The sequence below is a fragment of the Melanotaenia boesemani genome, chromosome 7 (assembly GCF_017639745.1).
Source record: "Melanotaenia boesemani isolate fMelBoe1 chromosome 7, fMelBoe1.pri, whole genome shotgun sequence".
NCBI lineage: Eukaryota > Metazoa > Chordata > Actinopteri > Atheriniformes > Melanotaeniidae > Melanotaenia > Melanotaenia boesemani.
The window spans coordinates 32,487,096-32,630,561 of record NC_055688.1 but is presented as its reverse complement, the minus strand read 5'-3'; the positions used below and the strand labels follow the sequence as shown (position 1 = coordinate 32,630,561).

Here is a 143,466-nt window from a genome sequence, read left to right as displayed (position 1 = left end):
AAGTGTCTGCACATGCAGCAGATTTTGTGTGGGAGCACAGTGTGTGAAATAACGTGAGGGGAAACTAAGATGTAGTGCCAGCTCTCATCGTCAAAGATACCAGTGTTCTTGAATACTTTCCCTCATCTGGTTAGCTATATCACTTTACCTCTCCAACTTTATTTTCCGTTTGTGGCTTCACAAGCTGTGCCGGCCACTTCGGAACAGAAAATGCAGGCCTTGCGGGTGGAGATAATACACAACCTGTTGGTGATCATTTGAGGCAAACGACCACAAGCTCAGTCTAAAAGGAACTGCTCGGTACAGAAAAAAGACTCTTTAATCTACGCCTCTTTACCTCAAAGGACCCCATTTTACATTTGCATTACTTTGATGATTATGGTGGCCACACACTGCAGCGTGAATTTATACGCTGCTGTTATTGAAAACTTAAGAGGAAAGTTAAGATTTTTTTCACAAGCAAAAATTCTACTTTGGCTCTGTGAAGCCAACGTGGACATCTCTAAGAATGTGTGTTAACATCTGGAATTAAAATCCATCTTGAGTGACCACTTGTGATCCAGTTTCATTTAGCCAGTTTATATGCAGATAAGGAGCAGCTCAGTGTGAGTGCATCGCTGTTGACTAAACTACACAAACCAAAGCCTTTAAACCAGCCTCTAAAGAAAAGCTCACAGTAACCAGTCGCTGTACAGCCTACAGGACCAGACCCATTAAATCAAATACAGGCTAAAAGATTTAGTTGTATAGTGCACTAGACTATGTGCTTATCTTGTGACCAGAAGGTTTTAAGTCAAAGTGGATTCACACTACATGACTGATCTGTGCCAGAGGGTCCCCAGCTATGAGATCTTCTACATAAATTTACCCCCTGACTTGTCTGACTTATGTTTATCAAACACTTTAAACTCTCTTAGCATTAACATTACAACATTAGCTCCTGGTGATTCAGTCTGTTCTGCGCATCTGGTTGCAGAGAACATGCAGTTTCTCACAAGTCTGTGATGGTATTGTAAGCTGGAAACATCAAAGAGACACAGCTTTTCTCAATGTTTAACCAAATTTTCCTCAGTTTCCTGAGAAGACTGCAGTTCAAATCAGAGACATCAAATGAAAGGCTGAAGCAAATGTATTGGTGTGTGTTATTTACAACAAAGCTTGTTGAACAAATAATTAGAATAAAGTTGACTGGAAAGGCCCAGAGTGCTGGTGGTGGGCTTTGAGAAAGCAAACTTCTGATGACGCACCATCTTGGGGAACCGGAGAAGGTGCAGCTGAGGAGGAGATTAGATGTTCAGAGATTGGATGTTTGCATGGTCTAGAAGAATGACAGCCAAAGTGAGATTTAATAAGAACAGATATGAGACCGACTGGCTGCGAGAAAGATCATTGGACCAGAGGGGTTGATGTCACAATCAGTGTGGAGGTTTTGACAGAGTGAGAAAAAAGTAATAGCAAATCAAGAAAGAAAGAAAAGAAGAAAGAAAATGAAATGGATCAGATCTTGTTTATTGAAGTTTTGCCAAAGTCTAATTTTCTTCACTACTTTCTGGGTTTCCTGTTGCTATGTCCTTTGACCCTGTCTCTTGCTAGATATTTGGTTAAAATCTCGGAACATCTCTGCAAGCCTGACGAATTACATCTAAATGAACCATCAATTTTTCATGAATGATACATCCTGTGAGTTCAGACTCTTAGGCTATGTTCAAACTTGTTTGCGTATATGACCCATATCGGATTTTTTTTTTTAAAGCAGATACAGTCGACTTTAATATCAAATAAAAATCCTGTGACCTCAGATTGGAATATCACATTTTTTCCACTTTTATGTCATCAAAGGGATACAGAGGTCACAATTCTCTGCTAGAGGTGGCGGTATGTGGCAAGATCAGATTTGCATCCGAACAATGGACAAAACGATATTATGTCATACTTTTTTCCACATAATTGCAAGACAACTTCAAAATTGATGCACACGCTGACATGCATGGGATCCATATTTACCTTCATAACACAGCTTGTTAAGTGTGACGTCACAACTTCTGCACATGCTGGTCACTGTTCGCCACCTTAAATTAGAACGTAAACAATGACACAAAAAAGCTGCATCTCAGCAGAAAAATCAGAACTGAGCATTAAACCTTAATACTCAAGTTCAGTTATTTGCAGACATTTGACTTTTCGCGTGGTTGTTCCCATTACCATTTAAATGCACATAGCACACAGTTTATGAAGGTAAATATGGATGCAACAGTTGTTAGCATAGGTTTATCGTTTTGAAATTGTTGTGCAATCAGAGCTGAAAATATTGATGAAACATCTTCCATCTTTTGTTTACATGAGATCTTACCTATCTTATCTTCATCCCGTCCCGTCTATGCTGAATTGTGATGTTTGTCTCACTTCTGTAACGTAAAAGTTGGATAATACACAACACAATTGTTCAGACTCAGGCTGTTTTGATAAAGATTAGATATGTATCCAATTTAGCACCTCTTGTAAAAGTTATCTGGGTCGATTTGAAAAATCGGATTTGTGCTGTTCAGATTGTAACAAAAAAGATCAGATATGGGTTACATAAGAGCAAAAAAATCGTTTTTGAGTCACCTTTGCCTGCAGTGTGAAAGCAGCTTTAAGGGCCCATTTATGCTCAACGCAGAAGACAGATACACAGACGCCTGGACACTTTTGTTCTTCTCCTGTGTCATTTGCACATGTAATTTGATCCGTTTTCAATGTATGACAACATTTGAAAGAGACATACTTATTTACGAATGCAAAGGAGCATAAATTGACTTTTAGGGTAAAAAGTAGGTGGTCTTTTGATGTGGCCCAGAACAGATTTGTGTGAAGCCTGTTGTGTGACTTTGACTGCAGGTGTCACCAGCTCTGAATCAGATCTGAACCTCTATATGTTGCGGTCACGCCATTATCAACATGTGAGCCAATCACCTATGTTACATGTTATAGCACCAGGTCTGAGCAGCGCTGATTAATATCTCCAGTAACTGAATCTTTTTCATTTTATAAACTGTTTAAAAGAAGAAAAAAACCTAAACACTGGGGAAATGGGCTTCCTTGGAAGTTCTCTTCTCAATTAGTGCTCATGCTTATGAATAAAAACGAATATATAAAATTGCTCCCAAGTCACCACAAACTGCTGGCAGCTGTTGCTTTCCCTGGTGATTTCTTTAATCTATAAAAAAGACATGAGAGCCATCGTGCTACAAGATTAGATAAGAAAAACAACAACATGTAGTAATAATAATATATAACTCTAGTTTGTAATATTTGATTTGACTGGGATCTAAAAGATGGATTTTCCAAAGAAATGAAAAAAAGAAATGCTGCAGTTCATGCTGCCACACTATATTTTGTGATGTAGGCTACACACAAATACATTCACAGTCAGAGATGTATTCAGGAAAAAAAAAAATTCTGTCACACACAGTAGCTCAGTGGGGGGAAGGTTTTAATAAATCCACAGTAACGTAGATGTATGGGGGCGTCTCGGGATCGAGCCAAGAAACCAGATGAACGTATACCTGCCCCGGGGCACAGAAAGAGACAGTGAGGGGGAATGACAGGGGGGGGTGGAGGAGGAGGAGGAGGGGTTAGTGAAGCCACAGGCACATTATGTCTCTCATTGCCCTGACTTATTCTTTCTTCTGCCGTCAGTCTCTTCATTCGCCCACTCTGTCTCTGCTCACATCATCATCAGCATGAAAGCCATGCCCACAAACACTGACTGTGTTTGTCAGAGAAAATGCCAAATCACTTTAATAACATTTCATGCCATCTCCACTTTCACCAAGGACTTGGCGTTTGTTCTTCGATCGCTTAAATGCAGACTGTTAGTTCAGACAAACGCAATGGAAATGCAGAGTGCAGCCAATCAGATTTAATCATGTATGAAGAAATGTAATTTTTGAGGACACCAGGGCAGAGCGAGTTGATACGGGTATTAGTTACTAAGCAAAAAGGCGTGTCCATATTCCCCGAATATGAATTTATGAAGCCTGCTTGTGATTTCAATCTGACTAATGTATCAGAACAAACCCATCTGTGCAGCACTGACCCCTGAGGTGAGGGTTTTAGAAGGGAAAAGGGGGGGTTTCTGTAAGCGTAGGCGGCTAGTTTATGCTCCCAACATGTACCAAGGTGGTCAGTGAGATGGGAAATGAATTCTTTGGCCAACAATCATAAACCCCTGAAGGGGGGGAAAAAGGTGGAAGAGAAAGAAAAATCACTCCAGACCATGTTCCATGGGAAAAATTTTATTCATCAATATGCTGTAGTTTCCAAACTGGTGGAACGTTATTTCCATTGTAGCTGGTGCCAACAGGTTACGCTGAGAAGCGGCAAATAAGTGAATGGCAACAAAATAGAATAAAATAACAAAACTTGACAGTTGTGATTCAAACAAAGGAAAATAAATTTCAACAGGTTGTTTTTCGCTTTCACATGCACATTAAAAAATAATACTGTGGCTTTTTAAGGAAGAGCAGAAATCAACCGATAGTGAGGCTCATACTATGGGCGACCAACATCCGTGTGCTAAATTAGGAAGGCTGGCATGACAAAAGAGAGGGGAGGAGGGAGAGAAAGAGGAAGAGAGAGCATCTTTAAAACAAAAGACCGCCTGGGAGATAATGAGTAGTATAAACCAAATGATTTATTGGCCAGCATGCTATCGTTATACTTTCATACATGGCCTCTTTTCTTTTCCTTTTTCTTGCCTGCTTCTCCTTCTCTTTCTCTACTTCTCTCCCCGTCTGGCCCTATGGACTTATTAAAACTGAAATAAGATTCATCTTTTTTGGACCAAAATTGGTTTTGTCACATCTTATAATGGAGCAGAGGGTGTAGGTAACTCAAGGGGGAGCAGAATAACTCAGACTTCATATGCAGACTTAAGTGCTGTCCAACAGGGAAGGGACCTTATCGCCATGGTTTCAGTGACCTATCCGTTTTCAAAGCCACTTCAATCCTGAACAATTTCTGAGCAACTACAATTCCTGTTGAATTGCAAATTAAACTAAAAAAAAGCAATCAAACAAACAACAACAAAAAAGAAAAAACTCTGAAGCCTAGGGTTTTACTTATTTTTCTTTTAAAACGCATGTGGTAACAAAGACTTTTTGACAATACTGGATGCTGTGTAAAAGACAGCTCATGTGATCGCTGCAATATTCAGTTTAAATCTAAGGAAAAAAATAAAAAATAAAAACATGTTGCAGAGACAAAAAAAAATACAAGGATTCATACAAAACACACTTGAAAAAGACAGCTATTTACAAACATCCTCCATTACAAAAATCTAATCTTAAATTTCTCTTAGGAGCAGTGTTCAGGTGAAATTACATCTTAAATTGGGCTCTATCCATATATTTACATTTTTCTGTTTCTGTTTTTTTTTTTTTCACTTTGAATTTGAATAACATTAAGTGGTCACCAGAATGCATGAAAATGAAATATGGTTTGTGGTAATTTGGTAATGACTCCCTAAGCTGGTGTAGCTGAAGAGATGCGCAGTGATCCGAAACAAAAATATATGCTCTAGATGTGTTTCGCAGAGGGCCACTGAGGGCTGCTTGCTGAGTTAAAACACAGGACCACAAAAGCACAAGCAGCAGCTGTTTAGGTTGTTAACTCTGAGGTTAACGACACACAAGAGCCACTGGAGTCTTCCCAGAGTCCTGAAGCTGGACTGCCTTTTAACTCAGCAGTGTATGTCCGTAGTGCTGTACGTGGCAATGGGTGATAGGTGCCTCTGCCAGAGAATAAACATTAACCATCAGTCTGACTGTTAAAAGCAGAGATAAACCTGGACCCGTCAGTCTTGGTGTGTTTGTGTGTGTGTGTGTGTGTGTGTGTGTGTGTGTGTGTGTGTGTGTGTGTGTGTGTGTGTGTGTGTGTGTGTGTGTGTGTGTGCATGTACATGTGTGCCGAACGACAGCTCATGTCTCCGTGCTGAAGAATGACTGTCCTTATCGTCTCCCCTCTCCTCTCACACATCATTAGCTGGGACTGCAGCTCTCGCGGCTTTGGCAGCCAGGCCCAGTCCGAGAAACGAGTCTGTTCAGCTGCACATACACACACATGTACACATACACAATGAGAAACTGCGATTGTAAGCACAAATAAACCCTGACGCACATGAGCACCTATGTGTCCACACAGAAGCCGCTGCCTCCTCCTCACACGTGCACACATCCAGCTGCAGTAAATCTTGTTTCGGTGCCGCTGCCCTGGGCTGTGTGATAGCTGGGCTGCAGTGTCCTCGCTGGCTGAACACCTTGACTGTGAAATATTCTGCGCAGCATTTTTATTCACAGCACAACTGGTGAGAGGAAGGAAAATGAACGCCACCCCCCTCCTCCACCTCATACACTTCCCTCACCCATTACCCCCTCATCTTCATTCCCAACTGCCATCATCTTCTCAGGTTAAAGCCATGTCACAGGAACATTTTCTCCTTTATCCGCCACTCCTCTCCCCGGCTGGTGAGTGTGGGCATGAAGATGGCACACAGATTAGTCACACGCTGGCGAAGCCACCAACTGTGCACTCCACTGACTCATCTACAGATGGCAGCCAATTGGCATCTGACAGTACTGTATCCCAGCTCTCGATCCAACTTATATATAGGGCATCCTACCTATGTAGGCCAGCCAATCAGTGCCAGCCATCCAATAGACACCCACCTCACTGTTTGATGCTGAAAGTGTGGCACCAGAAGACAGAACAAATAAATACCAACCTGCCTGCTGTCTTAAAAAACCAAAGCCCATCAGACAGTAAGATCTTTTAATCGATTCCAAGTGGAGCGCGATGAGGGGTTTTGTCAGATCTTAGGCTTGTCTATGCGTCAGCGCACCAGTCTGTCTGTCTTGTTTTTTCGAAGCTTAGGATCCAGTAATGTAGTGTTCTACCACAAAGCCAATAAAGTCTCCCCACATTTAAAACTGGTCCGGACATGCCCGAACACATACACTTCACAGAGGGACACACCCTGAAATACACACAAGCAGGTCATAAATACCGGAGTAATGGTGAAACTCATATCAGAGCAACGGCGAAGGGAGTGTTCACATACACACACATACACACCTCGACTCCTACACTCCAGGTCAAGGTACTTCCTTAAGAAAAACTAAAAAAACAAAACATGAGATGAATGGATGACATAACTGGTGAAGAGATGGAGTAATAATCATGATCTATTTAACTCTATACATTGTGCACTTGTAGGAAAAGTCTAACAAAATACAACTGCTTTGTGAACTGAATCGGGGTTTCAAGGAAATCCTCCATCAAAAATAGTAAGTAAGGCAAACATCAGAGGTGCGAAGGGAGAGGAACACATTATTTCACACACTGTGTAAGATACCTGAGCTATCTGGAGAGTTTCCTGGCCCAGCACAGGGGCCCCGACTACCACACACGCACACATGCACAGAGGTGCACACATACACACACACATTTTTCTGCTCGCACACAAAAACTGCAGGCTGGGTTGGCGCTCAGGCCCGTGTCCGCCTGCTCCTGGCTAGTGTGCTAGGATGGTGTGTTTAATTGGGTGTAGCACAGACTGTACTTCAGGGAGCTGAGATAAGTTATATCCCATCCGTTAAGAGGGACAGCGAACCACGAAGGTAGAGTTCCATCTGTTGGTTGGTTGCCCCGGCCCCGCCCCCCTCTCTCTGTCAGAACACAGCTGGAGGATACGTATAGGGTGGGAGGTGAGGGGGGAGGAAGGGGGTGGGGGTGGGTGTAGGGGGGGAGTGGGGATTGTCAGACAACCCAAACAAACAGAATAAACCTCTCTCTCATCAGTCAGCTCACAAGCCCAATGGTTACTAGTCAGTGCGTGTGTTCTCCAGATTTGTGCAGCAGGTGGTAGAAATAACAGGGGCTCGAAGAAGCAACAAGTCCCCAAAATGCAAAAGGAAAGTGTTCTTCCCCAAGAACGTAAATCAAGCGCTCCTCTTTCTTTTTGTTTTCTTCTCTCTCTCTCCTGACCATGTCACTGGCCGTGCGAAGCACATCAGACTTTATAGTAGATGTTGGCGGGGCTCTGCGGTGGCATCTCCTGGACAATGTAGACTGGGTGGCCATAGTCGCCGCTCACCTTCTCATAGTGAGGGCAGTAGTTGTTCTCTGTCCGCAGCGGAATGATGATGTCACTGGGCTCCGTACCGGATGTGCCACACGGCAGTTTGGGATTGGAGAGTGTGCTGAGTGACAGCGCCGAGGGGCGGGCCTGCGAGTGGGCATTTTTCCTGGCACGCTTGCGCATCTTGATGAGGAGGATGATAAGGAGGAGGATGAGCACGAGGAAGATGATGCAGCCAGCACCGATAGCGGAGAACAAGGCTACTTTGGAACTCAGGATGCTGTCCGAATTTGAAGGGGTCCCAGGTTGGTCCTGATTGTGGCCTAAAAAGAGGGATACAAAGAGAGTCAGACTATCGTAACTTATAGTTTTGAAGAGAGGAAAGTTTTCAGTAAAACACAGACGGTTAATTTAAGTGATTCCGGCCTCATATTTCTATTTTATTTTATTTTTCATTGATTTATCATCTTTTAAAAAAAAGATCAAATAGCTACATAAAAAAATGCAGCTTTTCTGTTATGCATTTTTTCCATGTGTAGAGAATTTGGGCTGGGGTGAGGTAAAAATGCTGAAAATTCATGTTCACAAACTGTCGGGCACAAAGGCTGAATTTTTTATGTAATCAGTTTCTTTAATATTAGATTTAAAAACAGAGTTGATAACACTTTTCATTTGTTTGTTTGATTAATATCAAGAGCTGGTTTTGATGGTTTTACCCCTTCTAACTGAAAGGGAGGATCAAAAGAAAACATAAATAACACCATCAAGTTTTTTTTGTTTATTTGTAGCGGGGGATGGGGCACCCCTCCTCCTCCATGTCTTAATTTTCATACAGTTCCCTAGAGACCGCAGAACATTTACAGTAAGCCTTTGTCATGTGCAGATCTTACTAAATCATCTGTGAGTACATCCCAGTTTCTTGTTTGCTTAACATGACAAACAACCCAGTGATGGCATCTAATTGAATCAGATCAATCAAAATAGCTCCCTAATGTAATCTGTACTCATCACTCAACATGACAAAGATTCTCGGCTTTGATAAGATTTGGGCGAGGGGATGTTGTATAACATGTCGAGGTCGTGTTTGTGTGGCAAAGGCCAAGTAAGACCTGGGAAAAAAAAGACACAAAGAGAAAGGGAAAAATACATGTGGAGGGCATATCTGAACATCTGATTTTGTTTTATCCTTTTGTTCAAAGGGGTAAGGGGTGGGATGGGGGGGTTGTTACTGGATGGGAAAGAGAATGACTGGCTCCTTCGCTGACTGAAATCTGAGAGGAACCAAATCTGTTTTCCATGTATGCATGCAGCTGCTGCCAAAGAGCACCCCCCCACCCCCACCCCCCCCCAGCCATCACTCTTTTACTGTCCATGACCCCCCTCAACCCTCACCCCCCACCAGGCACACAAAAGTCTCATACCTCTGGAGACTGCCATCCCCAGCTAATGACTGTGTCTCTGCACACGGCCGACCACTTTTCCACTTAACCATTTATTGATAAAAGGATAACTGTGCCTCATGGCTTATCGCCACCAAATGACATGACTGAAAGCTACCAATTCTGGCCTTATCGGCTGAAATCAGAGGCTGGAGGAATTTCTGTACATTCTGGGCAGTGGAGAGAGCTGGAAGAGGGGCTGTCAGAAATTTCATTCCTGAAATATCCGCCGCTCAAACCACAGTGACTTGTCCTTCATTCCACCCTCCACTTCTTCACTTGACATAATAACTGAACTTATAATGGCAGGCTGGTTAAAAAAAATAGAAAAAAAAAAAAAAAAAAAACCCAGGTACAAGCAAAAAGTGACATTAGGAAATCTTTTTTAGAGCAACTATTGTCAAATAAGCAATTATTAAATAAGCCATGGCTTATCACATCAGGGCAGGCAGAACAGTCTGAACTTGGGGGAAGTTTGTAGCATTCAAAGTTGTAGAGTAAGTCAAAAAGTTCATGCAGAGAAGTCACCTAAAAAGAGAAGAAGAAGCAGTTCCTCCTGTGGGGAGTAGCTATAAAAGATGTAGGTAAAAAAACAGGAAATAAGGAGGACCCTGAGCATCCGTGGTGGCTTAGCTAACTTGTTCAATAATCTTTCCTTTTAATCTTAGATTATTTGCAATTCTAGTGAGATTTGTAAAGATATACAATGAAGACGTCTGTTTTGGAGTCTCCGCTGGTTCAGCATATGGACCGGGACTCAGGTGGAGCTGTATTTGTTTAGGGTGAGGTTTTATGGTGGTTCGTTGTGACCTATGTTTTGAAGAGTTTCAGTCGATTCTGCACAGTGGTTTTTCAAATAAGCAGCATGTTGACCATCATCCTCACAAAAAATAGGAACGCCTGCAGCATGTAAAGACTTTATGTTTGTATTTGTTGGGGGGACCCATGGGGCTGTGAATATTAATTATTTTAACCTCTGTTTTACTAAAGTATTTGCACTTTAAAAACCAGAAAACACCATTAAGGAGTCTTAAACTGCAGTTCATTGTCAAGCTCTGGTTGTGTGTGTGGGTTGGGTGTTGGTCTTACCAGAGTTTCCTGGCATCACAGGCCCAATTGGACCCTGGTCAGGCGGACTGGGACTTGACTCTGGTATTTCATTGTCCTTTGGAGTCTCTGGCACCACAGGGTTCACTGCGTTTGGGACTGGTGGGAAAGAGAAAAAAAAACATACATAGAAAGTCAGAGTTGACTAACTACAAGCACTGGATTAAGATGACTTTTTCTGCGCACCGACAGGGATTATTTTTTTTATTATCTTTTGATTTATCTTTAATACACCACGAAAGTTATCTGTGCATGTGTTGAAAGTGTGTCAGGAGAGAAGCTGAAAGCACAAAAAGAGGAAGGACAAATTTGCGAACGTCTGTGAAACACGCCAATATTCCTGTCCTGTCGTAAAAAATGAGCTCACATCTACATCAGCAGCTCCTTCAGCAAACACTCAGACAGGCATTTCCAACACTGACACATTCATGGGAGCGTAGCACCATCCCGCACACATGCACCTCATGCACACACACACTAGCACACACCTACAATATACTTACAATACACTTAGGCCTGGCAGAATGGGGGTAAAGTAGTTATATATTAACTTTTTATTGTTTTACATTATTCATCACGTTAAAAGGCCATAATATGCCTTATTTATTGCTCTGGCTTTAACTCTGCATGGAAGAGGCACACTTCTTGAGGGGGAGATAATATGAGGACAGGAAGAGAATGGAGGGAGACGAGAAGAGGAGGAGAGGAGGGGGTGGCTAAGCTCTGAGGGGAGCGCAAAGGAAACAGACAGTTTATCTGACTGTCTGTTGTGATTTCAGCACACACACTTTGAAGTCTTTGTGCGGTAAACACTGGTGGGTTTTTACAAGGGCAGGGCCGGCAGACACAAGACAGTTATATACTATTAGCAAAGCCAGCCAGATGGATTCCAAAGTATATCAGATGCTTCTTCTACCAGGCTTTATCTGCATTATCTGCCCAAAGGCCTGCTCAAAGGGTGTGTGCAAGAGAAATAGATGAGGGTGTGTTGGGAGGCAATTTGCATTGGAGTCCCCTGTGGTGAGTGTATGTGTGAGGCCAGTGAACGGATGTGTGGTCATTATTTTTCCACTATGGTTTAGCCAAATTTTGATAGAGATGAGACTTGATGACAAAACAAAAAATAGAAAGGACAAAAAAAGGATAAAAATATAAAGTAATAGCTGCATCCAATTATTTTTATTCTTATTTAAGGGGTGGGTTATTAGTTTATTGGCATAAACCACTCCGTTCACAATATGATCCTCTCCATTGCTCTATCTTCTCTATGTCCAGACCACAGCAGTGCTCCATACTGATTGCAGCTGTGGTGAACCTAGCCGTGAGCTGTTGTGTGCTGTCAATAATTGATGAGAAAAGACAGGAGTGAGAAGTGGGAACATTCACACATGACAGAGGATATGAGAGGACACACTGATCTGACTCACTCCGCGCACATAGCCTCAACACTGTGCCAACCAGTGAGCATGTGCAGGGAGCGTTCTAATGTTCTGACCCATTTTTCTGTGTGTGCTGCTGACATTTCCCTTAGCTATGCAGACAGCAACTACCTCAGAACTGCCAACCCGCCAGAAGGAGGGAGAGGGTGGGGGGAGCAGTGGGTGAGGAAGATGATGATCTGAGTGATAGAAGAGAAAGACAGTAGATGTTGGGAGAGTTAGGCGGCAAGAAAATATGGGGGGGGGATGTGTGAGTCAACATATTTTTAATGAACACGCTGACATGATGTGGACGGAAAGCAGACGGCTGAACGGCGACGTATGTATAAAATATGTGCTTCCCATTCAGTTTCTTTTTTTTTTTCTTTTACTTGTTTTACAGACAAAAGATGAAATGCAAAGCATTTGAAGCACAATTAACACCAGAGAGTCATCCATCTCTGCCACAAAAAAACCTGCAAAGACAAATGATTCAATATGATAATGCCCCAGAGTTGTTGGCACAGTTAAATGTAAACGCACTGCAAATGTAGCATTAAAAAAATTTGCACATATTTCACACAAGGATGAACCACAAAAATAAACTCTATAGCTTAAAGTGCAAAGAAGTGAAAACAGACATATGGGGGGAGCAGAAGGCTGCAGAGATAGAAAATATGTGAACCAAACACAATCACATCTGGGGTCAGAACCAAGCGCAGCTTTGGTTTTTATTGTGTTTGCTGAAAAAAAGGGAAAAAAGAAAAAGGTAGAGCCTAGGGCTGAGAAGAATCTCTGTTTACATTATTGATTAGTCTGGTGAGGATTTTTTCTTTTATTTGATTTGAATGTTAGAAAAAGAAAATTTCCCCAGGGCACAAGCTCTTCAAATATCCTCAAATAACTAATTAAACAGAGAAAACAAAAATGATTTAAGATGTAGAAAAAAGATTCTCAAAACCATATTTTAATGTTTTTTTATGCTTATAAAATGTGTTCATTTGGTATCAGTAACTAAAATGGATATACTCTCAACACATTTTAGGGAAAATCATCTAAATTTAATCATGCATTTAAAGGTTTTTTACAGCTTTATTATATCATAAAGGCATGAGATGCTGAAAATGGGTTATATTGTCATATATCATGTCTTAAGATTATAGTTAATTATGTAGTTAATAACCAGAATAGTCTCATCTATAATGCCTCACTCAAATTCCTGAGATACACCTCTAACATGTTTTATATATGTAAATGTTTTTATTTCTGGTGTGTGTGATTAAACTGCAATCTGTAAGATAAAATATCATTATTTTCCAATAAGTTGTCATAAACAATTAAAAAAAATGTACTGCATCTGAACTGAATTAAAATGGAAATTAAAAAGTTTTATAATAGGGGGGAAAAAAGATGAGAAAAAATAAATGGCCATTAAGTCAAATTACATTTGATACTTCTCACCACTTCTACAGTGACATCAACTAGCAGATTAATGAGAATAATAAAAAATAGAGGGCCTGTGTGTTCAGGTTGTATAAATGGAAACTTCATTCATCTACAAGGAGAAACAGTCACTTAGAAATTGCACAAAGCTGCCAATTCAAAGTCGCTGTCAACACTGTAATTTCTCAGAGCTTTTCTTCAAATAGCCGCCGGGCTGGATCGGGCACATTATGCATCAAAAATTCCACCCACAGAAATAGATTTAAAAGTAGTAGCAGCTGGGCCTACAGCATCTTTTCTAACAGGGTTTTTAGGGCACAGTGATTGTGAGTGGCAGCTCACAGTGGACCGTTTTGGGAATCGAGTGCATGGCTCTGGCGAAGTTGAGGAACCGCCGGGAGCCACAGCAACAGAACCCTGCTGAGCCTAATGTTCCTAGAACTTCCTTCAATGAATGCTTTTCCTTTCATCTTTTGTTAAAGTGAGATCGAGGAATTGTTTTTCTACCAGTTTATAGTTTCAAGTTAAACTCTGTGCAGCCTGCAGTAATGCGCGGCCGTGTTGTCACTCTGCCACGCTGTTGCAATCCCGGGCTGTCAGAAGCTCAAACTGACCTACATTGAAAGATAATGCAAACTTGTCTGTTTCTGAGATGACTGTGGGTATGTTTTCACTGCATCTGCTGAATTTGTCCCACTCACGCCTTGCTAGCATCAGCAGCTTGTTAGTTTCTTCAGGATACACTGCTGTCATCCCACAAACAAACATCCAAATAGCTGCACATAACCTCATGTTGCACTCATGCACACACTCAAAGTGCAGTTTCCTCAGCAAGACTCAGTTTATATTTTGGCCTGGTGTGATCTGGCTTTTAATGCTGGAATCAGATCACCACGGCCGGCAGATGTTGCTCTCAGATGGACCTTAGTGTCTGTTTGGATCAACACAACCGCCCTGAGGATGGAGGACATGTTTATTGGGAAACACATCTGTGTACTGTACCCTGTCAAACTCAGGATATGAAGGTCCACAAAATAAGTAAAGCTACATATAAAAGTGAAATGCACGATGCAAACCACATGTTGAGTCCAAGGATATCTAAACAAAACTTGCTTGTTTACTTCCAACATTTTTAGATTTACCCCAACCATGCACTTACATACCAATTTCAAACACGTCTTCAGTCTGTGATTACTGCAAAAGAATCACAGCTGAGGAACATCAGAGACTTTTCTCACTGCTTGGAAATGGAGTTATTCTACACAAGTCATCTGTCATTTGATTGTTATTTCTTTGGGATCTTTTTTCTAAACAATTTGCAAAAGCTATTCGCGGATATAAAAGATTTGTTCAACATGTCTGCATTACCAACAGGGGTGGGCAGGAAGGGATACAACCATCTGTCATCATACAGACCTATGTAATCTTATATCACAATGTACACCACAGTGGTATATTTTCTGTGAGTACAACTGGAAATGTAATATCCAGTATTACCAGACAGGAATTCAATGACTAATTAATCAGGTCACTTCATCATAGTGATGCACAAATCCTGAAAATCAAATAGCGCAGTCCATGAAGCAGCCCTAATTATTGATTGCTTGCAGTTGCCTAATACAACCCGAGACCCACTATTACACAGCTAATTAACACAGTATATCCCTATCGTTTTACAGAAAAGGAAGGATAACTAATTCCTGATTTAGAAAGTGACAAGTAAAACTGAATTCTTTATCTGAAAATAATACATATATATTTTTTAATGTATCAAGTTCTTTTCATGCTCCCATTTTGCTTTTATTAAGACAAAATAAATAGTTCACATACTGAAACCCTAAAGTCTTTGTACTCTTACAAAAGAACATCATTACTGCGACTGTAAATACTTGCAAATATGTTTCTTGGGTGAAGAATCCACAAAGCAATCCTAAAATTTCACATGAATGAGAAATAGTGTTTAAATTATATGTGATCATCTTGTAAAGTGGATGAACTGAGACTCACTCTATTTCAACCAGCAAACTCCGATCTGCTAACATGATGCTAATTTACTAAGAAACTGCATTCAACTGAACGATGAAATTGACACCCATCCATCAATTTTCCATACCTGTTTAATCTAGTTCAGAATTGCAGACTAAATAAATAAATCTGTCAATAAGCTCTTTAAAAGTCGGAAATATAGTATAAAAACAGCTTTTTAACCTAAAGCTGAAAAAAATTATCAAGCTACTGTAATTTTATGGCCAAAAATAAACATTTTTTTATTGTTTTCAGGAGATTTAAACACATTTATAAACTCATTTTGAACTGGTTTTGAATGGCTTATGTAAACATAAACACCACAAATGTCCATGTAACCACTTACAACAACAGTGGCTAAATGTGTTATCAACAAATTAGAGACTGTTGTCAAACTGCTGACTGTGACTTTAATGAAAAGTGCTACTATTTTACTTTATTCTAACTAAATATATCCAACTCATCAAATAATTTTGAACTACATTAAATTTTGACATCAAAATCTCATCACAATGTCAGTGAAAGCTGTTCAAGTTGAGGTCAGAACACAAATGGTGTGTTTGGTAGAACTATTTTGCAGGTCCAGAGAGCAGGCCTCGTTGGACGCTGGCGGCGGACAAAGTCATGCTAAGCACACATGGCGATAAATGAAAATGTCACACCAAAGTGAAACATAGCTTCAAGGCAACAGCAGCGGATTGTGTTCTACATGTGATGTGAGTGCACGCTTACCTTGCCCGACTTTCATGATGACTTTCATGGCTCGGCTCTTGCACACACCTCCCTCCCGGTTCTCCAGGCCCTCAACTGTGCCGTTGGAGGTTGCTGAAGTGGGAGATGGAGGAAGGGGGACAAGGAGATGAAGGACAAGGAGTAGGGGGGGTGGAGGGGGGAGGAAGGGAGGAGAGATGATGACACACCGGTTAATGAGCACGTCCATAACGCACAGAACTAATCAATATTTACGACAAGCACTGATTAGCTGTTCCAGTGATTAGCAGTTCTCACCCTCAATCAACCGCCGGCTCCTCTCAACAGTAACTCTCATTAACACAATAAAGTGAAGTCAAATAAATGGAACAACATCACAGTCTACTGAGAGCTGGTGGGCGTTGAGGTGGAGAGGAAGAACATGGTCAGATCTGTGAGTGTGTGTTTTCTGTCTGTGCATAGTTTAGCAGTGAGGCACAGCAGCAGCAAGACTTCCAGCTGCTTGCCAAGTCCTCCAGCAGCCTGCTCCCTCTGGGCCACATGTGTCACAACTTGCTGGTAATGCAGGGAGCTAAATGCCTCCCTCAATGTTTGCGCCCGTGAGTCCATTTATAAATTAGAGCCTGTGTGTGTGTCGGCCTGTGTTCATTTGTTTCAAAGTGTGCACTCCGCTCCGACTTGAGCGACGAGCTCGGGGTCGAGGGTTGTTTATTTAATGTCACAGTCACTTCACGCGCCGTGACACAATTGGCTGTCTATTTTAGGACCCCTGATAATGACCTAAGGAGACAGAGTGTGACTCTGAACTTAACTCTGAGTGGTTAAGCACAAAACTATGTGTGTGTGCATGAATGCATGCGTGTGTGTGGGCACATGCGATGGCAGCTCTAAATTTGGAATTTCCCAAATGATCCCCATCTCCGCTTAGTCTGCTTTTTCAACGCACTCCCTTCCTCTGAAATGCTTTTGTTTCTCTTCCTTGCATTATCCGTCTTGGTCTCACATCATTTAGATTTTCCCTTTTTTTTCTTTTTTATCAGCAATATCTGGCGGTTCCCCTCCCTCTTAACTAAATGACCATCTCCCAGGGTGATTGCTTCAGATGGCACCCTCATTATGATGAGATAATCGTGGAGAGGATGCTTATCTAGTGATGACACAGAAAGAAGCAAACTTAGCTACAGGAGGGTGGGGGTGGGCGGTGCTCTAAACAAAACAGTATAAACACTGGCATGGAATACCAATGTTTCTACACGCGTTTACTTGCTATAAACTCATGTATCAAGCTGTTTTGAAATCTGGCTCCACAGCTATGGAAAAAAGCTCATCTAGTTGATTCATGTCCTGTCATTCCTAAGTATTATTAACGTTGACATTCCCATGCCCGGCGGGATTTCAGCTTTGTACTTGAGTGAAATTAAAGAAAACTATATAATGAATTGCACTAATATTATGTTACATTATCGGATCACTCTCAGGCTCTAAATTACATGGAGAACCACAACATTTCGTTAGTGTGGCCGGAGCGCAGGGTAATTTGTGAGGCTGGTTGTGATAACATCACTGCAGGAGCTCTTTGGGCAAAATCCCCGCCGCTATAGACTCAACACAAGACGACTGGGCCGGACACTGAAAGATATACGAGGGGCCAAGTATGTTCAAGAACTTAAAAAAAGGGGGGGTGTTTAAAATTTACGTGAGGCATTAATGTGAATGAACACTCAAGGCTAAGTGAGTCTTGAGATTTATGTAGATTCTAAGCAGGGAGCATGTCTCTTTCAAAGGGAACATCTAAAGAGAGTAAGGTGAACAGGAAGGCACGTCGCCGTCTCCCGGCCCTGAACGGCCCAGACTCTGCCAGAAGTGCTAACCTTATCTGACTATTTTACACCCAATTTCTTCCCTTCTTTTAATTTTTTAAATTTCCAGAGCGTTTCACAAAAAAACGAGCGATTTGAAGATCAAGCGCCTGAATAGCTCACTGAGAGTGAATTTTATATCCACTCAGGGAGAGCAAATCTCCTCACTGCTAACTTACTTCTGTCATCTATATTAACTATTCCTTCAGGCTGGTTGAAAGGGCCTCTGCATGACTGATGTGGCATGATGATGAGTTGGCCCTTCGAGGCTTCTGTTTAGCCGAATGAACGAGCCAGAGCTGGATTTATAAAGACGGTCACTTCACATGTTGTTTGCATTCAGGCCATGTAAAATGTCACATAATTCAAGCCTTTACCGTACCGCTGGAAATTCATAATCCGATTAACTGTGTCCAATCTTAAGCACATTTCCTTATGTGAATCCGTCTCTTAAAGTACTATTCAAGATGGGGAGACAACTGTTGAGTACATTCAAAAATGTGCGGCGAATCTTTAAATAAAACTTGCAGATGGTTAAGCACCACACATTCCTGTTTGCTTTTTTACTCTCGCCTGAAATGAGTGTATTCACATCTATCAATTCAAGAGATCATGTTACAACTGTGCCAGCCACATTTCTCCAGCTCCCCAACCTTCTCAACAACAAGGACACACTGCCAGCTTTTTTTTTTTCTAAATCTAAAAGCCTCTCTCACTCACTCTACCTCCCCTTCCTCTCTTTCAATTTCTCCTCCCTCTCTAACCCTCTCTCTCTCTCTCTGTCTCGTTTCATCCCTGCGTTCTGACGCTAATCCAAATCTGGATTTCCAGATATTAAAAGGCCGACGGTCATGTCGTGTTTTGGAAAGAGGAAACTGGGGAACTGGGTCTTCCTGCGTGTCTCGGCAGAGATAAAAACACTGGGGGATAAAGCAATGACAGGCCCCAGAACAAAGAAACTCCTGGTCTGCTGCTAATGATTTAGTGGAACAAACTGGTTTAGCATTAGCGGTCCAGAATACCCAAAGAGTTGGTCATTGCATGAAGGAATGCAGCTTTCTGGAAATAAAGCAGTTGGCTCCAAAGAGTTCTTTTTTTTTTTTTTTTTTTTTTTTTTTTTGATTTAAGGCCCTTTTTGTGGGTGTGGATCATTGGCCACAGAGTGACTAGTGGGAGAACAAAAGCTCTACAGCTGCAGAAGCCATAAGAGAAACCAGGTGCCAAATGTTGATGTTGAGAAATATCTGCAGTACAAACACATCAGCTGAGAGGAAGTGCTACTTGGGAAAGAAATGGAGAAAGGCATGAAGAACAACTCCTGTGCCAGCACTATGACCTCACATTAGCAAAAACACAAGATATTAGCATGCATGTGTGAATGCAGTCTCTTGCAATACATGGATTTCACAAGGACATTTGGGGTAGAAAGGAGGGACGGCTCCCTGAGGTGCTCCGAGGAGACGAGTGGGAGATGTGTGAGAGATACAGTGCTGACTGGCCAAGACAACACAAGCTAAGGCTAGAGTTCGAAGCAGTGGTCTATATTTATTCTCAGGTCTGCTAAATGAGGTCACTCAGGTGGTCCTGCTGAATACATTCCCCCATCTCCATCATGAATCATCTACTGCTTATTATTCCTGTCCAGCCCAGGGGGCTTGCTTTCATACAGTGCAATGGGGTGTATGTGTGTGTGTGTGTGTGTGTGTGTGTGTGTGTGTGTGTGTGTGTGTGTGTGTACGCCTGTGCCTATGTGCGCGAGCACGCACAACATCTGCCCCGAGCACAGAACAAGGGGACGGATACAGCCCATGTGACAGACAGGGAGCAGGTTGTTTAATGAGAAAGTGGATGAGAGGTGACATTCATTGGCTACCTCTCACACACCACCACCACCACCCCTTCTCTCTTTCCCCACAGCATTCAGGCTTCCACTTAGACGAGCAAAACAGGCACTGGGTAGTCACAGTAACCTCCACTAACAAAGTCTTTATTTTCCAAAAAGAATTAAAAGAAAAAACAAGCTAAATACATAAGCAGGCACAACCGCCATCTGATCCGTTGCACTTAACACAAAAAAAAACAAACAGCAGCACACAGAGCTATTTCATCCATTTCAGGCAAAGCGAGGAGGTAAACATGGTTAAGTCAGGTGTGTGTCTGTATCAAACAGAGCGTCACTAAAGAAATGGCTATTTCTCCATCCATCCATCTGTTTTTTTATACCTGCTTATTCCAGTGCAGGGTTATGGGGAAGGGCTGGGGCCTATCCCAGCTGTTATCAGGCGAGGGACAGAGTACACCCTGTGCAGGTCACCAGTCCATCACAGAGGGATGCCCCGCATATCCCAGTCTTGGTTTTTGTTTACATTAGTGGACCAGAACTGAAGTGTAGAGGAGCAAAAGAGAGCCTATTTGCACAAAATATTTCACTCCTGAATGAGCACAGAGAGGGTTCGATTAGGTTTATGTGCCTGATTCCAGAGATAACCCTCCCTGGCAGATCTGGCATGCATGCAAGAATGCATGTGCACACACACGCACACATGCATACAAAAACACATTCAGACTGAAGTTGACAGACTGGAATAATACTGGGGGATCTGGATGTTTGCACTTTGAACCTTTTCTAATCCTCAGTATTAGGGCATGGCTAAAGCCTGATTATGGTGGAATGAAATGGATCTAAATAAATGTCCTAGCCCATCAGACTTCCATTTCTTTGTCCCAGAAATAGAAATGTAAATCAGTAATCAACCTCCAACCCCGCACTTGCCGTCTCTCCCACGTAGCCTCCTCTGCAGGTTTGGCATCAGAAAATTCATTCAGACTTCTCATATCATCTCAGATAAATGGGGCACTTTCAGTTTGGCCGCTGTTTTATTTTAGTATTTTTTTTTTTTTTCTCTTTTTATCACATGCTTCTTTCTCATAATAAAACCTGGCAGACAGTATAAAACTGTCATAGCTTCATCGCTAGACGTGCACATTTTTCATGCTATTTTGTATATCCAATATTGAATTTAGGTCAGGACAAATGTGGTTATGAGTAATGAGGGTGGACACAGCTGATTTTCTCATCTATCTGTGCAGCAATGCGTCTTTTCTCACATTTTAGTGCTGCAAATCACCGCTTAAATGGGATATTACCACGTGCTGCCTGTTTCTGGAGGACACTATGTAAGCAGGTAGAAGTCAAGGTTTGTGGTTTTCTATCCGGTGCACACAACTGTTGCTCGATTCCCTGCTTCAGTATACAGCCAGAGGGGGAGCTCCTCTCCTGCGTCCTGATTAAACTGCTCCCTAATACACACTTGCACACAGTCAAGCAAGACACAACAGCCTGCACAGCTACACACCGACATGTCCATGCAGACAAACAAACGCATGCTCACACACAGACACATGCAGACATGAACACATTGGCTGAATGTGTAGCCAGTAGATCAGGCAGGACTTAAAAGCTCCTCCGGCAGCAACAAAATTACAGGGTACCTCTAAATCCTCCTAGCAGAGAGCACTATGGGATAGCGAGGTGGGGAGGGTAAGGGAGGGAGGTGAAAGGAGGTGCATGTGTGTATATGTGTGCTTTTGGTAGGGGGGAGTGGTAAGAGGGTATGGAAAGAGGAGTGCAGGAGAGGACAAGGGGACATTCCTTTTTTTTTATTTTTTTTTTTATTTACTTTTTTTTTGAAGGCCAGAAAGTGTGCAAGATGGAGAAGAGTGAGACTTGATCTGTCTGAAGAGCACTCGCATGAGAGTGTGTGTGTTTGTGTGGAAAGGGGTGTAGGATGGGCGTGCGTGCATTCTGCAAGGGAATATGGAAGGAGGTGATGAAGTGAGGAGTTGAGAGGAGGAGGGGGAGGCAAGCTCAGTTTGGAAAGAAGAAGAGGTGGGAGGTGATCTCTCTGCGAAGCTTAGGAAGCATATGTGTGTTGGATTGTGTGCTAGTCTGTATGCATGTGAGTGTGTGTGTGTGTGTGTGTGTGTGTGTATGCGTGCAAATGCCATCTTGCTTCTCTCACTCACACTCAGCATTTCTCTTAAACTCTCTGTTATCATCTTTGGCTGCATGCGCTTTGGCCTCTGTAACTGTGCAAATCTGAGTAACTGTTGAGCGGGAATGTGTGCATACATTTGCATTCATTTGGATGTGTGTGAGGTATGCAATAACTTTAAGTGTATGTTGCATATGCGTACATGCTTAGGAATATGTTCATTTCTTGACTTTATATACTGTGATTGTGTTTGCATGCGTGTGGTCCGGTTGTATAACAAGTCAAGATAACCAAGCTAAAGGTTTGGCCATTATAGCCTTCCACAGCTAACACCACCAGGCTAGTGCTTCAGGACTACTTATGACAGCCTTTAACCTCTGCAGAGGACCTGTCAGCAGCTCCCAAAGTGTCTGTGTGTATGTGTCCGTTAGAGAGTGTGTCTGTACCAAATTCACAACCTGCAGTCACAGAGAGATTCTGCATCATTTAGCTGGGGGTGTCTGTGTGTCACCTCTATGGTGGATCCAGCGGGGCAGAGCTTTTACACCGCTGCACTTTCTACTCTCCATTTCCCAACTCAGCATGCCGCAAAGCCCCCCACTCTCTTAAACGCAGCACAAAACTTCCCCACACTCACACAAAAGACAGAGGATGATATTGTCCTGTACGTGCGAGCCCATAAAAACACATAATGTGGTAAAAGTGCGCAGGGCGAATTTTCACATTCACAAACAAGCAAAAGTGCACACACACGGACACACACTTATGCAGTACGGGGGCCGTCTGTCGGATCAGTTGGAGATAAAGGATGCAGAATAACAGGAGGACCTTGGGGAGTGGAGCAAGTCATCTGTCTCAAACACGAACAGACTGAGCGCACTCCAACATGACATGATGTGGACAGACTCATCTTAGAGCACATTGCATCCTGAACCTTTCTCTTGCACTCCTGCGCCCCCCCTTCCACCACCACCACTCGCACAGCCACTGTCCCTACACACACACACACACACACAAATGAATAAGGCCTGCTCAAGATGTGTAGGCATGCTTCTGAGTTGAAACCTACATAATCTGACAGGTGTACACCAGGGGAAGTGGACAATGGTGAATGCAGTCAATTGGCACATTAAAACTGTGTAACCCCAGGGTGTGGGGACTTGCAGCTTATAATGCTATAAGCTGATGCATACAGTATTAAAGTTATGGGGAGCAATGCCAGAACCCAAAGCATCAATATTAATTTCATAACCATAACAACTAACTGTAAAATTTCAAGCTTACTATAACTGCTCCCGATATGGAACATTTTCAGAGAGCTTTTTTCAGCTATAATACATATTCTGTTGTATGGAGTTTTTAGCCAGTAGCCCACACAACCTCCTTAATGACAGAGTAGCTAATTGGCAGTAATGGCTCTTCTCACCGATATCATCGAGCTGCAGCCACAGAAAACCTCAGCAGTTTAGCACAAATCACTTGCAGACTAAAAAGTGGGGAAAAGAGCCCGAAGAAGGGGCTGCAGTAACTAGTAGCAGTTGCATACCACTAAATGCCAAGGTGCAGCTGTAAAATGGGAAAAAAAACACTCCAGATTGTTGTAACTGTTAGATGTCTTGTTTGCTGTAAACATTGCTCAACGTATACTGGATCATTATTTTGAAAAAAGGAGGCACAGCCCTTGTGGGTGTGCACAAACACACATAAACACCCTTAAATACGCAAAACAACCTGGTGAACAAATATGTCTTGAGTGTCACTCAGACAAAAACACCCGCACTTTGCAAACACACATTTGCCTCTGAACTCCCCTCTCAGACAGTAAACCATTTGACTAATAGCAGCTGAAATGTTGTGTGTTCAGAGAAATAAGTTGAGGAGAAACTGGGTCAGAGAGACAGAGAAAGTAAAAGAAAAAAAAAACAGTATTTCACCTTTCTATTGGTGCCAGCTAAAGGTTAGGAAAGATGCAACACATGCTGAGGAGAGTACACATTAACAAACACAAGCGCAAAATCCAAAGGTTAATATTGCTCATGTGGGAGTCGCTGCGTCGCGGTTTATCTCACTTTCAGCCATTATGTATGTGTGCACAAGGCTTGTTCACTGGCTAACAATGTGTGTAGTTAACCACAAGCACACAGTTTTATCCTTGTTAAAGCCAGGGGGGAGTTCTACATTAGTGTTGCATTAATCCCATCACAGGCCCAGTTTTTCCCCTTATCACAGAAACAGTGGGCGAAACGCCCGCTTTCTTTTTTTTTTTTTTCAACAATTATTCATTAATCCACATCGACAATATGTCAACATGACTTCTACTCTTGTATCTCGGCTCTGACTTTTTTCTAACTCCCAGAGCTTCCAATCTATCTTCATTTATTCTGAGAAACTTCAAAAAAGCCGGGTGATCGCTTCCTGTTGCTTCATCACATAAAAACTCTTTTCAACAGCTCCTCTTGCTCAAGATCATCCAAGGATCATATTCATATTTCATTTTCATTTTATTTCATTTTCTATTAACCCTCACTTTATAATGGGAAAATCTGGGGCAACGCCAAGATAATGAGCTATAAAAATGTCTGATATTTCAAAACAGAAATCAGTCATTAAGTTAATTAAATGTACGAGGTGAATTATATTAAATACACACAACTTTGGATGAAATATCTAGATTATCTACAATTTAATAATAAACTACAGCTTCATTTAGTCATGAATTTATGTATTTGATACACTCTGATATTAACTTATAAATCTTCACCTGCATTATCAGGTCAGGGTGCTTTTTCCTTACTGAAAAACAAAACACAGTTTTATAACTATGTAATGGCATCGGGCTTTCATGGAAAGCTCAGAAAGTGCAGCCTCAAACATAAAGCAGTGCTAATTTACAGTGACAGCCAACCCATTTGGCTTGTGATGCCTTTAAATGAAGCAGAGTGTTGTCATATATTTAATTATTCATGGGAAGATACAGAAAAATGTCATTTCTGCACAACAGAAACACATTCTTCCTAATTTTTTTTTAATTATCTCATGGCTTCTCTGATTTCTCTTGAGGCCACTTGCTGGATCTCCACCCCAGTTTCACAACAGATGCTCAAAAGATTGTAAATGTTTTGGGTTTTTTTAAGGTTTTGTTTGCTGTATTTGTAGTTTTATATAGTACTTTATTAATAAAAGTGATACCTTTTACTATTCTGTACAGATTCCAAGCACAAAATTATCAACAACTATATGCTCCCAAAACAAATGCATTAAGATTTTCTCAGATAAACTTTTTATGTAAAACAAATTTGTGTTTTAGTGCTCACAGAGTAGTGCTGCTATTATCCTTCCATTTTAGCCATGAAAATGCTTTTGTCCAAAGCTTAGTGTATAATAAAGATATTTCCTAAGTATTAGTGGGTGGTACTGGTATTGTCAAGCTACACAAGCGTAATCAGCTGACAGATGTACACAGAAGGTCTTTTACTAAGCTTGTTCCTCAGCGGGAGGCTCATTGAAGTTTTCGTCTTGCTTCATTTGCACTGATAATCACATGAGGTGAACCACAGTTCACTTGCTAAATCCCAGCAGATGATAAAAGTGATCCTCTTGGTCTTTTTCTTTGGTCTTTGTGTCGTTTACAAAGGTGATACAGACTCTGGACTCCAGAGAGGAGTCGCCCTCATCGATCCAACTAGAGATCCTTGAGCCACAAATCAGCCTGCGCTGCCTGATAAAAGAACCACTGGGATGGATCGGAATGTGGTGGGAGATAGTGGTGGCATGTCAAAGGCCATGAAGCTCCAAAAATCTCCAGTGACTGAGTAGGTAATCTGTGACTAAACTCCCTCCTGAGGGAAACCAGAGCTAAAGCAATGGAACAAGTCAACAAGCAAGAATAGCAGTTCATGAAATATCCTAAAAGCTCTCAGCACTCCTGCTGCTGCATGTAAAATATGAGCTTGCAGGGCACCGTTTGTGTCTGCAAGTGCATTTATGTGGTTGTTTTTAGATGTCTAAGTGTGTGTATATGGCCCCTGTGTTTCTGTGTGTGGCTTCTACACCATATCCATTCATCCTGCACAGAGAGAGGAGCTTCATTTTCACTGACCTTTTCAATCTGGCCTCCGAAAGAGAGTTATGACAACTGAGCCGGCCTTGTGTTACTCAGCACAGTAATACACATCAACGAAAGGAAACAAACAAACAAACAATAACTCTTACTGCAGGCTGAGGGCTTCCCATCTCAAACAGACAATACAAAACAAAGCTGATGGGGTATACAGAGTGAGAGGAAGCGGCGCAGTGATGTGGGTACAGTTTTTTTTTTTTTCTTTTCATTATACAAAAAACAAACAGCAAATGAGCAAATCCTCACATCAGAGAGGTAGCCGCAATCAATGACTGACATTTTTGCTTGATATAGGCCTCAAACAAATAACTGCCTAATTGTCTGAACACAAAATCAGAGAGCAGACGGCGAGTAGAGACAGCAAAGTAGGCTGAGAGACCCAGAGTGTACTTGTTATAGAGGAGAGAGTCGATGTCAGCCCATCTGTTGTCCACAGAAACAAAATCTGTAAAAGGAGGAACAAAGACATAGATAGGTGTGTGGGAGTGCATTTGTCATTTTGACTGTGCATGTGTGGGATTTTTTCTTTTTCGGGGGATGGGGGGGTGAATGCCTATCTGTGAGGCAGTGTGTCTAAAGCCTGGGGGAATCTCCTGCACCTGCAAACATGGAGGAGATCTGACTGTATCCAAGACAATCTGAAGTCAGAGCAGCACTAATGCACAGTGACATGCATATACACAGACACCGAGAGACACATGTTGACACAAGAGCAAATATATAATGGATAGAGGGCATGATCAAGCTAATGTGTAAAGCGCCAGAGGTCCCAGCACAGCTCCAAACCGCAGCGAGCCTTCACCAGATCTGAGGCCAGGATGCAACACAAGAAGCAGGAAAAGAAACACTTTCCCTCCCTTCCTCTGCTATTCACCAAAAACCCAAATCAGAGAGCACAGCAGACCACAGAGAAAATGCTCCTGATTACATCCTAATACACACAAAGCCAACAGTTGACGTACATATACAAACATGCAAGAGGACACACACTGATTACATCCCCCCCGGTGCTCCTTCTCTTCTCATCCCTGGTATCGCTTACACGGTAAACCCACGCTGATCGGGGATCAGTGCTTTTTTGGCACAAGACAGTGAAAGAGTTCAGGAGCTTAACCTCAAGCTGGAGAGGGATGGAGGCTCCGGACCCCCCCCCCCCCCCCCCCCCCCTAAAAAAAAAAAGAATAAAATGCTATAGCCCAAAATAATGTCTGGCAGATTCTAAACAATTTCCTGCATAATCTGTCACTGCACAAGGAGAAACAGAGATGAGGGAAAGAAGGGCGAGAACTACTGTAAGCAAGGATGAGAAAATAGGTGGAAGGACAGAAAGATTAAGTTGCAGAGAAAATCGGGGAAAGAGGTAGAAAAGTGGCTTATAAGTTGTTTTTTTTTAATGGGAAGCTAAAAATTGCTTCTATGGAATCATCAAGTCGCTGTGAGTGGTGGCCCCGAACTCAGACACAGCACATTTTTATTTGAAGACATGTTTCTTCTCAGCATCCATCCATCACAGCATGCACAAATTCTGACAGCATACATATTACAGCTGTGGGACTGCTGAGTGAAAATATCTGCTGCTCAGCTGAGCCACAGTTCTCTTGAACATGCATTAACGAATGCACAATGCTCACCCCGGCTCCTATTAGGCAAGCAAATCTGTGTACAGAGAGATGGAGGATGGATATGGGAGAGCACATTGTGCTCTTGTGTGCACATCTATTTGCATGCTAGTGTGAGCATATGAGTATATATAAATTTGAATTTGCTTATGTGGCTTTGTGCTTATTTATGCCTGCGTGTTTGTGCACATGCACGCCTCTTGTGTGTTTGTCTGCTCCTGTTACTGTGTTTGTGAGCCTGTGGTCGTGTTGGAATGGAACATGGACATTTTGCCACTGAGCTGAATTCACAGAAACGGGTTTGGTCCTGGCCTGCAGAGTAGTATTTAGACTCCGTATTTATGCGTTGGACAACCACAGCAATCCCTATCACCGCCTTGTGATTCATGTTTGTTTGCTTTTCTCTGAGCTGATTCGACTCCATCAAGAAGCCTCCCCCTTTTTTACCCTTTTTCTCTCTTCTGCTCCCCCAAAACGCTTTCCACAGAAATGTTCACGCCATACCCAGTCAGAGTTTCATCAGCCACCCCTCATCGTAGCTGACCAAGCATGTGGCGGTTTCCACAGCAAGGATGCGACGTTAAAACTAACAACCTCTATAATTATACATCCATATTTCTCCAATGAGTTTGTGTAAACAAGCTCGGGCTCCAGCTCAGGGAGGCGGACTTCTTGGCAGGCCCTGGCTCAGGGTGCCATTGAATGGCTGCCGGAAAACAAAGCCATTTCAGAGTGTGCCTTGGAAAAGACAAACCACTGTTCGAGGGATGGTGGAGAGAAAGAGTGAGCTCCATCTGACAGACAAGAGAGCTGTGATTTGAGCTTAACTATTGGCCAGAGAAAAAAGACACTGAGAATATGTGTTGTTGGCAAAGCAAAGGGCAAACCACCTCAGACATCTCAGATGGGAAGGGAAATATGCATTTGCAGAGTGTTTCAGATTAGGGACTTCATTGTTTTACCCTGTGCTTATGTGTTTTTTTTTTTTTTTAATAGCCCCATACACCATTGTCCACTAGAATTTGCCTCATGGACAGTTATGCCCATCTTCTCTTGTCCTACATTTACTTATCCTAATCAGCCCAGACTCCGAACATGCATCTATCCTGCCGTCTTCAGATGTCTCCACTCCTTTAGCCTGAAGTTATTTCCAAGTTGCAAAAGCACAGACGGTTTCAGCATAATTCCAAGAACCTACTTTCAAGATTTATAAATTGCTTTCAGAGAGAAAAAGTACTCAGCAAATAAGTTTGTGTAAGTCAAGGAAAGAAAACAAAAATCAACACTGCCATTATTTCAGAGTTAGCTTTTGTGGTCTCTCGGGGGGTCTGCATGCTGAGAAGAGATCTAAGTAATCAACAAAAATGACTTGAACACAGAGACCTCCCACGAGCACGCGCAAAAAAAAAAAAACCCTCAGAAATTTGAGGGCAGAATAAAGGAGAAGCGACTGGTTTGAAGAGAGGAAGGAAGGGTTTTGACGTGGTGAGAAAAAAAGTGAGGGGAGGCCTCGCACGCTGGATCAAATATTCTAATAAGATAAGCACGGAGCACAGCCGAGGAGGGATGAGTGTCTGCGTTTGGAGCCCACTAATTGAGATGAATACATGAATATATCAGCTTCATCTAGTAGCGACTGGGCTCAGCCGTATCCAATGGTTACCATTCTCTTGTACAGCCATGTGAGCAGCCCTCTCTCCCAAGCGAAGTCCTCATACCAACCCCCCCCCCCAACTTCGATTCTTCTCCCTCCACCCGCTCCCCCCTACTCTAAACAAACTCCTCTGTAATAAACGAAAGGCAATAACCAGCGACAATAACACCATGCCTGCAAACCCTCACTGAATGAAATATCCAAAGGAGAAGTAGCAGAGACAGGCTGGATAGATTTGCAAAGCAAGCAGAAAGTCATATATTACACTGGCACACTAATAAACACTGGGCCATATTCACTCACGAGGGGGTTAAATCTCCTTATCCCAGGCCAAGCTGCTCCACCGGTGCTAACCTGACCTGTTGGCAGGGTTTACTTTGACATGAAATCTGTTGAGGCTTGCTGATTAACTGCTTTAAACTCAAATAAGCAACATAAATAACACTTACTGAATCAATCCATGTTAATTATTTTTTATGTAGAATCGTTTTGATATCCATAACTGAAACATAATATATAAAATTATGGGGTTTTTTTGTACATGAATGTAGAATCAAAGGATTCAAAGTGACCAAATTGATTCTATTAGAGTATTTTCTGAGCTGTTGTGATTCTTTATCCCCCACATATAAAACAGCATTTTCAAATACGGCTGACAGCAATGTTTGCCAAAGATGCAAATCAGTAGTTCAAGCCTTGTCTATGTTTTTTTAATGTCCACAATCTGACAATTATGCAATAAATGATGCATTCTTTGTTCTCTGCTCATAAAGAGCAAGTGGGAAGATCTATATTCGATGCAGAAGGAAAATCCTGCACAGTGTCACTTGCTTTTAATTAAAATATTCAGTGTGATCTTTATAGATGGGAGGTTACAAGATGGTAACTGTTAGCCTTTGTCTTCAAAAACTCATTAAATTGGGAGTTAAAAAAGTGTGAGCTATTTGCATCCCTGTAATCTTAAAATCAACATGCCTTTGACCTGACAACTGCCTTTTTTTTCTAAGTGGTTGTGACTTGATTATGTTAATTTTATGATATCTGTAAAAGATGACATTTAACACTTTTTCTGATCAGATTACCGTTATTACACTGCATCAAATCAAGCTACATCTCAGCTGCTGTGCTTATTCATTTGGCTGAGTGCAAGGCTTCATTTGTATTTCTGATGATAAACTCCTTTTGCATTATCACAGCGGTTACCTGCGTGGGAGCGTGCATATTCACATACGATAGAACGTCCTCGCAAACATAGGGAAGGGAGAATCTTGAAATAAGCTTCAACCTGGACAGGGATTTCATCCTTGACCTTTGACTCCCCTCTGGGTGAATAAGAGCGGGAAAAGTTGACTTGTACATGCAGAGCAAGAAAGTATTGGATGCATATTGCCCAACTGAAGAGAATTCCTTCGGGAGTTATTTGGATGGTGGGGTGTATAACGTGTGGGTTGCTGAGGAGAAAATAACAGTGATAGAGAAAAGAACCCATGCTGCTACTGATATGCTTTCTATACTTAATCCTATCAGGTAGGGAATACTGAAAAGGTCATATATGCATGTCAGATATGATCTAAGGCTTTGTTTTTCCCATATCGCATACTTCAGTATCCGACTCGGGAAATGAATGCAGGAAATGAAAGAATGCAGAGAAACATATCAGGTCTTCTTTGTGTTAAAAATAAACAAATGGAGGAAGATGCAGGGGATTTACCTGAAAGTCACAGAAACTAAACATGAAGAATAAGCTCAACTTCACTGTTTGCTGTGAGCGGGCTTTATGATGTTCACTGAGGTGAAACAGCGTGTGCTCCATTGCAGCCGTATTCTGGTGGGGAAGTCGGCGCATGTCAGAGTCCATGGTGGTAGACTGCTATGGAGAGTGACAGCTGTCAGGAGGGATCAGACTTACCCTGCCCGCTACTTGGGAAAATCAAGGCAGAGGAGAGGTGCATCTCGACAGGCTGCCTCTGTTTACTGCTCCGTGGCCTCAGCCTTATGCAAGAGAGAGTCACCAGCCCGGCTAACCACAGAAAGCCAATCACCAAGCAGTCATGCCACATTATTTCAATAAGGGCTGAGTATGAGAGAAAATGGAAGGAGCATTTTTCTCTTTTTTTTTCTTTTCTTTTTGCTTTGCTTACTGATGTATGAAGACTGTCTTTGTATATATTTATACAGCAATATTTTCTCTCTCTCTCTCTCTCTGTTTCTCTTTTTCCCCATTTTCCTTTTCTGTTCCTTAAAAGCCTCCTGTCTAGAATCACCTCTCAGCTCCCTCTAACCCCAAAACGCGGCACAACCATTTCCTTCACAAACAGCTCATTCGATATCCTGTGTTTAGACAATGCAATGAAATATAACCAGTTTGTTCACTCCAGCAGCTGGGGTTGGAAGGTGTGTGTGTGTATGTATGTATATATACATATATGTATATACATATATACACACACACACAGGGTAGGGGTGATAATGGACAGCACAAGCTGGTGCAAGTCTGGGGTTTAGATCAGTGCTGGGTTATCATTACTGCCCCCCCTCCACCCGCAGTGTTTCCATGACCCCCTCGGCTGTGCATTTTGACCTTTAACACCCCCACCCCCCTCCCACGACTCCTGTCAGAGAAAGGTCGGAATGGACGGGACCGAGTGGACAGGATCCCCCGCTGTGACACCGGAGTATGAGATGAACACACAAACACACATACCATTTGTTGCTTACTTTACCCCACACCTTTTGTTACTTATTTAGCCAGATAGAAAAGCAGGAGTGAGGGTTGGGGGTGGATGGGTTGGATGATGAGCATGAAGTTAAAAACTAACAGAGCTGGAAGCCTGCGTTGGACGAGAAAATGATTGCCGAAGGATTTAGTGAAATGTCCACTCCTGCCTCTCGTCTTAAATGGTGTCTGCAACGCTCGACCGTTAATCAAAGCAGATAAGCCTGGTCTTTATAGGCAGAGAAGATTTACACTGCTCTGCTGGCTGACCGGACCTCATTCCCAGCAGAAACGATGGGATAATGCACTCACATCTTCTAGGTAGGGGGTAAGCTGGCCTAAAGGGACCTCAACACAGACATAAACACAACATCCTGTGGACCATGTGAACTGTTCAGGTAAAGCTGGAAAAGCGTGTTAAGTTCAGCTGGTCACTGTCTCTCTTTTGCACTCATGATACACAAAAACAGCAACAGCATATGGCCATTATCTAAATGAAAGATGAAGTGTGTTATGGTGTATGCACAGGCTGCAGAGGAAGAGATAAAACATGCTCTTCCTGTTGCAAAGAACAACAACATTAGCATAATATAAAGACAAACACTACATCAGATTACTGCTGACGTGCAAACGTTACAGTATATGAGCCTAATAATGATCCACCATCAGGCTGGATCCTGCGAGACAAGCTTCCCATGTGAAGGATTTACAACTGGCTGTAGTTATGAGTTCACAGTGTGAGACACCATGGAGAGTGTGTAATGTATTCTTCATGTTTGCATAAAGCACACATCAGCGAGACATCAGAGACACAAGAAAGAGTGTTGTATAAAAGTAAATTAAGCCAAAACTAAATTTGGCGCTCTGGTTTTAATGTTGAATATAACTGCAGTCAGATCACAAGCCTACACACGTGTCACGAATAAAGCTTGTTAAAATATTTATGACACAATCAGGAGACAATATGCATAGCAGCCCTGCAAACAGGAAGGTCAGGAAATCTTTAAGACTTTTTTGTTGTTTTTTTTTTTTTTTTTTTTAAATGTGTGGAAGTAATAAAACCCTGAGAAATATTACTTAAAGCCAACATGACATGCTGCCACAGGAGCGGCCCCTGAAAATTGTCGCTTGATAACATCACAGGCTTCATGCTTCCCTGCATTCTGTCTGCGAGCAAGGGTACACAAATATCGATTGAAGTGCAGCAGATGAAAAGTAAAACATATATAGGATTTAATTTTTAGTGGATTTTTCTCTCAGAGGAGGATGTGGAAAGATATTTTTGAGAATGAAAAGTTTGATCATTTATTCACCAAATTTTAAAATCATAAAAACCAGATTCAGAAAAATCTGAAAACATGAGGAGATTAATATTTAAAAGTTAGCACTTTTATCCATTAAAATATCAAGTTATGTCATTTTTTATGTAACGGTATCATACACAGTGATTTGTTAGTGAATATTGATGGTGAGTCCATATTTTTTTTTCTCATTTCTTCTATTGATTTCTTGCTGTGCCGGCCGTGCTTTGGCATAAAGCAGCTTGTTGCATATTAGTTCAGACACAGCACTTCTAATTTCAAGATCATCTCTGATCATTTAACTGATTTGGGGATAAATCAATTACAGAAGTGGTTGGCACACCCCCGCGAAGGGTTGCATCTGGAGACAAGCTCAGCCACAACACAAGTTAGAATTTAAGAGAAAAGTCTGCCTTGTAATAATTATCTTGCGGGGGTAAAAGTCTGAGAAGGCCAAAGTAATGTCAAAGCAGCAGAGTTGTTTAAGTTTCAGTATGTTAGCTTTGTACAAATCACATAAAAACAAAATCTAGCATTACATTAGTCTGTGTCTCAGTGCTTCGCTATAATGTGGCACCTCCTTGGCTATTTGCTCCCTCTGCAGATCTTATTCTGCAAAACTGACAACAGATATTTATATATGGTTTCCTAAGGAAAAAAGGGATAAAGCCTTCTGGTTTTGAGACTATTTATTAGACTTGTGCATTTGAAAAAGTGGAAGATTTTATATATTTATGTGCATTACTTATGTCTTTTGTAGAAAAATATACCACAACAACAACAAAAATATCAGTTGTAGTTTGTTGAATGTGTGTGAAAGAGTTCAGGTCTGCATTGTTGAGCTCTGTGATACGACAAAGAAAATTTGACTTCAGAACGTTTACACTTTTCACCCCGAACACTATCTTCATACTGAAAGATCAACTTTGTTTGAGAAGTATGGAGTCTATTGTTGATCTTAGACTTGTGAAAATTTTCATTGCTGCTTTATTTGCTCTGTATTGTGAAACGCAGCAACAACATATCAAGTTTCTTGACGGAAGTGGAGGAATTTACTGACCCATCAGGGTGTGTCAAAGGTTTGGTTTTAGTGGACACACATTTCATGTACTTTTAACAGCTGGTTAAAACAAACGAGTGACATGTTATGCCTTTCGAAGCTGCTGCTTGAAGCACCTATATATCATCGAGCTCTGAAGCTCTGCTAGACGATCGGAAGTTAAAAGTTTCAGGTAAGCTATATTTCAAAGCTAAAACTAACAACATGTTTGTTAAGGTTTTATTTAGACTGTTAGTTGACATCTTACAGCTTCAGCAGGAAAAACAGATCCCGTCTCGGATGAATCTGAAGACAAGATCGACTATATTTGAGCAGAGAAAAAGTAAGATGAGAGAGCTGTGATTTTCTGAGACACAAACAGACCACCCACCTCTACAGCTCAATCTCTGCTCATGTCAGTTCAATCTGTCTCTCTTAAAGTAAAGAGCAAAACTAGAAATAAAGCCTCTGGGAGTGTGAGCTGTGGGGTTTGGATTAAGAAGCAATCAAACCTTTTCTCATGCTGGCAAGGACAGGAAGATTTGGCAGTAATTTATTAGATGATTCTGATCTTCTTCTAAAAATATTTTTAAATTGAACTTCACATTTAATCTCTTGTTTCAAGATGCTCCTCAAGTCACCAGAGGCCATACCTCCCAGTTTTCTGTGACTTTAATTTAGCACATTTATCACTAGTTTTACTAAAATGTTTTGAAATTTCTCTGATCTTCTGAGGGCGCTAAAACTTATTTTTAATGACAGTAATCTACGGCCATCCTAGACACCTCAGCATTGAATGTGACTATGCCAAAATCCTGACAGAGAAGCAGCAGGAGACATCCAGTTCCAAACTGTTCAGCCCACAAGAAGTGGTGATAGATGTGGTCCCAGAGTTCTGCAGGGCTTCTGGGATCCCCCCTCCTGAACATCTGTCAGGGTTACAAAGGCCATTTTGGACAGAGTCTCCAATGTTCTCACCAGTGTGGAACATCAGGTCTTCACACATATCAGGCAGATGTACCCTCATGACTTCCTGGTGAACAGCATCACTGACTTTGACCCAGAGCTGCTGAATAAAATTATCAACATTGCAGTGGAACACATTCGTGGAAAGTTTCAGCCCCAAAGCTTTAAAGTGCCGACTCATCTGTTGCAAAAAGTTAACCTTCCAGTTGAGGACAACTATAGTCCTGATGTGATGGAGTAGAAGCCAACACCCAAGTCCAGACACAAATTGTGGCGTGACTTCACCAACTCCACCAAAACCTCCTGCTGAACCTGGCTTCATTACAGAAATTCAGGCTAAAGAAAATAAAAGAAAATAAGAAACCCAAAACCTGAAAGAGAACCAGACTCTGCTGTGGTACCAGTTTTTCCTGCTCCTCTGACTCCTCCCGCTCAACCTGTGGTCTTTAATGCAGAGCAGCAAGGTTTGAACAGAAACACGACTGAAACAGCTGACAGCCACTCCTCAGACAGCTTCTGACAGCCCTGATATCCAGATCAAGGAGGTCACAAATTAAATGTGTGCTGTGTTTGTGGATTCACCAGCTACTATGAGTCCTCCTCTTGAACCTGTGATCATCATAATAGATCACTCAGGAGTCCAGGTGACCAAGGATAAGGTAGCAATGGGCTGCTTCTGCTGGGTCCATCAACCACTGTGATGCTACTTTGCAGACAGTCTGACTCCAGCTGATTGACTCACTCATTACATATTACATTTTAATTTTTAGCTAATTTTTACTTGTCTAAAGTCAAAGCATACTTAAATGAGACAAGCACAAGTATGAAAAAAAAATCTGTTAAATGAAAATCAATTTCCAGACAACTTGTATAAGGTATGAGGTTACATGAAAGATCACCACATTTAACTCCAGACAAATATTTGTTTTTCTGCAGCTGCTCTGATGAATAGTGCAATCCTAGAATTTTCTTAGAATATTAAACTTATATTTAAATTAAGGCCACAATATCTGATTTTTCAAGCACAATTATGGCTGCCGAAAGCCTTTGATGTTGTTGCAATATCAATAGCAAATCCAAAAAGAATATATTGTTATCACAATAATTCATTATATGTTGATTGAGTCAATGTGAAATGGGTTATTCTCAAAATATCTTGATGTATTCAACTGAGGCTAAATCATAATGTTTTAAGTGCAGGATCAACAGAATTAGAATATTTCATTCTTTTAATGGCACAAAAAAGACCTCTCATTTCAAAGTTTAAATAAAGTCAATATTTTGCATATTTAAACTCTTTTTTTGTGCAACAATGTGGTGCGATAACAGTGAAGTAACATGAAAAAATTATGAACTTAATACTGTTTTCTACTTTAAGTGTCAGAAAAGTAAGCAGGAAGGACAAGGCTTCAAACTGCAAAGAAAACATTGAGGATGGAGCCAAGTTTTGCCAGTTTCGAGTCCCACGCCGACATGGGACACTTAACACCTTGAACACCTTACACCACTCTGCCTTTAGCAAAGCACATAGCCTCCAGTTGTTGCTATGGGGCTGCAGCAGCAGCCATTAAAATGCAGTTTTACTTGGAAACTCCCGGGTGTGACTGTGTGTAACTGAGTGTGAAGCTGAGATTATTACTGAGGTCTTTCAGTCAGCCTTTTCCAGTTGAATGAAGGTTAAAAAGCTAAATATCAACAATAAATCATCTTTTACGGCAAACTTACAGGTGATGTAGTAGCTGAAGTTCCTCTTGAACTCCAAGCCCATGTAGTTAGGGCTGAACTCCTGGAATTTGATGGTGAATTTGATGTCCTTCTCAGGTTTGTTGCAGTTGACCAGTACATTTGGATCGAGTACTGTACTGCAGCTCTCAGCCTGCTCTCTTTTCACCAGGTACAGCTTGTAGTACTCATAATCTCTTCCCTGGTCCGCTTTGGGACAAATAATGTCCAGCTTGTCCCCGATGTCAGGGTAGATCACAAGGCCTTTTCCAGCAATAAACCTGGGCGACAGGAAAAAGAAGACAATTTGTTACTTACACCTGAAAAAGACAGTCTAAATATATAGCAGCCACATAATAGTCTAAATATATAGCAGCCACATAATTTGACAACAGTTTATGTAGTCTTAATACTTTGAGCTGTGGGAGTTATGGGTTTAGATTTGTCTGACATGGCCTTTCAGGCAGAGCGTCGTTAATTCGGCCCCACAAAAAAACCCTGCATGTAGCGGCTTGACATAGCATAGAATTAGTCAACAGAGCGTTTCACTCAAATCCTCTGAAGTTTTTTTTTTCTTTCTTACTCTTGGAGCTGAATCAAAGCATACCAAAAGTTTGCAAGAAAGGAAACAAGATGGCATGGCACAAAATGGCTGCCGCAGACATGGCTACAGACGGGATTACACAGAAAGATGGAAACAGATTTCTTTTTCATATTTTCTGAGTTTCAGATAAGATCTGCGCTTCAATACCCTGTGTTGAGGATGCTTCAGAGATTCACATTTCTGGAGGAAAACAGTGAGCAGTGGTCAGCTGGGAGTTTAAGGCTTCTTGATACATCTTCCCCCTCTGTCATGATCATCTACCGGAGGATTACGATAATCCATCTGACCTTACAGTACCTCTTCTCTTTGCTCTCGGCTGCCAGCTCAATCAGATCAGCTCTTGTTCTCTTTGATTCACTAAAGGTGGTGGGGGGGTTGAATGAAGGAAACCCACTGTCTGTGTAAGTGTGTGTGAAGAGAGAGGCGAGGGGGCAAAGGTACAACCAGTATGCTGAAGAGCGTTTGGGCTGCAGTCTGTATGTCTGCGTGCGTGTGCGTGATAGTCGGTCAGCAAAATAGGCTGAGGTTGCACTCCTGTAGGGGGGAGAGGAGGGGAGGAAAGGGGGGGCAGATGGGCTGAATCATTGTTCTGGACTTGTTTGAGGCTTAAAATGTCAACATGGTTCAGCTCTGCTGTCCCAGTTAGCCAAGCATTAACCCAGACAGCCGGACTGACCACGGGTGTGTTTATGTATTGGTGTGTATATGTGTGTGTGTTGGGATCGCAGACAGTGAGCACAGCAGCGAGGCTATCTGCTAGATCTGCCCATGCCAGCGGATTTAAGCAGGATTTAGCAACGCGCAATGCATTTGTTGTTCTTTCTGATCCCTCACGTTTTAACAAGACATCAACGGCTGGGGCCCTCACTGTCTCCCTCCATGTCTCTCTCTCTCTCTCTCTCTCTCTGTCTCCAAGTGTAATCTCACCTTATCAGCAGCCCCTCATTTCATCATCACACACATCATTTCACCACTAAATAACTGACTATTCAGACAAGCCTGGTGAAAAAAAAGAGAACCATGAAGCCTCCTGAAAGAGAGTCATAGAGGAGATTGTGGGTGTAAAGGGTTGGGCTTACATCCGCCAGTCTCCTTCCTTTGACAATGTTAAACGCTGGCAAACAGCCAGCTATTATAAGAAAAGATCATTTAAAAAGTCCCACTTTCTGAAGAAATGCCCCCCTCCATGAAAATGAGCATGATTGGATTAACATTCATGGCCATTATTCTTGGATGGGGGTATTACTGAATAAATGACTTCATTCACAAAAGAGATAAATGCAAAATGAAATTTGCCAAAACAGTGAAAATCCCTTCTGTCACTCTTCTTCTTTCTCCTGAATATGATGTCATAAAAGCTTGCGGCTGGAAGCTCTCACACAAGGCCTGGACGCGGGTGAGACGTTATTTCCCCGTTATTGTCTGATGCTCATGAGGGTGAGGGGGGTTAAGGGAGGGGTTGCACTAATTCAAGGGCCGGTAAGAGAGAGAGAGAGAGAGAACATGGGGTATCCTTTGTCCCACATCTCACAATAATTTGCTGGTGCTCAGCAGAAACACTCTGCATATGCCTGTGTGTTTTTGTGTGTATGTAAGTAGACATATGTTTAGGTGGGGGATGTGTGTGCATGCACACGCACCATGTCCTGGTACACGTGCGTGTGTCTATGAAGACACAGACACAATCAGTCTCTAATTGGATCTACAAGATGCATCAGTGAGGCATAAACAAGTTTCCATGGCAACATTAGGCTTTGTTGCTGATTCCCCCCCACCCCAACCACCATTTCAGCCCCCTCTCTTTGGACTTGCAGTCTCATTCCCTCCTGCTTTATCCTTTCCTCTCATTCATCTCCTCAACATTTCCCTCATTTGTTTTTTTTTTTCTCACACCCCCTTTCTCCTCTCCATCCTCCTCCTCACTCTACACACAAAAACACCTACAGAAAACACAAGCATGAAACCAGAAGGAAAAGAAGAAAGATCAGACAAACATCACAATCAGGCCTTGATTTGCTTCACTCAACAAGTGGGTGTTTTAAATTTTCTTTGTAGCTGAACTGACAGCAGTTTTTCTCAAATGTTCTCCTACAAAGGTGTTAAAATTACTTTTAATGTCTAGCACTCAAAACAATGAGTCTCACACCATGCTTCTCGATCTTACAACCCACTTACTACACTATCAAAGTAAGTCGCTACAATTTAGATGAACAATTAAGATTCCCAAAAACCTAATATCTTAATATGCCTGAAGGATTTATCGCAAGCCGGCCCCTGTCATTGATTCAATTTTCCGAGCAGGCCTCATAGTTGGCGGTTAGATAGCTATCCTAAGTGAATTCTCTGCTTCTGTTTCCCAGCCTTTGTTAACTGTCTGCTATAATGAGGCTCTGGCTGCTGTGGAGGTCTGGAAGCTCCATCGCAGATGGGAAAGAAGCAACATAAAAGAAATAGGGCAGCAATTAGTGTTTAGCCCAGTTTAAAAGCCCTCCACTTGGCAAGCTGCGGCCCAGCTCCAGTCCAGGATGTGAAACTAAACTGGTGGGCTGGGACTTTGTCTCCTGTTTGTCTCTCTGCTGGCTTAATCAGCACCACTCCGGTGCTACACACAGCCACGCAATGGAGAGGAGGAGACGAATGACTGAAGATTATTGTACTTTTGAGGAGGTCGAAAGGGAAAAGGGGCGAAATGGGAGGTTGAATTGCATCTTTCATTCATGTTGTCTGGAGACTTTAGAAGACCTGTTGATGAAAGAAGTTTGAGCACACAGAGGAAGAGCTGTGCAGATACAAGTAATGTTTCTGGGAAATGACCCTGAACGTGAGACAGCCTCTATTCCCCTCATGTCAAACGCGGTGGATCTGCCTGAACCAAACCAAATAAAGAGAATCATTTTCAAAACAACCAAATGAGGTTGATTTTGTTTCATCTGGATGGCTCCACAGCATGCTCAATCCTGTAAAGAGCTTATACAAACAGACAAACGCTATAGCGCAGCAGAGAGAGAACAAAAAACAACGAAGCAAAAGAGAGGAGACCCCTCCTCTCTCTTTTTACATTCCACTGGTGAATATGAGCACATGATCTCACATATGCTACCCCCCGCCACCACCCCTTCCAACACACACTCACTCTCCCCAATCAGCCCATACTCACACACACAAACACATGGATGTGGGAGCCCACAAAGGCACTGTGGGGTGCATCCTGGACCTTCCCAGCCGCCCCTTTTCAAGCACCCTGCCCTCACCGACTTTCATATAAAACGCCGCCTACACTAAGGCCCACTCAAAGCCCCTTACAGAGCCTCAATGCCCCCATCCCCTCCCCTCTTATATTCTCCACCCCCGTCCAGTCAACTCAAGCCTCTGCCCTGAGCGTTGCACTGGCAGGCCGCCTCTGCTGCTGAATGAATGGACCCAAGACACAGGAACCGAGAGAGAAAGAGGCAGAGACGGCTCATATCAACAGGATGGTTTCAAATTGATTTGTTCCTCCTGAGAAGCAGCATGAACATGCCATACATATCAATTAAATTCTATTATATCACGCTATGTTATTCATCTCCACCAGAGGTCCATGCCAACCTCTCAGACTCAGGTTTTGCAATAACTCATTTCTACAGCTGGGCATATAAAATTTCCTCCCTCTCTCCCTTGTCTCTGAAATGCACATGACTGTGTCATGTAAAAACATGCACATGTGCACACTTTGCTCACATGATTACAACCACAACAGGTACTTTATCCCCCTGAATAAGCATGGTAATTATCACAGCAGGAGACGTGTTCCCTCACCAATTATTATTTCTCTCCTATATTATCCACAAAATCAGTGCTGCTGCCTCCCTCTATTATTAGAGATGACGCTTTCAATATGCCAGAGATATTTATGGCCATTTCAATCAATATGCCACAGGGTACGGGATGTGGTTACATTGAAGTCAGTAAAAAACACGGCCCTTGTTATGCAAAGGCTTTTTCTTCAGTTTTTGTGTAAAGTATATATAGCAACAGTGATTTAAAACATATTGACTAGCTTAAAGCAATCTAGGTTATGTGTAATCGAAAGGCACAAATTCATTCTGCTCTCAATCAAGTCAGTTATTATTAAATGATTGTGTGCTAGCAGGGACTGTTTCACCCATAAACCACTTTTCAGATCCATTGAGATAGAGCTACTAAGCCTCACAACAGAAACATTTGAACAGCAGCTTCTGAAATGGCTTTGCTCTTGGTATGTGGTTAAGATTCGCTCAGCGCAGCTGACACAGTGTGATCATTTCATACATGAGAGAAAGGCCCATATCACCAAGTTGTTAGTGTGTTTGTACAGCTTTAGAAAAGAAATGTGCCACGTTTATCATATTCTCATGTCTATGTGAACTCTTGTCAGACCAGTCTGAACCATCTCTCCCTCTCGCTAGAAGGTGAGCTGGTCACAGGTCTGTGTTCTTAGCCCACGGCTAAACCCGAGCACTTGTATACATAGCTGGCTTCTGTCAGGCCGTCGCGGGGGCAGATGTTCTTAGGAAGGTCTGACTATAAACACACACACATAAACACACTCCCCGCAGCGTACACACACTGATTTCCTCACATGTCAAACACGGTAAACAAGTCGCCTCGGCGTTTGCACATGCCACACACAAATGGAGAAGCACACGAACAAACATAAGCATCCTGAAATTAAGCAAAACAAGTTCCATCTGGCTCCTGAATTGTTTAGCAAAGCAGGAAGGATTTGACCCTTATTATAGAAAAGTAACACAAACTAGCCAAAGGGTAGTGGATATTGGGTAAACTGAAATTTAACCACATTACATTTTAACTCCAGAAAGCCAGGCATGGCAACACTGACTTGCTGAAAAGCAGAATGCTTGGTATTTTTCCCCCCGGGCTGTCCCCATTAGAGCCATATAAATGACAATGTCAGAAGCGAAAACGACTGACAGAATATCCTGAATTCCACCCCGTTGAGAGCTGCTTTTGTACGTGTGAACACAAACACCCTCAGACACAGAGACGGACTAACACACACTAGCTAGAGTTAGCTAAGTCAACAGGCTGGCATGCAGAGCAGATCAGATTTGGTGTGACTCATAACAGTTGCACACCGGCGAGTTATAACACAGACACGAGATTGACTGACACACACCTCTCAAACAAGCTCAGTATGTTCACCCTCTATCACTGTCACACGGAGGGCTAGCATCTCACAATCAGCAGCGGTAATAAGCTAACAAGATGACGTCCAGATGGCCTTGCCACAAGGAGGACAGAAGTGGACGTTGTTATGAGACAAATGAGCTGAAGAGGACTGTTGAACAAGAGGAGTGCAAGAAGTCATTAGGGAGGAGAAAGAGTATAATCTGTTTCTTCTTATGGCCTCTGTGGTTTCTGTCAATGCTGAGCCCATCCCTCTTTAAGAGCAGGGGAGTTAAGCGACCGAGAGTGTATGCGGTCGTGATTGAACGTCATCCACGGTATCACTGACAGAAAGAGAAAGCCCAGACTGCTGCACTCTGGGTCTCCACTTATTCATCCTGGAGCCCAGGGACTGAGCTCTTCCAGCTGGAGGGTTGCGAAAATGAGAGGAAAGCAAAAGAGAGAGAAGATGATTTGGCTTGGCTATAGACAAAAGCGTTTGGGTCAGTTTCAGCCTGAGTTTAGCACTCGTTTTGGGATTACTCTGTGACCCAAACATGCACAATCCTCTCTCCTCCTCTCCTGGTTACTTTCCTAGCTAGGACACAACAAACTCACGCACATGCACAAACACATTCAGCCAGCTGCCTCCCATCACCAAGGAGCAGCCACAGATGGGCTCTGCATGCTCCGTAAAGATCTCTCCACAGGCTTAGTCTACAGTCACAGCCAAACCCGCCTGGCCTGAACTCACTGCGTATGTGTGACTGTGTGCAATACATGCGTCCACACAGACCAGAGTGGGTGAGTGTTGTTGTGCCAGGCACCTGAAATGAGCCAAAGATGTGATGTGGGGGTGCTGAACAGTTGAAGAAAGAGGAATCCCTTAGGACTACGCACTGCAGAAGAGAGTCAGGAGCTGGACCAAGATACAAGTTTAAATTGGGTGTCCGGAAAAACAATAGGGAAGAAAGAGAATCACCCGTATGAACAATAGCTCCCCTCACACATGTGTCTCACTTCCATTTGGGAGAGTAAAGACTGATGAAAAAGAAAAAAAAGTATAACTATTATCAAACCCATGCAGCTTGCTCAGATTTTTACCAGTGGCCATTTTCAGCTCTATATCTCCAACCTCATCAATAAGCTCCCAGGACATATTTAAATAAACTCTTTAATGTTGATATTCAATCAGACTTACTAATAAACAGAGACAAGCACAAACAGAGACCCCACCCACTCGCCACACACACAAGCCTGGTTTGAATTGGCTGTGGGGACTTTCCGTTGACACAATGCATTTACCAGCTCCTTGCCCTAACATTAACCATCAAAACTGAATGACAATAAAACTACAACCTTCTAACCCTGACCCTAAAACCAAGTCTTAGCCCTGCATAACATTTAGTACCTATGGGGAAAAAACTATTGTCCCCATATTCACAAAAAGACCCCATAAGTTGGGGAGCAGGCATATCTCTGACATATCAGAAAAACAAACACACACACATACACATACAAATACACATACACATACATATACATATGGTAGTTATTTGAATTACATCTGATCTGAACAGTGCAGGTCATTGTTAAATTAATTTTTAAAACTGCCCTCCCTTCTCAGCATGACTCACATTGCTTGAGGGATTAAACTTTTTGACTAAACAATGAAGCAAAATGGAAATCTCATTAAGAATAAGAGGCGGGACACACTTTGTTGTTGAAGTTGGCTAACTTTTCAACCTCATGGTTTGGAGGAGTCAGCTCTCAGACGCACTGGAGGTGAGGAGGTTCAGCTGCCCTGCTCAGTTCAACCAAAATACACCACTCAGCTGTATATTTTGGCACTGACACATCAAGGAATCAAATCAGGAAGTGATAGGACAGAAGACAATCTCCCAAACAAACTTGACACCCAATACTAATGAGGTTTTTCTTGAAAGAATTGGTTTGACATTTTGGGAAATATGTTTATTGGCTTTCTTCTCAGGAAAGAATATTGGTTCCACATATCCGTTCAATCAAAACTTAGCTGGAAGAAGTAGCTGACTGACAGAGCTTTGTTTAGCTTAGCTTATTGTAGCTTAGCTTAGCAGAGCTTGGCTTGGTTTCATTAGCAAATAACTAACCTACTAACCAAATCGGCTAAGTAGTGCATATAACGCCATGTTAAGTCATTTCTGTAAAATGTTTTTTTTGTGCTGAACTGGCTATAAAATGCCAAATTTAGAAAGTGACAAGCTTTTTAGGCACATTTTTTTCTTTTTTTTTTTTTTTTTTTTACAAAACCAAAACAGCAGTTTCTCCCCAATTTCAAATGTTAAGTTATCACATTTTCCTTTTGGTCATGGGTCAAGCAAGTTTTTAACTAATGGGGAAAAAAACAAGTGCCATGTTGTTGTTTTTTTGTTTTGTTTTTTTTTTTTTGTTTTGTTTTTTGTTTTTTTCATGATGGGAAATTCTTAAATAAAGCTACATTAAAGTGATAAAGAAACAGAAAAAAATATGTTTGGCCTACTAGAGAGGAGGTTCTGTTCTCCTTCAGAATATAGAAATTAACTGCTTCCAGTTTAAATTTTATAGCAACACTTTACGATCAAAATGGAGTGGAGTCTGTATTTTATAAGCCTGTATGTTGTTAACAGGTGTTAATATGACACAGCCAGACAATCTGGAGAGACACCAAAGCCTTCCTGGAAGAACAAAGGGAAGACATGGTGCACAGAAAGCAAATCAATCAATCTCTGCCAGAGCACGTCTGGCTTTGACAGCCCAGCTCTGAACCCAGACGTAAAAGATAGTGTGCAGCAAAGTTCAAAATACTTTCATTGTTCATCTGTCAGCGAGTAAGACAATTGCAAGGGAGAGGGAGGAAAAATGCTAACACAATATTTATCTTGTGTCCCCTTCCCGCCTGACTCACTCTTTTTTAATGTATTCCTGCTATTGTGAGGAGCACCGAGAGATGGATGGGTAGAGGAGTCCGGTAGGTGATATGTGTCTGCTACAAGCACAGCGCAGTCACTCACACATTTCCAGAGTCTCCAGTCTTAAAGAGAGGCAATAATTCAGTCACCAACAAACACCACCAAGGTTTCTTTTCTTTTTTTTTATCTTTTTTTCTGAGTGTGTGTGTCATTTCAGTTGTCAGTGGTAGGTGGTTTTTCTTCTGTATTGTTCTTGAAACAGCTTCCCTGGGAAACTGGGAAAGTCAAATAGCTGACGAGATGTCACCTCATGAACCCTCCTCTCCTTTCACACACTCACAAGCAGATACTTTGGTGATCCAACACACGTTCTCCTTCTCTTATTTCTCCATGCACACACAATTCTTAGCATCTCTCATCAAGAGCTTGTCAAGCTGAACAGCACACAGCACTGTCTAAACAGGCCATGAGCTGCTGCCTCGCACATGCACTGACTGTTGCCTTTCAAGGCTGGTGACTTTTGATTATATCATGTCAGACATGCGAGTCTTGTAGTGGTTGCTGGCCTTTTCTTTACTTACAGGTCACAGCAAAAGCTCTCAGTGAGAAGAAATTTTTCTGTAGTGTGTACCATTCCTCATAATTTAGTTTTTTATTTAGCCTACAGCAGCGAGGGGTAAAAAAAATGAACGTGTGTGGTGCAATAAAACAAAGCTTTTCAACAGTTACTTCCCTGTAGCAATACCTGCTCACTGTGCATGCCTGTACCTGGGCCTCATGCATGCCTGTTGTGACTGGTCATGCAGTGCTATATGAGGAGCCTGTATGACCTGAGGAAATATCCAGTGTTCAAACATGGACATACACATCCATGAACGCACACACAGACACACACGTTTGCATGTGCATGCATGTTATATACAAACATACACATTCTTTAAAGCTAACAGTAGCGAGACAGGAGAAGATAGACCTCTCTGTGTGCAAGTGACAGAGTGAATTACATGCAGAGCTAAAACACTCATTTCCTGTCTAACACAAACCCACCGGATGGTTTTCAGATGGATTTCGCCCGAATCTTGTGCAAACAGTGAGTCAATATCAGGGTAATGGCCAATCGTTGAAGAAGAACAATTCACAAGTGATTTGAGGAGAAAATGTGTGTTTAGGGCACTTTGCACCACAGTCTTGTCACCCAGCCATCACAAGCCTGGCACACCGCCAGTAGGTTCAATTTGCCGAGCCTGACTGCACAACTGCATGCAGACGTTTGAGTATTCCCGAGCCCTTAATATGTGCAGTAACTGCACATTTCTCATCAGAGACAGGGATCTGTGGAAAAAAAAAAGCAGAAAGAAACTTGCACTGATGAAAAGCTGATAATTGTTTCTAGCAATTCAAGAAGCCATAAAATCAGTGGCAAATTTGTGTTATGAGCAAACATACAAGATTTCCAGCCTTCATCTCTTTGCCTCTGATATTTATTCCTGTCACCAGTGCTTTCATTATCATAAAGCGAATGTAATGTTTCTCAGCTGTGTGAGAGGACTGCCACACAACAGATGATGTACAGCACAAGACTTTGTCTCTCTCTCTCTGTTCTGTGTTCTCTTTCTCCAGCTGTGTTCACGTACTTCAGGACAAACATACATACGAACATTAGACAGAGTGGACCAAAAGAAGTGCAATTGAGAGAGGGAAAAAAAGGAGGGAGTGGGAGGAGGGATGCAACCGTGCAAGCACTGAGAACGTGGTGCCAACCAGAGAGGCCCACCGTGCCTCAGTCCCTTCCCTCCAGCTGAGGGCTTTGATTCGCCTGATTGTCTCCAATATTGAGACACACAATAAACACAACACTTGGCGGCCATTTGCAATTCTAATCAGTCCCTCTCAACTGGCCTGGACAACTCCGCCAGAGCCCTCTGGGATATCACTCATCTGACTGCAAAATAATGACACAATCATCGTCATGGCTACGCTCCTACTACATCCCATGAGCGGCAGTAGAGAGGATATTAAAACACAGGAGGACTTGGAGAGCTAAATGAATTAGCCAGGAGATTAACTGGGTACCAGGTTAATGAACGTGCCACGCAGGCAACTTGCATTTTGGGGAATGCCCCCACCCCTCTGCTCCACTACTCCACTACTCCTGTAAAATTAACTAGAAGCGAGTATACAAGCTAGCAGGTCTACACCTGCTTCTGCAGGGCAGGCTGCAACAAGCTAACTCAATAAACCATCTTCTTTCAGTGTGAAACCCTGACTGTAAAATGAGGTTGATTGTTTCTTAATATGGCGGCAAGATGCAAACGTCAGCACTATCTGATTTTAAGATGTCGTAAAGTGGTGCTAAATGAACTGAAATGGACTGTATGTATAGAGTGTATATATAGAAATATATAGAGAGGGATTTCCTAGTCTTGCTTTTAACAATTTTATTTTAATTTATGATTTTACTATGATTTTATTGGGATTTTCCCTATTTGTTGCTGCCTTTTACAACTTTTTAATGCTTTCTTTGCACCATCTGTAATTCTTTTAATGTTTTATGTAAAGCACTTTGAATTGTCTTGTACATGAAATGTGCTATACAAATAAACTTGCCTTGCCTTGCCTAAACCAGCATGGAGACTGCGATATTATCATCATCTGCCATTAATGCCCATATACCTGTTGAAGTAGTGTAACACTTTGGTTTCTTGAATCATAAGTAAACGCAATTCTACGTTTTAAGATAAGCTAAAAGATAAAATAGTTATGTTTAACAAAATGTTAAATAAATAAATAAACCATACATCTGTAAATCTGAAAAGCCCATCTGTTGGCTTTTCCTGTGCTGCGTTCATTCATTTGACAATGTGATGGTAATAGATGCTTGCAGATAAATGGGAGCAAAGTGACATGCAATCATCCAGGTTTTAGTAGCCTTGATGTATTTGCTTTCACAGTCACCCAGAAGATGAGCAACTCAAATTTATTTCAGAAAATAACAGGCACATCTTATGAAACTGGCTATTTGACTTGCAAATCATTCAGATGATTCATAACTGCGAGCTTGCTCGTCTGCCCTCGTTTTCAAGCTAGCACGTGTGTTCGTCTATCCGTGTGTGTGTGTGTGTGGATGCTTGCACAGGCAAGTGAATGACAGCCTGTCAGTGAAGGGGATGTCATTATTTGGCTGATGTCTGCGCGAGTTGTGACCAAGGACAGGGTCAAATCACTGGTGGGGGAACTGACACTGTGGACAGGAAACATTACTTTATGATTTCCCTGTAGAGGGGAAACACTCTTGTCACAGTCTGCAATGCCACTGTTCTACCTCATTTAGAGGTTACACCAATATGCACAACAGAACAGGCTATGTGTATGTGTGTCTGCATCACAATAGTATCAGGGGTGCCTATCTTTAAAGCCTTATTTCTGTATGGAGGATATTATTTTTAGAATAACAAAGTGGGGATTTTTTGTGCTTTGTTCACAAGGCCTTGAAGAGAGTTCTGGTAAACCTCTCCCCTCCCTGCCCTTACCCTTTGACTTTTTCTGTGTAGCAACAATACAGAGGGTTTTAGTTCAGTGTCCTGCAGTCGATCTGTTAGGGCACTGATAAGAGAAGCTGATGGATAGGTTTAATCAGCCAAGCCCAGGGATCAAGACCATGGGACAGATCAATCAAATGCTGTGTGGTTTATAAAAGAAACAGCTTTTATCAGTGTCACAAGGGTCTCTGCTTACTTTCTCTTTTTTTTCTCACTGATGGAAGAAACCAACATTAGCTCAGAAAAGTAATGTAAAGCACTTAAGGCAGCACTAACTAATATGACAGGAAATAATAAGCTAAACAAAGCAGAAATTACTTACACAAAACATCTCCTCACATGAACTGACATAAAACTGCAAATAAACCCCTTCTAATGCATAAAAACTTTCACTGAAATAAAAAAGGAACAGGGAGACAAGAAAGACGAAACCTATCTTCAGCACACAACGGAGCTCCATATACTAGAGCACAAGGCAATGTAATAAGTAGGACACAATGTTTTTTAATACACAGCTGTCTCTTGTGTCTTAAAAGCAGCTTCTTATCAGAGAATGTGAGTGACAAGTCTATTCTCTGCTTACAATCTCAGCTCATGATTGTAAAAGACAGCTACACATGTCCCATCAAATCCAAGACAAATTAGTTGCTCTTTCTTTCCTCCCTTGGATGGGAGATCTTATCCAGGCGGACATGCTTAACTTGTCAGTGGGTTTCTAAAACCCATATTGAACAGCATATTGACTGATGCAATCACTGAGACACACATCATTAGGTTCATTAACAGTGAATGTAAAAGGGGAGGACGGCCTAACTGGTGTAGCGGGAGTCTGTGTCTCCTCTGATAACGCTCGCCTTTAACAAGCACAGCGCGGGCTGAGATGCAGGCTGTCGGTATTAAAATGAAATGTGTGTGATGTGTGTGCTAATAAATAGCTTGTCGAACATGACACTGTTCTCATTCGCTCAGTTTGCTCTGTGATAACCGGTCGGATTGTGGCCTCGTAAAGACGCTCCATGTGTTGTTTTAGGAAGCCATTACAAAGTGGCCATCTCCATTACAAGGGCTATCTGATCATTATTACTGCCATCTGCAACACACACTCGAACCATAATCTGCGCAAAAGCCAACCGCAGCTGACTCCAGAGCTGTTGCACAGCACACATCCATAATAACTTCCGCTGTGAGATGTGCATCCATCCTAACGTGACACAACAGCTGTGGCCTCATGACACTGGTGCTCCTGGTCCAACACGTTTTATTCAACTTACTTAACCGGACAGTGAACGGAGCACCCACAATCCCGATGCAGCCACTAACTTGCAAATATGATTTTTTTTTTTTTTTTTTTTGCTGGGCTGGCTCCCAACATCCGTGCAATGCAATTGCAATCTCCCAGCCAGAGCTACTAACACCCTTCAAAGGCTCATCACAGGATGCACGTCTAATGCAGAGAGATGGCCGGTTAAAGCCTCGGCAAGCCCCGTTGCTTTGAAGCGACTGCCCCAGCTCCTCCAATAGAAGCCAAATCATTTCCCTTCCCCATCTACCCCCTTCTATTGTGCAAGGGGGTGCACCAGCAGGTCATTCTGGTCGGTGGTGCCTTTCAAGAATCACGCCACTCCAATTTCAGAGCAGGAAAGGAGACCCTCCTGGATGTTACAGTGGGTTTCTTAACTACAATAAATATATTCATGCATTTCATGTATATTTCAAATAACATTTTGACTCTGCCCCGCATAATGCACATGCGAGACTCAGGGATTCTTGACAGGCATGAGGTGCGACAATCAGAAGTGTATAAATAAATCAGAAAATGCAGCAAACAGAGCCGCTAAAAGCGGGCGACGACGGCCTAGGCTCGGCGCGCGCAGAAAAGGGTTCTCAGAGAAGGAAATGCTTTCATCTCGGAGACAGGAGAGGAGAAGAGAGGAGTGATGTGGTGGAGGTTCGGGCCTGTCATGTTTCACAGTGGGGGGATTTGAAAGACGCATGAGGACAACAGCTAAAAGTAGTGAAAGTTTTCAGGGCAAGGGTGGGTTGGGGGGGGGTTTGAAGATGAGACAGCAGAATGAGGGAGAGAGAACCACATTCAGATTAGCAAGTTAGAATCGCAGTGTGGAATTTCATGCTGCACCGCTTTAAGAAGAAAGAAAAAACACCTCAGTAACTCATTAAATCAAGCCGACGCAGTGCCCACGGTCTTATACTCTGCATAGTTCATAAAGCGAGCAGAGAGGGGGTGGGGGGGTATTGTGTTTGCTTTAGCAGACCTTCACTGCTATTTCCAATATTGGGGAGATGAGAGGCTTCCACAGCCAAGCACATCATGTGGGAGAATAAACACACGCCTAATGGGAAACATATGTGTGGGAGATGAAACGGCCTCTGTCATATGAAAAAGGATGAAATATAGACCTGCGTCCTGCCGAGCTCCAATGCAGGGCCGTAGGAACTCGGCGTGAAGGAAGGGGGAAACAGCAGACCTACCCCCCTGACAGGCGCTCTCACTCACCGCTTGCACACTCAAGCTGCCAATATGGCCATTCTGGAGCGGACTCATGTGGAGGCCAAAGTCTGACAGTGACATCTCCATTCACTCTTGAATTCTTTTTCTTTTCCAAACATGCATGGACACACACACACACAGAGAGAGAGAGAGCGACAGAGGCCATAGGAGGAGGAGCAGCAGTGGGGCATAAAAAAATGCCTTTCTCCATGCCGTGGGTCTCTGTGGGGTTTAGCATGGCATTATGGGAAGATTATACTTCTGAGTGCTTTACTATCTGATGTCATTGTTGGTTTTACGTTGTCTGGGCGGCTTGTGGAACTCGGACCTGATGGCAGGCACATTTCTCTCCAAACAAAATGCTCCGGGTTGCAGTTGTGATTGATTGCAGGTTCCTATTGTATCTGTCTGGTACGGCTCTATTGGAAGAAGAATTAGCCTGACAAAAACGCATGGAAAATGCTCCACATATGACTCCATCAATCAAGTAAGCAATCAAAATAATTCAATTAAGAGACTTAAATCCCGGTGGCTTAGGAGTCCCTGTTCCAATAGCCCAGAGACAAACTCAATTTACTGACAATCCATACATGATAGCATTAACTCCACTTTAAGGCTCAAATCTTTTTCCATTACTTAAATTTTCTAAATATCAAGGGAAATTCAAAGGAAATAGCTGACTTATACTGTTTACTTAGTGAGAGGACAACTTTGGAAAAAAGGAATTAAATAAACAAGAGCAACTTCCCATACATAATGGAATTCCAGACCGGCTGTCCAGACAACTAAACTAATTTGCAAGTTGTTCAAAACACAAGAAACTTTGCAAATGTTTTTTTATAGCTCTGGTAAATGGCCATGCATCAGAGATGCAGGATTGTGAACAGACTGAGAGAGCGGTTGCTGAATATGTGTGTAATTGTCTTTTTCCCCCCGTTTCCGAGGTGTGAAAGAGAATGCAGGGTTGCACTGGGTGTCCCAGGGAGAGGCGATTGAAGCGTCAGTCACAGCTGCCACACAGAGCCTCAGTGCGCACCAAATCCCAGGCCCAGGCCTTTGCGGGGCGGAGGAGCCGGGGCCGGGCCTGGGAGCAGCAGGAGTCCCACAGGCCTTTTCTTCCAGCTCCTCTCACCCGCACAAGGGGGATCGGGACCATGCTGGGAGTTTGCTTAGAAAAGGCTGAGCCAAAACTTGGCAGAATGGGTTAATAGAGGAACGCATACACACACACAAATACACACAAATGCTTTTTTTGGGGGCTGTCTGTCTTGCCTGTGGGCATGGTGGGAAAAATATGAAGTAGGCGAAAAAGAAAAATCAAAGATAAATAAATTTTCTAGTTAACAGCAGAGAATTTGGGAGACATATTTGCAGAAATCTACACACACAGAGACAAAGTAAGAAAGGGAATGCTCACACTAGATTACTTGAAAAATGAGTGGTTTTTGTTGGATGCCCAGGGAGACTAATAGTGGCAAAGTCCCGAGGATTATACACTGTGCCATCTCCACACTCATCCTAATAGTCTCCATGTCCTGCCTCTGTATGGATTATGATGCTTTATAATTAACATGGGGGAGGGGGTTGTTATAGACCACCCATCTGCCACGCTGACACACTTATGAGGGCATCCCTTGGGAAAAGCTGGCTGCTACCATACTATTCCATTACTTTATCATACTATCATTCTATTATCCCACCACTCGATTCAATTACCCCATCACTCCATTAGTGTACTCATAACACTGAACAAAGAGCTCCATGATGATCATTAATGATATGTTCAGAGTTGGTTCGGTGCGGTCATGCTTCATCCAGTCTCTTCTAGTAAAAATATTATCTGTTCTAAGTAACAGTCACTTTGGTTCCAACTGAGAAACCACAGGTAAAAAGAAAATTATATTATATTATATTATATTATATTATATTATATTATATTATATTATATTATAACATATTATATTATATTATATTATATTATATTATATTATTATGAATATTTTCAGATAGAAACCTTCAGAAATTTAAATTCTATTGGACGTATACGTATAACTGTATATTAGTTGTAAAGTGATAGTCTTTCCTTTTTTTTTTTTTTTTTTGCTTTCTTTTTTTGTCTAATAAAAAATTAGAAATAGTTTAGAAGTTCTTAAAATTCCCCAAAACTGTATTAAAGTACTAAAACAAACATACAAAAAAAAAAAAAAAAAGAAAAAAAAACAACTGGTAATTTAACAATTTTCTGAATTTCAGGATGCTTAAAAAAGTATTGGTAAAAATATTATTAAAGCTCAAAATTGGATATTGAGTTAAAATAGACTCAAAATCGACTTTTATATATATTTTATTTTTAACGTGTAGAGCTTAAAAACAGTCTGACACTTAGATGAAGGCATCTTATGTATCTGGTGTTTATTTTTGCAATTTTAAACTCACAAAAGAAGGTTGGGTAAACTTTATTTTAATCTGTCATTAGTAGTTATGATTTGTACATTTAAAAAAGAAAAATAAAAGAAAACCAAGATGCTCTTCCATTATAGCGATTAAAAGTGCATGCCTATACAAACAATTTCATTTATAGTCTCGGCTTAGTTTTATTTGTTAATAAACATGCCCTTCCTGCCCTGTCCCACATATTTTTGTCATTATTTCTTGGAATCTACCATTTCCTTCCACAAAGTCCTGCCACATTTAATTCAAACCTCCTCACAAAGGTCTATGGAGTGCCACAAACTGGGGAGGAAACAGATCCCCGGTTGCTTGTATACCGGTGACAACTCCTGACGTCTTGAAGTTGTTGTAGTGCAGCTGGCTGTTAACGCTGCCTGCCCGCTGTTTGGGACTGGCATCTGATGAGGCCTGCCTCCTCAGCACAGAGGGGTTCTGTGAGAAAGAGTTAAGTCTATGAGGTCAGTCCGGAGGAGGAGGTTACGAGTTCCCCGAGTCGGAGCCACGGGGGTAATGGTTTTAGAGATGGCTGTCACACAAATCCGTTCCACTGTCCAGTACCGCCGCTGATCTCCACCAATCCAAGTCTACTTGCTTTTCAGTTACTCAACTTCTCCCTGCCTGTCCTCCTTTCTTCTTTTTTCTCTCCCTGTCTCCTTCGCACTAACACATGGAAGTAATCTAGGAGCTCCATGCTGAACTGAAAGGATGTGTGGTTGAGCTCAGGGCTGAGTTTCAACGCTCTACTTTAGCTTCCTTTCCTCCTCTGTTTAATCCCCTTATTTTCAATTGCTCTTATGTAAAAGACCTAAGATGGCAAACAAAAGGCAGTCTTTACCCATTCAACTTTTTTCTCCACTTCCTGTAACTCTGCATCCCTCCATTTTTTTTTTTTTTCTCCCTTGATTCAGCTTTACGTGCAGGCGAGGCGATGAGATGAGATGAGATCCTAAGGGAAGGTTTCCAGCACCAGTGCTTGTGCCTCTGCTTGGCAGAGCTGGAGCTGATGGGAACTTCCTGGCTGCTGCCAGCCAGGCCTACGCCTAATGAAGCTGGGTCGCTAACTGCCTGTAAGGCAGCCACTGTTCAGCCACTCCACACTCATCCACCACTCGGCCCTCAACACTTTCACAGGGGCACACTGGCACGCTCCTGATACTTCCTTAATGCTCCACTGTGGCTGGACAAAGAACAATGGCCTGACGACATGCACGCTCAAGCACTCATTCACTTCCTAAAGCTTATACTTGAACCCTCTCATATGAGCCTTCAGCTGAAATTATGAACAGAAAAAAAAGCATAAAAATAAGTAAAACACTTTTCTATGTCATTTATTTTACATGTAATTAGACTTGTAGTTATTGCACAAGATGAGGACAAAAGAAATCTAATGATGTGTGATTGTTTTGGCCAACTTCAGTCTTAAATTAATATGACTTAACTCTTCCAGAATTCTTATGTAATCTCCTCTGCAATGTAATTTGTCATAGTTTTCTGACTCACTGCAGAAACACTAAGCCCATGAAACTGTCACACCTAGAGACGTGAGAGTCTGATAAAGTTATTCCAAACTATGTACTCGTGTTAAGACTTGCGTTAAGTGTTTATTTAGAGGTAGCAACAGTGGTTGCTCTGAAGGTGGCAACAAATGATTATTATTTTAGTGTTAAAAGGGCCATTTAGGTTATAAAAATGTCATATAATTTTGAAGCATCTTGATTGAAAGCACGTTTCCATCTTCAGATTGGTTTGTTTTGTGGATTTTTAATGAGCTAAAAAAATCTGTTTATCATTGTAAATTACAAAAAAAAAAAAAAATCCATATTTCTCTGTGGCTACAGCTACAATATATCTTAAGATTTGTAGGATTTTTGTATAAACATTATGCTGCATGTTCATTTATTTAAAAAAAAAAGACCACCCATGTTTAACACTCTACTTATTGTGTCAATAAATAGTTTCCCAAATGGATTATTTATACTGATTTATAACAGCATGTATTGATTGATATAGTATTATTGCTTGTACATTGCTAAAGATTTATTAACTTTATGTATAAATTGGTTACGTTTCTGTAGATTGTTTATGTTCAACTAATTAGATTGTTTTTGTTTAACTAATTGACCTTTTTCTCAAGCCCTCATCCATTCTTTAACATGATTTATTGCATTCAGCTGTCGTCCTTACGACGTCTTGAAAGAGGACCAACTGTAACAGTGAGTCATGAGGACCAGTTGAAAACTCACACACGCTTTAAGTAACCCGAAAAAAAAAGACAAAAAAAAAACTACCACTTTCCCTGAGTCTGGTGAGCGCAGCCTGGCTTCCCGTGCACTGCTGCCTGAATATAAAGAAATAAATGCATCAGTGGCACACAAAAACAGAATGATCAGTTTTCAGCAACGTGGCAGCCAAACCACCAGCGGATAAAATGTGTCCATCTGGAGGAAAACCATGATGAATGAAAAATGCTGCATTTCTCCTTTTTTTTTCTCTCCTGAAATAACCTGAAGCCCTGCACCCCCTTGTCTTGAGGCCAGGCGCATCACAGAGATAACCAAATGAAGAATCTGTCGTTACACACCGCTGAAACAACAGTCATGTCAACACAGGAGTGCACACACATGAAGGCAAGCGCAGCTGTCCTCGCAGTGAGACACAGGCTGCATTTACAGAACTGAGGGCCAGTTGCTTTGCAGAGGTATGTCTTATTGGTTGGGCCCTCTCTGGTCCTCTCTGAGTGGGGCTCGGGTTCTGTAAGTCCTCTCTGTGTGTAATGAGATCTCTATCAGATGGAAACACGATCACAGTCTAAAGGGTGGAGAAAAAGAAGAAGGTGGGGGCAGTGGGAGGCAAAGAGAGGGAAGGTACGTACCGCAAAAGGGGTAAAGGGCGGGTGGCGAGCAGCAGGGTGCAGGGCAGGGAAGAAACAAAAACAAGCCTCTGACCTCTTCAACAGTGACCCAAACTGCAGAGAGCAACAGAGGGGAGCATCCACTGGACTCTCAACCAGATCCTGTTTTTCATCTAGTCCCCAAGTTTCATCCGGCTCTTGTTCAACAAGTTGCGTCAGTTTCAAGTTGGGCAGTAGTCGTTTGTTTTTTCAACCTGCTACCGAAATCCCTTTCACATTTAAATGTCATTACACTGGAACGTAGGGGAGACGAAGGTTTCAGAGCACTCAGGAACAAACCCTTAAAATGTTTGCTTTGATAGCAGCAGCTTCTGAAAACAAAGATAATGGAGAAGTTGTTTTTTCTCATTACCTCGTGCACAAACAGTTTCGCCTAATTATCTTATTGGGAGAAGATAAATATAAAAACAAAAACCAACAGCAACCAAACAAATGTATCTTGCTCGGGAGCAGAACTAACAATAAACTTCCTCCCACATTATCTCAAAGTACTTTTTTTTAAAGTACCATATTGCTTTCTCTGGTTTGGAAAAAGAAAACATGCGTTATAAATATCAGAGCTGTTATCAAATTCAGCTTAATCTCAAACCCAGTGAAGCATGATATAAACTGAAAATGTGAGCCAGACAGATGAGGTCAACAGAGAGCAAAATAAGTAGAGACCCACAGCAACAGAGGCTTAAGTTGACTGTAATCAGCACAAACGCCTCTTTTTCTCATGCTATTTTGTGTGCTTCTGTGGGCCTCAAAACCGACACGGAGGCCAAAAAATGCCTGCAAACTGTTTCCAAACCTCGCCAGAATGCAAAGAGTTCAAAAGCAGTGCAGCAGACTCTTGGCCAGCCTACGGCTGTTACTTTGCTGTTCGCTTTCAGAGGTGTGCAAGTGTGTCTTCCATCCCTCTCCCATCATCTTTGTTTGTCTCCTGACCTGCTGCAAACAGGCCGCGGTAGCTGCGGGTCATGAGGTAAATATTAGCTGAGGAGGGTTAGAGGACGTTCAACCACTCACTGCAACCTTGTCAGATTATCATTAAATTGGCATCACTGCAGCATCCTGAAGACACCGAGTGTCAGTGTGTGTTTACACGGTGTGAGCGGTATGCCTGCATATTGCCATTTCAGCTACAGCCAAACCAACGGGGCGTGATTAGTCATAACAAAGTGACATTTTCTGGGGTAATCCCACTCAGCTAAATGAGAACTAATCCGATTTGCTCTGATCAAATGTTAGGCAGTTCTTTACTGGCCAGGAACGTTGACACATCGAAGCCTTTCTCATTCTGCACGCCCCCTCCGATCCCTCCCCCCACTCTCACCAATCCACTCACCCAGCCTCAAATTAAATATCAAAAAGGTCTGATACATCCCGCAGCCAAACTTTAACTCAAGGATGTTTCTTATTATTATTTTTCTCTCAAAGTCAGCGCTACAGTGATGATGTATGCTGCCTGTTCAAGCATGCTGGGAGGAAATCAATTAAGCAAACCCCAGTTATTGATAATGGAGGAGCTGGAGTGGTTGCATCCTCACATGAAAATCCATAACAGCAGGAATGTACTGAGGGACCCGCACATACGCCTGCACATTAAAGAAAAATGAAAAGAAAAAAAAAACACACACACACCATAGTGGCCGAAACCTGCTGGTTTCTTATACTTTCCCTCATAACTCATGGCCTGTGGGGAGGTGCTGGTATTGTTATATTTTGTGTGCATGTGGTACAGTATGCAAGCAGAGGGGCAGATTAATTTATTAGCTGAGGCAGTAGTGCTCCCCAAAGCAGGAACAGGAAGTAAGACATCGTAAATCTAGATAAGTCACCAGATAGCGTACTGTACATTTCTATAGGCTTCTTCTACTGTTATCACTATGGAGTAATATAGGCCAAGACACAGAGATGGAGCTCATAACAACAAACTGAAGACGAATGCTGATTGCTGCGCAAGTATTCCAGTTTTTATTGCCTTTCAGACTGAGCTGCTGACTGATACATTTCTGAAGGAAAACAGGTTTGTCTTTTGTTATTGTAAAGTACTCCACACACAGGGAGATAATTGTCTATTGTTTTCTAAGCGCAGAGCAGCAGGATAATTATCTTGAGAGAACACTTTGCAGAGTGCATTATTGTTCCACTGTGAACTTTATGAAATATTCAGCCGGCATGGGGATTTTTACAAGGAACAGAGAGGAGAAACAGATGGAGAAATGATCATCCAATCCACTGAAAACCAGCATGGTAACCTTCTGAGACATTCCCTCCAGGTGACATCATCAATCAATAAATGTCTCCCCCTCTTTTCCTTTATTTTATATATATGTATATATTTTCATTTTGACTGAAAGTGTTAGGAGGGTGGGGGGGTGTAGTTGTGCATGTATATATTTGTGTGATGACGCTCATTGTTCCACTACCTCTGTAGCCATAGTCAAATAAAAGCTGATGGGCCGTGGTCTTACCAATAGGGCCATGGCCGGCCACACACACAGACATACACACACACACTCCAATGAACATGGAAGCAATATTCATACTCGCTGACTGCACAACGAGCCCCTATGACATCTGACATTTGGGGGATAAATCATGGATTCACTTGAATGAGTAAGTTCTAGTTATAAGCTGGCCAAGCTACTCTCCAATTCCCCTCGGTGCCATGAGCTCAAATGAAGGTCAGCTAGTACCATACAGATTTTTCTCACTTTATTTCCCACTTATGAATGCTTTCCAACATCATGCAAATACAGGAGTCATGTCTAAGTGGGTGATAATTGTTACCAGAGCATACGGTGTTATAAGCAGTCTGGGCTCACTCTGTTTGTTTGCAAGATATATATGTATATATATATATATATACATATATATATATATATACATCATTAAATTGGCATCACTAATTTATATTTTTTAAGGGCAAGTGGGGGGGGAAAGGTCAGCTTCATTGTTTTCAGTTGAAAGGAATTCCTCTGAATTCTATCCAGAATAATTAAGCAAATTTCTTCTTTAAGCTTTTGCCTCTCAGAAATGTGAAATAATCTTATCGCGCATTTTTGTTGCCAAAACCAAACTTGGGAGAGCTAGGAAATGGAGTGTGGCCCTCCTGTAAAGTGCGGCTTGCTACACCTTGACACACTCAGTTTTACTTGAGTTTTTGCCATTAGCTAATAATACTAATTATAAGACTGAAGAAAAAGAAAAAGGAAAAGAAAGAAGTGGTAAAACTCGCACAACTTTGAGACATATAGCCAGTGGCACTAGTTTGGAATAATAACAATTTTTTAAAAAAAACGTGTAATAGTGTCATAAATTACTATAATTAACCATGTATTATTATGATTAAAGTGAGACCTGTTTTATATTGTATAAGCCTTTATTTACTGTTTCTGTGTTGGGAAATTCCCATCTGAGAAATGCATCACCACCAAACTCCAACAGAGGACTGACATTTAAAACGACTCAAATTTTGTTCTTTCTTAAAATAAAGCTGCAAAATATCTCACGACATTTCGAAAAGCTTGCACTCAATGCCAACTTCTTCCCCACTAATGTTAGTCCTCCATTACGTATTAAACCAGCGAGTTTACACGCTTGAACAAATGGAAAGACTTACTTGGGATTCTGCGAGCTCCAAATTATAGTCTCCAGCGATTTCGCCGAGGGCAGCGCCGACCTGCACATTAAAATAAAGATCCAGAGGTAATACTTCCAACAAGAGAGTCCCGCCATTCTGATAAATGTACAGACAGTGAGCCGATAACGCGGAGCGGGGGACGGTGCGCCTGGCAGCCTTTATCTGTGGTTCGCCCGGTGGGAAGGTGAGCTACGATCAGTCGGGAGCCTGTAAGGTCGATATCAGATACATGTCCTTCTGTCCGGCTTCTGCTCCAGACCCCCGTGTCCTTGACTTTAACTGTCGTGCGAGGAAACGGCCGGTAGACTACTTGATCTGAAGGAAAGCAGTTCCGAGAGTGTCCCGTATGACCTGTGGCTGAGACAAAAACCCGACCTTTTTTATTACTATTATTAACCCTGTAGAGGAAAATTCAACGATCTGATGAGTGTTTGATGGAGCAGATCCAACCGATCGCAGAGTTTCTGGAGACACGGTGTGGCGTTGTGGCTGTCGGTGAGGCGTCTTTTGTCAAAGCTACCCCGATGATGTCTGTACCTGTCGCCGCATATAGCCTACAGATGACCACATTCATCCATCAGTCACAACTCCGCAGCACGCCAGGAATCTCGAGGTCCTCTTCATTCCAGTGTTATCTTTCACTCCTCCTCCCTCTGCTATTCTTCTTCGCAAAGGAATTGAGTTTCTATTGTAAATATCCCTCCCGGCTCTCAGCGCCGTTCCGTGTGCGTGTTGCGCTCCAGCAGGGCAGCCTCTCAGTCCACCTCGGACATGCTGCGTGGCCGGTGCGTAAGTAGGTACTGTACGTCTCCTCCTGATTATTGCCGTACGGACAACCCTTAAAAATCGTAAAAATAATAAATAAAGTACCAAAGAAGGATTAAATCTGCTCGCCAGCCCTTCGAGGTGGCTCCAATTCAGCTCACCAATATTTCCATGCCTGTACTTTTTTTAAGCGTCTGAAACACTGCGCTCCTGTGTGTGAGTGTGTGCAACAGCTCGAGCTAAACTGTAACCCGAGCTGAAGAGACCGCGAGCGGCGGGGGGTGGTGGAGGGGTGGGGTGGGGGATTCGAGAGAGTGGGTGGGAGCGGGTGTTGGAGGTGGGAAGAGACCAGCCCACAGCGCGATCTGCGGCCAATCACGGCGCTCTGTCCGAACTTGGAAGCAGGAAGCGAATGCATTTATGGGGACGTGGAGGGGTGGATGGAGGATAGACAGAGGAGGTGAGGAGTTGGAGGGGAGGTTGTCGGGATGAACACCCCCTCCCTCCCTCCCCACCAACTCGACCGTCGACCCAAATTGAAATGGACTTTGGAGTTCTTCGTAATACTGAACGCTGAGGAAGGAAAACGTACACGATGGGCGCCCAGAGTGCGCGTGAAAGTGCTTACCAGGGCAAAACTTTTAAGTCCCCTTTAAGAGCCCCTTTAATCCAGTAGTCGCTTGGTCCTACATATCATGAACTAATTACTTATGTCACAATCCTCCAGAGTAGATCTTTAATTGCATTACAGAGCCATAGTATCGGGAATGCTTCCTTTATAATAAGGAGGATATGAGCTTAGTTTATTATTGTTATAAAAGTTCATTTGTAGCCTATGTGCTTTCTTAGTCTTTAAAAGAAAAAATCTTTCCAGTTGACTGCTTAGAATTACAGTATCTGGTAGTTTGATTGCTTCTTTTTCTTCTCTGAAGGGAATGATGATTAATGGCCTCTTTGGATCCCTTTCTAGTTGTCCTCTTTCGGGATAATGAACTGCATGAGAACTTCGTCTCCTGTGTCAATACACAATAGACGGTCGGTAGCCTATAGTCATTGAGCCATTCATTCAGTGAGGAAGAAATGCTTGACACATAATTGATCATGTCCATGTCTGTGCCCCCTTTGTGTGTGGAGGGGAGACGTTCTCCTCATTTTGTTGCATTTATTCAATCAATGCTGCCCCCTAACGGCAGCGATTATTCCATTTATTGATTGTCAAAGGGGAATTCTGTGTAATTATGAAGAAAAAAAAGACTTTTAAAGACATGTCTTATGGTTTCTAAAATTGTTTTTTTTAATTACATCCTGTTGTGTGTTGACAGCCCACAAATCTTTGTGACATAACACAAGCTTCACGTTCAGATGATTATGCATTATAATTATCTGTGTGTATTTATATTTCTGTTTGTGTGTGTGAGATAAAGAGAAAAAAGAGGGAAGGATAATGGCCACAGAAGTGGCAGCATCCTCTAAATCCCAATTACATACCTTTAGAGTGTTGTCATAGTTGCAACAAACACAGGGGAGTTGCCACAGAGGTGGCATTTTTAGCCTGATGTCCTGAACTTCAGGGATACATGATAACTGGACAGTCACTCAGTTGGTCACAGATGGATACCTAATCTCCTGCTAGCCAATGAGATGCCTCCACTATAAAATTTAGGTGGCCTCAAAATAATGAAAAACAGAAGAATATTTCTGAGAGGGTGATGGTGTGCAAGCTGTTTTTGTAAGCGTGTGATCAAACTGCAGCCTGAGATCAGCAAAGTCCAAAAACACATAATCAGTATCGTGTAATATGATGAAGAGATTTGTCTTGGGAACCTCTGCATCTAATCTTTTACAGCAATATGCAGCAATACACATGCACACAAGCAAAATACCATCGAATTCAGCACAAGAGGATTATAGTTGGCTATGTGACAGATGGACTGTCCACATTGCTTTACAGACCCTTTACTACACGCTTTATTTGGTGGGAAAAACCACAGAGCATGTAAGGACAAAGGAGGGTATTATACATGCTGAGGCACACCATGGAAAACAATATGAGTTCCCCCACCACCCTACAGACAGCCACCTATAAAACAGTGGCATTTTCAAGGAATGAGATCATCATGTTAATGTGTATAGGTGGTTCTGTAAATCGCTGGTATCCACTTTAATACCACACATGCTCAAATAGTGATGCTAACAATCTGGTACCTCAAAATAGAAAGCTACACACTGATAACTGCTTTCTTTTTTATAGATTAATTAATAATTTAGTCTATGTAATGTGCCAAAACATTTTAAATATTCTAAGCACAATTTTACTGAGAACAGGGTAGCATTATCACCTATTTTTGTTTATCTAACAACAACTTTAAAATCCAGTAAAATGTCAGCTAACATGCTAACTGCTATAAATGCTCAAAATGCTATTATGCTAAGTATGACATACAAGTCTAAGGTATCATTAGTGTGTTCACTATCTTAGATTTGGAGCAACAAATAGACGCTTAGAGTGATAAGTCACTACTTTAGGAATTATTATAATCCTAAGCACAGGATTTATGGAAATTTTGCCCAGATGTTGGCACTAGTGCAACACATCATCCTGTGGGGGAAATAAATGTACACATTTCTTGGCAATCTGTGACAAGATAAATGGCTATCAAGCATTGCAAATGTCAAGAACTATTAGGTCAAATTAGAGGAGTCTTGAAAGCCATCTGTACCACATTTTATAGCAGCCCATCCGGTGTGTGTCAAGCTGTTTTTACTATAAAAGCCAAAAATGTCACCCTGCTGGTGGCACTACAGGAGATATCAGGTGGTCATTATTAAGATTCCTCCTCAGGGAACAATATATGTCTGTCAGGGGTGTGGCCACTCACTGGAATTGATTAGTTAATCATACACATATGTTGTTATTGTGAAGAATTTTGTTGAAATGTTTCTTGCAGACCCTTTGTTTAACTGTTCATTTGGTTGAGTTTTCACTATTTATTAAAGAGTCTGAGTGCAAGCAGCTGGCCGAACTGGCCACTAGGAAGTCATTATATAAATATGTTTCATGTTTTTTCAAACAGTTTTAAGTATTAGTAAAACAAAGGGGAGAAAAGGCAAAAACTACAGTACAAACCAGTTCATGAGCAGTTTGTTCTGTAGGAGTGGATAAGTTCCTTTTGCTAATAATCTTTTATAAAGCCCTGTAATACTGAAGGGTGGAAAAAGATATACATAAAAAAGCAATGATAAAATTTCTTAAATCCAAGTATAGAAAATCCTGAGATATGCAAGGAAACATACCCCAGTAATAAACAATAGTTAAAAAACTTAAATACAGAGAACTGTATGTTACTGAATTATGGCATTGAACAGTTAAAGTGTCATTATGTTTTTTTAGTGCTCCAGTTCTTAGAGGAGTACTATGTAACTGACCTTAAAAATATGTGCGTCTGACTCATTCTGATGGCAGAGTGACATTTATTATGTACATTCCTGGAGCCCTTGCTGCACATCAGCATCTTAAGGTGGAGAAACTGCACTTCACAACTTTTTTTCCAGCCTGGAACATCACATTACAGCTGAGTTTCGCTTCACTTACCGCATCATACACGGGCAACTGGATGTCAACTCAATGGCTGTTTTGAACATCTTATTCATTAAGTAAATGTAACAGGACATTATCGGAGGAAGTGAGGAAAAGAATAAGAGAAAAGGACAGAGCCAAATGATAAGAGTCAACACTGGACTAACTTAGAGGCTGGAGAGATCTCAGAGTAGAAATAGGATGCAAGATTTTAAGGCTGGTTTAAAGTCAGAACTACAAGACACAGTAGAGTGAATGTTTAAGACAAGCAGACACCAACCTCAACCCTAGAATTAGTTGTTATGTTAGTATGTGCTTCAATGTTTAAAAAGGCCTAAAATAATACATTAGCTTCAAACTAGCCAACTATATCAATTAATGCTCTGTTCTAATTTTGGGTTAAGCCATAGAAATAGAGAGTTGAAGATCATTACCAACAACTCTAACCCAACCTCATAATTTACTGAAGTTTACCAGAGACGACTGAGTAAGATAAGATAAGATAAGATAAGATAAGATAAGATAAGATAAGATAAGATAAGATAAGATAAGATAAGATAAGATTTTACAGAAGCCAAAAAATAGTAGTCCAATGACATCCGAGATGGCACTAGTAAATAAACCCAGGCTAATTTAGTTCATTTGTAGAAAATATACAGTAATCTGTAGAAAATAAACACTAACTTCACTGACTAACATTGTTAAAATAAACAATCAAAAGCAAGTTTTTCTCCCCTTCTCTAGCAAACTCATGTTCTGACAATATCTTTGAAGAGTCATAGAAAACACATAATGGCCAATAAAATAAGTTGCACAATTTTCCAATGTTGATAAAGTAATAACTGTCTGGAAGGGGAGGAAAATATTAAAATTTTTGCCCTTAAGGCTTTATGTCTAAGCTGTTTGGTTTGTTTAAAACACACTTACCTCTGTTTGCTCTATTGTGTGGTACATTAGAGCTGATCCCAATCTGTTAATGAGGGTTGTAGGCAGACACAACCCCAGCATCTCTGAGCAAGGCTCATTTTTATGTGATTTCAAGACCTGCTTTTGTGGTTAATCACACATTTTCCATAATGACACAAATGCATAACTCTTGTTTTGGGGGATTTTTGTACATATTTGGTCACAAACTCTACCTCTCTACACTTAAATTTTGAGTGTAATTCAAATGCTAAAAAGAGACAGAGCTAAAGATAAATATGACACATAAACCTTCTCAACAACCCATTCAGTAGTTTTAGAGACAGACACACAGTTAAACCGATTTTACCATCCTTAAATCCAGATGGTAGCCTGTCTAAAAATACTTATAATGATCTACAGCACAGGAGCGGGGATTTTTCTTTCTGGGCCTGATCATGTTTTGCATTTTCTGTACAATACATTACTAAAACATGTGCTCAATCTCCAAAAATATCCCAGAATAATTTCCAATGCCTTCTTTAATAATCTGTCATAACTCTTAAAAAGAAAATAGCAGAACATTAGTTGTAGCCACAGTTTTCTTCTCTTTGAAAATCTGAAATGAACCCTGCTGCTGAGGACATGCTTCCTTCCCAGTCTGATGTTTACTCTTCACAAACTCTGAAACCGTGACATCATCATTCCGGGATAAAGCCGCTGCAAGCCTGTAGTCAGTCCAGCAACCTCACAGTGAAAATAAATCACTGTTTAAGTGCACTCCACTTGTTTTTAATCTGCCCTTAATGAAGTCTGGCACATTTCCCTCTTGTGTGGCTTCATGACACAGCTGTGATCTGCAGGTCAGGCTGGAAACCAAAGGGCTGTGGCCTTGGTAGAGCTGCGGGAGATGCGGCCAAAGCCTGGGTTATAGATCCAGGTACGAGAGGAGCCCCTTTGGCATGCAGGGGGTCAAGTGGTTAACCCTCGTTATCTGAAGAGGACAAGGACATGTGACTCGGATGTTCCAGCTGTAATCAATATCGAACAGCCATTAACCACTGACACAACACATCCCCACAGATCCACACACCCAAGCACTTAGCAGCGTATGTTTCCCATCCCTCTCACGCACAGTAAAATCTTGACTGGAGGAAACACAAGGGCATAAATGCAAACAACACAGATTCATTCTAAACACTAGGCAGGCCAAAGCAGTGGGAAAACTCTGCTAATGTAAACTGACTATTTTTGGAGGCTGACACTTGAAGGTTGTTGTATGAGCTATTCATGCTGCTTTGATTTAACTGTATCGGCGGCGAGGCCAAACACAACAGCTGGGGCATCCGTAGACATACATTTCCTGTTTGTGGTACACTTGATTGCCGTCCTGACGTCTTCCTGCTCTCTCCCCTCATGCTGGTGCTTCACTGTCCCTCATCTCTTTTACTCATCTCAGTCATCATGACTGACAGGAAGCGCTGATTACAGGCAAATAACAATGTGTGCTAAATAAATCCTCCTTAATTTAAATTCCCAGCTCTCCTCTCCTCGCCTCTCCTCTCCTCTCCTCTCTTCATCAATCTTTGTCGACACATAAACTTAGTGGAATCTTAATAAGGATCCTGATTAGTACCCGGATATCTTTCCTCGCCACTGTTCCCTAAATTAAATCCTCTTAAGTTGTCAAGTGAGGTCAGATTATAACCTCTTGTTGATGAGAGCCCCCTGTATAGAGGGCAGCATGAGATACATGCAGTACAGAAGATCTTTGTGTACACTAAGAAGCACCAGTCCCAACATGTAGCAACCCAAAATGAAACGGAGAAACTCAGTTAGAAGATTATACTAAGCATTGTCATCCCTTAAATGATACACAATTAAGACTCCAAGCAATTATATGGGAATGTAACAAAAACATGAGAACATCACTGTCCACTTTAGAGCTTCTGCTAATTTCTCCACTTTAAGCAAACCAAAGAACAAGTGTCATATGAAAGCAGAGACTCTGTTGATTATAAAAATGTCTGTCTCATCACTGTGAGACAAAAACTCTGAGCTAGCAGCCAAAGAGCAGCAAACAAAAAATTACAAAATTATAATCGTGTCTTATTTTTGCTGTTTTCTGGTCAAAAGTTTAATTTCAAGTTTTAAAAAACTCTACTAATTTGTTCTCCTGTGACTGTCTTCATTTGAAATGAATCATGAAGGTCCTGGTAGTTTACATGCTGATAAAGAAGGTTTTATAGTGAAGTATTTACTCTTCCTATGATACAGTATCTTGGTGTTCACTTCTTTCTGGATCTTCATAGTGTTTGTAAGGTGAACCAATGGGTTCCTGAGATATTTGCCTTGCGTAATGCCTGTATTAAAACATCTGTAAAACTAATCAGGTTCACTTTTTTAGCTTCTGCTTTTGCACATTTCCTTATCAGACATTACTTTACTGATTCCTAGATGAATTGGGCTGCTATCCTCTGATTTTCACTAAAAAATAATGTGAAGCAGAAATCCAGTTACACTTTCTTCTGTGTTCCAGGGAAATTAACTCATGTAGTAATCCCATGTCTCAGCTTTCCTTTGAGATTATACATGCAGTCCTTGTAGTTTTGAAGATATACTAATTTATTTTGGGTATGTCATTTTGGACAGGAAGTAGAAAAAGTAGACCGTATCAAAAAGAGGTTAAAAGGAAATAGTTTTCTTATGAAGAACAAGACATTTCCCAAAGAAAACCATTAATGTGAGGACATGTACACAAATGTGTCATTAACATACTGTGTTTATTTGTTAGCACTCTAGTCCTGTTGTCTAAAGGATCTAAAGAAGAGCTAAACTAATGGAGAGAATATGCCAAATGTTGGCCTGGGGATGTGTGTTCTGTCCATTCTAATAGAATTACAAGCCTCTGATAGATGAGTCTTTTCTCCAGGGCTACTTGTCTGTCAAACATTAGGTCACACTCAGCTTCCAGACTCCAGGAGGGGGTGGTTAGAAAGGGCTTAAGGCACATAGAAAAAAAACTACTGGAGAGATGCCCCACTCCCTGCCAAGAAAAGGAGGGCAACAAAAGTGAGAAAGGGTTAGGAGAGAGTGAGGAGTGGGAGAAAAAGAGAGGGTGGGAGCTGGTGAAAGAGAGCAAAATGAGTGAGGGTGGGGGTTAAAGAAAGAGAGCAGAGTGAGAAGGGTACAAAAGAGGGCATTCGAATCCACTCTAATTAAGGCTCGTGTGATGGACAGGACCTGTGGACGTGCCTGCTTTTCTTTTGTGCATGTGTTGTGTGTGTGTGTGTGTGTGTGTGTGTGTGTGTGTGTGTGTGTGTGTGTGTGTGTGTGTGTGTGTGTGTGTGTGGAGATGGTGTGGTGATGGGAGGGGCCAGGCCCCAAGTAGAGATGTCTACTGCCAGCAGCCTGAATGGGACAAAGACCTGAATAGAAACTTCAAAGCGACCTCTGTGAGCTCACCCCCCCCGGTCCATTTCGTCTTCACAGCCCCTTGGCTGTGTGATGGTCAACAAGCTCCTGTTCAAGTGTGTGTGTGTGTGTGTGTGTGTGCACGCCATGTGTGATTCTGTTTTCCTGACGGCTACATGCATTCCTTGGCAACTGTGTGTGCAGTGTGAATTTCAAAGTGTGTCTTTCTGCCTCCGTCTTATGTGAAGATGTGTGCGTTTGCTTTAAAGAGCAAACTGCAGGATGCAGATATAATTGGAGCAGAGGATCTGACTCATTGCTCCCCCCCTCTGAACTGAGTGCTGGCTCTCTTAGGCAGGGCTGGAATTGAAACAAGTATCCCACAGTGCTGACGGGCTGAAGAAATTATTGTTGCTAAATGATACAGAGGGATTTAGCATCTAATTTGATCCCAGTGTCCTCACTGATTATGGCCTGTGTTATGATCTTGCGGTGTGCGTCATCTAATTCTATTTGGCTCAAGCTCAGGACCTCTAATGATCTTCCACTTATCACCTTACTCCCTACAGTAGATACTCCTTTAAGTGTCTCACCCAGCAAAGCTAAGAGCCTCACACATCAGAGTTGGAATTTTTTAGGGCCCCCTGAAAAAAACAAGTCGACCTGAGGTGATGGGCAGGGCTGGCAAAGAGATAAGATTTATGTGTGTGTGCTGTCCACTTTGGCATGCATGTGATTGTGTGCATGTGTGTGTTTGGAGGGCTCACGTAGATATCTGTCCTGTCTGAACCCTCTTGCACCACTCAAGCATCAGGTCAGCTTCCAGAGCCCCTGGGGATCAACATGTCACTGTTGCTGCCTGGTGTCACTGACATGTCCTCAGTGACATCATCACCACGGGACACTGAACAGATCACTCACCTCTCTTCAATGCTCAGCTGAACAGCCACTAGCATCCACCTCTAATCAGAGTGCAGCATAAAGGAGCCCCAACAACCTCATCAGCGGCTTTTATCCTGCGGCAGGTGCTTAGTAAATTGTGCAGGCTGCTGCATCTTTGATCATGCATTTATATTCCAAGTGTAACCCTGCTCACTGACCTCATAATCCTGCCAGAGAAATATCATTTGAATGTGCTCTTATTACACATAAAGTAGTTGTCCTCATGTATTTCTAAGAAAATACGCTTATGTTTGAGCCATAGAAAACCCACGCAAAGATAGCTTTATCTGCAGATAGAATGTTATCTGTCATCCTGATTATGTCATGGTTTCAGCTGAGCGTGATTCTGCGCTGCTATAAATAAAGAGGTCATAAAAAATCCTGGAGGAGGCCCCCAACACATGCACACTTACACACATAAGACTGCAACCATTCCACACCTTGAAAACTGACATGCACACAGCTATGTGCACGTGCCTGCTGTCACACTCTGAACACAAAGAGAGCATGGTCTCCTCGGTATGCACTGTTGCACACATGCACACCTTTGGCAAACAAGGATATACAGTGAAAAGTGTGGTCGAAACCCAGGGAGACAAACTCCTAAATCTGAGGATGTCCTTGTTAGTAAGCAGCCGAGGGTACACGAGTGCTCTCAGCCGCATCATCAAAGCCTCAGCAATTACTCCCATGCTCCCCCACTCAGGCATAAATCTACTCTTATCTCTGCTTGCTGCAAGATCAGGGAATATCAGATCCAGCATCTGCTCCATCTACAAACCCAGCCACTAAAGACACAACAAAGTAGCTCTGCAGGCATAAACAGAGGAAGGAGGGGCACTGGAAGAAGGACAGGGGGCTGACGAAGGGAAGAGGGGTGGGGGCACCTAGAGAGAAACAGGGAATGATAGATAGGCAGATGGAGGTTCTGATATGTGTGTTCCTGCCTGTCTGAGTTGCCTTGAGCATTTGGGTTCAATCATGGTGCAATCTGACCATCAGCCAGTCACAGATATGAAAAAAGAAGCTTTATTTAAATTTATTTCCAAGCAGCTTGGCTGGGCTCAGCAGAAATTCATCAAGGGAAATGAAGACATACTGTGAGGAGGAAAGTCAACAGCACGGGTCACAGAAAAAGGTCAAAGTTGAGCTTCAGCAGGCAGGGTCAGATATGAAGTTGAGGCGGGCATGTCATTTTTATTTCAAGGGGTTAAAATATTCATAGACTGTTTGTGCTACGCGCTTTTGAGGGAAGTTAAGATCAAAGCCCCCACACACATTTTTTACATTATGAAGTGGGTTTGCTTGGAAAAGTCTGATTCTGGGTCTCTTATAAAGAGCAAAGCTGCTAACACCTGGCTGAAGTACAAGCTAGGACACTCGAACAAGGCTCCAAACTATTTTTAGGGAGGATGTTTATTTTCCTCACGGTCCGTCTGAAGCAACATCTTTCATTCTGACCTCTTTATCACAGCTGTGACCCTGACCTCCCTCCTCCACCTCCTCCACCCGCTCTGTCTCCTGTACCTCCCTGTCCTTTCTAGATTTCCTTCTTTTTTCCTGTGTGTCGTCCGCTCCCATCTGGCCTGATTCAACCGCTCCGGCACATCAGTGGATTTTAAATCTGCAAAGCCAAAATCTAACCCTGGACCACTAAAGGCTGCTCCGTTCAACGAGGACTTCAAGGCCTCAGCCCTGCTGGCTTGCGAATCTGTAATAAAGACACAATGTTACAAGTAAATGTTATGAGGAAATACCTCAGCTCCAGGTGCTAGCTGGGGGTCAGGGGTGAGAGGTGATCGGTCACACACCGAGCCTTGGGGCTCCCTGAACCCTGACCTCACAAGTCTGATGAATAGCGTGCTAACGAGTACCAGCTCTCTCTTACTGTGTCTGCACTCTCTCTTCTTGTCTTTGACTACCTCTATGTTTCCTTTTCCCTTTTATTTCCTGAGGATTGATCTGGAAGCTGCTAAGCAGTAATACTTATACCTGCTGAACTTTTCAAGCACCTCACCATCTGTCGCCATCTTTGGATTTATAATTATCATCATATCACATTCAAACTAGGCACTGTTGCACCCTTACATAACCTAACCCCTATCTAGCAGTGCATGCAATACTTAAGAATAGATTGAATAAATTATTATCGGGTGAGGTGTTAAATCTTGGCTAGCAATAGAAGAGCTCTCCTTCTAATGAGCCTCCTTATTCTCATAATGTGTCTGCACAGAAGGGAAGTGAGAAATCTAATAAAAAATGCACGCATGAGCCATCCACCCACACATAATACATGCAGACACATCCTAGCACTCAACACATACAAGCACACATGGACATGGTGCAGGCAGGGACATTGCACTCACATTAGATGTGCACGCAGACACACCCTGGGCCATTTGCACAGTCGTATTATAAAGCCAATTAAAGAGATGAGTCTTATTAGCAGAGGTCTCTTGGCCCTCGTACATCACAGGGGTTTCCTGGCAGGGGCTGGTGACATGCAGGGCTCTCTGTCATCTTTATGAGACCTGTCTCATCACGCCCTTATAAGACACTCATCCAAACTTTACAGACACTCATGATTTAGCTGTGCTGGCTAGGCCCAGGAATCTATTCAGTCATTCGTAGGTCACCTTTGAATGAGCTTCAAGGGATTTGAAAATGGCCGAGTAGAAAATGTTGGAGTGAGGCTACTAGTCGAGTTTGCATGTTTTTACAGCCCCCCTTCTCTTTTAATTGAAAAACCACAAGCTTGTTTCCTATTCCTGCAGGGGAAAACGGTTATTACGCACAGCTCTGGCCCTCAGGGACGAGTGAAAGTGGCTGCACAACAATGATGTGAGGTGAGGAGAGAAGGTGTAGAAAATCAGATTCCAGAGTAGCTCAGAGTAAACATCATCCTACTCCCAACTGAAAACTCGTCTTGTTTTCTTGCTTTGCGGGGTCGAATGCCCTGCTCAGACCTCTGGACCACCTGCAGCTCTACTGATGACAGATTCCCTCCACACTGTGGACCATCAGTGCCAAAGGGAGACTAATCCTCCTGCTTCTATCCTCTCAGTACAATAGCCCTGTCACTCGTTCACTCATTCAGCATACCTTTAGCTGCTCTGCCCGTGTGTCAATACGAAGAAAACCGACAGGAGGCAGACAGTAGGTTCCCACGGCGCCCTATTCACAGTTTCCACAGGAATCTCTGACCTGTTCAGGCCTGTCTCATAAAACCTGCTCCTCATAATGAAGAGCATTGATGCTTCATCTCATTTCATATTCACCTTGACATCTCTGTTACAACCCACAGAGTGTCTCTTCTTATTTCAGGAGAGATTCATTGCCTTTATCCGATTACTAGATACCCAGGGCAGAGATGAGAATTATAAAGTTACCTATATCACACCATTAGGTGAGAAAAAGGGTGAGACTGGTCATTTAAGTGTTTTGGGCCTGCAGGCCGAGTTATCTTTGTGTTTGACTCCCTTTTCCTTTTCCTAATCTGGGGTAGAGGTCCTGGTAAATGATTTTCCAGGGTCAGCTGCTTTCGTCTGGCCTTACAAGCTGAGGAGATTACAACCAATGTTTCAATTAATGATTTATCCAAAGCATTAACTTTCTGTTGCTTAATCTTCTCGCAGAAGACTTGGACAGGTCTCAATTTCCATATACAAGTTATAATCAATTATTAGTAAATTATACAATAACTGTAATGCAAACATGTTTTAAATAGCCATTAAATATGATCTAAAAGCTATCGGGCAAGTTTCCCAGTGCACTTAGATATACTGTATGTGTAAATACTGGTTCCCAGCCCTCCTTGACCCTCTGAGGTTTCAACACAAGCTGAACTGATAGTAGTATGTAGAGGCCTTTTGGGTTATCTGAGGTAAATACAAAGAATAGCCAAGCTGAGCCCGTGGCTCTGATTTAAACTCTGCAACCCTGACCTCAACAACACAATTTAACCCAAGTCAGCCAAGCAGATGCTTTGCTGTAGGAACAAGCAATAGTAACCGAAGTTGGCACAGAAGCATGAAATGTGGAAATAACTTTGATAAAACTGGTTTGACAGAAGCGACACACAAATCAAAAATCTCTTTGGTCTTCTTCTGCATGAACACCACTAACAGCATGTCACGAAAAAGGGCTGACAGCTGTAAAGACCATCAAACGAGGCTGCAGAGGGAAGTGCTTTTCTGCACCTTATGCTGTGATGGCCGACATGTGACAAGCAGACTGACGTGGTGACAGATGAGCCCATTCATGTATTAGGAGCTGGACATGATGAGAGCTCTCTGCCAGGCCCTTTTCTGCTGTGCCTGCATTGATCCGAGTTCCCCTTTATTAATCATGCACTTAAAACACAAGTCTGTACTGCTTTCATCCTCTCTCGCTTACTCATGCACTCACTTTCATGATAAAACTATGGTGCTGTTTCCACACAACAAAGCCTTACTCTTGCTAAAAGGTCCTTTGATATCCAAGATAAATGTAAAAAGATGCCTAATACAAGATATGTGCATTGAAATTGAGTGCCTGAGAACACAATATGATTTTCCACAAACTGGGCAAGATACATACATTACAGTGACACCCTGAATGCACTTGTGCGGCTTTGACTACACTGCCCCCATGTGGCAATAAAAGTGAACAACAAGACCAAAAACAACCTACTTAGGAAAATTAAACACATGTATATGTTTAAAGTAAAAAAAATAAAAATAAAAAAAAAAGGGTACCAGGGTTGAAATGTGTTGATTTTTATTCAAAAGTTACTGTCTCCAGACAAGTACAAATCAGAAAACAGTGACTGAAAGAGGATGGGATAACAGACAATAACTCAGAGTAGCCAAGAGTGCAGAAAAAAAGAATAAAACACAGAAATGGCCAAAAGGAAGAAATTAAATTTTGTATATATACACATGATCTAATAGGAATTTATACCGATGTAGTGGTAAGTAACAAACAATAAACAGTACTTTTCCTTAAAAGAATTTTCTTTTTTTTTTTCCTTTTTTTTACTTACATAAAATAATTAGGCAAAACACATATAGGCTTGTTTTATCTACTTTATCACATTACATCTGACCACCTCATATTTCATGTTCTAAGAAGCCAATTATCCACCTCTGACATGGAAGATTACTGTGAGAAAAGGTGACCTCCACAAGCATGTTTAAGGCTTAAGCATGGAATGACTACAAAAGAAAGACCTCAGTAGACAAAACATTTCATTAAAACTTGTGTGTGACAAATATGTCAAAATCTAAGCTTTGTCTAGCTGCCACAGCGCTGCTGAATAACTTTCATCTTCAGTACTGTCTGAATGACTACCTTAAAGTTTTAACATTTGAAATCTATAAGTTTTTTGTGTGTGTGTGTGACAGGACTTTACACGTTGAGAAAAAACCTTAAAGCTGAATTTCACAAGTCTTTTCATTAGTTTTATCCAAACTAATTTACATGTAGGAAAAAAGGTAGAAATTCAAAGACATTATCAAGACAAAAAGACAAAAATAAAGAAAAAAACAAACCCAAAAAAAAAAACAAAAAGAAAAAAAACAAAAAACCATAAAAATATAAATTTAAAAATCTTCCTTGATGCATGACTGCCCATGCTTTAATTTTTTTAGGTTTTACTTACACATTTCTCAAACTTTGTGACTGAAGATTGAAAATAAGAAAACCAAAAGCACATATATAAAATCAGCACCAATTTATATATAACTTTTATTTAAAATGTAGATACCCATTTTAACATTACGCTGCAGGAATTTAAGAGGAACTAAATGGTGGCGTTTCTTTGACCGATCTTCCAGAGCACTGCTGAAAAAAAACTGCTCATTTCTTAGGGAGACATAATCTTCTAGTAGATGGTTAAGGAGTGCTCCGGGGGGAAGGGGGTGTAGCTCAGAGACTTACTGATTAATAAGAGTGGAACAAAAAGCAGACTTGTAGAAACTTCACAGCATAAAGGGTTCTAGACAGATTCTACATGACATCTCAAAATCTTAACCACCAGTGGTTATCAGGACCTGAACCTAGGCCCAACAACAGAATAACAGGGAGAAGAAACTGAAGATATAAGAGGGAGACAAAAAAGAACAATATGAGGGGGAGAAAAAAAATAACAAAACAAAAAAAAAAAAAAAAGAAAGACCTCCATCCACTTGGCTAACACAGTACAAGCAAGCTACTACAGTTCGTTTATAAATTACTACTTCACACCTGGTAACTTACTACAATTGTAAAAAGGGTTAGACATAAAAAAGGTTTCTTAAGTTAAACACACCAAGTCGTCCCCATAAAAAAAAAGGAAAAAAAAAAGGGAAGAAAAAGAAAAAGCTATTGATTTTTCTTCAGACGTCTCGTTTCTAATAGGTTTTGGAAGTGGCCTGTTGCACTTTGTCTGAACAGGAAGAGCTTACCCAAGATTATAAAAGTACATTTTTGAAACAAAGTCCTCTCTGAGCAAGCAACACTGAGTGGGTTGTCATTGGTCCACGTGGAGTACAAGTCAAAATAAGGTTTTTTTTTTTTGTTGTTTTTTTTTTTTGCTTTTTCTTACAGAAACACTTCTGTTTTCGCTTCTAAAATTCTCTTTAAATACAAAGCGCCTCTTCTTTTATCCCAGCGTCAAAATCATCTGGATATTAGCTTAAAACATGGACACCCCAAGGACCTAAAAAAAAAAAAAACAAAGAAAAATCAGAAAGTTAAGATTTGAAATTAAAAGCATACAACTGCACTCATGCCTGCGGGTGCTTGAGTCTAAACACATCTGTAATGTATAGACTTGATATCCAACATAATGCAAACAACTTGTTTCAGCAAACACATTTAATCCAAGTGTTACTATATATGTAACCAATTAAATTTATGATGTTGGTTCATTTTTAAATGCATGGCTACATGAAACTTCCTGGCTCAACTAACAGTAAGAAGGGATGAGACTGAAATTTCAGCTTGTGCTGCAGGTTTCTTAGTGGAAAAACCAAACCATTGTGTTTAAACACTGATCCACCCATTTTTTAATCATTGTGTAAATAAAAATAGATTGAACTCAGCTGATCCAACAATGCTGTTACAGCCCAAGTTGATGGAAGATGTTTGCAAGCTTTTTGATTTCACAAAATTACAGACAGAAAAAATGAGTAAACTCCAAACAATGTGTGTGGTTGTGTGTTGTGGCGAAAGTGTGACGGCTAATATGCGGCATGCTGTTTCTTTGCTCAGAATGAGCTAATTAGAATAAGAGAAAGCCGCCCTCTGGATGTTGAAGTCAACCTTTACAACAGTCGACCTTTATAAAAGGCTAATTCCCAGGCTTTCTTATAGTTGTGATAAGACGTAATAATTTAAGGCTGGCTGTGTAGCCTGAAATTTGTTTACACAAGCATGAATTATTGCTCTGCAACCAACAAGTCATGTTGCACTTGGCAACAAGCTGGTCAGAACGTGTCTAAAATGTTTTACTCAGCCTCATTCTGGAAGCAATTAAAACAAGCAACTGGTCCGTGTAACCAGACTGGTTTCAAACCATCAATTTCTTATTCAGTACTTTGTGTTATGTGTTATGGAGTTACTATGTAGTACAAGATGAAACAGTCAAGAGAAAAATGAATAATATGACATCAGGGTAATATAAGTAATTGATGATTCTCCTTACAGATTCATCCATGATAGAAGCAGGGTCAAAGTAGTCTGGCTTGAGCTCAGATCTCTCGCGGCGGTTCTTAGAGGGTGGCTAAAAAAGAAAGAAAGACAGCTGAGTGGAGAAAATCCAGCCAACAGTGTTTAAATTCAGTTTAAAGAAAATAAAGCAGTTCTAAAAAGTTTCTGCTTGACACAACATGACATTTGGAGCTCGTCTCCCACAGTCTGAAGCACATGTACCCAAAATAATTATTTGTCCTGGATGAAATTTAAATTTGCCTTTATATTAATTTTACATGGTTCTGTGGTGTTTGTGTGAACAAATACATTTTTCACATTTCACAGCTGCAATCCCACATTATTAAATAAAGAAGGATGTAACCTCGCCACAAGCCACACAGAAACAGCATGGTTTTTCCTCTTCAAAACAGTCTGGCATCCATAACAGACACCAGCATGTATTTAAATCTGGATACGTCATGACGTTAGTCATGAAAAGTTTGGCTAAGTGAGTGAAGCTTTAACTGAAATTGACCAAAATAATAAAACTGAAGACTGCGGGGTTTGGAAACTATTAGGCCATAACGCGGCAGTATTCTGTGAACAACAAAACACTGCAGGATTTTTTCCAGCTTGATTTCTAGTCTTTACATTTTTCCAGTTCAGAATCCTATTAAATAAAATGTGTTTTTTCTGTCTGCATCTCCACCAAAATAACCTTTAAGGCTTTCTGCAGTGACACAAAGTTGCTTGTTTTCTCCCTGAGTAATTCAGCCTGATAATACAGGCAATTTGTTGCATGACGCGTGGGTGGAAAGCACTGGAGGTGGTTCTTCTCTCCAACTTGACAGCTAGATGTTGGTAATTGTTACAAAGTGTTATGGCAATTTAACAGTGTCTAAAGGAGCTGTAAAAGATTCTGGGTTTTAATGCATTTATTGACTTTGAAAACAGAGCTGAAGGATACCGGGAAGAGAAACCTATAGGGGAAAATGGGGGTGAAGGAAAATGCAACAAACAAGCTGAAAAGTGTTAAAGAAATACAAAAAGATGCAACAAATTTTCACAGACATGAAAATTCCTGTACTTGTCTGTGCACTTTGTGTAAGGTTGCTTTTATTCTGAGTACATTTCATGACAGCTCACCAGATCAATATCCATGGTGTCAAAGTCCATGCCTTCATTGAGGTCATCCATGCGACCCTCAGATGACATCATCACATCCTCCACGATTGGCTCTTCATCGTCCTCCATAAGCCCAGTGCCGCGACGACTGCTGAATAAACCACCATAATTATTCAGGTGTTAACTGGGAGGTTCTGTTCACAGCAGCTCTGCATGGAGGTGTGTTTGTGTTCTTACATAGCATGCTGCAGATTGGTCCTGAGCTTGGCATAGTTCATGGCTCTTTCTTGTTGCTGGCGTACCTCTTCTTGCTGCCTCTGCGCCAGCATCCACGTCACCTGGGAACTACACAAGAGCACATTAATTAGGAGTGTTTTTCATCCACATGTCTGGTGTTTTAACTGGACACATCGCCTAGAGAGAAATTAAAGATGTCAGATACAAGTAAATTTCCCACTGGCCTGGTGCCTACGAAAAGTAAAGGTGGATAAATAAACTAGTCAGTCACTGTCCCAGTAGAGCCAACACTTGGCAGGCTGCTGACTGAAAACATTTTGCAGCCATTTGCCCTCAAAATTAAAAACATGCAGATGGGAAATTACACTGAACCCTGTCCTAATGTATTTTGGCTCAATCCAGTTGGATCCTATTCTCAGAGAATAAGTGATCCACAGAACTGAATCATGGTCCTGGAACTGAGCCTGGATATATTAATAAAATCTTGTGGTGAGAAGCATGAGGTTGCTTCAAAATGCATATGGAAATTCTGGGTCAGTAAAGCAAAGCAAAGCAAACCACTGCTCAACTGTGATGTCTGTGGTGCTTTTATTCAGAGAATGGTGGAAGTGAAGCTGTAGAAACCTTTGTGTTCTGCAGTTTGCTGAGGAGGCTCCTTGCAGCATGCATGTCTCCAGGCTACTCCCACGTCTATGAGCCTTTACACTGAACACTGTTTGCCACTATCAACCTTGTATCACCTCATTATAAAAAGGTAAACAGAGCAAGCCATGGCTCAAAACCAGGGGAATTGTTGCAAATATATGAAAACACCACAAAATAAAAACAATACAGGAGTTTGAAGTCTTAGAAGCTGTCTTCTCCATTTAGGTGATTTTAGAGGGGATCACATTTTTTTTCTTGAATTCCAACACCATGCATTTGGCTCACCAAGAAGTTACCAAGAATAAAAAAAACAATGTTTTATGCCTCTGACAGAGGACAGTCAATACTGCTCTCTCTCTGGACCGAAGCTATTTCCTCTTCCAGCACCACTGACAACACAGTGTATAGAACATCACTGTGGAGTGGAGGTGAGTGGTAGAATGTCAAGTCTGTTCTCATCAAACTATCTAACCTACTGGACTGGGGAGAGGGATGGATAGCAATCAGTTAGTTGGAGAGTGGAGAGAGTCAAGAGACGATGGAGAGAAGGAAGACACAGAGGTCCCTGCAGAAAAGCCTCTGAGGAAGCCGGTGTAATCAAAGGTGACCACTTCACATCTCTCATCTAGCTACAGACTCCTCTGCCCGGCTCCACAGGCTTTTGTTTCTCTTACTGTAATTGAATTGTACTTTTTTCTGTCCTGTTTCTCACTTATTGTGCTGGGTGCATGTAGGCCTGTCGCGATAAGCAATAAGTCAATTAATTGAACGATAAGAAAATAAGAGCACGATAAGTATGCCGGCCGCGATAATTTTTTTTCGTCCCCCCTTTACCATAGACTGTGTATGACAATAGGTTTCACTATGGAGTATTTCGACTAAACGCTCTGGTTTCTTGCGGAGTGATCTCTCTAGTGTCACACTTGACTGCAGCATGTTGCAGCACGAGCCGGTAAGCCGCATTTGTTTTGCACGGCTGCCAACACGCAATGGCCGTGAGACTTGCGTATTTAAGTGGCTTCTCACGCTCTCGCGCTAAACCTCCGATTCTCATGCTGAAATATGTAAATAATAGATGCAAGCATCTCCTCTTTTATTGTTTCGCTGCTTCCCACATGTAAGCAGAACACACACATTCTAGCTTACGACGTCAGTACAAAGCCCCCACTTCCTGGTCTACCGTAATAACCCCTGTAATCCGCAGGCACATTACGCAAATAGAATCAGCCTATATACTACCGTATATGACAAAATACACATTAATAGCAATGCCGGCTAATCGAGAGGTTTGGGAGGATTCCCAGTGGGCCGCATAACTTTTGGGCCGGTGTCCCGGCGTATGTGAATGTGGTATCCCAGCTAACTGCTGGGTTGTAGTTACTTATAAGGCCAACAGAGGGCAGAATGACTTTGTTTCACAAGCAGTAGATTTTGAAGAGCAGAAGAAGAACACGGGTTTTTGTTCCATGTAAAGTGCTGAAGTTTGGTTCGTCATTAAAACCGGCATGCTTGTCTACTTGTCTGGAGTTTATTTGAAGATGCAACAGTGAGAAAGGCGCTTTTATTTATTTAGTTTATTGACCTTTGAAAATGTGTACTTGCATTATTACGGCATATGTCACTATATTAGTTGAGAATGGTCTCAAAATGACACATTAGCGCTCTGCGCAATATTATCGTTTATCGCGATAATTTCTGAGAAAATTTATCGTACAGCTAAATTTGTTATCGTGACAGGCCTAGGTGCATGCAGGGTTTATATGGCATTCGTGACAAAATGCATTTTCTATATTAAATTTGTGCTTCAAAGATTCTTTTCTTGCATAGGGATGGGAACTGATAGGATTTTATTGATATGAGTTCCATTATCAATTCTGCCTATCGATCCGGTTCTTTGTCAATTTCCTAATCACCTCCTGACCCAATTTTCTAAAAAGAAACAAGTATCTACAACACAAATTCACGTGTAAAAAGAAAAATCTATTTAATGTCTAAACAGAGTCTGTAGATGTTTACATGAAGTCAACCAAGAATGCTGTAAAACAAACACTGATCGTTTTGTGTCCCTTTTTAATGCAATACTGCCACTTCAACCAGAAACAGATTCACCTGGTGACTAAATGTGCAAGTGAGTTGTAGCATAATTCCAGCATCTGGCTCCTAAATGTTTCCCATAACACCGTTTCTCTAGAATTATATCAGGGCAGCGCCCCGCCTGCCTTCAGACCTTTCCTTTAGCACATTTATACTTTATCCTTTTATTAAACAACTAAACAGTGTTAACTGTCTGATTTACATGACTGCACATCATTTCTCCTCGGCTCTCTGCTTGCACATGGCCCGATGTGAACACTGAAAGCCTGCCGCAACAGACGCCCATCACAACTGTTTTAACACTTCACTCTCAGAATGGATTTTATTAATGTGCCCGACTACAGCCTACTAAAGTCTCCATTAAGCACATACACGCCTGTGGCTACAGGTGAGCTGCTAATTTTGACATACTGCTAACAGCCTCTAGACCAGGGATCTCCAACTCCGGTCCTTGTGAGCTACTATGCTGCAGGTTTTGGATTCTACCCTGATGCAACACCCCTGACTCAAATAACTGGGTCATTAACAGGCTTGTGCAGGTGTGTTGTAGTAGGAGACATCTAAAACCTGCAGGACAGTAGCTCACGAGGACCGGAGTTGGAGACCCCTGCTCTAGACAGACACAGCAGAAGTATTTTCACCAGAAGGAGGAAAACTCAGTCGGTCAGTGGTGAACTCTCCAGCATCCAACGAAAGCAGGTTATTCCATTAATTTGACAACTGGATTAAAATGAAAAGAAGCTGCACATCAGGCAGAGAGTTCTTTCCTCCACCCCCTTAACAAAGCAGAGTGGTCATTAGGCGGCATACTCCTCCACACAAGGATTTAGGTCTGTCCTATGATCTGTTACTATTACTGGTCTTACCAATGCAGACATTAGAACTTTTTCCATTGTCATGTTTGTCAATCAAATGTAGCCTCACTCTGGATCGTCTTTCCAGCAACAAACAGCATGTCTGACATTGTTTGTAGTCAGTAAGCAGGCCAGCAATGTCCGCACCAATAGAGAGCGTTCATTAGCCGAGTGGCGCACGATTCCAGTACTGGGATGGGAATTGAAAACCAGTTTTCTAATCCTATCTCTTTTCTTGAATCAGACGGACCTCTATGGGAGGAAAAAATGGCAGTACTGTCATTATTGAGCATCATGAGTGTGGGCCCGAGCATACTGTAGTATAAAAACAGAGATGATGCATAAAACTGAAGTTCTGCTAGATCCTCTGTCAGTTTTCCATTGCAGCCACATTTGAAAATTCTAACCATCACTGAGGCTTTCCTTTGAGAATGAAGCCTTGTGGGCAACCTGGGTGTGATGTGGATGTTGTGGGAGGCAGTAAAGCAGAACCTGTCTGCAGCTGAGAATTGCCGGCTGACAGAAGTCATTAAACTACTCACTATCAGCAGTTAGGAGTCTCGATAGGCCCGGGCTCCAGGATAATTTATCTACATAATGTTCACCCTCTTCAGTGTCTCAAAAGTGACAATAAAGACCTAACTGATGCAAAATTACAACCTCATCTTTCAGTCTCCATTGTCACCTCAGACAGTAGAATAAAGTTGTCAGCTGGGCTAGCGTGACGACACCGTTTTTCATGGTTAGTAGCCATAGACATGGAAAGATTACAGTACTTGCCAGTAATGAGTAATGAGTTTTATTTTTTCCCACGGAGCAGCGCTAAATGGAGTCTACAGAACTAACAACATTGGTTTTAGTTTGGTGCCTAGCTTGTATCAAGTGAATCAGAAACATTATTATACGTTCATTCATGTTAAAAGGCACAAACTCTTGAACTAGCATTTAAATGAAATGGAATCAATTTTGACAGCCCTGTTAAATACCCACATTCCTTTTTCCACATTTGGGAGCATTAGTTTGCATGCTGTAAATCTGCAGCACAACACAGCATTATGGACATAAATTAACACAGATCTGTCATAGGTCTCATAATCAAGCCTAATACTTGGAAACGGAGGTTTTTAAGCCCAAGGAGGAATAAATTATCTCCCAAGAATAAAGCTGTTCTAATTTTTTAAACCTAAACTTGCATGTACTGTAATAAGAGAACCCCTGTAACAAGTAATACTGGGCATAACTGATTGCAGTGGTTAAGAAATGTGTGAGTGAGTTGAACATACTTGTAATCCATGGGTGTCTGGTGATGCTGAGGCGTCTGTTGATGGTGCTGTGGGTGTTGGTGGGGCTGCTGCTGCTCATGAGCGAGGGGGTAGACCCCCATGTAGCTGTCATCGCGAGTCCTTTTAGGGTCTCGCATGGCAGTGGAAGTGAGATGGGGGGAAGGCAACATGACTGGGGTCTGCATGCTTTGCTGCCACACCTCACCGCTGCTGCTCTCCTCTAAAAAGGTGAGGGGAAAAAGTGAATTAAAAACAAGTCTCAACAATCCTCCATCCTAGAGAGAAAGAACCTCTGCACTGTCATCTGTTCCCACCTTTACATCTCTGTCCATAGTGGCTGGTTTTAGAGGTGCAAGTGGCCCTCTCAACTACTTCCTGAAGAGCTCACAGAATGAGTTTTTTTAACTGATAGAATCTCCACAAACCTACATATATGTTTGTTCAAATTAATTTATAAAGCACATTTTAAAACTGCAGTTGGCCAAAATGCTGTACAAGTCAAGATTCAAGGCGATCTGTTGGTTTCTTTAGCTAGGCTATTATTTTTATGAATTGGCTTGTATCAATATTGATTGGATCATAATGAATTGGCTTGAATTTAATTGGTTGTAAAGTGCCCTGAGATGACGTTGTGAATTGGCACAAAATGAACTAGCAATATTTTTAAATGTTATCAATAAATTTATTGAACCACAATTTAAATACCTTCTGGCAGTTTCCTCTTTGCTGCTGAAGTTCCAGCTGTAGCTGCAGGAGGCTTTGTCTTCTTGGAGCGAATGGAAGAACCCCTGCTGGAGAAGCCACTCATCACAGACATAGTGTCATCGTCACCACCAGCCTGCAGGGAATTCCTGTAGGAGATCAGTGGAAGCCAGCAGTCCTCTCGCTGCAGTGCCATCTGGAATGTCATGAAACGCTCCAGGTACATGTGGCTGATCACAAGAGAGAAAGCACAAAAACAAAATGAATACATTTAAGTACAGGAAAAAAAAAAATTACACATTAAACCAGGTGCAAATTCCATCTGGGGAATTTTAAAACCCTCATGCATCAGAAACACCAGTTGCACCATTTGTCACAAACACCTGTTGCATTGAGCCACCGGAGCCTGCTACTCAAAAGCTAAGCAGAAAAAAATACACATACACAGTCCTCTTGTCTTGTCTCATAAGTTTAGAGGAGAACTCGCTGAGAATGTCCAAGAAAGCAAGGTTGAGGGGAGGGCCTCCTTCTCCTTGAGGACTAGGATCCTTAAATGCAAATTCGATACCATCCCTGAGGAATAACAGAGAAGAGAATGACACTGTAAGCAAATATTAACAACAGTTTCAAGACATTACACAAAAAGAACTGATCTGAACTGTGCAGTTAAAATGTCAAACATAATCACGAAGGGTCACCCATTTAGAGTTTTACAATAGGAATAATTCTCTCGTAAATAGATACCCGATACCTTAAACAGAGGTCTTAGTTTATGTGCAATGCTGGCTTCAAGTTTCCGTAACATTCATTTCAAACCACCCATTAGACCTGTTTGCTTTAACATTTTAAGTGAGCTTCCATTTTATGTAGCTGTGTTAATCAAACTGTCACAAATGATTGCTGTTTAACAATGAACAAGCAATGTAGGATATCTGATTCTTAAAATGCCTAATCTCAAAATCCATGCACAGATTTAGAGCATAAAGGGAAAACACTTGTCACTGTAGTCATAGATTTAATCCACTTACATCCAGTTGTCACAAACACATGTGCACAATCTGTTCATTTAAAAATTTGAGCATCAAAATCAGGGATTCTCAAACCTGGTCTTCAAGGGCCGGTGTTCGACAGGTTTTAGAAGTTTCCCTGCTGCAATACCCCTGACTAAATTAATCATTGTGAAGAACTTCATAGGTTGTTGGAGTCATTGTATTTGAGTCAGGTGTGTTGGAGCAGGAAAACATTGAAAACCTGCAGGACTGGGGCCCTCATGGGACCAAATTGAGTAGCTCTGAGATAACTTAATAGAATCACATGACATGTATAGATAATATTCAACATGACAAATAGGCATTCCCTCGTGGGCATGACGCTTGTGCAAGACTATAATCAAACAACCCATAATACACAGTTCTGATTCATTTAAATGTGTGCTTTCAAATGTTCTTTTCATCGCTGCCAAAATGAGGCAATGTATATCAGTTTTAAAATAACAGAATTTGTTTTAAATTGATTTAATTGCTGCATCAGTTAATATCTGGACAAGTTAATGCCAGGCAGAAATGGTTGTTGCATGACAATCTCAAAATTTACATTGTGTGGTGCAGCAAAAAACACCCCTGTGCAGTTCTACTGCAAAACTTAAGCACACAATCAGAAAAGTTTGTTTAACAGCACTACTGCTTTACCATGTCTGACAAGCTCTGTGTTGTTTTTAAAAGCTTTCTACTAAACTGTCAGTAGATGGGAATCAGCTAAACTGCAGCATTTCGTCACTTAAGCCTCTGAAAAAATCAGAGGAAAAAATAACATGGCAAAAGGATATTCAACGCTGAAGGGTAATTTGTCTAACATGACAGTTCCCAGATAAACTGCCAAAAAAATGTAAAAACTAATGCAATCCATCAAGGACAGCGTGAAACCTTACTTGTGCAGCATGGCAATCGCATCTCTGGTTTTTACTTGGTCGAGACCGAAGGTTAGGGAAAAACGACGGGCCAACTCTTTGATTCCACAGAATGAAGACGAGGAGCGATCAAACCCGTGACCCAGTTCAGACAGCATTTCATTAAACAGCTAGCAAAAAAGAGAGACATTAAAATGAGATAATATCTTAATGATAGCACAAATAAACAGATTCTCAGAATCACTGCACAAATTAATGGGAGGGCACGAGTGTGTCCACTGACCTGCTGCAGGCTGAGAATGAGTGTCTTGGCACATTGAATTTTGTCAATTTGCCGAGTCTTGCTCATGGTCTCCTTGATGATGTCACCGTAATCATTGTAATACTGTAGAGGAAAAAAATATTCCCATGTTTAGAGGAATTTAATTTTGTTATATTGATAATATGTATGTAGATATACATGTCAGAAAGCTGGACAAAAAAAAACTGAGCATCTTTTGGCAAAATCTATGTATTTCTCCTGCAAAACTATTTTGAAATGCATTTTAAGTTGTATTTTTTAAGCTTGTTTATTGTTGTATTAGACACTTACCCTCATGTACTGTTTGAAGATGTCAGCTCCAGTTCTCATTTCTACCACACAGTAGATGATGAGTTTGCAGTACGCAGCAAGGAGGTTTCTCCTCTTGTGCAGAGCTTCAATCTTTACTGCCTCATCATCCTGTTGACCATCTGAGCATAAAAGCAAACAAAAAATTTCATTTCAAAAACAACCAAAGTACTTGCTCACCTTAATTGATGGAGATGCACAACACATGCATGCTGGGATTTGTACCTGTGCTATTTGTTTCATCATCCTGGTCTATGAAGACATGGTTTAGGATGAATGAGAGCAGTTCTGACTGTAAAGAGTCCTCTGGGGAGTAAACCAAAGGCTCCAGGTGTTCCCTGCCTCCGGACACCATCTGGTGGCTGAATATGAGCAGTAGATCACACAGGATGGTGAATGCCTGTGGAAGGAAAAGGGGGAAAAGAAAAAGTTATTACAGTGTACCTGAACATTATATAAATGACTCTTCAAAGATGAGACCTTTTCTGCAAAATATTTCATAGAATGCCTTATAGATTTTTGTGAAGCATGTAGATGGTTAAAAAACGTTAGGGATGTTCCACTTTCAGGTGGAATTTACAGAGAATGTCAAACGTTCCTGCTACACTATAACATGAATGTAGGACATTTAATTAGAATCACTCAATGGTAATCCCTTCAACTCAAACAATTTATTCAAACAAACGCTAACAACAGTGGGTTTCCAACATAAACTGTTAATGTCATGATCACCCGATGGTGTCAAAACGTGAAAAGTATGATGAAGATGACTGTTACTTAAACTGAACCAGAACTTTTAGTGGTTGATTCATGGTTAGGACACTTCGTTTGTTCTGTTGTTTTGCAGTTAATCATCTTGTTAGAGAACAGTATGTTGTGTAATAAGTGCTTAAACAATGAAAAGTTGTGCGTGCACATTCGAATGTTTAGATGAAGTGAAATTAATTTCACCTGTAAAGGTTATTGTGCATTTTAGGTGTATTCTGACATAAAGGCTGAATATCCCTAACTTATAGTGCATTAAAGTTGTGTTCAACGGGTCGTTTTCTAAAGGAATTTTCGCCGGAAATGATGAATCAACCTTGTTTTTTTAAGCAGAGAACTTGTAAGTTGCAAAGCACCCCGAGATTCCAGATTTAAAGATGGCTGTGCCCAGTACCACCTGTAGTTCATTGTTGTCTTTATTAAATTTCTTTCTAATATGTTTGATACCCACTACATTTCTAGTGTAAACAGTACATAAATTGGCCATTTTGGGGGAGTCTATTTATTCCGAGTTGATGCAACAGGAACGTCAACTGCCTGGTAATGACGTCACCTACTCTTGGGCAGAATTATGAGAAAACTTGAACGCACCATTATTGTAAGAAGCATTGAGGGTTCACTATCTAATCACATGTACAAGCAAAAACACTTTTTCTACCAACTTGTGCTTCCAAAAATATTCACAGAAGTTGCAATGAATGGCAGCCAAGCCAGTTTATTAATAACACTACCTACCTATTAATATTCACCATTTTTAACATTACGCAGTTCTCCTACTTTGAAGCCGTTTTAATTACTGCTGCTACTCATGGAAACGTGTTATTTGTCACCTGCTCTTTGACGGCTGTGTTGACATTGGTGAGGTAGCGCTGACACATCATACAGAATGCCCTCATCTGCTTCCTCAGGGTCACCAGATCATCCTGATGCAAAGACGAAAAAAAAAAAAAAAAAAAAAAAAAGAACAGTCACGATTTTTAAAACAAATATTTCGCTCATTTGTCCAATTCAGTTACAACAGCTGATAATAAGACGTTACCTTTCTGGAACTGCCCTCAGATAACTTGGCCAGCTGCCACAGGATCACATAGTGAGTGCACTGCAGTGAATGGATGACTATCTGCTCAGAAGAAGTGGACAGGAAGGACAGAAAAAACAGCTTCAAATGTATTTCTATTTACAAAATATTACTAGATTTAAATGCACAAGCACAATTAATCACCTGCTCCGGCATATCTCCGTTCTCAATGCCCGTGTTGAGCAGCTTAAAGTTGCTGGTAAAGAGGTCCCATCCTGACAGATCATGTGCACTACAACACAGTGTTGATAAAACGGTCAGCTTCAGACATACAAACACCGATATTCTTGATAATTTCTCTAAAAGTCGACATGAACTTATGAAAGAATCAGCTCATACTTATGAAATGCTGTGATCCTCTTTAAAGTCGACAAAACCTGATAAGCATCATCCTCATCAGCATCTTCACCCTGAAGAGAAATGGTGCAACAGCAATTTTATCAATCAGAATCTTGTCTCATTTCAAAATACTGAATCATCCAAGATGTTTTACAGATCTAAATGCTGCGATTTTCTATCAAGATATTATATAGTTTAATAAGAAACTTGTCCTAAGGTTCTGTCACCTCGTGATCACCCTGCATGACGACATGTTCTAAAGCTACATTGCATTTCATAGCCTGATAAGGATAAACTAAACAGAATGAGAGTTGCCTTGTTCACTTTTGTAGAATATGGTGAAAAAAAACTAACAAAAGCCTCTGAATACCATCAGTTTTGTAATAACTACAATGAAGATAAAGGGAAATGCGTTATAATTGAAAGACAAATACAAACTTAAAATAGGCACTTGTGTCATTTAAAGATCCGAGTATTGATGAGCTCTACTGACGCTATGTTTTAGGCACACTTAAGACAAAAATGGTGCAAGAAATATAAGCATGAATATACCTAGTGACATGTATGCTGTCTCTTACCTCTTGTAGAAAATCCTCCAGTAACCTTGTGAATTTGTCCACAAGCTCATCTAGGAGCTGAGAGCGGGCTATATCTACCCTGTTAAAGATTGTGAACTCCTCATTGCAGAGGGCATGGTAAGTCTTAGAACAGGACTCTAAAACTTCAGTGTCTGTGTGCTTTTCCACAATTTCTCTGATCTGACGCAGCAGGGCATCCAGGTGCTGGAGTATAGAGAGAAACAAATGAAAATCATGTATTAATAATCGGTGAAAACAAGCTGATATCATTATCAATCACGAGCAGACAACCGCTCAGTTTGCCCTGACATGACTGCCGTTGTATGGCAAGCAAGTTTTTCCTCACCTTCTCCAGACGTCCTGTGGTATAAATTTCCAAGTCAAAGAACTGAGGCAGCTGTAACAAGTTGGTCACTTTCTCTGCATCAACAGCATACTGTAAAAATAATTAATAGGATGATATTTCATGATGCTAAAAGCTTCTGAGAAACATACTTGACAAAACTAATGTGTGGGTGCAGCAAACCTTGGCCAGCAGAGGGGGCAGAGCCACAGCAAACAGCTCTGTCATTCTAGTTCTGTCATCTAGCTGAGTTTTCTTCTCCTTTGCCGTCATGACCTGATGAAGAGATACGAGTAAGATGCGTGTCCCAACTAGCCTGCATGTTTTAATGCACTGTGGCTGCTCTTTCAATTTACACATTTAACATTTTAGTACACATTTTACACTCAATTCAAACTCAATTGTAGGGGAAATTTGTAGCTTGTCAAGTTTAAAAAGGGCATTTTCTCCACTCGATTTTCTTAAATATCTTTTACAGTTCAGTAAAACCCAGAGGTATTCTGAATGATAGGCTTTGGTTACACCCAGTAAGAAAAGAAGTTTGCACTAATCCAAGAAAAATCAGGCATATTTGGGAAACAACTAATGGCAGCTAAGCTTCAACGTCTACTGATAAAATGCAAAAAATGAGAAATTGAAAATTCTTCCTCTGGTTGTCCCAATACTGATTTTTAAGTGCAAAGTATTGTAGCACTGAAGCCAGTATTATGATATATTAAGGACTATAAATGTCTCTTAAATACAATTAACTGTGCACGATAAACAACCATTTATTTTCCATTGTCTTACACATTGCAAACCAAAGCTATCAGAAAAAAAAATAAACAAAGATTAAAAAAATACAATCAAATTTGAAACCTTTATAATTGCCGAAGTAGTCATTTCAAGGCATTATCTACGGTGCAAATGTGGTAAGAGTTCAACTTATACTGATCAAAGTTCACTCAAAGAACAACAGTAACCCACAAAACGTCAGGTCGTTGTAGGAGAAAACAAGTGGATCAATTTTTTAACTAATCTGACTTTCTCCCTTACCCTCTTTCCTGTTCCTCTTCCAACAGGTGGGTGGCATTCAGCCGCCTGGCGTACAGTGCACAGCATGATTTCAATCAAAGCCGTCTCTTGCCTGTCTGTAAGAGCTAAAAACACAAACAGAAACACAGGAATGATCAGCATAATTTGTATTTAGTCAGAGAACTACGTTCAAGTGAGTCGGCCTTTGATAAAAATACAAAAGCAGTGCCATACGTTCTTCTCCTGGCAACGGGTCATCTAGCAGTAAGCTGATCATACACTCCCAGTCTTTTAGTAGCTCTGCTCCACATTCCCAGAGGGAGTCCACAAGGTAAGCTGCATGCTCATGGAGCTGACAAGAAAGAAGTTCAGATAAAGGAAATACAAATCAATGACTTCACTCCTATAAAGTGGTCAGGATAAAGAAAGACACACCGAATAAAGAATAAAAAGTAGAATATGAGAAAGTACCTCGCTCTCAAGGAAGAAAAAGACAGTGGTCTTAATAAGGTTGGCATTGGGGCTTTGTCTGCCTCTTCTTTTTGGGGCACCTTCCTCCTCTGGTTCTCGTTGGCTAAATAATCTTTGAGAAGATTTATTGTTAACTGTATATCACGTAAAACGCACAAACTTAGCTACCCAACATTAACAGCATTTTTTTAAATCAGCAAGTGGCCTCCAAAAAAAAGACCTACAACTACACTAAACTGTACCAACAAAACGTTTCAAAGAAAAGTTTAATGTCTGACATACTTTTTATAGAGAAACTCGCCAGCTGCAACTGCGACCGGTCTGTGCGCCGAGTAGACCAGGTGATAGACACTCTCGCAGTCCTCGGGGGTTAAAACTTCATCCGTGCTACTGCAGAGACAAACACAATTGCTAAAGATGTGCCAGGAATGCATTTTATTGAATTCATAAAACTGTAAAAGGGTTAGCACCAGATGTAAAAAATGAGAGCACCCACTTACTTCAAGACTAAAGTGAGCAGTTTGATAGCTTGTACTGCAACATCATACTCTTTGTCAAGAGTCATGGAAACAATACGGTCCTGAGAAAAGAAAGAAATGGCAAGCTTAGCAAATCATCTGCTTAATTATTAAAGGAGTTGTAATTGAAACAAAAATAGCTCCCATTTTGCAGTAATCAAGTCTGAAGAGAAAGAAAGATTGTGACTGCTGTGTTTGCGTTCTCCAGCAGGTGGTGCTGACCTTAAAGCGGCTGGTGAAGAGTTCCAGTCTTGCATTGAGCTCTCTGTTGTAGTACAGGCCCTGCAGAGCTGTCAGACACTTCAGACGTACCTCGCCTTGCTGGAATGAAGTTACACAAAAGCAGTTTGTCCATTACTGGTTTTTTGTCCAGTACCGGTTAATCTATGCAAGTTACAGAAATAATCTGACTAATATAATTTCTCATCATAGCAATCTATAAGAAAAATTTAAACTTAAGATAAATATTGGCTTTTTTCTAAGCCTTGTTTGCCTATTAAACCTGTTAATCAATACTTAAATAGGAGCTGCTTTGAGCGCTTAATTCTGGTAGCTCCAATGTGATTGCAATCAAATCACTGATGGTGTATTACGCAGCCGTGCACACCCACAAAGATGCTCTTGTTGGAAAAGACATTTGGTCAGACTGAAGTTCTGCACAATTAAACGGAGTCATGTACTGGTGTGGAAAAGTGTTTTCCCCCCTTCCTGATTTTATTTATGTTGCTTAAATGTTTCAGATCAAACAAATTTAGTTTACAGTAGTTTTTAAATTAAAGTTTTTATTATTAGAGGAGGGGGATCCAAACCTAAATGAGAAATTGCCTGCCCCCTGTTATAACTGTGGTTTATCACACCTGAGTTCAATTTCTCTAGCCACACCCAGGCCTGATTACTGCCACACCTGTTCTCAATCAAGAAATCACTTAAATAGGTCCTTCATGACAATTGGAAGTGGACCAAAAGATCCTCAAAAGCTAGACATCATGCCGAGATCCAAAGAAATTCCAGCACAAATAAGAAAGAAAGTAATTGAGCTCTATCAGTCTGAAAAAAGGTTATAAAGCCATTTCTAAAGCTTTGGGACTCCAGCGATCCACAGTGGGAGCCATTACCCACAAATGGTGAAAACATGGAACAGCAGTGAACCTTCCTAGGAGTGGCCATCTGACCAAAATTAGCCCAAGAGCGCAGCGACAACTTATCCAAAAGGTCACAAAAGACCCCACAACAACATCCAAAAACTGTTACGGTGGCAAACTCTTTTCCACACCACACTAATAGAACCGACAGAGAATGAAGCTGGCTAACAGGAATGAGGGATATGTCAGAGTTAGTTTGACACAAGCGTACACGTCAACGTTCAGCTTTGTGTATATACTTGCTGCAAACGACGGAAGCGCCGCAAAAACGTTAATACTGGAGGTCACCACAAGGAGCCGTACACAGCACTGGGACTTTGAAACAGTGATAAGGTCAATCTACCGGTCACATTGTATTTCTGGGTCATCAACCCCCAAAACGCTTCCAATTTGTAGGCAACTGTTGAAGTATGAGCGTTTATCGCTGTGGAACGGGTAGGAAAAATTCTACAGATGCCGAACAAGGTGCGAGAGACGGTCTTCAAAACTATTCACCACTGTGTTTACCTCTGAAGTGTCGTGTGCATGCTCATATTTGCACGAGCGCCCCTGGCGTTTAAGTCAATACTGCATCTCGCGCATGTGACACGTTGCCTCACGCCAACATGAGCGGCTTACGCATTTAATGAACGCTAGGAATGTGTGGCAGCCATCACACGTATGCGGATGACTCACTAACAGCAAGTATATCTCAGCCCTAAAAAGGGTTTAACGAACAACTAAAAGAGCATTACAGAATCTTTGTATACTGTACCTTGTCATGCATTGTCCATCCCACATATTTCAGATAGCTGTCATTGAGGAAGGCATCACTGTAGAGCTTCATCCACACTCCAATCTCCTCTATGCAGATTGCCCTGATTTCTGCTATCGAATCTCTGTCAAAACATTGTCATTACTTGTTTAGCAAAATACTAAAGGGAGATCCATCAGCACCATCAACGATCAAGACCGAGCTTAATGCATAAAAGAATTGTTATGGAAAATCATACCGATATCGGTGAACAAACACTCCTTTGAATATGGCATTCATCATGTTTTCAATCTCATCCTGATTTTCTTGGAGCTGAAAAAAAGCACAAAACAAAGTACATGTGCACATTAATTTAAAAAAAAAATACAAACCATAACAGAGTAGGCAGTTAGAGGAGACCAAGACAGACTGCTAATGAGACAAGATGTGCAGCAGTCATCAATGCCAACACGCTGAGGTGTGGCTGCACACTGACCAAACAGTTGGATGCCCTGTTGAACTGGATGTTAAATAACCAGCTGGCAATGCAAGCTGAATACGATTTGGCATAGCTGGCAAAACACCTACGGAGGTGCAACAGTTGCTTCTCCTTAGAAAAGATGAACAAACATGGTCTTTGGACAGGATATGGACTGCATGGTGCCAGTACTGAGGTCTTTACATAATAGCCTGCCAGAGGATACAGTTTGAGAAGTGGAGAAATGTAAAACACTAACAATCTCAATTACAGATCTTAGGACTGTCACATTATCGCATTAGACTCTAATAATTGGGGAAAATTGGAATTTCTGATCTTTGACAAACCACATCCATTCCAGCTCACACTTTCTTTCCAATATAAAAATAAAAAAAATCCTTTGGAAAATTAGCCACTACATAGACTTTGTGGAACAGTCATCTGCAGTTAGTATTGCAAGCATAATTTAAAACTTAAGAACTGTCAAAACAGCTCAACTCTTCACCTACTTTAAAACAATGAACTGATGCAGTGGGCTTTGAGGGGGATTTATTGTTTACCAAGATGGGGCTCTTTAGGATTTCATTGGATTTCTGGTGTCATTATTTGATTCTAAATTGAATTTCATTAAAAAAAAAAAAAGAAAGAAAAAAAACACAGAGGGCACTGACTTCAGACCTTAAACGTATTTAAAAAAAAAAAAAAACACCAATATATGACCTTAAGGGGTAATTTCAAACATAATTCACAATTGAGCAAACAAGTTTTGACTCGACCCAATGCCTTGTGAAAGTGTGAAAAATGAAAGCTGTTCTTTCTATTCTTTAGATAAGAAGGAAAAAGGAAAAGTCCACTATTAGCAGCAACATGTTGCACTTAAGAAGAATAAAAAGACTACATTTATAAAAGCTTTGATCTGTTTTTATAGAAACCTGCAAATCATTTCAGAATATCAAACAGAAAGGTTAACTTTATTTAAACAACCATCTACAGCAGTGGTTCCCAACCTGTTTTCCTTTGGGACCCCCTTCATGCAAACACTAAAAGCCATGGAGCCCCTGCCCCGCACCGTGCTTGAACCTCGCTTGATTTTATGCTTTCAAAAGTGATATTCTCACCATAAATACCATATTCTGGCTGAGTCCTGCCCTTCCATAAAGCCAAAGTTAAACAACATATAACCTTTTTTTTTTTTTTTTTTAAATACAGACAATGTGTGGACATTAATCACAATGGTTCTGAACGGTCAAAGCCTCGGGGATCCCCTTGATGTCCATGACACCTAGGTCGGAAACTACTAATGAACAGCATTTTGACCCAAAATGAAGACAAAAATAGTTCCAGTGATTCAAACCAAAGGCTTAATACTTTAGAAGAATATTCTACATGAATATCACAGTGACGAAACACAATGAGTGTTTTTTTTCCATGTTCAGACAAAAAGCCAGATGAAAATAACTTAAGATTTCAGTCTAAATCTGAAGAACCCCACTATATGGCGATAAACAGCTTATATGCTAAACATGAACATAGGGAAGCTGCATTTTATAAGACAGTCAACAAAGTGTGGCCAAACTTACCTCTTTGCGTTTTTGCAGGAGCAGCTCCAGCCTGTCATTTGCCCTCTTAGCAACCATCTTATTCCTCTCAGCTTCATACTGGCGCTGGGTGTTATCCATGTTAATGCTCAAGTTTAGAGCTACATTCACCAGGGCTGTCATCAACTTCATGGCTGTTTAAGAAAAAAAAGAGTTTATATGCCAAGTACATGAGTTTACCAAACTAAAGACAGACTTTTTTTTTATCATCAATGCACAGCATCCCATATTCTCCAAGTAAATTGCACTTTTCAAAACACTAAAGTATTTAAAACCAGTTACATAAAAAATTTTGGGCTATATATTTGTATTTGGGAAAAGTGTTAAATTTTGTTTTCCCTTTCACTCTGGGTAATTAGACCTTGAATTAGGCAGGAAAGTATACACAGTGAGCACAGTCCAGTTATTAAAGTCATGCATAGGTCTACTTCTAGCTGCCTGCTGCAAAAATCTGCTGCAGGGATTTCAGGTAAACAGAGTACTATCAAAAATAAGTCTGAACCAACTCCAACCTACAGGCCTAGACCAGCTCAAATAACCAAGCACAAACAGAAGCATATTGCAGCTGAGCACAAGGACTGTATCCTAAAGGGAGAACATCACATCCATGTTTGGAGGTCACACCACCCACCTGTTCGACTGAGGGTTTGTTTAGTAAAATATGTAATTCCACACGATGAAGAGCACTATGTTTTCTGTAAACCTCAGGTTGTTGTGCAAGATATTATCGGTCCCCACCAAGTGTCTCTGATTCTTATTGTGGTGAGTAAACCCACCTTTGCAGGTTAAAGTAGCCTAAAGTACCTTTGTGTATATGGTGAGTACAGCCAGTACTAAAAGCATTAGTTGCAACACAGCAAACAAAAGAAATGAAAACACCTGTGTGCTTGGGTGTTAAGTGTCTCTATAAGAACATGCACTCATTCAACAGTTACAGCAACTTATGAAACATAAACATGCAGACTAAATAAACTGGATAATACAACTCATCCCTGAAATATTTGATATGTGCATGTATCCTCACATTCAAATAATTTCTTTCCACACACAACTTTGAACGTGACAGGCTGACACTCCAATCAAAGCCACTGAAACAACTCATCTTACCTGCCAGTGTTGAGGTGTGTCTAAAGGCTCGGACTTGGGAATCTGATAGTCCAGTAAGTAGGGAGATGACTGTGTCCATCATGTACTCATCATAGATGATACTGTATTGACACTGGCGCACTAGCACTGAAATGAATTCACAAAAGCTTGATTTAAACTTCTTCCACTGGGGTCCAGCTATGGTTAGAGGGTAGTCTCCACTGTCCTGCAAAGGAAAAAAAGAGAGGAGGACATCATTAAATACAACAATAAAAAACTATTTAATAGCTACCATCCAACCAAGCTGGAAGTGTTCTACAAAAGTAAAGTATTCCAATGAACTTGAGTCAGTTTAAGAAATTGAATTGAAGCTACCATTCAATCTAAATGACACTTAAGAGGATTGTAGTGAATTTGGTTATGGGTATTCTAATAAAGATAAGTTACCTCATCAAATTCCTCTGTCATTCGCCTAATGATCTCAGAGTTCTGCATGTTGCGAAACATTTCTCCACTGACCACACCTGATAAACGAAAAGCAGTTAGAACAAGAGCAATTCATCAAGTAGTCAAAAGGAACAGTTTTACTGAACTGAAAGGGAGAATTGGAGTGTTTCTGTGAGAGATACGAGCAGTCTTCATTATTTTTTTTTCAAGAGCCAATCACGACATTGGATCAAATTTTCAGACACAGACAAACCTTTGCATCCTGAGCACTGAATGAAGAAATTGATGAGATCTAGTAGCGCAGCATCCCTATCGTGTTTGTAGGACTCAATCCAATCATCAACAACAGACTGCAGGAAAATAAGGAAAGAAAATTTTAGAAATAAAGATGATGTGGCGTTTTTGTTAATTTGGCCATGATTCATTAAAACCAAATAAGGGGCCACTATTCCCTCGATAACATATATGTTCAAGTGCATGATAGTCATACCTGCATTGCACTCCTGCCCAGCTTCACAACCTCAAACAGCATCATGTTTTCCATGCCATTCTCTTGGTGGTGGCCATTTATCCGGCCTGCACCCTTCCCTCCTTTGCCCTTCTCACCTGCTGCTTTCTTCCCCTTCTTTCCCCCCTGGGGGAAAAACGTCACAAAGATCAAATCTTAGATAACTGGAAAGCATAAGTAGAACCTAAGTACAAAGCCAACTGCACACATCACAAATATTTTTAAGAATACATTTTAAAAGGGCAATTTCAGCCATGTATGCTTTCCATACCTTTCCTTTAGCTGAATTCGCACTCCTTCCATCAGGGTCCTCAGAGAAGTCTGTATCTGAGGAGAATCTGGTGTCTGTATCCCTGGTAGGCACAAACACATAACAAAATGAGTATTCATGCACTTGAAATTAGGATTTATTTTTCTATGTGAAAACGTTTACTTACTGAGGGTAGGAAAATTCTGAAGGTATTTCTGGTGCTGCTATCATTTCTGTAACATCTTCTGGACAAACTTCAACTTACAACTGACTTGAGATTCTCAGTAAATACAAGACAGGGGAGGTTGCATGTGACCTAGAATAAGCAACAAAATCCTTTAGAAACATTCTATCTTAACACATTTTAATTGACTAGCAACAAAATAAACAAAACAATAAAAAATAGTAATAATTTGGGAAAAAAACGTCAGTCTGTAGTGAGAAAATATTTCTTAGATTTCTGTTGAAAGGGGAAAAAAACGTTTCACATGGTAACAGGGGGCGGACGCAAATGCTACTGTCACTATTGCGGTCTTCCTATTGGTTTCCTCTTTCTCAGTTCCCTGGGTTTACAGACAACGTCATACAAGTAAGATTGGAGTGTCATCCTCAATGACCAAATATGGTACTGCCCAATCCGCCCCATACATATCTAAACCAATCAAAGGACAGTACCAACATCAACAAGATACTGCAGGCCACAGGGAAAGTACTGTAGGTTGTGATGTGTAAATTAATATATATATATATCAAAGAGTTTGGATGCAATTCATTCGTCATCCGTCTGATATTCCAAACAAATGCAAATTTCTACTCAACGCCAAAAGAAGTCCATAAAACCACTCGATTATAACTGTTAAGTCTTTAGAAGGCAAAGCAAATTTCACAAATAATATCCCATCCTGGAAGCTCTAGAAACATACAACTATACCCATCTGAAAAATTGGTTGCAACTATAAGAAGCGAATAGAATAACAACAATGTGTTGTAACTGTAAAGGCTTCCTCGTAAAATCCCAAAAATAATGGCCCACATGTGCCGAACTGACTGGAACTATTGTGAATAAAAGAGCAATGGACGTAATATTGTCAACGCCAATGCAAACCTACTGCAACTTAACGTTTTATCTCAGCTCATCATTTCGTAGATTGTGCAACGTGCCAATTTCTTTGACTGTGAGGGGGTTCCTGCATGTCAAGACGATAGAACTGTATGGGTGTAGGCTGAAAAAGTGGCGCCAAATCGGAAAGAGTATCTTATAAAGTTGTTGCTACGAAGCAATAATACATGATCTTGCATCAAATTAAAGTGTGGAACCGGGTTATGTGAATTCCGGTTCATAACGATGCCAATAACTACCGACTCAAGTCCCTCCAACAACGCCGACGCGCCAGCGCTCTTCGTCGGCTCCTGTCAAAATTGACACCGGTGCGTTGCTGGTGCTAGCGCCACCAGCTAAGGAACCGAAGAGCTCGGCGTCTTTTCCTCGACGTCAGCTAGTTGAAATCTGATGAAGTAAGCATGCACGACTCAGTAAAAAATAAAGCATAAATAGCCAAACAACGAGGGCTATAAACCACAACACGAACCATAGCCTTGTTCTGATAATATATATATAAATTTACCAACGATACAGTATTCAGACAACAACAAAACAACGCAAGCTCTACTGTACTAGCGCAAGCTAAAATGAGCTAATACACAATGACGCTAGTCAACAATGCAGCCAGGGATGTTAACTATGTTATACCTATATACGGGTCTATACGGCAGCTGTCCGAATATAAACTAATTAACAATACATACGGCGCGATTATTGAGTCGAGAATAACTCCCACTAGTTAGCCATGCTAACGGCTACGGCTAACGTTACCTTAAAAAAAACATCACGTCCTTGCGTCCTCCATCTTGCCTCGGGAGTTCCAGTACCGTATTGCATAAGCAACAAACACTTTGTTTACAAATATATAAAGTGCATCTAAGTCAATAGAAATATTCAAAATAATTATTTACATTTCGATCTTTTTATTTTGTGCAGCTATGCCAAATTTCCAGGTCGTTAGCTTGCTAATGACCAGAGTAGCTATGTACCGCGAGCTAGCGAAGCGACTTGTTCCAAGCAGACATCCGCGCTCAGACCTCTCTTCTGAAGCTAGCTTGGCTAGCATCAAGGCTAGCAAAATACAAATCAACTAAGTTCCAGATAGCTCTCCGCCATTTTACAGCTAACTTACCTTACTGTAAAATGTAGTCCCGACACAATCTTAACTTTTACTATTCTTATGTAACCACCGTCTAAATCCCGTTACAATTCTGTAAAAAGAGTTTAAAAGTCGCGGTCAGAGGCGGTTTCGGACGTTCTCTCACCCCGCTTGCTCCGTAGTTCGGTTTGTTGTTTCGACGACCTAGGAGGAGGAAATCCTGGTGCAGAGCTACCACCTAGCGGCCAAATTACCCCCACGTACATATACGGTCGATGACATGACATCTAGTGGTAAATTACTAGTACTGCACATTGACACTTTTTTCTTTCCTTTTTTTCCTTTATGTGTGTGTGTGAGTGTGTGTGTGTGTGTGTGTGTGTGGTGGTGGGTGCATGGGGGGGTCTTGCTAGGTTTTGCACAGTGGTGCGGGGAAACTGCCCGGCGAGATAATTATAATTCTACATGTTTGAAAGGGTGGCATACTAAGAAGCATGCATATAGAAAACACATGCTTTCTACAAAGCACATACAACTCCATTATATATACAACCCCAATTCCCAAAAGGTTGGGACACTTTGTACAATATAAACAAAAACAGAATGGAGCAGATTGGAGTAGGTGGGGGGTGGGAGTTGATGGCGCCCTGGTTCCCAGGGTGTGCGGCTGGAACATTGGGGTGTGTGCTGGCCTACGCCGGGTGGCTGTCTGGGTGGGGGCCTGGTCCTTCTAGGCATGTTGCAGGCCCTCTGCCTTTGGGGGGTGGGGCAGCCGCCTCTGGGCTCCTGGGGCCCTGGGCCCTTTGCTTGGGCTGCCCTGCCGATCTTGGCCCACTGGGACCTGTGCCCCAAGACCGTGGGGGGCTCTTGCTGGGTCTCTCCTCTGCCACCCTTCATATGGGGCTGGAGTCGTCTTCGTGGTGGGGTAGCTTGGGTTGGTGCTCTGGAGCTGCTGCTGAGGACCCAGGTCTCTGGGCTGCCCTGGTCTGCCTCCGTAGAGGCGTGGTCGCATTTGCACGATCTCACTCACCACTCTTCATCACTGATCACTCCTTATTCCTCATGCTCTGCATGCTGACACAATCACTGAGTTGTCCAGTGGGTTTATATACTAAGAGATAATTCTTTTTTTTTATTTTTCCTGTGAGTTAGTATCTGGTCGCTGTTATGCTACTTTCATGATATGTCTTTTTGATTTGGTTCTTATTTAAAAACTCTTAATGACTAGCAGCTCTGTTTTGTTTTGTTTTGTTTTTTTTGTTTTATTTTTTTTGTGTGTTTGTTTTTTTTTTGTAAAAGTTGTAGGAAATTTTCTGGTGTGTTTATGTACAGGTGTAACAGTTTGTTGGTGATGGTGTGGATTGAAGGGTCGTTTCCTTCTGTCTGTGATGTTTTTGTCTCCTGTCTTCTTTCCCTTTTGCATCTTTTTGCTATTTTCCAAATTTTTCTGTCCCCTCCGGTCAGGTCCAGCAAGATTACATAGATTCCGTGATTCAAAGTAAATAAATAAATAAATTAATCAGATTACCAAGAGGAGCCTTGCCAATAGGCCTCCCCTTGGCAGAGCACATTTGTTCAGAACGATACAGCAACCTGATTATCATTTTGCTTGCTGGACAGGACAAGTTAAAAAACAAAACAAAAACAGAATGTAATGATGTGCAAATTTCATAAACCCACATTTTAAAAGAAAAAACATAAACAACATATCAGATGTTGAAACTAAGACATTTTACTGTTTCGTGGAACATATTAGCTCATTCTGATTTTGATGACAGCAAGAAAAAGATTTGATGTTTGGTGAAAGGTCTGGACTGCAGACAGGACAGTTCAGCCATATTGTTGTGATGGATGCATTGTGTGGTTAAACATTGTCTTTCTGAAATCAGGAAGGCAATCCCTGAACGACATGTCTGGATGGGAACAAATGTTGCTCTAATACTTTTATGTACTTTTTAGCACTGATGGAGCCTTCACAAATGCAGTTTGTCAGAAATTGGTGAAACTACCCATTTTTGCATCTCAGACTCTGCCTCTCTGAAATGCTCCTTTTAAACCCAGGCTTGTTACTGACCTGTTGCCAATTAGCTTAGCTGTCAAATGCTCCTCCAGTTGTTTATTTTTGCCAATACTTTTTCCAGTCTGTTGTTGCTCCTGTTCCAACATTTTTGGATGTTACTGCCATTAAACCCAGAATGAGCTAATATTTTAAATTTCTTTAGATGTGAGATTTCAAATCATTTAATTACATTCAATACACCACCTTTACTAACACACAACCACTGGGCCCTTATTCCCTTTACCCTGCACATCCACACCCATGTCTAGCAAAATATATTAAGTTAGATCTTTTGAGGACTTTATATCTACAGCGATAATTTTCTTAATCTGTTTTTCATCATTTTGCCATTAAACTAACTAATACTAGATAAAACCAGCTGACACAGAGAATGCAAATTGTCTATTAATTTATATTGTTGTCAGTTTATTATATAAGAAATTTCCTGTTTACATTTATATGTGCTTTATATTATAAAGCACAGATTTAATCAAAATACTGCATCCAAATTGCTTTAATAAATCTGTATTTTATTTCAAATTCTAAAGAAGTCAAATATGCTTTTCTCTAACTAAATACAACTAATTATAGTGCAGAATAATTAAAAATGCAACTTCAAGATAATTTATTGATAAGAGGTTGCATGATGAAATGGTAAAATTATATCACACCACACTGATTGATTGCAAACCATAAACTACAGTTGATTAAATATAAAGTTTTAAGCAATTTTCTTTTATAAGTGTCAACACAGTGCAGCACTCATTCAGAAAAATAAAACAAGTTCTTAAAATAAAATACACACAACAAAGCAAATGAGAAACAAGTGAAAGTACCTGACTGACATGACACCCTTTCTCTGTTTACGTAAAGTGTGGTTAAAGATGTCTGAGTACAGAAACCTAAAGAAAGGCACTTCTGGCACAAAAAGAGCAGTGTTGTAAAATGTGAGTCGTCCATTAGTTTGTATTTACAGGTGTCAGATGTCATGAAAGAACTATAAAAACTTGTTGAATTTTGTCAATATTAAGTTATTTAACATATTACTGATTGTGAAAATATCTGATTCTTGAGATATGATGTGTTTTTCATTCGCATATGAATACATACAACACAATGCTTAAATATATTACATGCCATCTCCTATACAGCTTATATTAAATTACAAGATTTAATAGAGAGCAGCATCCATGTCCGGCAAGAGCCTGTGGTTCCCTTAAGCAATATATGTTCTGATCTTCTGCTTTATGGCTTGACAGCAGATCGGACATTTGACGAGCGAATCTGAACACTGTTTGCAACTGACCAGGTGACCACACGGGATGAAGACAATGGAGATATCTCTGTCCATGCAAATTTTGCACTGTTTTTCCCTTTGCAGCTTCAATAGTTTCTCCAGTGGGTCCTCGTCTGAAAGAAAGTGGTGGGAAAAAAAAAAAAAACACATCATATATTGTTTTTTATTTATATCTATACATTGATTTCATTACAAGAAAATCTGTTTGCACTTTATTTTATTAATATAAACCTGGCACTGAAGTTAACTGGTAAACTGTAAAATGTCGACACAAATTTTCTTAGAGATGTGGACAAAAGTAGAAAAAAAAAAACTCGCAGTAATCAAAACACATTAAATATTGTAGTGTTGTGTTTGATGAGAAGTCTGAAATATACTGAAAATATACTACCTTGCTCCTGTGTCCTGTCATCATGACTTTCTTGTGTTTCAAGGCAGTCTTCCACAAGTTCTTCCACACTGGAGTAGCTTGAGCCTGTTCTGATTTTCTTCAAGATGGTCTTCTCCACCGTGCTGGGATCAATGCCAATCCCTATGGCTTTCTGAGCCATATCTGACTGCAGCACTACTGAATAAAGGAAGAAAAATATTGTTCACATCTGAGGGTTTTACCCAGCTGCAAGAGCTTTTTTTTAATAATCTGGTACTGAATAATCTAAATAACTAAATCAAAATATTGAATATTTACCATTTGTATTGCTTGACAATCCATTCTCGTGACTTGAAGTCTAGAAACAAAGAAGTTCATTTAGTTATTTTCAACACAAGTGATTTTAAACAAAAGCCTGTGGTTGGTATCACCACAGAAATAAACAGAAATATGTTTTTATTTATTATGTTTATATACTAAATTAATTATTAGTTTAAATACTACAACATGTCGCCTAATAGTGTGCATTAATACCTCAACAAACAGACCACAAAGACTGATTCAAAAAGCACATTACGCTTGTTGAGGTGTGTTTTGAACTTTTTTTTCAATTCGAAAAAAATTATTTGGACACAAGCAACATTGAAAATTTATATAATTTCAATTCTAAAAAAATTTCTTGCAGCTACATTTTGGGTCTTCACATGGTTAAATCCAGATTACCCATAATACAACATATTATACTGCCATATCACCAGACATTAAAACATAGATTGTGAATGCTTACAGCTCCATTTCTTCGGGGTCCTTGCAGTTGGATGCTGTTGACAAATTCCGGTCCTTTTTCTGCTAACAGGAAGCTGCATCTAATGGAAATAACATGGAATTGTATTAAAGCAAAAGAAAAACACAGCAACAAGAATAAGTTTATGTATAAATATAAATTTATCATCAAGAGGAAGAAACACTGATGGTTATTCTTACCCTGGGTAGTGTTTGGCATGTTCCTCCCAAGGGTCTTCCTCTGGCTGCCAACCTTTCAAACCTCCACCACAGGAGAAACATAGCACCATATCTCGTGTACCTGCAGAGACCAAATTTAAGCTTGTCTAATTCATTGCTATGAAGAAGTGCAAGAAGATCACTCAGATTTGAAAATTTGCACTAGTCCTAAAAAGACTGCACTTTTGGTTAAACATCTTTGCTCTACCTGTGCTGTAAAAGCCAGCTCTGGCAAGCCTCTCGTGGTCAACAGGGTGCTGGATCCCTGCAAAGCTGTCAAGCCTCTCATTGAAATTCTCCATGTTGACACGAGCATTTGCATGCTGATTACTGCCACTCTCCTCCTCAACCCCCTGCAGCGGCATGTTGCCCACATCATGCCCAAGGATAAAGAAGCAAGTGGAATAATGTTTGGAATGTTCTTCCCAGGCAGTGTCCCCAGTTTCCCAGTCATTCAGCATGCCGCCACAACAGAAACACTGCACCCTGTCTTTTTCCCCTAAGTAGTAGAGCCCAGCTTGAGCCAGATCTTGAGGTCTCACTGGAGCTGTTGAGGGCCATGAAGAGAAGGTCCGAAGGCGGGCTTCTTCACTCCTCATGTGGGGAAACATAGGGTAGGAGGTCTCATCAACCACAGATCCTGTTCTCAAACGATATTGCATGTCTTCTGCATGTTCGTTGTAGATGGAGCCATTAGTTAGAGGGGTGTCAGGAGTCAGGTTAAAATCATTTCGATGGATGCAGCTGAGAAACTTGCATGCAGGGGAAGCCTGTTGCAACAAGACACACCAGACTTAGCCATTTGGAAAAGGAGGAAAACTAACATTTTAACATATCTTTTCTCCTAAATATACACATAAGATTACCTCTTTGTGTCTCTCTACTGGTGTGTCCTCCCTGCACCAGTTTTCCACAGTCTTCTGACAGCTGAAACAGCAGACACGGTCAGCATGGCCGGTAAAGTAGAAGCCAGCCCGAGCTAGCCGTTCTGCTGACACCTGCTGAGCCAGAGTGGAGCCTCGGAACGAGTTCAGGCGACTGTTCATCTGAGAAAAATCTGCTGGGCTGTCTGTTTCCAAATGGCCATCTTGTTTGGGATCAAACATGATTGGAAAAGGAAGCTTCTGTGTGGGTGAATTTGATGAACACAATGTCTGCAGATAAAAGAGGGAATGTTTTTAGTGTTAATTTGCATTACTTATTAGGGAAAAAAAAACTCTTAAAGATGATAGAGTTATTGCTATGTGTGGCAACAAAGAAATCCCTGACAGGTATCTGATCTTTGGAGGATCACTATGGCTTTAAGAGAGGCAGCCAAACTGTAATCACAAGGAGTTGCTTAATGTTCCATGTGAGGGAAGGGCACTGGAAAAACAAGGTAGCACAAATAAACCACAGTACACCCCAAAGGGTGTAAACTGACACTACTTTCAAAGACAGGTGATATACAGATAGGCCAGCTAGGCAAATGCTAAATAGGCCCATTTTATTAGGCAAATTTACTGATTAAATGTCAACAAAAGGGAAGAGGCACAATATCTAAAAGCAAAAAGTACATGTTGTACATGTACTTTGGAATTAGTGGCATTATCATGCAATACGTCATTTCAAGCATTTAGCACACCCTCTAACACAAAGATTGATGATAGAAAATATGCAAAGTATGCTTACACATACAGTCATGTTTTAGTCAAGCTTTACTCATACATAGATATAGCGTGACTACAAATTCCCTTTTTTGTTTCCATTTACAAAACCAAAATGCAAATGTGGTCTGATCTTATCTTGTTATATTTAACTTATGACAGGGGCAGCTTGTGATCTTTGCACTACCTTTAGTGTCGACATCCTGTCAATAAAGCACCAGGATCAATCGCTCTCTCCAGGAAACTGTGTATTAATACAGATGGTAACGTCTCACGAAATTCTTAAATAGTTCGCGATTAAAAAAAAAAGACTTCGCTCAAAGTGGAAAGCAAATGGTATCGGACGCGCAATACAATTAATGTTCATAAATTACTTATGTTCGTATGCGGGGACATAAATGATCGGACTTTAACGATGTGTCCAGAGAGTTCTCGTAGCTTTGCGTTAAACAATAGCGACATAAACAGATCACTGACTGCAGTTTGCTTCTGACAGTTGACATCTTGTTAACATTTTAAACGTCGCACTTTAAAATTTACATATATTTTATAAGTGTAAAAATAGTTTGGGTGTGACAGCTGCTCTTTATGCGTAAAAATATGCTCGTTAAATGGATTTACGGACCTACAAACGCTTACTAGCTACATTAGCTTAACTGCTAGGAAGTTAAGTTCCGTCAACTATCGTAATAAATGTATTTACCTTGTAACACTTAGTGCACAGGTCCTCTGGTTGTAATTTTCTGTCAGTCTTTGGGTATGAACATCAGCCAGATGAGATTCCAATGTTAGGGGAGAAGAATTTATTTGACGTGACCTCACTTTCAGGAAGTGACAGCAAAGGACGCTGCGCGCACGCTCTAGTGCGCAGTCGTCCTCATAACGTTCGGAGCCCTTATGATGGGAATTTCGTGGGTCCTTGAATGGGGTTTTCATGACCTTTTTTGGCCGTTTGAGGACACTGGGGATTTCCCAACTCACCAACGGCTTTCACTTGTTATCAATGGAAAACACCGACAATTTAACATTTATAAGTATCACACAGAATTAATGACGGAAATATGTCTAGGAAAAAATAATAATAAAACAATTCAAAACATTGGGCAGAATAAACCAAATTATAGCACAAATAGATTGTTTAAAATATATAAAAAGCAATGACTAAGTAGACTCAAAGCAAAAGAAGTAATAAAATATATGTTAATGGCCTGAAATGGAATGCAGAGGCAGATCAAAACCTGTAACTGAACAAAGAGAATAAAAAAAGGGTACAAGCTAAGGGGAAATGATTGACATAGACACACACACACACCCACACACACACTGAAAGCAAAATAAGTAAAATATATGCTAATAATCTGAAATGGAATGCAGGGGCAGATCATTACCGGTAACTGAAGAGGATATAATCCCCCGCCCCCTTCCAAAAAAAAAAAAAAGTTACAAGCTAAGGGGCAATGATTGACATGGACACACACACACACACAAACTCCTAATAAAATAGTCAATAAGGGATAATGACTTTAAATGTATGGGGGATGATTTATATAAAAATTTTTGTTTGGTTTATAGTGTTTTTGTTTTCTTCTAAAGTGATACTCATGTTAATCATATGTTGATATTTTTCACTATTTATTTTTCTATAGCTAATGCTGCAATAAATTAGCAAATTTATAGTATCCATTCCATCATATTTAAAACATAGCTGTAGCTACTCTACTTAAAGTAAACTGCCATCAAAGTCAAAGCTAAGGTAATTATTAGCTATTGACTATGAAAAACAGTCAAATCCATTCAAACCTAATTTATCCGAGTTCTTCAACCACATTAGAAACAGTTAGTTCCTCTCTTCCATTCACTGCTTTTCCTGAAACTGATTAAATCCCCACTGTGCTTCCTCTGAAACTGGTGAGGCCCACCTCACACTATGAATGCCAGTGGTTTAAAACAACATTGAAGCTTTGACGCAAACACCACAATGGTCCCATTTCTGCTTATTGTGCTAAATATATATCAAAATGGAAAACAATATGGTTTCTATTAGCCCCCATATCCAACACCTTTTATTCCATAATCGTGGGAAAAATGGCCTTATGACAAGAAGAAATATCAGGTTCTCCGCTGTTATTCAGCTGGAGGCTATCAGTTATTAGGGCATACTGATAAGGAATATGATAGCCCAGCCAGGAGTAACTAGTGCTCCCGGGTACAAGCCGGCATCTGCAGCCCCAAGGGGGAATGAGCCAGTGTTCTCTGAGGGTCTGTCCCAAGCCCGGATAAATGAAGAAGGTTGCGTCAGGAAGGTCATCCAACATAAAACACGCCAAATGGATGCGCAAATAAACCTGACGACTTCCATACCAGGTCAGGTGGAAGCGAATGATGGCAACCCCTGAAGGAGAAAAGCCGAAAAGGAAAGAAGCCAGGAGTAACTAGTACATGGACTAGTTTGTCTGCCTCACTTTGAGATAGAGCACATATTGCCCAAACGGCAGAAGGTGGTCTTAAGGAGTTGTTTTATGTTTGAATTAATACGTATAACCAAAATTACTCAATAGTACTGGAGGCCAAATTATGCCATCTTTATATCATCTACAGTAATTGTATTATTTGATGATATCAGTATGATATGTTTAAAGCCACACTTTTAATTTATTTAGAATTTATTTATTTATTTTGGCTTTAGCAAACATAAGGCTTTGATAGTATAAAAGCAAATTAATACATGAAGTATAACTAAGTGTCATCTGGATGGCAAAGAAACTTTAATAAGTGTTACTCAATTATATGGGTAAAAAAAGTTGTTTGTTCGGGGTTAAATCATTAGACACACAGAACCCAGTGATTAACTTTGGAGTGACTGAAAACTTCCTCTAAGTATAAATTTAAACCAGCCTAGTGTAATCTATGTCCCTAAAAAACATAGGATACTAAAACAGTGGGCAGAGATAATCACAGAATGATGGTTTGATCTCTGAATTTCCCAATTCACACACCGAAGTGTCTTTGTACAAGATACTGAAGCCCTAGTAGGCACCTTATTTGTAGGTTGCTTGCATACAAGCATCTGCAAAATGAATGTAATGTAATGTCAAGATAATACGAGCTAACTCCTGGGTTCAGTTAACAAAACTGACATATAGAGTAAACTAGGGAAAGCAATTACTGCTGCATTTATTACACTCAAGCCATTCATGCCCATTTGTATCCAAAACATGTAAACAAAACAGAAAAGTTTAATGGCCCCTTTGCAGAGATGACAATACAACACAGTCCAACTTTTCTCCTTGACTCCGTCTCATCTTCCACTGGTGGCACGTCTTAACGTTTCACAACAGGCCGCTCAAGAAGGACTGAGTAGAATCACAACTCTCATGATGTTACTCGGCGGCAGTAGACATTTCAGCCTCAACACGTCCAGCAAGTCGGTGAAATCATCATCCCTCTACAATCCGGCGAAGTATGTTTCCCAGACCACCTTTGGCCATCTGAAGAGGGGTCTTCTCTTCCTTGTTTTCAATATAAATGCTGGCCCCGTGTTCTACCAGCAGCTTGGCTGCTTCCACACGCTCCTCATCGCATGCCAGGTGGCTGAAATAAGAAAATAAATAAATAAAATAATTGAACTAAGGTAAAATTGGAAATGTTAAAAAATATATATTTTCAATGTAAGTAGTTAAACTCAACTGTATTGAGTACATGTCATGTTATATTCAAAATAAATATCCTAAACACCTCTGCTTGGCTGATATTACACAAACTAATTTGCAGTTAAAACATACAGTGGCGTGTTGCCCTGCGAGTCCTGGATGTTGGTTGAGGCACTCTGTTTGAGGAGAAGCTGGATGAGGCGGTAGTTGCCCTTGGCAGACGCTCTGTGAAGAGGAGTGGACTCTAATTTGTCAGTAGCGTTGGGGTCTGCTCCATTTTCCAGCAACAGCAAAGCAATCTACAAAAAAAGACAAATGTTTCACACAAGCGGCAACCTCCGCCTGTAAAATGTGAAGACTATGTGGAAGTGCAAAAACGTTGCAGTTCACCCCTCATCCGCTAGGGGCTGGCTCCAAAACAGAGCAAACCCCCATAGATTCCCATGTTAAAAAGGCCTAATTCACAGCAGAAATAAACATGGTACAAAAATACATTTTAGGATTAAAAGGTTAAGTTTAGGGGGGTGAATTTTTTTCTAACTCATCCGGATGTTATTTCATCTTGAAATTCGGCATGATTAGGGGCGTGTCCTTTTGATTGACATGTATCCAATATCTGCAGAAAGAAGGGAGAGTGCAGCACAACCACGGTTTTTAGCCTGCTAACAGCGCGCCATCGCTTTAGCCCACCTACCTCCGTTAGCTGGTTTGCTACTGTTAGCTCTGGGTTAGCTCGGCTAGCTCTTAGCTACAGGCAGCTTGGAGTTTGATGGTTGTCAATCATCCACCCCCACCTTCAGTCCCCCTCTCAGCTCCACCTCTTTGCCCATTTTTGGATTTTCCGAGATTAACGACACGCATGACGCTACCAAGATGGCGACGGTGGGAGCACCCAATGAGCTTCACTTTTGCTCTTCAGAAACCTACGGGTGACGTCACGGAAGCTTCGTCCATCTTTTATAAACAGTCTATGGTTTCACACAAAAGCTGTGCAGGAAAAATCAATGACCAATTCATTGATTTCCCTTTTACATGAAATCATTTTCCCAACCTTGTCCTTTTAGTTTCTATTGGCCAACAATTGTGGAATCACAAATAGGAAACGAGATCAAAACTTAGCGCAAGAGTTCCTGAAACTTGTGGAAAGTCTGGGGAAGAATGATGCTTAACTACATGACCGCGTGTTTCTTGAAAAAACAATTTTCATTAACACATTTAAGTCAAGTAAGAAAATAAAACAAACTATTACTTTATTAATACTGTTATTTATACTGGTGATGTTGCTGGACCATCGTAACGTAAACTTGGTTTGGCTCACAGGTTTCTACAGACCAGGGTTGTAAGTATATCTGTCACAACTGTGTTTTTGTTGTAATTAACTGGCATACAAACGTTTGGAATAATAGTTTAATTGTCTACAGCACAATGTGTCTGTTGCAGTGTTGTAAAGTTTGGCTTTGTAACCAAATCCATGACACTTGTGTCAGTAAATGAAATTCATTCAGTCAAACATTAGAGATTAAATGCCCTGAACACACTCTGGTGGTGATATGAAACCTTACAAAAAAAGCACAAAAGATAAAAAAAAAATTGTTTTCAAAATCTGAGACTGAAGTCTGACCCTCACCTTTGATAAAGCTTTGAAGATTAAATAAAGACTCCACTAACACCTTTCATAATTATGAAGCTCATACCTACTTGGCAACTGAGCCAAAATGATCTCATATTGCTATCTCAGTTGTTCAGATGACTAGAAACACACCACAGATCAATCCTAGGCTAACTATTAGCTTTGACTTTGAACATCAGTCAAACCCATTAACCACATTCTTCAACCACATTAGAAAGTTAGTTCCTCTCTTCCATTCACTGGTTTCCCTGAAACTACTTAAATCCCCACTCTGCTTCCTCTGAAACTGGTGGGCCCACCTCACAACCTGAAAACCACTGGTTTTGAACAAAATGGAAACTTTAACGCAAACACCACAATTGTCACAATTCTGCAAATGGATACCACAGTCTTCCTGAGAATTGTTCCTGACCATGTCCATACTTTTATGACAACAGTGTACCCATCTTTTGATGGCTACTTCAAGAAGGATAATGCACCATGTCACAAAGGTCAAATCATCTCCAACTAGTTTACAGAACATGACAATGAATTTTCTGTACTCCAATGTCCTCCACAAAATTTATTAAATTACACTCTTTAGCCAGTTGAAACGTGCGCCGTAAGAGGGTTTCTTTCTTAGAAAAGATCTCAGGAGGTAGGTGAAGCGCAGGAATGTGGACTTAGTCATCAGATCTCAATCCAATTGAGCACCTTTGGGATGTAGTGTAATGAAAGATTTTCATTGTGGATGTGCAGCTGATAAATCTGCAGCAATTTTGTGACACTACCATGTTAATATGGAGCAAAATATAATAGGAATGTTTCCAACACCTTATTGAATCTATGCCGCCAAGAATGAAGTTCTGAAGATAAAAGGGGGTCTTACCCAGTACTAGTCCGACTAAAGCGGCTGGTGGGTATATATACTGTATATATAAATACAATTATACTGTAGAACATTAAGAATATATAGAAGTGGAGGAATGTCATGTGGTATTAGCCAATGTTTTTGTAACCTAGAAGCGTTACCTCATATCTGTCTTTAGAAGCTGCATAGTGCAGAGGGGTGCATCCATTCTGATTAACTGAATTTAGCTGGGCTCCTTTGGATATCAGTGATCTCACTATGTCTTCTCTACCTGCAGATGCAGCAATGTGCAAAGGAGTCCACGAGGCCTGCAGAGTAATAAAGCACATAATGACAAAGGTAACACAGGGTATAACATGTATTCGATCAAAATAAAGATAAAATGACACATTGAAATCGCAGATACTGCATAACCATTTACTATATAGCACAGTACTCGGTTTTGCAAATATTTAAAAACAACATTTTTAAATAATCTAACAAAGATTAAACTTACATCATCTTGCAAATTTACTTCGACTCCCAGGTCGAGCAGAAACTCCACAATATTGGTGTGGCCAGCCGAACAAGCCCAGTGAAGGGCGGTTCTGCGGTCCTGAAACCAGAGAACAGGCAAGCTAACAAAGATAAATAAATAAAAATCAAATGTTGGTTTTGATTGGTCATTCTTACCTGGTCCGTTTTACAGGCAAGGGTTTTGTCTGACAGAATGCTCTGTCTTAATTTCTCAAACTGCCCGGTGTATGCAAAATTACAGACCTCAACATTAGACACAGAGCCCTCCATTGCTGAATGTATTTGAAAATGAAGCAAAACTTACTGAAACCAGCTAGAATACTGAAGTTGATGCGTTTAAAACAGAGGAGTAATGACTCAGGAAATTATTAACTTCACTTCCGCTCGGACTAAGCTGTCTTCAAAAGTCAAAATAAACTATGTCTTTTTAAATAAATACACGTATATATTTGTAGTCCGAATTTTTAATAAAACAGTATAACACGCTGTTATTTTTTCTTTAATTGTCGAACAAACATCAGATTAAAAAAGCGTAGTTCAGACCCAGCCACACTTTATTTGAAAGAAAATCCTAACATCTTATTTTGGTAGTTTTTTTTTCACACCGGAAGTAAAACAGGAAGAAATATGGCGACGGTGTAAATGAACAAGAAAAGGGAAAAATAGTTTCAGTTGATATTTGTCCATCTTCATCGAAAATTTTTCTGGTACTCTGTACTCTTTCGTTTAATATTTCTTGAGCTATGGCAACAACACTGGTAAGTATGTGACGATCACAACTGAATTTACGATATATCACTATGTTATATCTACTAGCTAGCTAGCTGTTCGTCAATGTGCACTTTATTATTATTATTGTTATTATTATTATTATTATTATTAAGGCTAAACACTCGTAGATAAAATACATGTGTTGAATTTGAATGATAATGATCAGAATTTAATGCGTTGTGATCACGCTAGGATTTCAGGACTCATGCCGACCAGTCTTGCAGATATTCAGAAGAATTTGTCAACATTTACTACGACTGTATGGATAAGAAAAGGAGGGTGAGTTTCCCCCCATTCACTTATATGGTTATCTTAGAGACCAGTATTTATGAGTACTCTGGGGGTATTTTTGGTGAGTTGGACAAAGGAAATGCACCACATCTCCGCCAAAGACACGAGTTTGATGGGAATAGTATTCATGCTGTTACATAGTTTACTCACCAGAGAGCACTGACAGCCCACATCTCGATCACAACTGTTATAACTCACTTTAAGGAATCACTAAAGGTAACAACATTGTTGGATTTGTTAAAAGCTGCCAGCTGATATAATATAGGCAGTTTAAATTTTATAGCACATTTTTACTTTAAGCTACTATTTCTGACTTCCAGAGATTAATGTAGAGAGAGATAGAACCTTTTTTTGAAGGATATGATGCAAGTAAACTTCAAGTTAATTTTTATACACATTAGATTATATTAACAGAAAGAAAACCCTTCTGTTAACAAACTCTTGACATTCTGGCTGAGTCGTTCGGTATAGCTGTCCTGCCCCATTAAGTTTGAGGTTATTCCCAGAGCAGCTGTGCATTTGTTGGCTGCATAGTTCAAACCCATTGGTAAAGGTCATTCAAATAAGTTCCAGAGGGTTGAGGTCAGGTGACTGAGTTTGCTGTGACATGACTCAAAGCACTTCTTCCATGTCCAAGTCATTTAGGGCACATCCTAGAGAAGTGTTTGAAGTTATTATCTTGCTGCATGACAAAGTTGGTATGTTTAAAATAAAAAAAAAAAATAATAAAGCTTTATGTATTTCCTAAGATATCACTGATCCAGTCCTGTACTTCACCATTGGGTTTACACACTGGAAATAAGCAGTTTGAGTCAAAGACCTTGGTTCAAAATTCTACTGTGGTGTAGATAAGCCTTGGCCAACTTCATTTTTTTCTTTTTTCCTAACTTTTTTGAACCCGTTAAAACACATTATGATTGAAAAAACAATAACTTTTACACTTCCAAAATATTCTTGAGCCTTATGAGGTGTGTTCGATGTAGTGTCTGTAATATTGAATGCTGTGTTGCTTTGCAACATTATGTGCAGAATGGGATTTTTTCCTTGGTACTTTTTTAAAACTAACATAAAAACTGTGTGAGAGAGCTTGAGCATTTTTTAGATGTCTTAACAATTTTGAAAGCCACTGAAGAGTACTTTTTTATTTTTAACTGTGGGCTCTTATTGCTGTTGCTTTTAGCTCATTTACTGGCCTCTGTGTTTCAGAATTTGACCCGACTCTACCTTGACAAGGCGACCTTGGTATGGAACGGGAATGCGGTGTCAGGGCAAGATGCACTGGCCGAGTTTTTTGAGTCACTGCCATCAAGCGAGTTCCAGGTTCAAACACTGGATTGTCAGCCAGTTCACGGTTAGTGAAGCAGTCTCACACTTTAAAGTTTTATTTTGTTGTAGGCAGTTCTCAAGGGAACTATGTAAATGTTAATCAAGGCATTACAATGTCAGGCATTGCAAGAAAAAATTTTTTTTGGCAAGGTGTGTTATTATGAAACATATATATTTGTCTAATGGAATTTTGCCTCTTTCCCATTAATGTAAAAACTTTCTCCATCCCCAGAACAAGCAACTCAAGGCCAGACTACTTTGCTTGTGGTGACTGGTGGGATTGTCAAGTTTGAAGGAAACAAACAGCGCTTCTTCAACCAGAACTTTCTTCTAACAGCTCAGGCTTCACCCAACAATGACCAGCCTGTCTGGAAGATCGCAAGTGACTGTTTCCGTTTTCAGGACTGGAACAGCTGAGAATCCTTTAGTAAATGTTTTTTTCTTGAATAAATTCCCATTCTTAACTACAGTTATCTTGGAAATTAATGTTGCCTTTGTATTTTTATTTTTTTTAGAAAATAAAAAAATTAAAAATCCTTAACGTGTACTTTAAAGCATTTATTTTTTTCTGTTGAATAAGATATATGATTATTATGATTGAATCATTTACAAGCAATCATGTAACTGCCATTTTCATAAAATATATAGCTATTTTGTCTCTTATTTTTTATGTACATTTTGTTCCTTTCTTAAAAAATGGTGGCTTAATGTACAGGATCTACTATAGCTCCTTGGTTCACAGATGTAAATACTGCATGGCTGGCAAATGGTGCTGAAAAATTTGAAGCTCATGTCCATGGATACATTGATGTGTGAGGAAGGAAACTTTATATTCAATCCTTGCAGAGACAGAAAGCTGGTGGGGAATGGGAGTAATACGGTCATGTTTGTGCACTCTCGTCAGGACCCTAGCTGCAGAGTTTTGGATGTATTGGAGCCTCTAGGCTCTTGCTAGAAAAAGTGTGTTGCAATAGTCCAGTCTGGAGGAGATAAAGATCTTGTAGAGGTGGTTGATATGGGATTTAAAGGTGAGTTGGGGGGGGTGTCTATTTTTACACCAAGATTTGTGAGTACTGACGAGAGGAATATTGGAGCCAGAGAAGGCGGTGCTGGTTATGAGTGATGGTTTGGTTTTGGTGAGGAGTGCCGACCAGGACGACTTCAGCTGTTGAGTTGGAGGAATTTGTGCTCCATCCAAATCTTTATCTCCTCCAGACAGATGGTAAACTGTGACGGGATGAAAACGATGAGAGGGGAGTTGCAGCTGTGGCATCAATAAAGTCTGTTTTCATTTACATTTTACAGAAACCTCCAACCTTTTTTGGACTTGGATTTATTTATCTGGAAAAATATTGCTTATTTGACAGTGTGAGTTTTAGCGATACAATTTCCAAACCAAAATTATTTTGGTAAAGAAGTGAAGGAAGAACAGGAAAAATGAGCCATTCAGTAAGGGTAATGGTAAGATCATGGTACACTTATTGAATCAGACAAACTGGTTCACACTAATACAGAATGTCACCCTAGTTTGTGATTGGTTCAGTTAGGTCACTATGAACTAAGATGACTCCTGTGGAGCCACTGGTGTACATCACCACAGCCAGATCAGAAGGCTGAGCTTCACAATTGCCCTCTTCATTGCAGGATAAATGAAACAATCATTGTCTTTGACTGCATGTGTTTCACCCATGAAATTGAGTAAAGTCATATTCATAGTGAGTCAGAAATACACACTATTCTTATTCATAGCCAGCTCTTGTACGCCCTTCATGCTGTCAATAGAAAGTCATACAGGCGCGCCATCGGTGACGCTTTCTTCCAGCTCATGTGAGGTCAAACACCTCAGTTTGGAGATCTGTGGTGCCAAAATATAGGATCTCCTTTAACAAATGAAGGAATTACATTTCATTATGGGATTTTGCCCCTTCTTTCCTGTCATCTCAGCTCTAGCCATTTGAAGCACATGGCTGCCCTTCATAAGCTTGATTCTGCTTGATGTTTCTTTCTGTTAAAGGTCAACTAAACTGGAGGCAAGATTCAGTGAGATCCATTGGTTTATTTAGGCAACCTTTATTTCAACACTTAAGGAAAGGTGGGTGAAGCGTTTTGCCCAAGGACACAGTGAAAGATTGACTCGGATGAAGTGGGAACCTTCCAGTTATCAGCTCTACCGGCCAGCATCACACAGTTGCTGCAGATTTGTCGGCTGCACAGCCATGATGAGAATAACCCGTTCCACCACATCCCAACGCGGCTCTTTTGGATTGAGATCTGGTGACTGTGGAAGCAGCTGGAGACAGAATTTGGAGATGATTTGAGCTTTGTGACATGATGCATTATCCTGTAGCCATCAAAAGATGGTACACTGTGGTCATAAAGCGATGGACATGGTCAGCAGCAACAGTCAGGCAGGCTGGTGTGTTTAAATAATGCTCAAATGGTACAAAGTGTGTCAAGAAAATATCCTCCCACACCATTTCACTTCCACCAGCTAGAACCATTGATACAAGGCAGGAAAGATCCATGCTTTCATGTTGTTTACACCAAATTCTGATACTACAATCTGAATGTAGCAGCTGAAATTGAGACTCATCAGACCTGGCGACATGTTATCCAGTCTTCTATTTTCCAGGGTTTTCTGCTGCTGAAGTCCATCTTCTTCAGGATTGAACATGTTGTGCATTCACACTAAGAGTGCTCTGCGCACCAGTTACTCTTCCCTTCCCGTCATCGCTGACCTGTGTCCATTTTCTTCTGAAATCAGCAAGACATTGTGGTCCAGACAACTGCCACTTACTGGATATTTTCTCTTTTCCAGGCAATTCTCTAGGAACCCCAGAAATGATTTCACACGAGAATCTCAGTAGACCAGAGGTTTCTGAAATACTCAGAACAAACATATCACATTCAAAGTCACTTTCTGATGCCCATTTGAACGTGAAATCATCTTGACCATGTCTACATGCTTAAATACACTGAGTTGCTGTCATGTGATACAATAGAATACAATGTATTATGTTTTTATGCTATATTAATGTATTTTATTTTGTAATTTGTTTTGAGTTAAATTGGTTTATTTTTATAATGGCTTTGGCCTTTTGACTGCTCCGCTTTGTGCAGCACTTTGGTCAACTGAGGTTGTTGTAAATGTGCTTTATGAATAAATTTGAATTTAATAATGTGTTAAGCATCATTGAACATGTGGGTCAAATAAAATGACTAATACATTTATCTCTTTCTTAGCCCCATGTGTAGATAATTTAAAGGAAGAGGCAAACATTAAATATGAAAAGTTCTTTATTTTTGAAATGCTCAACAAGTCATGTGGTAATAACGATGAGTGATAAATCCAGATAGGTTCACCAAACAACTACCACTGTCTAAATTTTAACAAGCAAAAAAAAAATCAGCAGTACTTGGAAAATACATAGAAAACACTCCTGTGATATTAAAACGAACACACTGAAGTTCAGATACCAACTTGTACATTAAGCTGTTAACTGAGGTAAAACAGTCTTACAGTATGCCAGGTGTGACTTTGAAAGCATTTTAGTAGTTAAGCTGCTCAATCAATAAAATAAGGTGCCCACAATAATTTAGACCTCGTGTTTTTATACAATCAACCATCTTTTTTTAAACAATTCCTTATTCTAACACATTTACTTCCTGAGTCATTTTGTTATAATAATTTGGTCTTCCTCTCTGAATAAACCTGTACACCAACAAAAGCATAAATAAACATCATTGGCAGAAAAAAAGAAGACAAACAGACATGATCATTAGTATTTTCTGTTAATGATCCTTGTCTGTGCATCTCTTGTTGGGCAGATTTCTCCTTCAATCTCATGTAAACACGGCAGTTTAGCCACTTGTGTAACAAACTCAGCTCATTTTGTTTGTGCCTAATTGGATCTTATTACAACTCGACTCCACAAGTACTGCAGACTGAAGGCACAGTAACTTCAGTTCAGCTTCACTAAAGAACATTAACATACCAATTTGATGATGACCTTTGCTAATACTTTTAATAAAAGTTACAAAGAACCAGCAACATTTGGAGAACAGTGGTATTTGTTTTGTTTTTTGTCAGCTACAAACAAAGTGTTTGATTTGAGTGGATGGCAGTTGAGTGCTGTAAAGGTCTCGGACCCCTCCTATGAAATAAGACTTGCTATTTCTGTGTATCTCCTAGACAATCAAAGCTTCAACACACAAAAAAAAGCAGCACAAATGGAACAACGGCTACAATTATTTACAGCTTCGGCTTTTGTCTACAAGACATTTGCATTTCAAATCCTATGATACACAAATAGCCTATAACTGGAAACTGAGTGATCATTTACAAGCTTTGAATCCAGACCATTCAGAGCTCATGTTTCATTTGGTCTGGGAAGAATGTGTCTGGCCTCCTATTCTAATGAAGTCCCACCTGGCCTCGCCAGAGCCAGTCACAACCGTTAATCTAATGTAGGGCAGGTTTGATACGTAACTGTACAAAGGAGTGCCACTGAGGCACTTTGAAAAACAACCAAGATGGCTACTGCAGACGTGGAACAGTCTTTTGAATCTGTGAATTGTCACTAAGAAATGGAAGGTGCAATTTTATATCACGCAGTAGTGTGTTGCTCTGACTGGTCCTATGTTTACCTCTTGAAAAATGTAAAGTGAACTGAGGATCCAGACTACTTCCCCATTTGTACACTTATCTGATGAAGCTGGCTAATTATTTACAAATCCAAACAGTGGTTACACTCCTGGCCAACACGGTCTATTTCCCCCCGTACATCCTCTCTATGTGGTGTAGATAGTGGTTCTTCAGCTCTTTCCTCTTCAGCTTGAACGCATCTGTGACGAGACCAGTCTCAGGGGTCCATGGCTCTGGACTCAGATGCACCTTCACTGGAATCTCAAATCCCTGGAGCTTTACTGTTTGGATGAAGAGTTTTCATCAACAATCTCGTTATCTTTATATTGGCAGAAGTAAGAGCTGCACAAAAGAAAAGACAGCAAAACCATATCACATCTTACTTTTACAAGCAACATCCTTGATTTCCCCCAGAACCGCTTTTTCCATTTCAGGGTGAGTGCAGATCTCCTCCCATGTTCCCATTATGCCCCTCTGCTTGGCCAGTTCTGTCAGCCTCTTCTGGTTGGGAACCACAAAGCTGATCACGTAGTTCTGATCACTGATTCAACAAGAGTTAAAAATTAGACTTATTTGGTCATTTTACTATGCTAACTGTATTACGACCACATCGGGTGAAAACTATAATTGAAGCATTGTATTTTTATTCCACATTTGCAAGCAGGATGTGTAATTTCCACCTGCTGCAGAAGATTTGCATATACAATGTGTCCTGAGGGACACACTGAGCCTCGTTTGTTCAGAAAACATGGTAGAAATGCAGCTAGCTGCAATGGCTTAATTTTACTTTTCTTATGTTTATCTTTTGTTACGCTTCCTCAGCAGATTCCCCAACACATTTTGAAGAAAGCTGACTCCACTACATCTTCTGTAAATGTTTATTTAATGCAACACACTCACCTATTAGCGTATGCACAGATGTTGTCTACTAGAGAGCAGTTTTTCAGAGCAGATTCCACTTTACCGAGGGACACGTACTCTCCAGCCTGCAGTTTGACCAAGTCTTTCTTGCGATCTAAATGAGAAAATAGGTAAAAAAAATGTGCCAACAAGTTGAATGTATTGTTATATAATTTAAGAAGAAACCACAAATATGGTGTTTTGCAAACAACACAAGAGGAGGACTGTATGAAATTCGCTATAGGACAATTATACACACCCACTATTTGTAGACAGCCATCTGGATAAACTTCTCCTATGTCTCCAGTGCAGAACCATCTCTGACCTTTTTCATCCACAAAAAAATCCCGATCATTGCTTTCATGCCTGTAGTAACCCATGGTTACATTGGGGCCACCAATCAGAATCTCCCCTCTTGGATTTGGCTGGTCTTTGTGGGTGTATCCACCTGAGTGGGAAATAAAGTAGCAGGATTATATAACCCATCATTATCCAGCAATCAAGATGTTTTGCTGTCTCAAAGCAGCATGTGCCTGCATGTTTTTTATGTTTTCTTACCTTCAGCCCAGTCCCTGAGTCTGACTTCACAGCAAATCAAAGGCGATCCAACACGGCCCGTGCTGATATCTGCGACTGTAATAACAAGACATCGTTCATCTCTCTTTTGAAATAAATAAATACACTTAATGGATTAATGAATATCACAAATTATCAGTATTGTAGAAGTCAGCTGCAAAACAACACCCAGAAAAGGAAACAATATGAAAGAAATTGGAACACAATCACAGTGCTAAAAGCATTTTAGAAATACATCTTTGTTGTATTAAACATTGATTTCTGACACAGTTTTAGTTCAGGGAACCTTTTATGTCCAATTAGAAATTATCCCTGACTGGCTTCCCCTTTTGTCTCTTCATGCTATCAAATAAATACACTTTTAAATGTGACCTCTGACATGCATAATTCGATTGTGAAAACAAACAAATCTGTTAGGAGAAAAATATATATAGATATAAAAAAGAATGTTTTTCAATAACCTGACGACATTAAATGTGCAAATCCTTAAATATTTTGTAGAAGCACCTTTTGGTTTAATTTCAGCACTCTTCTTGGATATAAATTTATCAGCATCTTATATGTGCATCTTGACTCCCACTTTCTTGAAAATGTGCTCTAAATTTTGCTGGATTATAAATGCATCTCTTCAGCACAGCTTTCTTCAGGTCACCCCACAAATCTTCTGATGGATTTAGGTCTGGGCCATTCAAAAAAAACTTTCATTTTCCTCTGGTGAAGCCATTCTTTTATTCATTTGAGTGTCTGCTTGGGGTTATTGTTGTACTGAAAAAGGAAATTCCTCCTAAGCGTCAGCTTTTTAGCAGACGTAACTGGTATTTGAAAATGTATGGAATTTCCTCCATCTCGAAAAAAGCCCAGTTCCAGCCAAAGAGTGCAACCCTAAAGCATGATACTGCCACCACCATGTTTAACCATGGGTATTTTATGAGTGCAACCCTAAAGCATGATACTGCCACCACCATGTTCAACCATGGGTATTTTATGAGTGCAACCCTAAAGCATGATACTGCCACCACCATGTTTAACCATGGGTATTTTAAGAGTGTAACCCTAAAGCATGATACTGCCACCACCATGTTTAACCATGGGTATTTTATGGTAGTACAAAGTGTTGCAAAAGGAGCACTTTTTGGAAATGTGCCCAAAAAAATATTCAACACATTTTCCCAGATGTGTTTTGGAAAATTGATGCTTTTACTTTGCAAACTGTCGCTGGGCTTGGATATTTATTTATTTTGCCAGAAAAACCTTTATCATGGTGGAGAATACAGGAAATTGTTGGTACACAACCAGTACTTGTTAGAAACACCTGCAGCTCTTTCAGTATTGCTGTGGGCCTCTTGGCAGCTTCCTTGACCAGCTTTCATCCTGACTTTTTATCAGTCTTGGATGAAAGAAAATGACCTGGTAAAAAAAATTTTTAATGTCCCAACAGATTTTGTTTTTAAATTGAATTATGATGGTTACAGATCGCATTAATGATGGGTATTTTTTTAATGATTCGTTGTGGTTTCATTTTTTTAACAATACAAAAAAATGGCATTTTAATAGGGGTGTGTATAGTTTTTATATCCATTGTATATGTATAGAAGGCTTAAAATACAAACTTTCTTGTATAAACAGAGTTTCTAAATATGCCTTTTCCAACTAATTGTATCATGTTAAAGCACATTGGCAGATAAGGGCTTTGAAGTTAATCTACTTTAGATGCACCAGTCAGGAAGGTAGGCAGTAACAGAGGAGGAATGAGCCTGTGTGTTCATGCACACATCGAGCCATCGTTGAATAAATCAACACTAACAGGCAGTGCAGTTGTCACTCAGCAGATTTTACAATGCTGGCTTGATTTGTGTAAGAACATAGTGATGCTTGATTGATTTAGTTGCTTCTATTTGTTATGTGTGAACAGAGGAACAATGGCTGGTTAACAAGGACATCTCTCTCCTTTGTTTTTTTGCTGATAAGATGCAACCCTTGTGTGAAAGGGGCTAATGGTCCACAATTTGTATATCAGACAATGTCATTACTCACAATGGTCCTTTTGAATGCACATGTTATATTGATTAATTTGTCAACCAAAATAAAACTAATCAAAACCAGCCTAAGCTAGCTGTCACTCGTCCTATATTCCATGTTTACAAGAAGCGTAAATTCTGTTAAATGTGGCAGGTTGTCCAGTGGCATTCATTTTACTGCCATGCTGCTGATATTAAAACACACAATCAACCCTTAACAAAACAGCTGAGATCATTCAGAATTATTGTAAGCTTATATTTTACACAAGTCTGAAATAAAATGAATAAAGACTATACTATTTTGTGTTATAACCTTACATATTTGTGACTTTAATCATTCATTATGCTTTTAAAAAACATTGAGCCATATTACATTATTCATTCTGACCGTCAGACTCCAACATCTTACCTTCTGTGATGGTGCCAGCTCCACAGGTTTCAGTCAGACCGTAGCCCTGGCCCACAGGGCAGCAGAAACACACATTCATAAACCTCTGAGTGGCTGAGGATAGCGGAGCTCCTCCGGACAGCATCATCCTGACCCGCCCACCCAGCAGCTTCTTGACTTTCCGGAACAACAAGCTGCAAATACACATTACAGAGCGTTGAAGCTTAAAATGACCAGCAGGATCACGTCAGAGGATGAAGAGTAAGGAAAACAGGGAAGTTTCTTACGCATTGCAGAGCGGTGCGTCATAGCCCCTCTTGACCTGTTCCAGTTTATATTTGTAGCCAAGCGTAAACAGCGTCCTCTGAACGTAACTCATTTCCTGCACTTTGCTCATTACATTCTTGTTGATGCGATCCATGATTTCCTTTAAAAAGAGTTAATTTACAGGTTATTTAGTTATGGGTTTGGAAAAGAAAAATTAATGTGAGTCAAAATGAGCATTTAAACCAAAGAGAAGAAGAGAGGTTACTAATATAAGGCACTTACTGGCACGGCTGCCATCAAGGTGGGTCTGAGAACAGTGCAGTCTCCTTTACTTCCTTTCTTTATCTTAGTGGACTGAAGAGAGCAGGTACAAAAAAAGTGATTAAGGCAGTGATTATATTATGACTAACCAACATTAATGACAGGAAGTAGTATCAGTAGTTGCATCCACTCATGATGAGTCAGAAATAGAGGAAAGGTCTTACCTGGTCTGACAGTGTTTGAGGGGATGAGTAGCCGATTCGGCAGCCATATGTGACGCAAGAGATTTCAGCTGTCATTTCCAGAACATGAGCCAGGGGCAGATATGCAATGTAAGTATCATCAGGCCTAACAAAACAAAACAGAAAAGGTTTTGTTTGAGGTTAGCAACTTCCACAGACTTTCTGTTTCTCTTTCCAGTGTTTACACTGTGTAGTTCCTTAACTCATGCCTGTACCATTTACTTCCTTACACCTCGAGATAGCTGGTGATTTTTGTTGACGCCAAAGCTTATCTGGAAAATCAAAGTTTTCTCGCTGGCAGTGTTTATTTTAGCAGCATATTTTCTACTCATGTTCTACTCACCCGAGACCAGGGATGCGCTCACACTGGCCAGTCATTCCTGCAATTATGTTACGGTGGACGATCATGACTCCTTTGGGTCTGCCTGTGGAACCGCTGGTGTACATCACCACGGCCAGATCGGAGGGCTCGGGCTTCACAATTGCCCTCTCTGCTGTAGGACAAAAACAAAACAATTATTGTCTTCAACTCTATGTGTGAAGATTTTCCAACCCTGAATTTGTCTAAGAAGCACGGCCATAGCAAATGAGAGAAATCCACACCATTCTCCGGCAGCATGCCCAGCTCTCGTACGGTCTGCATGCTGTGGATGGAAAGTCCTGCTGGGTAGCCTTCTGTGTTTAGCTTCTTCTGGTCCACGTAGATCACATGCTTAAGGTTCGAGATCTGTGGCAGCACGCTCTGGAGGGAGAATCAGATAACGCTGGTGTCAGTGATAATAATTTAAAGAATTTCTTTATCCATATTCATGGGCTTCCTTGGAACATTTACTGTCTTGAACCGAGACGAGTTGCAATAATGATCAGGCAGCATAAATAACTGTCTATTGTTTCTTTTGATTTTACCAGCATTAACTATGTTTTAACACTCTTAGAAATAAGTAAACAAAAGACAAAGTGATGGATAATCCAGCTGAACCTGATTTATCTAAAATGAGACTGTTATTTTAATTTCCACAACAATGAGCAGCTGGTTGGTACTGGCCATTGGTTTCCAGCTGTTTCTGAAGCCTCAGGTTTTGCATTTTGGACACCCCCCATCTTTTTATTTTTCTTTCAGAAACTGGATGTGAAAAGGGTTGAAACTCACAAACCTGAAGACACAACCCATATCCACATAATAATGACTTGTGAATGACAAGGTGGACTCCTTCTACAGCACACCCTTCTTCAATGTCCATTTCAATCATGACTCCTGGTTGGTTCATGACTCCTTTTTCTGATTCATCATTTCCATATCACATGACCCTTTTTTCAAAATTAAACAAACATCAGGATTTACTTAACAGAGGGAAATTCGACATGGATCTCGAATTACAGGCATTACCGTACTTGTTTTCTAGGTATTGTGCAGAAATATCAACCAACTACTGTCAACACATAGACTTTCAGCATCAGTATGATAAAAAAAATTAGTTTTTTCTTTTCAAACAATCTTGTTAAACTTGTTTTAAAATTAAAACAAATAAGCTGATGATTTAATAACATGCTTAAAATAATTTCAGTGAATGCTCTATTAATTTTTATGCATCTGTAGACAATACACTACATTACTTTGCATAATGAACTACTTACTTTGCCCCAAATTATCATCACATGATGATTATTATCTAGACATAAGATTTGTTTTTAAACAGCCTAAGCTCCATTCTTGGAAAAAGAAAGCAGTCATAAACATGTGGTTTAAGAGATTAAATTACTTTTAGTTTAGTCTCAAGCAGTTCCACACTGGTAACCAGATGTGTAACTCCAGTCTCATTCAGTCCATATGCAATTGCCTCTTCTCCCAGGGTGGCGTAGAATGTCACCACTGCAATGAAGAAAAGAGCTCTGAGTGATAAGCAGATATGGGCAGCAGTTAATTCATATTTGCATCGTGTGCTGTTCATGCTATTGTGCACTTACATGGGAAGTTGCGCCTAAAGCATGCCTGGGCAGTGATCATCCACTCTGCTCTGGTTTCACAGAAGATTGCAATGGTGCTTTTGGTCTGCTGACCCAGGGCTGCCAGTCCACTACCAAATTCACTCACTACAGAATCCATTTCATCATAGGACAGCCACCTATACTCCCCCAGGATCAGCTGAAAGGAGAAATGGTCAGTTGCAGCATCTTTCTGAGCTCCAAGGCATCTGTCAACAAAGTTTAGACATCCTTACCTTTTTAAAAATCTTCCCATTGGGCTGAATCTCGTTGTCCTCGCTCAGTATCTCTCGGGTGCCGAGACAAGGAGATTCTCCGAAGCGCTGCACAGCATGCTTGAACAGCTTATCCAGGGTGTCTTTGCCTGGGAAGTCTTCCGTGGCCAGGGCATCAAAGTGGTCAACTGAGCGGTAGGGTCCCTCTGGACAGCCTGAAGTGGAACGGGCCTTAATTCGCTTGGACAGAGATTTTCTCTGGCTAGCTCCAGTGATGTAGTACCAAGGGAGGAAGGAGAGGATGGAGTAGAGCCATATCAGAAGGTGGACTGGAAAGAGGAGGACAGACTGAAGAGTGGAGTTCATCTGAACACCCATGCTGTTCTCTGGCAGAGTATGTGTGGAAGGTAACCGAGGCTCAGTTGTGATTAGATTAGTCCTGATTGGTGTGAAGTTTCCAAAAATATTTGAGGAGTGCTAGTACAGCCGTCTCGATTTGGAGGAGAAAAGTCTTTGTGCACAGCAGCTCTACAGTCCTACAACTGTAGTTTTGACAATATCTGGTTCACTTTTCCCACTGAGTCACCTAAAAAGGATGCCAGAAAAAAAATAAAAGATCAGGAAAAGATGGTGAATCACATGTTAAAAGGTCAAATTTAAAAAAGTAAACTGATGTTTTCTCTAAATATCACTCAGTTGACATTGATTTCCTCAAAGGGGAAGTTGTCTGAAATTTTCTGATGACAGATTTAAAAAAACAGAACAGAAAGAAGTGAAATACCTACTACTATCACAATCTGATCTTTACACCCAGGATGACTGCACTGTACTGTAATCACATCCACTATCATCAGTCTTACCTCGCCCCTGTCCCAAACGTGTTTATCCATCAACTTTCAATGCTTGACTTAACATACAGTCCGCTAAAGAAAATGTCATTCAACAGAAAAAGTCCCTTCCTTTTGTTCAAACACCTGCCTACCTTTCTTCAGTAAAGGACAGGTTGTGTAAAAGGTCTGAGGGTTTCAATAGTGTTGAGACATAGCCTCATCTAACCAGACCTACTACTATCCAATGACAGCAGCCCCCGTGAATAATGCTGAAGAGGATAGAACTGCAGACAACCAATGACAATACTCTTGAGGCTCACCCCACTCGGTGGTCAGGGAAAGGCAACTTCAGGTCAGGTTTAGTTTGTTCATGACCTCATAGAGCAGAGGAGATGAGAGAGTTAAATTGGCCAAATCATGTTGCATTTTTAGATGATTTTATAGAAAAATACTGCTTTAATGACACAAACAGCTGAACACCAGTTAAGGAATGCATTCACAGCATGCAATATGCAGCTGCTCACTAAGTATTGCCATGTCACAAAATAGAAAAAAATTACTTCTTTTTGTATAATAAGGTGCATGTACTTGGAAGAATAGTCCTTAAAAAGTATCAAATGACTCAACAAACACAACCCATCTTGACATGGCTACACTGTAGAAGGTGATTCACATGAATGAGTCAACTTCCAATTTATTTCAAAACGCATCCAAAGTTGCGTCCTTTACTCCATATTTTCGTCAACACTGAAAACACGTATGTGGGCCTATTTCCTAATAACGACACAACTGTAGAACCAACGTTCGCTGACCTCAGAGAAATGTTTTCTTACAGTTAAAACTTAACTGCTAAGTGAACTTTCAAACCATTTCGTTTGCAAAACATCAGCACGTGCGGTTCAATGGAAATGTTCTCGCACATCCGTCCTGTAATCAAGATAACAGGCTGTGAAAAGCTCAACCTAATGTGCGGGGATAATGCAACTAACGGACACAAGTGAATTAGTCATTTCCATGGCAACACTACGTAGCCGTTTTAGCCAGAAATTGCGTATGAACTACTATTTAAACCCAGGGAATGCCAAAGTTTTAATAAGCATCACGTTTTAAAAGCCTCAGTTCAAACAAAGACTACAAAAGATGAATGTTCCAGAAGCGGCCACACTCCGCTTCTTAATATAAGATTAACTGTGAACCAAAATTCAAATTCTGACGCGGTGGACTGATAATGGGTGAGGAGCGGGATGGCAGACTAAAGGATGACAAAAGCCGCCACACGTTGGGAACACAGCTCGTATCATTGAGCAAGTTGATTAACGTTAGCCGTCTTAAATCTGCTCATTGTTGCCTACACAAATTAACCCGAACACAAATCAATAAACGGATAAGGGAATAATAAGATTATAAATTCAGCTGTAGAGTGATACCCTGCTTAACTGGCAGGCTTGTGGCATTCTTACCTTCAACGGCGCGCAACACCCGGTCGGTCGTGTCTCAACCCAGAAATGACCGAAAGTTACCTTTTCGGCAAGACCTAGAAACCCGGAACTATACGTCATCTGATTCCATATTTCTCGTCCAATGAGAGGCCGAAGCGGAATTGCCCTCTTTATTTGCCCCCTCCTTTCTCCTACGCCCGCAAGATGACAAATATAACAGGAAGTCTGAAGCGTCTGTCGGCTGTTTCATTCGCAGCTGTCATGGCTGTTGCTTAGTTTTATGTAACTGAGATCACAGAATATTTCCCTATACAATAGATTAATGACAAACAAACATCTAAATAAATAAATGACTTGAAAACGTTGGTTTTACATTAAATAAACTTTAATATCTGCCCCAGACATGTTTCAACCTAAAGTTTTTGCTCAGACAAATAATTTGTATTTGAAATTTTCTTTTACTTTGTGTTTAATACATTCATTGTCTCATTAAGAAATCTCAGAGGATACGTGAACATACTTTTCATCATTAGAAAACAATAGAATTGATCTATGTTCCAGTGTTTATTTGTTGGAGATGATCTGTAATGTTTTGCTTTTTTAGAAGATACACTGATGTGTAAACTAAAAACTAGAAACATTACTGGCTACCTGTAATATTGGGACAAACTATCACTCTTAAGCTCTTACAAACACAGTGATCAACTGTACTTTTAAGCTGGATACAGTCATAAGAACCTGTTTTCAATTTTAAACAAATTTACAGACACTCCTGTGGAACTAATTTAATTCTCAACCTATCCAACATTTCCAAAAACAGAAAATAATATAAACCACACAATACCTGCAGATATATCTTATGTCTGCTAAGAATATGTAGATTAAGCCACATCTACATATTCTTTGTGAGAAAAAAATATTGGCCTTATGTGTAGTCATATTAAAGTCGCCCTCAAGTGGTGAGAAACCAGAAGTACGTCTTTACTGGAGGGTTGGAAGCCAAGACCAAACTGGTCGGATGAAATGTAATAATCTCTCTCTCTCTCTCTCTCTCTCTCTCTCTCTCTCTCTCTCTCTCTCTCTCTCTCTCCCACTTTTAGAAGAAAAAACTCATTCAAAGACCTTTGTTTTCCCCTGATATTGTTTTTACTTTTATTTAGGATTAAAATGTATACACCAACAAACAATATAAAGAGTGTCCATACCACAGTGTTTTAAACAAAAATGTGCAATAATAAATAAATAAATAAATAAACAAACAAACAGGGGACTGGAAATATTGACATTTAACTTTTTTACTTTTCTTATATTTATATATTCATTTACTCTTTCAATAAACTTTAATATCACCCCACACATGTTTTAACCTAAAGATTTTGCTTGGACAAATTTTAGTATTTGCTATATTTGATTTTTTTTCTTCCTTTTTTTAAAAAAAAACAAACAAACTTGGACCTAGTACAATCATTGTCTCACTAAGAATTCTTAGAGGATACATGAACATAGTCATCATTATAAAACAACTGAATTGATTAATTCTATAATGTTATTCAGAGTTTTATCTAATGGATATGACCTGTAATGTTTTTGTTTTTTCAGAAGATACACTTAACTGAAAACTACTGCTGGCTACTTGTAATGGGACAAACTGCACCATGTAGCTCTTGCAAACACAGAGATTAACTGTACTTTTTAAAGACAATACAGCCATGAGCACCTGCTTACAAACCTGTTTTAAATTACTGTATATGAAATGCACAGAGATGCTCCTGTGAAAATAACTGAAATCTCAACATACCAGACAGACATTTAAATAAATAATAATAGAAATGACACAATACCTGCATTAACTGTACAAATCAGTATTCTAAATAAAATATTGGCCTCAAAGTATTCATATCAATGTTGCCCTCAAGTGGTCAGAAACAATAGCACTTCTTTACTGGAAGACAGGAAACCAGGACGAAACTGAATGTGATCTGATGCAACATAATAATCTAATAATATTTATCTAATTTATTTTATTAAAAAAACAAAACATATGTTAATGTTTCCAAAACTTAGTTTTCCCTCTTAAATGCTCAACTTTATTTGGAGTTATAATGTATGCGTGTCTGTTTGGTAGCAAAGAGAAGAGGGTCAGCATCAGTAAACACCTGAAAACTCTGACTCACCAACCAAGTTTGTAACCTTGGAGTGTTGATAGACTCAAACTCGACTTTCAGCAGCCAAATCAAAGCTTCACTAAGAAGCTTTTTACCAGCTCAGAAACATCAACAGAATTAAAAGTTTAGTCTCCCAGAAAGACCAAGAGAAACTCATCCATTCATTCATCTCCAGTAGGCTGGATTACTGTAATGGTCTTTTAACAGGACTTCCTAAAAAGATCATTAAACATCTGCAGCTCATCCAGAATGCTGCTGCTAGAGTTTTAACCAGGGCTACGATATCTGAACACATCACCTTTCTGAATCTTTACAAATCCCAGAACGGTTTAGGCCCAGAATACATCTGTGATATGTTCAGAGAATATAAACCTAGCAGAGCTCTTAGATCCAAAGACTCTGGTCAACTAGTCCAGACCAGAGTCCAGACTAAACATGGAGAAGCAGCATTTAGCTGTTATGCTGCAAACAAGTGGAACAAACTGCCAGCGGAGATTAAACTTTCACCATAGATGCTTTTAAATCTAGGTTAAAAACATTTCTTTTTTAATGTACCTTTGCATGAAATCTGTGCGGTAACTTTTAACTTATCTTGTTTTTAATCATTTTAATTTAGGATTTTTATTATGATTTTTATTGTGATTTTTGCTGTTTATTGCTGCCTTTAACTGCTTTTTAATGCTTTCCTTGCACCATCTTTAATGCTTTTAATGTTTAATGTAAAACAGTTGTGCTGTACAAATATAACATGATTTGTTTTCCCCCAGTTTTGGCAATGTTGATTTGATAAATGTGCATTGATTTACTTATTCTTTATTATTAGTATTACTTGTTAACTATTTTTTCTGGGTGCAAGGATATGAGCTGACTTATAGAACGTCATGGGCAGACGTTACGGGCTGGAGAACTTCTTGTGAGAAAGGAAATGAAATGTCCTGAAGAGTTAATCCCTCTCTGTGTGGTGCGTTACTCATGACTATCTACGGACTTGTAACACTGATTAACACAACAAAATCGATGTGTTACCTTGTCTTGCCTATACATACTGTGTCCATCCCACACCGTTTTAAACAGAACAGGGGTTTACAAAAGGGCAAAAATAAATAGACAAATAAATAATTAATTTAATAAAATGCTAACTTTATCAAAGAAAAGTGTCTGTATATATATTTATATACAGTTAGGTCCATATATATTTGGACACTGACAGAAGTTTTGTTATTTTAGCTGTTCACAAAAACATGTTCAAGAAAAAGTTATTTAAACAACATGGGCGTAAAGTGCAGACTTAGCTTTAATTTTCAGGTATCCACATCCAAACTGGAGGAAAAATTTAGGAATTACAGCTCTTTAATATGTAGCAGCCTCTTTTTTATGAGACCAAAAATAATTGGACAGTTAACTACAAAGCTGTTTCATGTACTTCATGGACAATTTGCCTCATCAATCAAGCAGGTTAAAGGTCTGGAGATAATTTCAGGTGTGGCACTTGCATTTGTAATCTGTTGCTGTGAATCCACAACATACGGTCAAAGGAGCTCTCAGTCAGAGAGAGAGTTGAAATTTTAGGAATGACTAAACCAACAGTTCGGCATATTCTGAGAGAAATAAAACACACTGCTTGGGAACTCAAAAAGGCCTGGATGTCCGTTGAGGGCAGCAGAGGTGGATGTTTGCAGGATCCTTTCCATGGTGATGAAAAACCTCTTCACAATATCCACCCAAGAGAAGACATGAGAAGACTCCGTGAGGGCAAATACAGGGGGTTCACCACAAGGTGGAAACCTTTAATCCGCCTGCTGCCTGTTATCAAAACAACTGTTAAATTCCCCAGACTGGAACTTCATTTCTTGTGTTTTATCTATTTTATATTAGCCTTTTCTTTCTGGTTTTATTTAATTTCTTTTATTTTTTTAAATGTTTGTTTTTAATGCACTTGTTATTGCTCCCTGCACCCTGCTGTAATGCTTTTAATGTTTTATGTAACACACTGTGAATCGTCTTGCACATGAAATGTGCTATACAAATAAATTTGCCTTGCCGAGCTTCAAGAATAGAAATTCCAGATTAGACCTGACCAAAAACCATTTTGACAAGCCAGCTCGGTTCTGGAAAAGCATTCTGTGGACAGATAAGATCAACCTGTACCAGAATGATAGGAAGAAGAAGGAGAAGCCTCTGGGTCACTGGTGTTTATTGATGATGTGACAGCAGACAGAAGCAGATGAAATCTGAAGTTAAAGGGATTTACTTTCTCCTAATTCAGCAGAGTTGATTGGATGTCATGGCACAGTACACAGCCCAAAACATACTGTGGAAAGCAACCCAGAAGGTTTTTAAGGCAAAGAGGTGAAATATTCTGTCATGGCTGAGTCAGACATCAGATCTCAACCCGACTGAACATGAATTTCAGAGAGGGTGTGGGCAGAAAGACCCACAAGCAAACAGCAACTGAAATCAGCTGCAGTAAAGGTGGAGCAAAGACTAATAAAGGAGGAAACCCAGTGTTTGGTTATGTTTATGGGTTCCACACTGCAAAGGATTCTCAGCAAATTACATAAAATAACAATTTGCAATTCCTAAATGCTATAAATACTTTATAGGATTTTTTGTTTAACACACACACACACACACACACACACACACACACACACACACACACACACACACACACACACACACATATATATATATATATATCCTGTATATCTTGCTGTAATGTATCAGAAATAACTGTGATGAGCTCTGCGTGACAAACGTGCACTCCTTGTTCCAGCCAATAATGCATATAGGGGGCAGTGTTATCAAGTTGGAGAAGCGTTTGTTTTTGAGCCAGAGAAACCTTACATTTCAGTTTCATCAACCTCTTTTTGGCTTTACTTATACTGTCATTAATGCAAAGTTTACCTGTGAGTCTCATTTAAGTTAAACTTAAAGGTATAACTTCATCTTTCTATTTACTCATGGACATTCCACAGGGAACCCTCGATTTGTGTGATGCAATTTCACACAAATTGCACCACACAATTTTATTAAAATTTGTGTGAAATTGAGTTAATTTAAAGTGCCTCTTCACGTTTTTGGGTGTAATTATCAGTTTTCAAATATATTTTTTTTAATTTCGTCTAAAATAAAAGCTGGAGGTTTAATCGTTTGCACTTGTCATCACGGTCATTTTATGTTATCACCGCCCCCGCGGCCCGCCTTAACAAAGAAAACATTCGCAACATATAGCCATTGCCCCACGTGTCACAGCGCTGCTGCACAAAAACATCACGGGTGGCTGATGCAGCTGCGTGTGCTACAAATACAGCACATGGTGGCACTTGGAAGCTGTCGGTAACGACGGACACGGATTGGCTTTAAATTCCGACTTTGTTTTGACGCTGACATTAAAATTTAAGTTGCTTAAAAGTTACTTTAACAGCACTTAGCTGCAAACTTTGAAGTAGTCTGTCCGAGTGGAAAACTGAAGAGGAGTTTTCGAACTTCACTTTGTAGCAGCCACCTCAAAGCTAGCATGTCGACTGGTCCAAAGCAAGTCAAAAGCTGCCCAATTCCGACCAAGGTCCTCACCCTGAAGGACTGGTCCCAGCTCCCAGACTGTTACAGCCAGACACCCGGAGGGACCCTCTTCTCCACCACACCTGGAGGTAAGAAGACGGAACTATTTTGACTGCAGCGTTGTCACTGTAAACAGTTTTAAAGACTTTTTAAAATTTAAAATCGAAAATAAACCACAAAAAGTTGGTTTACTTATAACTGATTTTTTCTTACGTTAAAATTTTCATATCTTTAATAAAAGGCTCATACTATAAACCGTAAACAGTGCAACATGCAACACATACATAACAGCGTGACGTAGTGTTATTATACTTGACCCAATACGTCTGACTAACCACTTTAAAGACCAACAATGGATAAAAGCCGGGTAAAAAGGTAAGGCAAGTTTATTTGTATAGCACAATTCAACGACAGGGTGATTAAAATACCTTGTCTGTATACAGTTAGGGTTGTTTCTACTCCTTATGTTGTCAACATGTTCTCTTTGAACATGCAAAGTTCTTGCACACTAAGAAGCAGATCTGTACCTTTCATACAAGTGTTTACTTTTTGTTATAACGAGTTTTTAAATAGCAAACATTAGCTATGACACAATGATCATATCTTTTAAATTATTGGATTGATGTACTTAGATTTTTTCCTCGTTTATAGCAGATTAAAAACAAGTCCCCCCCTCATACATTAAGGTCTGATAAGACATTAAAAACATTGTCTGGAGACAACAGGAGCTTTCTAACTCGTGACATGGAGAGGGTGTATGTGTCTAGCTGACAGTACAGCAATGTGATTGGCCTGTGCATCATGGTGGAGTTGGAGGCTGTCCTATCCCTGCTGCACTCTTGAGTTTGGGGAACAGTAAAGAACATTCTGTACAATTTTAAAAAAGGGGGGAGGGAGATAAAATGTTTAATGTGTGGGGAATGTGAACATTTCTTTTTTCATTGTGTAGCAGAAGTTGATGGCAAAAGGTAAACACGATATTGTGCAAGAAGCTGCAACACAGTTTTGACAGACTGGTGTCAGAGTGTTGCCCCCACCTACATTTTTTTTTTTTTTTTTGCAAAACTGTTCCACATGGTAACCCTACCTTGCAATGCATTGCTTGCCCCTATGCATTACATGCCACCCCCCTTTACCCGCCCCTCTTCTGTTTATTGGAGGGTGACATCCTTTGTCCGGGATGAACTGTATAACGCGGTTGTTACATAACATGTTTTTCCTTGAAGTTGGGCTGAACTGGTACTGAGTGTAACGGTTCAAACTCCAGTTGAGAATAATATGAGCAACAGACCACTCCTAAGTTGTGTCCTGATTTTACTTTTCACAGTAATTCATTTATGACTTTATTTTTAATTTTTTTTTTAAGGATTGGGTTACATTGAATTGACAGCCAAAAGACATGTCTAAACTGTAGGGGTGGTATAGACAATAAATCATCTGGATCTTTTTAAGGGTAAAAAAGTACAAAGCAAGGTCGGCGCATTCTTCCAGTCAGGATAATCTCAAGCTTCTAAGACAGGGAAAATTAAGGGTTGTTTTACTACATGCAACACCCCAATTTTTCAATTTCTCCATTAAACAGGTACCCGCATCATCTACGACAGGAAGTTTCTCTTGGATTGTCGAAACTCTCCTCTTGCCCGGACCCCTCCATGTTGCCTGCCCCAGATCCCCGGGGTAACGGTACCGGCCACACACCCCATGGGGAAACTGCAGGACCTTAAGGAGGAGGCAGAGGAGGAAGAGAAAGATATTGCAGGTAAATATTTACTTATCTGCAAATTCCAAATCTTTGTAATTAGGGTTGGGTATCATCACTAATTTCCTGAATTGATTCGATTCACAGCAGTCTGTTTTGGTTTAATATTGTTCAGCTGTGCGCGTTCCCATGACGACCGTGACGCTATCGGCGTAACACCGTAGCAGGAGAAATCCTCCATCTGCTCCTCACTGGAGCTAGATGCTTCCATCTTCACCTGCCTTTAGAAAACTCATATTTTTGTCTGATTTTCAGCGGGTTGACGTGTTTTCCGAGGCGTGCGCTCTGTCCTCTGACAGAAATGGAATCATCTGTGTGTGTGTGTGCGCATGTTTCTAAATGTACGCGCTCACTGTGGTGGACAGAGATGCCAGTAACGCGTTACAAAGTAACGCGTTACAGTAATCTGACTACATATTTTAACAAAATATAATCTAACGCGTTAGGATGTCCTACAATGTAATCAAATTACCGTTACTCTTCATATTCGTCCTGCGTTACTTCGGCACTCCCCACTCCTTTCACATATGATTTGAAATCAAGCGCCGTGGACGAAAGTGTATTTATCTAACTCAACACACCTTCTCATTAACGGTGGTACAGAAATTTTATGTACTCGTAAGCATGCAGTTACCTTTCTTCGCTGAAACTTGACCTTTTTTAAATCGACAAACACAAATCATTCACTGCACATGACTTTAGAAAAAAATATGATATAGAAACTTATTACCCTGGTGCATGATGGGAGGTCCGCCTCTCCACTTCCCTCATCAGAACCTATTCCAAACCGAATTGATTTTTTTTTTTAATAAGTCCGTTACTATTTCATTATTTTCTCATGTGTAAACGTAAAACATAATGCAGATTTGTCTTATGCTTTTTTTTTTTTTTTTTTTTTTCGTTTTTTTTTCCCCCGTAATTTTCAAAACTTGCAAGCTGCCTCTGGAACTGAGGTGGACGTTAAAGTCCGGTTATCGGAGAACGTGACATGAACTCATGTATTTACTTATGATGGTAGGGAAGAAGCACTGAATGATTTACAAAGTTAATAAGAGACTGACTATGTTCATAGAAGGTGAAAAACAATTAAGTTACAAGTTGCAAAACATTGTAAAGTCACCATTCGTAACTAATGCACTTTCAGTAAAGTATATGCGAAAAAAAATCGATTGTCATTTTTTTGTTTGGGGGGTTTTAACTAATAAAGTAACTAGTAATCTAACTTAGTTACTTCTAAACCTTAGTAATCAGTAAAGTAACTAGATTACTTTTTAAAGAAGTAATCAGTAATCAGTGGTCAGATTACTTTTTCAAGTAATCTGTGGCATCACTGGTGGTGGACACGCAGAGCAGCTATGACATGCAGTCATGCAAATGAGATGTAAACATGCATCTGTTTACTTTTTTAATAAAAGAACAAAGTACAAACCTGTTCTAGTAGAAATGTTACTTTAAATGACTATCAGATTTATTTCAAAGGACGTACATGCGTGGTGACATCACTTCCTGTTTTTGATCATGGCCCCGCCTGCGGTCTTGGCGTTAGCTGCTAATGTGTCTTTTAAAGGCTGCAACCTCTTAAGGATGCCGAGTATTTTGAAACTAGGCTAGTAGCTTATTACCACAACTTTGTTTTAATTTATATAGTGTTGTCAAATTTTAGCTGAGCATAAATATGTCAAGTTAATTAGCCGTGTTAGTCACAATACTGACTTTTCTGAATTGTGATTAGCTTATTTAGAGATAGTTTGCAATTAGATTTCTTAAATTTGGTTAAATCCTTCTTATTCTTGGCAGACTGCAAACTGCCAAGAATATGCTTTTGTGTGGTTAGCTTTAAAGATATTTTATCTTTTCTAAAGCACTTTGGCCACCTGACTGTTGTTGGAAAGGGCTATACAATTAAAATGGCATTATGATGGTGATGATTATAATGTGCGTGAATTTGTGAATATTTTTCCATTTATTCTGTGCCACTAAAGAAACATGGGACTGCATTGGCCCATCTTTTTTAGCATCTTAATTTGAACACATTACCGCATAAACAAAGTTAGTACACAAGTCATATTAATCTGAATTTGACATTATCTCTGTGAGAGAAGCTGATTTTAGGCATGTAGGTACTTTGTCACAGCGTTGAACCACCAAAAACCACTTTATCTTTCTTATTTATGAAGATTCTGACAGTTTTCCAGGCTTATATTTAGAGGATGGCTGCAAGATGACCCGTTTGCTACATCACACAATAAATTCCTCAGTCATTGTGTGGGGGTCGCGAACACAAACGTATGTTCTCTTGGGGACTCAAAAAGTTTGAGAACCACTGCGTTAAGGTGTGTTTGTGTTTGGGGAGCAAGGTCTACCTGTCTGGATTCCTTTTTTTTTTTTTTTTTTTTTTTTTTTTTTTTTTAAATCTAATCTGCTTTTCTGTCTCTCTTTTTTTTTTTTTCAACAGATGACAGCCAGTTTGAGATGGACATCTGAGCTCCAGTGTTACCTCCTGTGGAGAGTTATTGGTTTAAATGCCTATAAAAGGTCATTAATGACTGTAAAGCATTGAGTTTAAAGCTTTCCCTTTTTTTATTTTTATTTTTTTAGGAACCAGCCAAAAAAAAAAAAAAAAAAAAAATCTGGGAAATGTAGGGTTTTTTCCTACCCTATTAAAAAAAATGGTGTGTTGGACAATGCAATGGTATTGACTATATTAGGTTGATTTGGTTGCTCACTTAGAGCTACAGCAGGATTGAAAAGGAAAAATAATTTTGATTTTTTTTATCTTTTGTAAATAAGAAACTTGTACTATGTAGCCTATTTTTTAAGTTGGGGAAGGTGATTACATTAAAAGATGTATAAAAAGATTTTTCAATACATGCCAACACTTTTCTTCTTTTTTTCCCCGCTGGAAAGGAAGGCTAACTTTCTTTGCAAACAAGTGCCTCCTGATAGATGTCAGAGGCCTAAAAAAAAAATCAGCTCTTTGTTTTGTATGAAAGGAGTGATGATATGTGAAAATTTCAAATAAAGGCTGGGATTTGTCAACACATGTGACTCTTTGTTTTGAGCAATGGTTAAAGCACAACAATTTATATCAGTAACATAATGTTATTGGCCTTTTATCTTATCAAGAAGGTTCAGTGTCCTGAAGAGCTGAACTAGATACCTTTGGTGCATCCAGTTTGATTACATCACACACTGAACACATTAGAACTAGAAGTCGGTCATTGCACCCTTCTGGGTTTTAATTAAAACACTTAATCTTCCTGTTGTGTTTATTTCCTCTTTGGTTCTTTATCAAATCATCAGTCTATAACAGGGCTACTCAATTCGGTCCTACGAGGGCCGCAATCCAGCAGGTTTTCCATGTATCCCTGCACCAACACACCTGAGTCAAATTAAGTGGCTCTAACAGCCAATCAGGTTCTACACAATGACTCATTAATTTGACTCAGGTGTGTTGGTGCAGGGATACATGGAAAACCTGCTGGATTGCGGCCCTCGTAGGACCGAATTGAGTAGCCCTGGTCTATAATAATGGCTCAAATTTATAGTTTTTGAGGGTATCCTACATTGAATTAATTAATCAAGCTAATCAAGTGATAAACTTACTGGTGTAGCTTCAGCTGCAGACCGACAGAAACATGGCCATCAACTCACACCAATGGCCTCTTCACCAAACTTTCAAACACCAATATTGATGACGCTGTAGGAAAAGTTTAGTGGGTGAAATGTTTTGCTCAAGGACACATCAGATTGAGATTAGGTGGAATTTGAATCACCATTTTCCCAGTTGTCTGACTAGCCGCTCTACCACCTGATCAACTGCTGCCCCAAGATGGTCTTTACCTTCAAACATATCCTCTATTTCATTTTCATGATCTAAGAGGAGTTCCCGGGCCTCTAGAGGTATCACCTGTTAATTTCTGCTGCTAAATAAATTTACATGTTTAGCTGAGTGTCCACTCAATGTGGATTAAGTTTGCCCACAGGAAAAGTAGAGGTTTCTGTGAAAAGTCCTGCATTCTTGTACAGGACAAGAGAACACGGAGAGTGTGTTTGAGTATGTGCATGTATGTGATTGGGGTGAACTACATCTCACAGTTTTAAGGAAACTACTGAGTTCCACTTTGCTGCAAATATGTGAGATGAACCATTTTCATTTTATATGTTGATTCCACTTAAGCCAAGCAGAAGAAGTTTCATACCAAAAAAGTACTTAAATTTTTTTTTTTTTTATACAGTTGAATGTGATTATAAGTGTTTTACCACTTTAAATTTCATCCTGTGAAACTTGATAAAGCATTAAAGAGTTTTTATAGTGCAAATTCATGGTCGGTGTGCGGCAGTTTGGAGAAACTTTGCTTTAAACTTTGATAATGCAGTCAAGCAGTTGTTTTAGCTAAATTATTAGTATTAGTCCAAAGACGTGGACACAAAGTCCGATTTATCTTGATAGGAGGTGCAGTTTTAAACCCCATTAACAGATTTCACTCAAATATTTCTCATACACATCTAACACGAGACATATTGGTGTTGTATTGCTGCTGGTACCCAAATTTCCCTGAGGACTCTCCAAAGGGATTAATAAAGTATTTCTATTCTATTCTATTCTATTCTATTCTATTCTATTCTATTAAATGATTAACATTCTCTGATGCACCTTGAGAACATTAAGACTATGCAGCACCATTTGCTGCAGACAGTGTATTCTAACTGTATCTGCAGAGGTCAATGATGTGTCTGCGTGCTTGTTTCATATCTGTGGATTATGTGGACTGACTGCAGGGGAAAGACCAGTCTTTAAGAATGTGGGCAGCTGGAGCTCACAAGCCAGACATAGTGAAAACATTATCAAGAGTGGGTGTGGAGTGCTAGTCTTTGACCAGGCAACTATTTCAACCATGCAGCTTTGGATTTATTTAGTATTTATTGCATAAATGTTTGTTTCAGTTCTGATGAGTCTGCAGTTTAGAGTTTTAAGACACTGCTAACGTCAAGGTACACCTTGACAGCAGGGAGAATAGATAAGCAGTTCTCTGAGTCATGCATAACTTTGTGATATAGGTCAGTCTGCAGCTGTTGTGGTGTCCGAGTCTTCCAGGCCTCATTGGCAACCACCTCCAATTACATTAAAGCTAACAACTGGCCTTTGACTTGATTTATTTACTCTTGCTTTATAATAAGACTGACAACCAGATGAAGTATTTGGTCCTTTGCAGTTATTTTGAGAATATGCAGAGTAACAGGCTTTGAGATTTGCAGCTAGCATGTTCAAAAAAAAATACTCTGCTCATGGCGTCAATGCTTAAAAGATAAGACTTTACCAAAAGTCACTCTAATCTGCCTACAGTTTGTGTGCACGTGGTTGTTTTTAACAAGAATGTGAGAACAAGTGCATGTGAGAAAAAAAACAGGTGCTAAGTGACTATGACGAACATTGCATGGTCCTATCGTGGTTTCAGGGGGGATTTCTTGTCTACTTGTAGAAAAATGAAACTGTGAATGTTCCTCAAAATTGAGTCCATGTGTTAAAATACACAGACCCTCAATGTCCCCCCCCCCCCTAATACATCT

The 143,466-nt window shown here is 40.5% G+C and overlaps 7 protein-coding genes and 1 long non-coding RNA gene across 15 annotated transcripts; 2 read left to right on the top strand and 6 right to left on the bottom strand.

Annotated features, from left to right (window-relative positions):
- Positions 1-5,372: 5,372 nt before the first annotated feature.
- efnb1 (ephrin-B1) lies at positions 5,373-61,969 on the bottom strand. Its single transcript, XM_041989783.1, has 5 exons — positions 60,956-61,969; positions 37,257-37,534; positions 16,284-16,376; positions 10,648-10,764; positions 5,373-8,442 (listed from the first exon to the last, which is right to left on the bottom strand). The coding sequence occupies exons 1-5, from the start codon at positions 61,069-61,071 to the stop codon at positions 8,051-8,053; spliced, it is 996 nt and encodes a 331-aa protein (XP_041845717.1). The 5' UTR covers positions 61,072-61,969; the 3' UTR covers positions 5,373-8,050.
- A 13,349-nt stretch (positions 61,970-75,318) lies between these two features.
- stag2b (stromal antigen 2b) lies at positions 75,319-101,484 on the bottom strand. 3 transcript variants are annotated; one of them, XM_041990131.1, is made up of 34 exons: positions 101,402-101,484; positions 99,222-99,350; positions 99,056-99,137; positions 98,767-98,910; positions 98,530-98,626; positions 98,277-98,353; positions 97,851-98,055; positions 96,726-96,877; positions 94,927-95,000; positions 94,689-94,812; positions 93,015-93,113; positions 92,775-92,854; positions 92,557-92,664; positions 92,275-92,386; positions 92,038-92,155; positions 91,825-91,928; positions 90,973-91,065; positions 90,793-90,882; positions 90,447-90,650; positions 89,869-89,939; positions 89,674-89,761; positions 89,491-89,571; positions 89,282-89,374; positions 87,912-88,086; positions 87,669-87,808; positions 87,360-87,461; positions 87,098-87,246; positions 85,615-85,743; positions 85,174-85,400; positions 84,469-84,688; positions 79,593-79,700; positions 79,377-79,506; positions 78,244-78,321; positions 75,319-77,256 (listed from the first exon to the last, which is right to left on the bottom strand). In XM_041990131.1, the coding sequence occupies exons 2-34, from the start codon at positions 99,263-99,265 to the stop codon at positions 77,233-77,235; spliced, it is 3,822 nt and encodes a 1,273-aa protein (XP_041846065.1). In that variant the 5' UTR covers positions 99,266-99,350; positions 101,402-101,484; the 3' UTR covers positions 75,319-77,232. The 3 variants fall into 3 exon arrangements, with proteins under 3 accessions (XP_041846065.1, XP_041846064.1, XP_041846066.1); XM_041990130.1 differs by having other exon boundaries at positions 101,269-101,430; XM_041990132.1 differs by having other exon boundaries at positions 79,377-79,503; positions 101,269-101,430.
- A 1,248-nt stretch (positions 101,485-102,732) lies between these two features.
- On the bottom strand, positions 102,733-118,934 carry LOC121642945. Its single transcript, XR_006011013.1, has 3 exons — positions 118,923-118,934; positions 114,629-114,632; positions 102,733-103,206 (listed from the first exon to the last, which is right to left on the bottom strand). It is a non-coding gene; the product is annotated as an uncharacterized LOC121642945 (long non-coding RNA).
- Positions 103,905-108,465, bottom strand: LOC121642942 (X-linked inhibitor of apoptosis). 2 transcript variants are annotated; one of them, XM_041990028.1, is made up of 8 exons: positions 108,313-108,465; positions 106,830-107,117; positions 106,172-106,733; positions 105,946-106,045; positions 105,749-105,827; positions 105,280-105,319; positions 104,983-105,159; positions 103,905-104,704 (listed from the first exon to the last, which is right to left on the bottom strand). In XM_041990028.1, the coding sequence occupies exons 2-8, from the start codon at positions 107,067-107,069 to the stop codon at positions 104,511-104,513; spliced, it is 1,392 nt and encodes a 463-aa protein (XP_041845962.1). In that variant the 5' UTR covers positions 107,070-107,117; positions 108,313-108,465; the 3' UTR covers positions 103,905-104,510. The 2 variants fall into 2 exon arrangements, with proteins under 2 accessions (XP_041845962.1, XP_041845963.1); XM_041990029.1 differs by having other exon boundaries at positions 104,983-105,156.
- Positions 110,268-114,610, bottom strand: psmd10 (proteasome 26S subunit, non-ATPase 10). Its single transcript, XM_041990030.1, has 5 exons — positions 114,412-114,610; positions 114,236-114,334; positions 113,901-114,047; positions 111,392-111,558; positions 110,268-111,200 (listed from the first exon to the last, which is right to left on the bottom strand). The coding sequence occupies exons 1-5, from the start codon at positions 114,523-114,525 to the stop codon at positions 111,047-111,049; spliced, it is 681 nt and encodes a 226-aa protein (XP_041845964.1). The 5' UTR covers positions 114,526-114,610; the 3' UTR covers positions 110,268-111,046.
- nxt2 (nuclear transport factor 2-like export factor 2) lies at positions 114,872-117,179 on the top strand. Its single transcript, XM_041990031.1, has 4 exons — positions 114,872-115,013; positions 115,219-115,305; positions 116,524-116,668; positions 116,876-117,179. The coding sequence occupies exons 1-4, from the start codon at positions 114,999-115,001 to the stop codon at positions 117,058-117,060; spliced, it is 432 nt and encodes a 143-aa protein (XP_041845965.1). The 5' UTR covers positions 114,872-114,998; the 3' UTR covers positions 117,061-117,179.
- A 988-nt stretch (positions 118,935-119,922) lies between the features above and the next one.
- Positions 119,923-130,531, bottom strand: acsl4a (acyl-CoA synthetase long chain family member 4a). Of its 5 annotated transcripts, none has more exons than XM_041989823.1 (15): positions 130,429-130,531; positions 128,160-128,724; positions 127,906-128,083; positions 127,701-127,810; positions 126,544-126,682; positions 126,284-126,434; positions 125,923-126,046; positions 125,720-125,791; positions 125,458-125,597; positions 125,192-125,364; positions 122,747-122,821; positions 122,448-122,636; positions 122,189-122,303; positions 121,672-121,829; positions 119,923-121,569 (listed from the first exon to the last, which is right to left on the bottom strand). In XM_041989823.1, the coding sequence occupies exons 2-15, from the start codon at positions 128,514-128,516 to the stop codon at positions 121,412-121,414; spliced, it is 2,139 nt and encodes a 712-aa protein (XP_041845757.1). In that variant the 5' UTR covers positions 128,517-128,724; positions 130,429-130,531; the 3' UTR covers positions 119,923-121,411. The 5 variants fall into 5 exon arrangements, with proteins under 5 accessions (XP_041845757.1, XP_041845762.1, XP_041845761.1 ...); XM_041989828.1 differs by having other exon boundaries at positions 126,284-126,431; XM_041989827.1 differs by lacking the exon at positions 130,429-130,531 and adding an exon at positions 129,121-129,141.
- Positions 130,532-135,831: 5,300 nt separating this feature from the next.
- Positions 135,832-140,936, top strand: eif4ebp3l (eukaryotic translation initiation factor 4E binding protein 3, like). Its single transcript, XM_041990601.1, has 3 exons — positions 135,832-136,225; positions 137,719-137,895; positions 140,351-140,936. The coding sequence occupies exons 1-3, from the start codon at positions 136,093-136,095 to the stop codon at positions 140,377-140,379; spliced, it is 339 nt and encodes a 112-aa protein (XP_041846535.1). The 5' UTR covers positions 135,832-136,092; the 3' UTR covers positions 140,380-140,936.
- Positions 140,937-143,466: the final 2,530 nt, after the last annotated feature.

What these genes read in the sequence shown, in the direction of transcription:
- psmd10 (XM_041990030.1), bottom strand. Translation starts at nt 114,525, where the DNA reads ATGGAGGGCTCTGTGTCTAATGTTGAGGTCTGTAATTTTGCATACACC. An exon ending in TTGCCTGTAAAACGGACCAG is followed by an intron (nt 114,335 to 114,411) that starts GTAAGAATGACC and finishes CTCTGGTTTCAG; the next exon opens with GACCGCAGAACCGCCCTTCA. An exon ending in AAGTAAATTTGCAAGATGAT is followed by an intron (nt 114,048 to 114,235) that starts GTAAGTTTAATC and finishes ATTACTCTGCAG; the next exon opens with GCCTCGTGGACTCCTTTGCA.
- nxt2 (XM_041990031.1), top strand. An exon ending in GTATGGATAAGAAAAGGAGG is followed by an intron (nt 115,306 to 116,523) that starts GTGAGTTTCCCC and finishes TCTGTGTTTCAG; the next exon opens with AATTTGACCCGACTCTACCT. An exon ending in GGATTGTCAGCCAGTTCACG is followed by an intron (nt 116,669 to 116,875) that starts GTTAGTGAAGCA and finishes CTCCATCCCCAG; the next exon opens with AACAAGCAACTCAAGGCCAG.
- acsl4a (XM_041989823.1), bottom strand. Translation starts at nt 128,516, where the DNA reads ATGGGTGTTCAGATGAACTCCACTCTTCAGTCTGTCCTCCTCTTTCCA. An exon ending in CTCAAACACTGTCAGACCAG is followed by an intron (nt 125,792 to 125,922) that starts GTAAGACCTTTC and finishes TGCTCTCTTCAG; the next exon opens with TCCACTAAGATAAAGAAAGG. An exon ending in CCTTGATGGCAGCCGTGCCA is followed by an intron (nt 125,598 to 125,719) that starts GTAAGTGCCTTA and finishes CTCTTTTTAAAG; the next exon opens with GAAATCATGGATCGCATCAA.
- stag2b (XM_041990131.1), bottom strand. Translation starts at nt 99,265, where the DNA reads ATGATAGCAGCACCAGAAATACCTTCAGAATTTTCCTACCCTCA. An exon ending in AGACAAGACAAGAGGACTGT is followed by an intron (nt 85,401 to 85,614) that starts GTATGTGTATTT and finishes TCTTGTGATCAG; the next exon opens with CCACATGTACCTGGAGCGTT. An exon ending in AAAGAGGAAACTGCCAGAAG is followed by an intron (nt 84,689 to 85,173) that starts GTATTTAAATTG and finishes TCACCTTTTTAG; the next exon opens with AGGAGAGCAGCAGCGGTGAG.
- efnb1 (XM_041989783.1), bottom strand. Translation starts at nt 61,071, where the DNA reads ATGGCGGGACTCTCTTGTTGGAAGTATTACCTCTGGATCTTTATTTTA. An exon ending in CTTCAGCTACTACATCACCT is followed by an intron (nt 16,377 to 37,256) that starts GTAAGTTTGCCG and finishes CTCCCACTTCAG; the next exon opens with CAACCTCCAACGGCACAGTT. An exon ending in CATCATGAAAGTCGGGCAAG is followed by an intron (nt 10,765 to 16,283) that starts GTAAGCGTGCAC and finishes CTTTCCCACCAG; the next exon opens with TCCCAAACGCAGTGAACCCT.
- eif4ebp3l (XM_041990601.1), top strand. Translation starts at nt 136,093, where the DNA reads ATGTCGACTGGTCCAAAGCAAGTCAAAAGCTGCCCAATTCCGACCAAG. An exon ending in CTTCTCCACCACACCTGGAG is followed by an intron (nt 136,226 to 137,718) that starts GTAAGAAGACGG and finishes TCCATTAAACAG; the next exon opens with GTACCCGCATCATCTACGAC. An exon ending in GGAAGAGAAAGATATTGCAG is followed by an intron (nt 137,896 to 140,350) that starts GTAAATATTTAC and finishes TTTTTTCAACAG; the next exon opens with ATGACAGCCAGTTTGAGATG.
- LOC121642942 (XM_041990028.1), bottom strand. Translation starts at nt 107,069, where the DNA reads ATGTTTGATCCCAAACAAGATGGCCATTTGGAAACAGACAGCCCAGCA. An exon ending in CAGTAGAGAGACACAAAGAG is followed by an intron (nt 106,734 to 106,829) that starts GTAATCTTATGT and finishes TTGTTGCAACAG; the next exon opens with GCTTCCCCTGCATGCAAGTT. An exon ending in TGACAGGACACAGGAGCAAG is followed by an intron (nt 104,705 to 104,982) that starts GTAGTATATTTT and finishes ACTTTCTTTCAG; the next exon opens with ACGAGGACCCACTGGAGAAA.